This window comes from Eulemur rufifrons, chromosome 8 (genome assembly GCF_041146395.1).
Source record: "Eulemur rufifrons isolate Redbay chromosome 8, OSU_ERuf_1, whole genome shotgun sequence".
Taxonomy (NCBI): Eukaryota; Metazoa; Chordata; class Mammalia; order Primates; family Lemuridae; genus Eulemur; species Eulemur rufifrons.
The window spans coordinates 123,340,062-123,483,620 of record NC_090990.1 but is presented as its reverse complement, the minus strand read 5'-3'; the positions used below and the strand labels follow the sequence as shown (position 1 = coordinate 123,483,620).

The 143,559-nt window shown below is 50.0% G+C and overlaps 1 protein-coding gene across 1 annotated transcript; it reads right to left on the bottom strand.

Moving 5' to 3' along the window:
• Positions 1 to 40,762: 40,762 nt before the first annotated feature.
• On the bottom strand, positions 40,763 to 123,759 carry FAM78B (family with sequence similarity 78 member B). Its single transcript, XM_069479114.1, has 2 exons — positions 122,737 to 123,759; positions 40,763 to 42,266 (listed from the first exon to the last, which is right to left on the bottom strand). Exons 1-2 carry the CDS (start codon positions 122,997 to 122,999, stop codon positions 41,744 to 41,746), a joined length of 786 nt encoding a protein of 261 aa, XP_069335215.1. The 5' UTR covers positions 123,000 to 123,759; the 3' UTR covers positions 40,763 to 41,743.
• Between the last annotated feature and the right edge of the window lie 19,800 nt (positions 123,760 to 143,559).

The window sequence follows — 143,559 nt, the reverse complement described above, 5'->3', positions numbered from 1 at the left end:
GCTTCCAAAGAGAAAACAAACAAAAATAAACTGTCCACAAAGAAACCCAAAATGGCCTAGCACCGAACTCAGAAGCAGCAGCGTTGGTTATTAGTAATCCACGGTGATCTTTGAGATTCTGAGGGAAAAAGAATTTTACCCTAAAGTTCTATACGTAGACAAACAAATAATCAAATGTGAGGGTAGAATTATTTTTAGACGTGGGGCCTACAAATGTGTGGTTTGCAGTTGCTGGGTGGAGCGTTCTAAATACGTCAGTTAGGATAGGGTTGTTATGTGTGATACAATGTGTGTGTGATACAATGTGTGTGTGATACAATGTGTGTGATATGACACACCCGTAGTTTCCCTTTTCATTCCTCTTCATCTCTTGTACATCTTTGTCATTCCATCTGGGGTAATTTTTCTTCTACTTGAAACACTCACTTTAAGGTTTTCTTTAACGCAGTTCTGCTTGTGACAAACGCTCTCGGTTTTGTGGGTGTGAAAACGCCTTTATTCTGACTTCATTTTTGTCTTTGGCCTCCAGTGAGGATTTTCGTTTGCTTCTTGGAGGGACCCAGGGGTCTGGGCCGTCAGGGCTCGGGAGGTCTGGAAGCCGAGCCGGTGTCTGCAAGGGCTGGGACACCACCGGCCCTTCCTCACGGCGCTTCAGGTTTCTAAACAAAAATACGAGGAGTTTATGAGACCCTCCCCATCAAATTGTGCCCTCCTACTGCCCAGAGGATTTCAAAAACTCTGAAATTAGCAAATATCCCCCAAGGGAAGGATGTTGGTCTCACGTCTCCATGGTTCTGATCTTCTAGATACTGGCTTGGGGATTCTTCACTGTCCTGGTAGCTCCTCAGTATTTTCAGACGCCTCCTACCCTCCCTTGTCCCTCGTCTCCTTTGTTTCTCCCCTTCCTTTCTCCCTCCCTCCCTCCCTCCTTTCCTTCCTTCCTTCCCTCCCCCCCTTCCTTCCTTCCCTGCCTCCCTTCCTTCCTTCCCTTTCTCCTTCCCCCACTTTCTTCCTTTTTTCCTTCCGCAGTCTCAGCCAGTCATACTCTGTGCCAGGCCACATGATGAGGTTGACACAAAGACACAGGGGCTCACACTGTAGTGGGAGAGACATTTATACAGCCCCGTAGGTCAGCATGCAAGTTAAATCTGCATATGAGGCGTCTCCAGCGTAAACCAATCATTGTGATCCAGTATTATAATGAGGGTAAAAATAAAATAAGCAGGAGCAGAGAGGAAGGGAAGGCATCCCGTGTAAGGACATTAGGGAAAGTTTTGCGTGAAAAGTTTCAGTGCATAAAAGAGAATTTCCAAGTTACCTGGAAAATTTTCTCATCTGTAGAAAGCCTGATTTCCCCAGAGCATTCTATAATTGAAACACACCTAAGACACACAGATGTTTTTGTAGAGATCATTTCAGTTTAATGAACAGACGTTGAACTCCAAACTTTTGTCAGGCACTGTGCTAGGCCCAGTTGCAGCCCTGAGGAACTTAGGGTCTAGGAAGTGAAACAAACCCATAAAAATAGTTTCATATACGTAACAGCATGATTGCTGACAAGACATAGATTTTGTTGTATTGAATTATTCTTTATAGAGAAAGCTTGGTCCCTGGAACAGAGAAATCCAGGCACTGAAAACCATTCACAATGGAAAGCAGATATTAAGGGCTTTGTTATGCAGAACACAGCAGAGTCCTCATGCTCACAGGATGGGACTTCTTTCCTTTTGTTTCGGAACATTTTCATGCATCTTTCTATCCTTCCTATGAACATAAAGAAAAAAAAAAAGAAAAGATGAAATCTTTTATTTAAAGCTGATTTCATTTAAATCTGCGGTCCCCAACCCCTGAGCCAGGGGCCTCTCGTGACCGCCTGAGCCCCACACCACCTCCCCCGACCCACGACACCCCTGGCCCCCGGTTTGTGGAAAAATTGTCTCCCATGAAACGGGGCCCTGGTGTCAAAAGGGTTGGGGATTGTTGATTTAGGTAAGTTTATGATGGATCTTTTCAAAATATAGAATCTGAGTCAGGATGACAAATGTATACTTAGCCGTGGTCAACACACACTGTCTCTCCCCTCGTCAGAGGGACTGATTCTGTTGGCCAGACTTCAAGGCCACTGTCAGACCCAGATCAAGAGGTGGAAGAGCAAGTTTCCAGTTTCAGCCTTGACATTTATTTCCTGGATCTAGGACCTTGGGCAAGTCCCCTGCATGACACTCCACGCCCCAGCCTGACACATTGTCCAATAGGTAGCAGATGCTCAATAAATGCTGAGCTGAGCATCTCGTTTCTATGCGTGAAAAATGTGGATAAATGCAGCTGTGAGGATACATTAAATGAGGCAACGCAGGTGACAAGGCCCTGTGAATGGCAAAGGCCACACAGACTGGACAGGCTTGACCTAAGACTTGAATCCATTTCTGTCACGTCAACTCTGAGATGATTTCCTCATCCCTAAACTGGGTATGAGATTCGTGGTTAGAGTGAAGCTGGCTTTTTGGGTTTTTGTCTTTCTTTTTAGGGGGTTAATCTTGGTGAGGTCCGTGATATTTTTTGATGACAGGATATTGAAGGAAACAGGGTACTCTTTAGAGTCAAACGAGAGGAATGGAAAACAAATCATCTCCACCAACCGTGTTAGTGAGGACTAATGAAAAACAAAGGCTGCCTTTTATGCGATGATCCTATTTTCTCCCTGAGCCTAACCTAATTGCATTATCGAATGTTCTGGAGCCCTCCTCACCTATTTAACTATTATGATCCTTTACTTATGGGTTTCGAGATATCATTATGGTCTCCTCCCCCTAATGAAATGAGAGGCTTTAACTGAGTTAGCCCATCAGCTGTCCCTGATGGAGCCTGGCAGATCTCTCCGTGGATTACAGAGACTGGATAGCAGCAAATGCCAGGGCCACTTTCTTCCTCCACCTCCACTTTTCCTGAGCCGGATGAGTGATAAGAAACCACGTGTGACATCCTAAGAATCAGAATGAAATGAGTGCCACCTCTGGGTCTGCCACCTGGAGACCCATACGGGATCTAACGCTCTTGGAAAGTCCTCGTGTGAACTGAGCCACAGGGATGAGCCTTCTGAGAGGGGGTGTGCAGGGTCTGATCTGGAGAGAGGCAGGAGGGCGGAGGCCGGGCAGCCCCCTGTCGGAGTTCCCCTGGGAGACGTATGCGGGTGGCTGCTACGCGATGCAGTTGGTGGGATGAAGGCCCCTTCTGTGAAGGGAAGGTCCTGGTTTTGGTCACTGACTGGAGTCCCTGGCTGAAGTGGGCCCCAGTCAGCGTCAGCTTCCTAATCTGGTGCTAAAGCTGATAGATGTCTCAGGCTATCAGGAGGGGGCAAACTGGCCCGGGTGGGGGGTGATGGCGTCACAGATGGATTTGGGGGGTGGACGCAGCAAAAGTGGGGGTTGGGGCTGGAGCGTCCTGGCAGGCAGGTGCTGTCAAGGTGCTGGAGGGTGGCGGGAGGGATTGCTGAGTCTCCCGTCTGGCCTTCTTCCAAAATTCACTCCCTTTCCACAGATGCCAGAGCCTTTCAGGGCTTCAGAGAAACAATAAGAACCTGCACTCGGGCTGTCGATGATCCTGATGAAGTATCCTTCGTCTCTGTGGAATCAATAGGGTCATTCTTTAACAGAATAATGACTTATTTTTACTGAGAACATTCTATCTTCCAGACATTCTGCTAAAGGTTTTATGTGCCTGATTGTGTGTTTTCTTTTTTTTTTTTTTTGAAACCAGGTCTTGCTCTGTTGCCCTGGCTAGACAGCAGTGGTGTCATCATAGCTCACAGCAACCTCCAACTCCTGGCCTCAGCTTCTCGAGTAGCTGGGACTACAGGCATGCACCGTCATGCCCGGCTAATATTTTACTGTTTAAGAGATGGGGTCTCACTATGTTGATCAGGCTGGTCACAACCTCCTGGGCTCAAGCGATCCTCTTGCCTCTGCCTCCCCAAGTGCCAGGATTACAGGCATGAGCCATGGTGCCTGGCCTGTGTTTTATATTTATTCCAATCCTTTTGAGTTAATTACTATTTACAGATAAGGAAACAGGCTCAGAATGGTTGAGTGACCTACCCACTGTCACATGTCTCATTTCCACTTGATACAAGGAAAAGGCCGTTATTCATTTACTCTTTCCATGGATTCTCCTTGAGACACTTACTGTGTGGAAGATAGAAATTACTAGGAGCTCACCACCCTGTTTCTTTCAGACTTAGCTTCATTTATTTCTAATTTGTTCAGCTAGCCTAAAGCTCGAAGACATAGTTAGTAACATTATTTTGAAAGCCTCCAGAGCAGGAAGTTCCACAGGTTTTCTTGGTAACGTAAGTTTTCCAGAACTTTCAGAGATTTCTTAAGGCTATTGTAAGACCCTCTTGCTCCAATTGAAGCCAACTCCTGCTCAGTGGAGAACAGCCAGAGCCGGAGGGCAGTCACTGGGCACAGCCGTCCTAGAGGAAGGGCGGTGGTGGCGGTGGTGACATGGAGAGACAGGGTCAAAGAGTATTGGAGCTACCTGGAGGCTTCAAGGCCAAAGACTCTAACTCCCTCACTTTCCAGGACAGAAAATGAGCCAAAGGAGAATGAACCATTTCCCCAAATCACTGAGCTATTTCCAGACAGAGCTAGAACTCTGGTCTTGGGCTGCTTATTTTCAGGGAGGCAGAGCACTGTGGTAGAAATAGCTGGAGCTTTGAAGGCAGGCGGGTCAGGATTCAAACCCTGGTCTGCGTTTCCTAGCTGTGGGACTAGGCAAGCTTTGCAATCTTATATATATGGTGCCTTGGTTTTCTCATCTGTACAATGGGCCTGATAAATGAGATACTATATGTGAGTCCCCAGGGCAGAGTAGGGATGCAGTTAATATTATTCCTTTCCCTACCCAGCACCCAGTCTTTTTATTGATTCTGTTAGTTAATGTAACAAAACACAGTGGCTTAAAAGAACAATAATCATCTATTATCTCTAACAGCTGCGTTGGTCAGGAAGTGGGGGTGGCTCGGTTGGGTGGTTCTGGCTTGGAAGTCTCTTATGAGGTTGTGGTCAGATGTCGGCTGTGGCTTGACTGAGGCTGGAACATTCAACTTTAAGGTGTCTCACTCTAATGACCGGCCAACAGGTGCTGGCTGCTGGTGGGGGTCTCGATTCCTGGCCACAAGGGCCTCTCCACAGGGCTGCTTGAGTGACCTCACAACATGGCGTCTGCATTCCCCTAGAGTGAGTGATCCAAGAGACCCAGGTGGCATCTGCAATGCCATTTGTGATCTATCCTTGAAATCCACACACTTGTGCCATATTCTACTGGCCACCCAGGGCCAGCCGGGATTCACAGGAAGAGGAGACCACACAGGCACAAACACTAGGGATGAGGCTCACAGGTGCTGACTGACACACTTTTCTGGGGATGAGGGTCTATTTCTGGTTTCACAACTGTGCCAGCGTGTCCTGTCCCCTCTTAACTTCCTGTGTCTTAACCGTTGTGTTGGTACTTTTCCACAATCACCCTTAGATTCTTAAGGAAGACAGGGGCTGTACCCCTCGTTGCATCTTCTGGCATTCTGAGAACACTGTTTATAATTAGCCAAGCAATAATTCCCACCGCTGAGCTAACTCCAAGGCTCATCTGCTTGCTTCTCTGGAGGTTTTTAAATAGACAGAGATGTGTTAATGACACAGTACATTATCTGTCTGTTACCATTTTGGCAGGCAACGTGGAAACGTGACTTTTTTAAGGAGGACTTAATCAGTGTTAACGCAGCTCCCGTGGCACAGGCATGCAACAGCGCCAAAGACTGCCTTGGAAGGCGGGGGCTGCAGGACACCGGGGGCCTGACGTCACGCCTTTTGAGTGGCTACTGGGCATGACCTGGGAGCAGAGATGGATGGGACTGATCTGGGGCATTGCTGGAGCTACCAGTGCCCTGGCCCAGCTGGGCTCATTACTACCGACATCTTCCCACTTCCTCTTCGCTTGGAAAGCGCTAAGTCTGCTCCCAAACTCAGCAGCATTCCCAAGGAGGAAGCCTGCGAAGTGTGATTCTTGCGTATGTGCTGATGACTCTCGAATCTGTATGTCTACGCCACTCCCCACCAACTCTGTTTCCTGAGCTCCAGACTACTCACTGCTCATTTTCGTTTGGGCGTCCCACAAGCATGTTGAAAACTGAACTCATGATTTTCTTCTCACCCAAATTCCTAAATCTTCCTACGTTTTGTACTTCAGTAAATGGCCATCGCCCAAGCCGGAAACCTCAATGGTATGACGTCATGACGACGAAGGAAGGATGAGAGGGTTGGAGCTCCAGTGCCTGGCCGGAATCTCGGCTCTGCCCTTTACGGGCTGGTGGCCTTTGGGAATTTGCTGTGCTTACTATCTCAGTTTCTTCTTCTGTACAAATGGAGATAATAATAGAAACAATCCATGAAGGTGGTTAGGAGAATTAAATAGGAAAGAGCTCAGTAAATGCTCTAAGAATCGTTAGGCTCTTTAGATTCTATCCCCTATGTATTTCCTGAATTCGTCCACTCCTTTACGTTTGCCGCCCCAGCCCCGGTCACCATCCTCACTCAGCTGTCCGCGTGCTGCCTCACGGGTATTTCTGCAGCCAGAGACAGATTTGTTTTTGAGACAGAGTCTCGCTCTGTCACCTAGGCTAGAGTGCCCTGGCGTCAGCCTAGCTCATAGCAACCTCCAACTCCTGGGCTCAAGCGATCCTCTTGTCTCAGCCTCCCAAGTAGCTGGGACTACAGGTGCATGCTACCACGCCTGGCTATTTTTAGTAGAGACGGGGTCTCGCTCATGCTCAGGCTGGTCTCAAACTCCTGAGCTCAGGTAATTCTCCCGCCTCGGCCTCCCAGAGTGGTAGGATTGCAGGCTTGAGCCACCATGCCTGGCCAGCGAGATATTCCAAGAGACAAACATGGGTGATATCCCCACATCCTTCTGTTCTTAGGATTCGAAACAAATTCCTTCCATGGTCCAAAGGGCTCCACAGGCTTCGACCCTGCCTCCCTCCCGCCTCTTCTCCCGCCCTCTCCTCTCACTGAGCTGCTTTCGGTTCCTCTGACAGACCACCGGCTCTTCCCTTCAGGCCTCGCACCTGCTTGAGCCCCCTCTCAGCAGTCACTATAGATCTTATTGTTGAGAAAGAAAGGGAAAGGCAGGCAGAGGCGAAATCAGATAGAGATGGCCAGCTCTTCCTTTCAAACTACCGCCAGGCCTTCCGTGGACCTAGGGGTGGCAGTTGATGTTTGATTCCCAGGTTTCTTAGCTGTCTGCACAGCTGTGGATGGAGGATTTCTCAGGTCCCGTCTCTGGCTTTCCTGGATGTACCCTGTGACACCCCCAGCCCTGCCCCCTGGCCTGGCTCTCAGTCCTTCTCGTACTTCAATCTCAGTTCAATGTCATCCCTTCGGGAAGCTGGTTCAGACCTGCTGGACTTGGCCCCCTCACCTCCTTCCTCAGTCAATAAGGCTTTGTTAAAATGGCTCTTCATCCCGCAGAGCAGGCTCACCTCTGTATCCTTGGTGTCTACGCAGTGCCTGGCGCTTAACCACTATGTGTCGAATTAATATATGAATGAGTTGCCATAACTTCTAAAGTCTATACTATAAGCTAGGCCTATCCAGAGGGCCACCAAGGCTGCCTCTTGCTAATATTTTACTCTTATTTCAGAAGTTGGTACATAAATGAAATTCTCAGCTTGCATGTGAAAAAAAACAAAAAGACATCCAGAATTCCTATTGTCACCCAACAAATATTTATGGAGCATTTCGTATGTACCAGGAGATATTGGAGATATAAAGGCAAATATGACATAGTCCTAGGCTTCCTTTGTCACTGAGTTTTCAGTCAGGAATTAAAAATGTGGTATTGAGTAAACATTTGTTGAATGAATGAATCAATGATGAATAAGACTATTTAATCTTAAAAAAAAAAGCAAAGCTTTTTAATTTTATAATTGTTTAGAGACAACTGCTATTGTACAGTCGGAAACATATCTTCAAATTCATTCATTCATTTATTCATTCAAATTATAGTTATTGAGCATCTGTTATATTTTGAGTATATGAATATCTACTGGTTTTTGGATGGGAGCCATTAACCCGCCCGACTGTGGAAAAATATTATAGGCCCTTCAAGACCAAATGAAATGTCAACACAAAAGAGCTATTTGCAATGCAAATGTGAAGTCACCAGTCTGCAGTAAACAGGCTGAGAAACAAACCCTGGGAGCTCCCTGGGAGAAGATCAGGTTTAGTAGTTTTGATGCATTACAAAGGCAGTGGAAATCTGTGAACTCCTAATTTGTTTATTTTCCATATCTAACATCAACAGCATCAATCTCGACTTGGGCAGGTCTACCCGACCATGGGGCCTGTTTGTAAACCAAGCAGTTGCTGCCTGTATGTCAGTGATTCTTAAGCTTTGATGGAACACCTTCCCTTTGGAGAATCTGCAGAAAGCAATGAACCCTCTCCCCAGGAAAATGTAGGCTCTCAGCGCCTCAAGTGCTGGAAATCTCCATTTGCATCCCTGTTAATCACAGCCCTTCTCTCCCCAGGAACCTGGCACAGTTTCCTTAAGGGGCTGAGCTAGAAGCTAATTTGAGCGATTCTCCATTCGCCCTGACTCCATCTTACCATAGGTCCTTCCTCAGTGCTGCTCCTTTGGAGCTCTGGGGTGCATTTCCCCCAGTTCCTTGGTGGAGGAGGAGTATCTTGGAACGATGTGGTTACAGGTCAGCCCACCCTGCTTGGTCATGGTCTCAAATGAATCAACCAAATCCCGTCTGGCCCACCCTTCATCCTGGACAGATCCCATAGATGTGCCAGGAGGGGGTCAGAGGCACACAGGCATGCCACTGTTTATTAACAACTCTGGTTGCTCTGTGCCTCATTTGTGTCTCAGCCCTCCTGATGTTTTCTGTCCCTGAAATCCCTAGGAATTTTCCAGCCTCACTCTAAATGCATGATAGCTTTGGTGACATGCTGCTCCTGGCAGACACTCGGACACGTCACTGCAGGTGGGAGAACCTCAGGCCAGGGCTGGTGACGAGCTGCTACCAGCTGGAGCTGCCAGGGTCAAGGCCTGCGGACACGCCCCCCCTAGACTACGCCAGCCCCAGGTGTTGGCAATTCACCATTTTAGCTTCCCAGGGTTTGACAAAATCCCAGCTTTTACACTACAAGCGTGGCATGAAACTTGCTGTTTGAAATATATTAGCAGCTGCTGTCATATCCAGCTGGCAGGGAGCCAGGAGAGGAAATTAAACTTTGCATTTCCCCAGCCCTCCCCACCTCCTGTTAACCCATCGATCCCACGCAGTGTGCGCCCGGGAGAGCTAAGTCTTGCCATTTGCCAGGATCGTAGCACTTGAAGTTCTCAGTGAATTCAGAAGCCCATTGAGCCTCTGCCAACTCATTGATGGGCCCTGAGAATTCTAACACTGTTCCACAGAGCAGGATCCTAGCCTGCCCAGTGTCTGATCCCGAAGTGGACCTACGGAGAGATGGAGAAAGGGTGTGGTTGCCAACACCCCAATTTTACTTTTCAACAACACAGAGGAAGTAATTTATAAAAGCCAGAAAAGTGATATATGTCAACAGTTTAAGAAATCAGCATGTGAATAGTAACTTATGGCCCTATTTATTCAATGACAATAAAACTATAATCTTTCATGGAGAGAGAAAGTCACAGATGTACTAAGTGTCTTCTTATGGAGACACCTACAACTACCACACCCAAGGAATCCGTGTCCCTCTTTTCCCAACCGTTTTACTCAGACTGGCCGGCGTCTGCTGGAGCCCACAGAGGCATGGAAGGTCCCTCCTGGCCACTGGGGAATTTATGGTCCGCTAGGGGAGACAGCAGGCATGCTCGTTATGCCTGCAACACACGGCTGGGGGAAAGGCTTGCGTAAGAAAAGAAGTTATCCTCAATGAGCACGGGGGCAGAACTCAAACCCATTCATTTGTTCAGCACACATTTATTGAGCTCTTATCATGTTTCCAGAATGATTTTTTGCACTTGAGATTCAAGGATGAAAAAAACACAGTCTTTACCCTCAAGAAGTTTACAGTTAGTGAGGAGACAAGGGAAGAATACAGTTTTTGGAGAGAGACTTGGGTTCAAGTCCCAGTGCTGCCTCTTAGCAGCTGAATAACCTTGGGCAAGTCACTTTTCTACTCTGAGCCGCCATTTCCTCATCAGCGACACGGAGGAGAATGAGAACCATCTCAAAGAGGTGGTGAGGATGAAATGAGACAAGGCACCTGCGAGGTCTGCGGTACAGCACCGGATGAACGGGAGTTGTCCCGGGCCACGGGGTGGATGGGGAGCTGGGCGGGCTGCTTGAGGCTTCCTGGCTCAGCCATCTCTCTCTGTAAGACCTGAACTGCTGGGATCTGGGGGTCCTGCAGTCTCCGCACTGCAGGGCAGGTGCCTGGGACACGCCATGTCTGTTTCTCTGCCTGTTGGACCGGCCTTCTGGGGGTAAGTCAAACATATACACAAGTAGAGAAAATAGTATAATGAACCCCCATGTGCCCATCCTCTAATGCCACCCATTATCAATAGGTATCCAGTCTTGTTTCATCCTTAACCCCACACACGCCTCCTAACTCCTGGATTATTTTAAAGAAAAGCACTTAAAAAAAAAAAAACCCATAATTACAATAAAGTTATTACAGCTAAAAATTTTTAGAAATTCCTTCATATTATCAAATACTGAGTCAGAGTTCACTTTTCCATGATTGTTTCATAAATGTTTTTATGGAGTAGATTTCTTAAAGTCAGGATCCACATAAGGTCCACACAGTGTATTGCGTGGATTTTTTGGCCATGTGCGTGTGCTGCTGGGAGCGATCCAGTGGGCAGGAGAAAGTCGTTGATGCGGGAAGGTGAGAGGATCATTTCAGGACCAAAGTGCTCTGGTGAACGCAAGGTCCAGAGCACAAGTAGAGAAGCCGACTTTGGGGAGGGGTGGAGATACTTTTCTAGCTTAACAAAGGAGGGGGCAGGGTAAGTGGCTTTAGAGGCAGGCAGGTGGGAAGGTGAGATATTCTTATCTGATCGCTTCTATTTTCTCAGTGAAGCGTGACTAGAGGAAGAGACTTGTTCTGAGCTTGGGAGAGTCCGAGAATTATGAACCTTCTTCTTCACTTGATAGATAAGGGAGCAAGGGCTGGAGAAGAGCTTTGCCCAGGGTTCCAGAGCTGGACAGTGGCAGGATTAAGAGCAGAACCTACCTCTCCTGTTTCCACGGCTGTGTTCTTTTTACTAACCCTGACTGTTAATAAACAGGAGGGCACCTGCTTGTCTGGCATCCCTCCAGTGATGGGTTGACTGTCTCTGGTGTGCTGGCAGGGAGGGTGTGTCCCTGAGGGCTGCCATTTATATTTCCATGATTGGCGTGGGTGGGTCTGGATATTGGGCAGCATGATTTGGACTTGGAATCACAGAATCTCAGAGTTAAAGAGGAACCTGCAGGTGGCTCCTGAGATGCATGCTTGTTGCTAGAATGTTCCCTACAGCACTTTCCAACCCTCCAATAAGTGGTCATCCAGCTACTTTTTGATCACCTGCAGTGACTGGGCACTCACCGTCTCTCGGACAGTGCACTCTAGCGTGGGACATCTCTAATGGCAAGAGAACGTCAGGATAATGTTCTATTCAAATCTGCCTCCCTACAATTTCTGCCCATGCAGAATAATTCTGCCTCTGGAGCTACACAGTGAGACTCATCCCTGTCCCTCCTGACAGCCCTCCAGTGACTTGGAGCTGCCTGGCAGGACGCCCTGCTGAGAAGCGATGCTCAGACCGAGGCTACAGAGAGCAAATGTCCCCAGGACAGAGGCCTCTCCGTTTCTGCTACCTGCTCTGTGGATGCCAGGAAATACACTTTGCTGTCTGTTCCATTTTCTAGTTCTTACAAGTGCTTTCTCTTTTCATTCCAGTGCCCTGGGACCCCAACCAAAGCTCTCTCTGACACCCTGCTCCTCTTCCAGTATCTTGCCTGTAGCCTCATGCGCCCCAGGCACACCCCGGGGCCTGCTGGGAAGAGACGTGCTTCTCCTTTCTCTGTCACAGTCACACAGGGAGCTCTGGGACACCCCCAGGAGGCTCCTGCTTGCCCACTCGTTGCTAGATAACCAGCCAGGCTCGGGACGGTCCTCAGTGCGGCCGACGCAGGAGTGGGATCTCCACTGGAATCCCTCCACTCTTCCCTCGCTGCTCAAACCCTCCCCGCACGTCAAGGCTTAACCTCAGACCCTTCTCATCTGAGAATTCTTCCCAAACCAACTTATGCTAACTCCCCCTTTTTTGGAAAGCTTAATCTTCCCAGCAGTGGCATATGTGGGGAGGGGTGGACTGGCCTCTGTTCTTGGGGAAAGAATATTTTATCACAGGTATTGTTTAGAGTTACGACGATGGTAATATAAAAAGCAGGCCCACCTATAGTCAGCCTGTTGTTTCTAAATCTTGCATGCACACTGCACCCCCTTATTGCTTGCACTGGGATGCATGGGTGCTCCGGTGCACCCCACCCCTTCGGGGTGCCAGGGCCTAACAGTGACTCAAGCTTGCCATGTAGTTTCTGTAGCTGTTTCATGTGCCCTAGTTTTCTTTCCTAGTGGGGGGATAAACCAGTGATGGATGGATGAGTCTTACTGTTTTTGCCCACTCCTTCTGCGTCTGGCACTATCCTGGGCACACAATCGCTGCTGAACAGAAAACTGCCTGGTTTCAGGAGTGAGTAGTGGGAGTGGCCCTCCATTCCCAGCAATTGCACCGCACTGCATTGGAATTGTGGTTTTTTCCTCTGAAATCGTCCCTCCAGGTGCAGCTTCAAGGAGGAGAAGGATTGGAGTGTGTGTGTGTGTGTGTGTGTGTAACGAAGGCAGAGTGACACACGTGGGCAGCACCTGCACACCCACCACCCCCACTGTGGGAGGTGACAGAGGTGGGGTGGTCTCTGTCAGGCTGGGTCTGCACCCCCCCAAAAAGTCCCCCAATGTCCCCAGGAGCAGGAATCTGACTTTCGCTCCTCTCATCCTTCCTCCTCCTCACCCCAACCTTCCTTTCCTAAATATTTTGATGGGATTTCAGCGACCAGAGCATCCCTTTCCTGACCTCAGCAGTCCACATGATTTCATTTTGATTTTGCTTTGACTAAGCTTTTAACCTATTATAACTATTTTCCCAAAGTGCCTGCAATCCCAGCGCACACCAGCTAATTATCTGCAGGGCATGTGCAGAGCGCTGTCAGCTTCTGACGGATCTGGGGCCCTGCAGGCCCTTGTCAGTTGGCTGGGGACTAGGAGCTCTGGCTGGAGAGCTGGAATCACTCATTCAGGGTGTCGGCACGTGGGAGGTTCAGTGAGGGCCCCGTTCCTTTCGAAGGCTGGTTGTCGGTGAGTAACAGCCAACAATCCAGAGTAAGCTCTTCTTAGATATTCATTCCAACCACATGGCAGTTTAGTCTGCCTCCTGGGAACGAAGCCACATTGGGAAATAATTTCATTCAGTTATTTTTTCATTTCATTCCTTCATCTGTTCAACATCTTTTGACCCCCTAATATGGGCTAGGTATTATGCCAGAGGCTATGTGCCTGATGCAAAAACGAAGGAGACACAGCCTCTGCCCTTAGGAACTTTGCTCTAGTGGAGGAGCAAAGTTGTCAGCACATGAGGAAATTGAGCATGATATAAGGGAGGCACAGATCAAACGCTATAGGAGCTCATAGGCGAGGAGTGGAAATTTATTTTTAAACGGGGGAGTGAGTAAGTCTTCTTGAGACAAGACACATTTAAGCTGGGCCTGAGAACGAGTTTAATTTGGACGTAGGGAGGCAGATTGGAAGAGCCCCTGTGTAAGGGAGTCTTCAGGGCTCTCCAGAAGGCCAATCAGTGGAGCCTGGCTTCCTTAAGGCCAGCTGCAGGGTCTCTCCAGAAACCCTTGCCAACCTCCCTTCTGCCCCCTCAGTCCTCTCTTCCTCCCCACTGGGTCAGTGCTCTTTGGGAAGCTGATGCTCAAGGTCAAGTTCATCACGGCTCCACTTTCTTCTCTTTTTCTGGGCCAGCTCACAAAAGCTCCCATCTCTCTCACCTCTTTACTTTTCCCCACGCCCTCCCCAAGGGCTGGACGGGTCATTGTTACATCTCAGAGATGCTGCCACCACGGACTGAGGACCTGCAGAAACCCACCTCCCCTGCTCCTGGTGGCCACTCACCAGTGCTGTTTCTCACCTTTGTTCTTTGCTTGGGCCGATCCGTGCCTCCCCCTCGCTCGTGTCCACAGGCTGACTCCTGACAGCCTTCCAGACTCAGCTCCAGAGCTGCCTGTCCTGAGGGACCCTTCCCTTCCAACCAGGCTGGGTTACACACTCCTCTTGGGGTGCCCATAGACACCGTCATTGCCAGAACGGCAGCATGTTCAGATGATCTGCCTGTGCTTGTCCCTCCACGCAGTCAGGCCTCTGAGGGCAGGGACTCTACGTCCGCATTGCCGGTGGATGCATGGTGCGTGCTTCGTTGGTGCTTGTTGGGTGCAGGCAGGACACGCTGTAAAGCAGGCGCCTCTGCAATACATGTGGAAAATTCTGGGATGAGGGATTGAAGAGAGGGGCTTTGCAAATAGTTCTTCAGGTTGTCATGCTATTTATCTGATGTCACTGCTCTGGCCATATTCTGGCAGGCCAGAGGGCCCTGTGAACAGGCTCAAAAATGAGAGGAGCTTCTGGGAGGTGATGAGAGACAGTGGTCAACAGTGGCCATAGACCTGGGGGCTGGCAGGCCGGGACTCTCACGGGACTCTTCCCTTACCCAGACCGACGGCCTTCATCAAACCCGAGTCTCAAGAACCTTCAGGAGGGTGTCGAACTAGATCAGTGTCCTTAAAGTGTGGTCCTCAGACATGCGGCCTCAACATGGCCCGGGAACTTGTGGGAAATGCAACTTCTTTGGCCCCACCCTAGACCTACTGGATCACAGACTGGGGGTGGGGCCCAGCAATCTATGCGTTAACAAGTTGTCTAGGTAACGCTGCTACACACTACAGTCTGAAAACCATTGGACTGGCTCAGTGCTCCTTACACTGCACTCTAAGAATCATACGGAGGAACTTACTGAAAATGAAAATCCTTGGATCCCACCCCAGAAGTTCTGATTTAGAAAGTCAGAGAGAAGCCCAGGAATCTGCACCTCTGAGTCTCTGCCCTGAGCCTCAGAAGCAGGTCTACAGATTGTCCTTTCATCAGCGCGGCGGAGCTGACCTCCGCGGTCCTTGTCACAGCCACAACCCCTGGTTGGGATTGGCCGGGAGACGTTGGTACAACAAAGGCGGGGCAGGGGGCGGTGCTGGGCCAGGAGGCGGTGCTGGGCCTGGGGGCGGGGCTGGACCTGGGGACGGGGCGGGGCCTGGGGGCGGGTACTGGGCCTGGGGACGGGGCGGGGCCAGGGGGCGGGGCTGGGCCTGGGGACGGGGCGGGGCAAGAGGGCGGTGCTGGGCCTGGGGGCGGTGCTGGGCCTGGGGGCGGGGCTGGGCCAGGGGGCGGGGCTGGCCCTGAGGGCGGGTACTGGGCCTGGGGGCGGGGCTGGGCCAGGGGGCGGTGCCGGGCCTGGGGACGGGTGCCGGGCCTGGGGGCGGTGCTGGGCCTGGGGACCGGGCTGGGCCTGGGGGCGGGTACTGGGCCTGGGGACGGGGCTGGGCCAGGGGGCGGTGCTGGGCCTGGGGACGGGGCTGGGCCAGGGGGCGGGGCTGGGCCAGGGGGCGGGGCTGGGCCTGGGGATGCGGCGGGGCCTGGGGACGGGGCGGGGCCTGGGGGCGGGGCGGGGCCAGGGGGCGGGTACTGGGCCTGGGGATGGGGCGGGGCCTGGGGATGGGGCGGGGCCTGGGGGCGGGTACTGGCCCTGGGGACGGGGCGGGGCCAGGGGGAGGTGCTGGGCCTGGGGGCGGTGCTGGGCCTGGGGCGGTGCTGGGCCAGGGGGCAATGCTGGGCCTGGGGGCGGTGCTGGGCCGGGGGCGGTGCTGGGCCAGGGAGCAATGCTGGGCCTGGGGGCGGTGCTGGGCCGGGGGCGGTGCTGGGCCAGGGGGCGGGGCTGGGCCTGGGGGCGGGGCGGGGCCTGGGGGCGGTGCTGGGCCGGGGGCGGTGCTGGGCCAGGGGGCGGTGCTGGGCCTGGGGGCGGGGCTGGGCCTGGGGGCGGGGCTGGGCCTGGGGGCGGGGCGGGGCCTGGGGGCGGTGCTGGGCCTGGGGGCGGGGCGGGGCCTGGGGGCGGTGCTGGGCCAGGGGGCAATGCTGGGCCTGGGGGCGGTGCTGGGCCGGGGGCGGGGCTGGGCCTGGGGGCGGGGCGGGGCCTGGGGGCGGGGCGGGGCCTGGGGCGGTGCTGGGCCTGGGGACGGGGTTGGGCCAGGGGGCGGGGCCGGGCCTGCCTTCCAACCGGTTTCCCTGGGAGGAAACAATGGGCCACCACCTGAAGTGGGGCAGTCTTTCCCCAAAATAGCAGAGTGGTACCAGGCGGAGGGTGTAGGACTTCTGCCCCTTTAAACACCCTTGTAATTTACATTTAAAAATAGAAGAAGCTCATGAATAATTTGTGAGTCATGAGCCAGCCCCTTCAAAATACAGTCATGAATAAAATATCCTGCTTTGCCTCCTCTAATGGCACCGGCCTTTGATGTTTTATTGATGGGTTCCCGGCCCTGAGTGCTGGCCGGCTCCTGGATTCATCCAGGCCCCGCACTAGGGCCCTCGACCCAGGCAGGTGGGCTGGCCCTGGCCCTGGCCCTGGCTGTCTCGCTTACTCATAAACACACCACCCTGTTAGACCTTTGCGACAGGAAGCATAATTGCAGGGCCTGGGAACCCCTGCCGGCCCAGGGGGAGGGTGGGACTCAGTCACTAGAAGCCATTGTTTGCAGCCAGGTGAGTACTTAGAGCAGCTGCAAGGATGTCTCCCATTATTTTATTGTTTCTCAAGAAGCCAGGAATGGAAAGCAGACATTAAGGAACTGTAAATAATAATCTCCCCAAGCCTGAGGCAGAGTAATGCCCTGGGGGTACATGCCCCCTCCTCAACAGACCCTTCTGCCTGCCCCAGAGACTCTTGTGTGAAACAAAGGCAGAAATCCCCAAGAAAGCGCTATTAAAGAGGGTCCCTAATGAAGGAGAGCAGCAGAGGGGGGCTGGGCTTTGTGTCCATGGAGGGAGACTGTGGCCCTGGGCAGCTGCTACAGACCCTACTTGTAGGCAGAGCCCAGAGGGCCGCCCGGGGTCTGCTCCTGTCTGCACAGGTGTAGGGAAAAGTGTGGGCGAGGCTGCTGGGGTAACTTCATGCCTTTCTTTATTAAAAACAAATTTTAAAATAAACCTTATAAGAAGAAAAACTTCCATGGATGAAAAAGGACATGGAGAATGGAAGGCTCCAAGGCACTGGATGTATGCGTCTTGACAAGGAGGTGACCCAGGATCCCCAGAGGATGACCTTGGTGGGCTGGGAATTCACCTGAGACAACGGGGAGTTGAGGTGCCTCGGGTCTGTCCCGGGACTCTGAGTGATTGCTGGAGGGTGGGATAGTTCTGGGGTGGGACATGTGGGGACCCTACAAATGTCTTTGACTTAGGTTTTAGGTGATGTCCTGAGTTTGTTGAGAAAGGTAGCTGTAAGAATGAGAAAAGAGAGCAAGAGCGAGAGCAAGAACGCGAGAGCGAGAGCACGTGCGCAAAGCCAGCATTTTGGGAACCCTACAAGGGGGACTGTAGCAGGTGGAGACATGGCCTTTCAGGACCTCGCCATGTCAGGTTGATGACTCTGGTCATCGCTGTGGTTCCAAAGAGGACTACACTAAATCTCAGGGTGATGAGAAGAGCCGAGGGACACTAGGGGCAGGACAGAAGCAACTAGAAGCATCCCGGCTGGGGAGCAGGATTGCCGACACAGCCAGAGGACTGGGGCGGTGGCAGGAAGGAGACTGCGTGGGCTGCCCTGGCTCTGCGGGGGAGGGAGGAGGCTGGGAGGTCCTGCACCGCCGAGACTCACCTGGTGGGAGTTGGAGCCTGTGCTTTTCCTGCCACCATTGTGTGGCAGGGGAGGGTCAGCCACAGCCCTTGGCTGTTTCTGTTCAAGTCTAGCCTGGTGGCCTGAGGGTCAGGCAGGGTGTGCACTCCTTGCTGCCCAGGGAGCTGTGGCTGGGACTTGGGGGCTATCAAATCAGAAGTAACAATCGGGGCAACACAGACAAGATAAACAAAAGTCAGTTAATATCAGTGTCTCTGTTTCCAACGCAAGGTTTACATTTGATGCCTCAACCCCAAGGTGTAAGCAATGTGGGATTCTGGGTCTTGCAGTGAGGCAGGGATGAGAGGCTTTGGCGCCTCGAAGCTTTGCAGGCTGTGTCTACTCTGCCTCCATGCAGGGCAGGGAAATGCTTTCCGACAAGGTGGGTTTAGGGGCTGGGAGAACTTTTCAAAATGCACGGGCCTGGCTCTTCTCCTAAGGGTCGGTTAACTCAGGTGAGGAATCTCAGCTTGGAGTATTTTGGAAAACTCCTCTTCCTCTCATTCCCAGGATTCTGATCCTTCCCCATGCCCCTCCCCAAGCCCTTCTCCCCACTCTGATTGACTGAGAAGTCCTGGGCTACTGTCCCCAGGTGAGGTCTCCTAGAGAGAGTTCAACCCTGGTTCCCATGAAGATGCAGCAAGAGTGGGTTGCGGGGGGCCAGTGGAGGCAGAGTGAAGCCCTCAGGGAGCAGGCGCCCTGGAGGCAAGAAGAGAGCAGGCACTTCCGCAAGTGAAGGCAGCAAGGCCATCAGGACAAAGCGGATTCTGTCTTGTCGGGGGTGGGCAGCACCAGTGCTAGACTTTTGTTTGTCAACTGATGGAAACTTGTCCTAAAAACATACAAATCAAAGCTGGGTGTAGTGGTATGCACCAGTAGTCCTATAGCCACTCGGGAGGCTGAGGTGAGGGGATCATTTACAGCCAGGAGTTTGAGACCAGCCTGGGCAACATAGCGAGACCCCCATCTCTAAACAAACAAAATATAAATATATACAAATCACAAATGATCATGATGTAAACGCACCCTTAGAGTTGTGGAGTATACAGACTGCAGAACCGTGCACAGCAGCCTGAATGGAAGTGGGAGAGAGTCTCTCTTGCCACCGCACCAGGCTGCCCTTCCAGGGGCAAGTGCATTTTAACAGGATCAAAGCCTTTGGTCAAAGAAAATCATGGCATTGCCTCCTGGGGATGGGGAATAGGTATTTTTTTTGGTGGGGTGAGGTGTTGGAAGTGGGGTTTTCTGGGGCTCCTAAAGGGAACCCATGAGTGTGTCATGAGGTCCATGCACACAGGAATACAGCCCTGGGCACAGGGGCTTCACAGTTCATCCAGCTCCTCATTCACCCTTCTACCGATGCTTGGACCAAGGGTCCATTCCAGTCTCTCAGTCTCAGCATAGAGCCAATATTCTGGTGTAAGAGTGTTGGTTTGACAGATTTGAAAGTGGGTGCAGAAATTGTGTGTGGCAGGGAGGGAAGGATTATGGACGTAGGCTTGATTTATGAGATGTGTCAACATGGAAGTTCATAGGAGGCAAAAAGAGCTACTGGCAGTTTTGACCACACAGTCTGGGAGGCAACGCAGAATCAGGTATCACTGAGACTCGGTGGGAAGCAAACTCCGCAGCGGGGAAATGACAGGTGGGAAAATGGGAAGTGTTATTTCCAGGTCAGAGGAGGGAGGAGATGGTTTGATTTCATCTTCATGCCTCGCGGGGAGTATTAAACAGAGCATCCTCTCTCTGGAAGTTTCTCCCCAGTTTCATCCAGATCTCCTTTGCTCAGGATTTATACACAAGTTAAGAACACGGTCCACATGGGCTTTGCAGTCATACGGCCCCGGAGTTTAAATATTACTATAACACTGCCACTCTCTGACCACATGCTCTGGGGTGAGTTAATGTCTGCGAGTCTCAGTTTCCTCACCTGTAAAACTCATGGTCATTCCGTTACCTTCCAGGTTCTCATGAAGATGCATTGAGGAATGCTGCAGTGGCTGGCACTTAATAAACTTAGTAAGTGTAGTTTTTACTGCTTCTTGAAGAGGAAATACGTAGGAACAGTATGAATATCAATATGAAATGTGGGAAATTCTAGATATATTCATATGATGAGTCAAAAACTTTTTGCAAAGATATTACACATACACAGAAACAATGCAAATACGGAAAACAAATACGCTGGAAAAGGCAGGTCTCCTTCTTACCCCTCCTCCTAGTTCCAAGGCCCCTCTCTCAAACGATAAGCTTGTCCCCCCCGTTTGAAGGGCTGTGTTGCACAACCTCCTTTATTTCATTCTTGTGCTTTAATCGTCTCTACCTCCAAATGTTTTATGCAGCTTCTCTCGCCTCAGAACGTGTTTTACAAAAGATACAATTTCAAATGTTTAACAAATAAATAAGCATTTCCCACATTTGTTCTACAAAGGACTTGTTTTTCCCACACCCTGGTGCCCCAGACAAACACATCTGCCCCATACAAACATGTCGGGCGTGCCGCTGCGCCTCCCCGTGCAGCTGAGAGGCAGAGGCCGACTCTGCGGGTTCACAAGGTGTGGAAGGTGCCGCGCTGGAGTGGGCTGCCGTGGGCATCAGGCCAGGCCACCGCTGCCTCTTCTCACTCAAGTGTGACTCACCCTGGTAACTGCCTCCTGCAAAACAGCCTTCAGTAGTAGGGGCATTTGAGAACAAGCCCCTGGACACCTGAAGTAGCAGATGCCACAGCTGAAATCTCACTTAGGCAAAAGATAAATAGTCAAAGCCAATGAAAGTTTCCTCTGGGTCCCTAAAAATGGCACTGATGTAGATTCCTTCTTGAGTTTATCCTGGGGGCACTTAGTACTGGTGACGGGATCCCTCACCCGACCCCCGGAGAGGCCCAGCCATGTGCCTCCCGCAGGTCCTCATGAAGACAAGGAGCTGGGCTGTGTCTGGTTGATTCCAGCTCTGGGAAGTCCCTGCTCCACGGCAAGCATCTCCAGTCGCAGGCCTGACTGTTTCGGGAGCCTTATGCCAGGCTTGCTGTCCGCCCACAGCCCCAGTGGGAGAGGAAGGAACTCTGAAAGGAACTGTTCTGCACCAACGCAGACGCTGCCTGCTCGTGGCTGCAGTCACTGCCCTCGGAGCACGGTTCTAGCCTCAGTGATCCTGGAGTCTCATTTCCATTCACTCAGCAAACATCTAGTCTAAGGTCCTGGGGACATGGTATTGATCCTGATCTCAGGGGACTCACAAGAAACAAACTGCAGACCAGTCCTGTGAGTCCAGAGGTGTGTGTGAGCGGACAGAGTGACGGAGCCCTGCAGCATGAGTCGGGCAGGGGGAGGAGCGGGAATCGGGAAGACACAGCTTGCGCAGAGGCATGAGGAGAACAGCAGAACACGTTCATAGCACTTAGTTCTGGCTCCATGTCCGTGGTCTTTCCACGGCTCTGAGTGTCCTGTAATCGCTTCTACTCGTGTTTTCCCTTCCTTTCTCCAGTAAGAGTTCTGAACTCAAGTCCATTGAAGACCTAGGAACTAGTAGATTGGAGTATTTTCATGGGGAAATTGGCTACCCAGCCAGACCATTCTCACTTCTGATGAAAACCAGTGGACAGTGTCAATTCGAACTCAGAAAGGTGCTCAACTAGCCCCTGGAGAGCTGAGTCTTAAAGATAAGGCCACTCAAACCACACTGGGCCTCTGCAGCTCCTCAGTCTCATCCAGCTCTGTTCAGCCTCGGGGCCTTTGCACGGCTCATTTCATCTTCCTGGTAAGCTACTCCTCTAGGTGTCTGCATGACCCCCCCTTCTCTTAAGACTATGTTTCAAAGCTACCTTCTCTGACCACCCTATTTTAAACCCCTCACCAGTCTATATCCTCATTTCCTGCTTTATTTTCCTTCAGAACACCTATTACTAGCATAGCATGTATTTTACATAGTAATATCCTTTCTATCGCCCCAGCCCTCAGCTAGAATGCTGGCTCCTGAAGGCAGAGCTTGTTTGCTTTGCTCACTCTTGAGGGCTCTGCACCCAGAACAGTGCCTGGCCCGTAGTAAGTGTGCCCGACATATTTGCTGAATAACTAATGAAGAAATGGATGTTTTGGAGGGCTGAATAGCGGCAATAAAGAGAGGTAACTGGGCCCACCCCGCGCGTCCACTGAGAGGTGCGGAGGGTGGTCGTGGATGGCAAGAGAAATAGCTGGGAAGTCCCCCAGCCTGGTTTCCAGGCCTGGCTCCCTTCATTCTAGGACCCACTGTCCTCTTTGCTAGAGGCCTCGTGTCCCTCTACCAGACCTGGGTCACAGGCATCTTCGCAGGCCATTCAGGGGCCTTGGGGCTGGGAAGGCAGTGTCCCATCCGTCTTTGTGTCCCCTGAGCAGTAGGTACCGATGGCTGCTTGTTACACTGAATCTCCGAGGGGCTGCCTTCCCACGGGCCGTGTTTTCCTAGTGTGACTTGGCAACAAAGGTGCCAAACAGAGACAGAGTTTCCCTGCTCACAGCCTCTGGCTTCCGCCTCTGTGAACGCAGCAGCAGGAAGATCTTTCACTGAGGATGGAAGGAGCTGACAGCCAGCTGTGCTGTTTTCCTGCCTCCTTTGCAGCCGCCTCCAGGATCCCAGCTATGCAGTCGCTGGGCAACTCCGCACAGTCACTCTGGGGTGGTGCCGGCCCTCATTCCATCCACCAGGAGACCCCCACCCAGGACCCCTTCCGTCTTTAGGAGAGTGTTGTAGGAGGATGACACGGGAGCAAACCGCGAGGGGAAGATTGGGGAAGAAAACACCACAGCGACCAGCTGGGATCAGGTCTGGGATTGGGCTCCTTTTCCAAAATGCGTTCCCTTGTGAACCAGCCTAGAATTTCCTTAAAACCAGCCTTCCTAGAATTGGCCCACGTGACGGGATTTCCTCAGGGCTGGGGTTGGGAGGTGCCCCGCAGGCTTTTCGGGACCCTGGTGGGGCTTCCAGGGACCCTGACGAAGCCCCTCGGCACCCGCTCCCCACGGCAGAGGGGCAGAGGGGCTCAGCCGGGGGGAGTGCGGGTGTGGCGGGGCGGTCTCTGGCGAGCAGACAGGTGGGTGCGCTGGTGAATCCGTGGGCTCTGGCTCTGGCCAGTCCTCCTGGGGCATCTGCGGTGTCTGGAGAGGGGGAAACATCCCTAAAGGAAGTGGTTTTTGGGGGCACTCCCATTTCCGTGGTAACTGTAGGCATGGAGTTGAAGCCACACAGGAAACAGGTGACTTGCAGTCATTCCCAAGAAGCCCCTGGTCCTCCCATGCCCGGGGCTCAGAGCCAGGATTCTAGCTCTGGGGCATCTCTGCTGGAAGCAGAGAGGGGGGAGGCACAAAGCCCACAGGAAATGAGAGGGGAGGGGGAAGCCTGGCCCCAGTCAGCTCTCAGGGGCCTTTTCCCTGGGTGGGGGGGTGAGGGTGGGGGGCAGCCTCTGCATTCCTGAGCCAAGATCCCGGCCATCTGAGAGCTGGGAGAAGGGCGTCTCTCTCTGCTGAGCTCAGGGCAAGCCGTGTGGCTAAGCTAATGGAATCACTTTTTGGACCTCCCTGTTCTCATCTCTAAAATGGCACGACTACATCACACGTAGGCTTCTTTTCCAGCTCTAAACTTCCAAGCCAGAGCCCTGGATAAACTAAATACCGGAAAACTCCAACTCAAGTCCCAGCTCTGATATTAATAAGCCATCTTCCAACCTCTCTGAGCCTGTTGTCTTCATATAATTAATCAGGGCCAGTAACACACCAGAGGGGTGTTGATAGGACAAAATGAAGTAGTACACGTGTCAAAACTTTGCAAACCACCAGTCTTTACACAGTTGAAAGTGGTTAGGAATCTCTGAATCTGAGAAAGAGAGGAGCATGGAAATCAGGGGACTTATTGGAGCCTTAACTCTTGGGAGCGGGGCCAATTTGCTTTTCTCTCAAACTAAATTGTTTATCTCCCGACCAGTGGGTGGCAGCCTCGTGGTCACTATTCATTTGCCATTGAGGAGACATTTGTGCATCATGAAATGCTCAAGCGCATCAGACTCCTGGTCACTCCTTGACAACCTAGAAATGTAGTGAGCATCCTAGACTCTCCCACTTGCCACGGAGGGCCCTGCTCCTCTAGGAGCTGGCTCTGCAGAAGAAGTGTGATTTTGGGGTCATTTTAGCCATCAGTTTAATATCTTGGAATTCATAAGACGGAGCTGGAGTCAACCCAGAACTGCCCAGGGACATGCCGTGCAGCCTGCTGTCTGCCATGCCTTACGGATGCCTCGATTTGGGATGCGACGGGGACGCCAGGAACTGAAAAAACTCAAAATTCTCTGCCAGGTGCCACTTTATTCTCACTCTCAGGACCTTAACAAAGGATCACTGCAGCTTCAGTCGGAGCCCATTTCTCTCTGTCTTTCTTCAGTGAAAGGAAATAATCGGTTCCCATCACCTTCAATGCAGACAATCTCACGAGAGCGAACAATTGCTACACCACACACACACACTGGGCTCTCGGCTGAGACAGAGACTAGTTCCAGAATTTGGGGAATACATTTAAACTATTTTGTATCTTGATCGTGCTGGCAACACAACATGAATTTTTAGTTTAGAAACTATGATCACCATGATTTTAGCATCCCCCATCCTTTATATTGATTTCATCTTCTGTCCCGGTTCCTTCTCTATTCTTCTCCCTGAGAATGAGACTCGCCGACTTCCTTCATATTGAACCTGGGCTCACTAAGATACCTTTGTCTTTGGGGTGGTTTTATCTAACTTCCCTTGGAATCATGATGGTGAGGAACCTCAGAGGCAGGGACACTCTTGTACCTCCCCCAAGCTGGGGGGGATGGGTAGGGAGGTCACTTGTCTTTCCTTGTTGTTCTAAAGTCTCCCACCCTGACCGTGGGGAGAACAGAGCCAGCAACCTCTGGCAGCTCTCTGAAGGTGCGTTTTATTTTTATTTTTATAGAATTTTTTTTTAAGGGCAAAAAAGCACAGGGATTGGGCAGCTAGATTTCAGAACCTCCTCAGAACGTAGAATATGCCTCTCTTCTTACAGTCTGCACCTTCTAAGCTCTCCCAGAAGCAGAATTGAGTCTTATTTACCAGCTGAGACTGATGGACTCGGTACCAGCTGTCTCAGGCCGATGTGACACTTTCTTTCTGTTCGCTAGTGGGCGTTCTCCAGCGACCAGGATAACCAGGAGGAAGCGGAGGCCTGGAATGCCACAATGGATCCACCTGGTTGTTCACAGCCACACCTACACCCGTGGGATCTGCCACATGCGTGTCGTGCACAGATTGCTCGGAGGTTCATAGCAAGGGCCACGCGTCAGGGCTTCTTTAATACATTTGGTGTAATTACGCACATGCTTCTAGAGAACACCTTAGACGTGAGCTTGCTTTGAAGCCATTTGAATCAGATAATTGGCTTATGGACAGAAAATATATACTGTTTTAATTTTTCCAGCTTGAGTAAGGATTGCTTTGGGAGTTGTGTGCAGCATGTTATAGGAATAACTCCTTTTAATTATATTTATTTGCTTAATGAATCACACAGATAGTAGGTAAGTGGGGTTTTGAGACAGCCTGGAGAGTTACCCAAAAGCCTCACATTTGTACTGTGCCTGATGATTCCTAACGTGATTTTACACACAGTTTTAGCTCGTGTTTGGAGGCAACTTTTCAAGGTTTTGTGCACCTAACGACAGGCGACGATGGGTCTCAGTTTTAGATCTTCTGGCTTCATGTTTTGTGCTCTTTACACATGGATCGAGGAAATCATACAATGAAGTCAAAGGAGCCGTACTGGGATCCTCTGACACGTAGCAGTTGTGTGAACTTGGGAGAGTCACCTCACCTTTTGCAGTCACTGGAGTCCCCATGGATTGCTGTAAAGACAGGAGACAATAAACCTGATTCTGCCTTGAAAGGTATAAAGTGTAGATCTGGAGTTTTCGATGGAACAGAATGCCCATTAATGCAGAGACTAAAGGGGGTGCCTGGGGAGGCCACAATTATAATATCATTATTGTTATTTTTAGTGAACGTAATTGACGGCTGCTTCTTGTTATAGCCCAGACAGAAAATCACCTGGCAGCAACTTTCCCAGCCCTCTTCGTTCCCCGAATCTGTTCTTTTATTTTCCTCCCATAGTTCTTCTCACTGCCTAACACGTATAATTTCCTTATTTATTATGTCTGTTGTCTATCTATCCTTCCACTACAAAGAAAATTCCAGGAGGGATGATTTTTTGTTTGTTTTTGATGAATTTTTGTCCGTTTGGTTTGCTGAGGAATTCCTAGCATTTAGAGTAGTCTGGCACATGGCAGTCACTAAATAAGTGCTTGCTGAAACAATAGATCCTTTTGCTCTGCAGGTCACTCCACTGGTCTCCTTTACTTAAGCACATGAAGGTTGCAGGGAGAAGAAGGATGTGGAGGGCATGGAAGAAGTGGGTTAACTTGCAAAGGGAACCTGGGGTTTTCTGCAAGGCGAGGAACGATAGCTCAACTCCTCTTCCCAAACGTTTTACATCAGAATGTGCGTTGGGCTCTTCAAGGGGGCCCAGACCAGGGCTCAGATTCCAAGAAAAGTGACGAGGTCACTGATTTAGAGAGGATAGGGGTTTAGGTTATTGACTTGGGTGTAACGGAGAGGCCTAGAGATTTGTGAGGGAAGCAGTTTCAGCACAACACAGGCCTGATTCTAGACGGTCTCTAGTCCCAGCCCCTTGGCATCATGGTGCTTTGAGAACAGTGACTGGGCACAGAATTATGCCCAAAGCTGCACGAAGGTGACAACTTGTGTCCTGGGCTTCCTGGCTGCAGTGAACTGCCATCTTCCCTCAGGCAGTGTACAAGGCTGGCAGGAACACGTTAGTATGACACTTCTTTTTGCTTGGTGTTTTGACTCTCTTGGGACTGAGTTAAAGACCCAGTGTTTTTGAGAAATTGGAGGTGAGTGAGCCAGGCAAACCTCAAGAAGGGATTACTATGCTCTCTGCTAATAGGATATAAGAGGGTTCAAGTAATTAATTTGAAAAACAAAAGAAATGTGACCATATTTGTAGCCCATGTTGATTAGGCAGGCTATGCCATTTCTTCATGTAGGGAACAATAAAGATAAGGTTTTGTTTGACTATTTTGTCTTTGCTCCCTCAAGTGTCTTCTTTAAATATATGACACTTTGGTTTTTAAAAGTCAAACACATCCTTGTTCCCTTTTCCAAATCATTAACATGGAACTTTACAGTTTTTTTTTTTAAGTGAGAAAGAAATACCACTTATATTTTCAGTCTGTCTCAACTGTCAGCATGTTCTACCACCCCTCACTCATACACTGGAGCTGTGTACACACACACGTATGTACTGCAGTGTGCTCAGGAATTGCCAGTTCATTGTTGATTTCTTGAACTGAATGAACTAAGAAAAAAGTGCAAGTTGTTCTTTCCAGAGAGATCATGTTTTCTGATAGAGAACATGCAGGAATGCCCTTTCTAGAATGTGTCTAGGAAGCTGCTTTCTATAGAGCCGAGCATGTGCTGCTCAGCTCACTAGGTGGGGGCGGGGGCATCTTAGGCTATAAGTACGTACGTTTCAAATACAAGTTCCTCCTGTGGGAGGCGGTGACGGATGAAAAACTGCCTATGGGCTAAGACCTACGACCCAGACTCCACCACTACACAATATATACACATAATGGAATTCAACTTGTACCCCCTAAATTTATTAAAATTTTAAAAAAGGGGAAAAAAATGTACATCCTTACCCCATGACATGCATGTTAGAGGTTCTTTCCTTAAATTTTTTTTTTTGCAGGAGTGGAAACCACTATTTACCACTCTTTATTTCAGTATCTGGGTCTCCTTTTTGCTCTTCCTCTTTTGACTGAGGGGTGTGTGGGGGCGGGGGGAGAGAAAATGAATATGAATTAGGGACTCTCAGCCCTCTTAAAACTGCTGACCCCACAGAAGGGTCACATCTCTTGTGGAAAAGAGCCATGACAGATTTGAGTAAAAGGCCCAGTAGCAAGAACAGCTGTTAGCTAATGACCCCCAGCACTCCCCAGCTGGGTGCTGGCTTCTAAGCAGAACCGCAGGGTGAGGTGCGGGTGGGACGGCAGGAGGAGGCCTCTGATGGGCTGGGGCTGCCAGAGCTGTGGTCTTCGGTTCCCTCCCACCTCACAGAGTTCTCAGAATCCAGGTACACCTCAAGGCCTCCCTCCCAACCCTACACTTCCAACTCTTGCGTAGATGAGGTCTGACCATTTAGAAATGCAACTCTCAGGGGGAGAAGGGAACGTTCCAGAAACCAAATTGCCTTCAGGAACTCAGACTCTTCAAAATAACCTGGGTTGGTCGGGTCCTAGGTGGCAAATGTTAAGCTAAAAGAAAATCATTCAGCAAAAGCCAACGGAAACTGGTCAAGGGTGCTCTGGGAAGAAGTGGTAGTGGGGAAGGCATGGAGGGGAAAGTGTTTCTAGAATGTTCTCCTCCCAATTGCATAGCACCAAGCCACAGACTAGGATAGTGCTATGGTCTAATGCTGGTATACCCCCCAAATCCATATGTTGGAATCCTAACCCCCAAGGTGATGGTATTACGAGGTGGGCCTTTGGGGGTGATTAGATCACGAGGGTGGAGTCCTCAGGAACGGGATTAGTGCTGCCATAGAAGAGGCCTGAGGGAACTCACTGGCCCTTCCAGTTTGTGAGGACCCAGCAAGAAGACACCATCCGTGAACCAGCAAGCAGGCCCTCACCAGACACTGCATTTCCCGGTGCCTGGGTCTTGGACTTCCCAGCCTCCAGAACTGTGAGAAGTAAATTTCTGGTTGTTTATAAGCCAACCAGTCTAGGTATTTTGTTATAGCAGCCCTAACCAACTAAGACAGAAGTGTGTCACTAGGGAGAAGAGGGACGATGCCTTTCTTTTCCTTATGGCTGTCCGTGCTTCTTTCTCATCTCAAAACTGTCTTTTAGACCAAGTCTGACTGCAACATGCTGCCTTGTCCTGCCAGAGCTTTCCTGGCTGGGCAGGATCCCTGCATCTGCCCTCTGTGTACTCCGTAGCTCGCTCGTTCCTGGGGCCTTCCCCAGGTTTTGCTGAAAACGGGACACTGCATCTTTAAGGACCAAATTAAAGAGAAAACATATTTTGTTGTTGTTGTTCAATACATACTGTATTTAACTTTTTTTAATCCCAGAGAAGTGAAATGCAACATCTGTTTGAGTTTATGTAACATCCAAAGACTGACGACTCAGAATTTCCTAATTAAAGTCATTTTTAAGGCACTCTGCAGAGCCAGCTTTCGTCTCTTCCTTCGTTGGGTTTTTCTCCGAACTGTAGCAGAATACCTGGTTTCTCTTTCTTCAAAGTGATACACACATGCTCATGCTCTTAACCTGCTCTTCTGTTCTCGACGACACCAAAAGACAGCACAATTCCAAGGGGGAAACAGGAAAGGAAGGACACACATTGGGGGAGGGGGCTCAGGGGACAGCAGAGGGGACACGTACCAGTAAATTAACTGATACGGTCGTAGCAGAAGGAAATCGAACAGGGTGGGGTGGGCCAGATGGCTGGCAGCCGGCGAAAAAATAGGCTACATTTCCCAGTGAGGTTTGAATTAATTTAGCTGGTTCCTTTTTTTTTTTTTTTTTCATTTTGAAAGCTAGGGCCAATGTAAGGGAAGTGTGTGACAATAATGGAAGGTGTGCGTAGTACGTGTGCTTGTTTGTGCTCATGCACGTATGAAGGGCTGATCTTAGAGACAGGCATGACCGGGGGCTCTATTATGTCCTCCTGATAAAAAGTAATCTCCCTTCCTGGCCCACTTCTGTGCCTGAAATTCCCACCATTAGAGCCACTCCTTCAGATTAAGGCATTATCTCTAGCCCCTGTTAAAACGTAAACTGTCACCTGGGAAGGGTAACACTCGACTCTTTAGCACCCACTGACTGAACTGTCACCTATCAGAGAATAGGACCCTGAGAGACGGGACACAGGGCAGGGACATTCTGGGGAGAGAAGGCCTGTGGTATGGAATGCGGGGGGCAGTGGCGGGCAGCTGAGGGGAGCGTCTGTTACAACATTGTGTGTGTGTATTCCCAGTATGGAATTCACCTGGGCCCACGATGAACGCAGTACAGTGAAACTCCACTGAGTGAAAGACAATGAAAGTCTCCAATTGTTTTCGTGTAAAATGCAATTCCATGTCAAGTCAAGTCTGGCATCTCTACAGATCTAGATGGTTTGCATGTAGGTAGTGTGTGCACATGTACACACACGCACACACGCATCTGCTCACACTCAGCAGTGCAGATCTCGTAAGTGTCAACGGTGAGATGTCTCTTCTCAGCCATCTAGGATTTGGATGCAGAGTGGCTGCTGCCAGGTTTTTGGGGAAAGGACGGGCTTAGGGGGCATTGTGACCCCTTCCTCTGTTACCAGCAGACCCTCATTCAACTCAGGTGGCTCTGCAGAAATGGCCAAGGCTTGGGTTATTAAGATTGGCATGGGCATTACCAGCAGCATGGGGACTCGGAGACCAGAATGTTACCAACGTGCCCTTTAAACTTTTGGAGTCTGGGAGACTGGAGGAGGTGCAGGCGGACAGAGGATCTGGCCGGGCACAGGTTTCTGCACTGAGCAAAGCTGGAAATCATCTAGGAGCAGCCCCAAGCTCAGTGCAGGTGCCAGCCTCAGGGTACAACTCATGGGACCCGCCGCCCCTCCAGGGATCTGCTCAGGTGGGTTGAGCTGATGGGGAAGTTCGGTGAGGAGGAGGGGCTGGAGGAACAGGAAGAGGACTCCAGAAGCAGCCTGGGGACTGAAGGATGCAGGGGTCTGGGTAGTGGGGAGCGAGAGGAGAGAAGACACCAGAAGCACTTCTCAACCCTATTTTCAAGTTAGAATCACCTGGGTAACTTAAAAAACACCGACGCCCATGCTCTACCCTTGAAGATTCTGCTGTAATTGGTTTGGGTAGGGGACCAGGCACAGATATTTTTAAGCTCCTCAGATGATTCTGCTGTGCATCTTGTGTTAAGAATATCGTGCCAGAGCGGAATGAGAAGTCTTGCTCTGAACGGCCAGGCTGTGGCCCGCCGGAGTGAGGAGAAGGGCAGGGCTGGCGCGAGGGCCCAGGTGGGCAGGATTCTGACAGCTTCTGTCTGGACAGTTGAGCCGCTACTGATCGTGTGGCTTTACTGCCTCACCGGCTGGTGGTTTCTAATCTCATTTCTGGTTGAAAATCTAGCTGGGGTGGAGGTGGTTTAGGCACAGGGAGAGAATTGTCCCCCTTTCTTCTGTGGCTTCAACGGGGAATAAGTCACTGTGCTCTATGGGGCCAAGAAGACAAATTTTGGGGCCAATGCTTCAAAACTGGAAGTGGATTTTCTGTTGTATCATACATACTTATTTCATAAATAAATAAATCAGTCAGCAAGCCAATAAATAAACTAATAAATAAAACAACGCACACCGTTTTTGCCCTCTTAGGGTGGTTCTCCCCCTCACCCCGATGGTCTGGGGACACCCGCTCTGCCCTTGGTCACCTGAAGGCACCCAGCCGGAGTGAGGGAGGGGAACCGGACTGCTTTGGCCCTGGCCCTCCAAGGATCGGAGACCTTCGAGAAACCGTAAGGGAGCCGTAAGGGAGCATTAACACCGGCCACCCACGTGGAGAAGGGAGGAAGAGGGGAGACACATATTCCCTCTGTTTCCCACCCAAAAGTGCGGAGAGGGGAGGCGGAGTTTGGGAACCAAGGCTGGGCCATGTTGGGTATCTGAAGTCCAGGCTGACCAGCTCTTCATCCCTGGGAGGCATCGCTTCGTGGGTTGGGGATGGACTCGAGATCCGAATGAACCCCATCTTTCCACAGGCAAAAAGATACAGCAGGCACAGCTCCCACGTCAACACAGCTCGCCACGAGCCAAGCAGGCACCCTGGTCAGCCCACGGTGAGGACCGCATGGCGCATGGAGGAGGGCGGGAGGTACTGGTCGTGGCTGGGAGGATGGCGAGGAGACAGGCAGGATGGTGGCACTCGTTTTAATGGGAAATCAGCTGTCCAGGGCTTCAGCTTCTGGAGCCGCCAGCCACTGCTCACTTCATCCTTCTGAGTCTCTGCCATGTGGTTCTGCTTGCTGGGCTTGCTTCGTCCTGCTGGGAGACCTGCATGTGGATACGGAAACATGTAAATAGAGTCGGCATTAAGACAACGATCAAAGAAATGTCATTCCCCAAAAGCAGATGTTCATAATCTAGGCTTCACAGATAAACTTTAAGAGGGAATGACTCCGAAATTTTATGCAAAATTTTTGGTATTTATTTTGATATGCATTCCTCTATAAAGAGAGCCTAGAATTTTCCTATGGTTCTTTAAAAAGATTAGAAATGAAAAGATATTCAAGGATTCCAGGTCATTGATATGTGTAACCCATTAGCAAGGCACAAAAGGATTACTGGAATGGGTGGGAATTCCAGACTCCTGTGGCGTTGTTCTCAGCACCCAAAGCACAAATGAATTTCCAGGCATCGCTGACGGGAGCCCTGTGGCTTCCCGGGCGTTCCTGTGCGTGGCCCTCGCTCCAGCTGTGCTCAAACCTACTGCTCGAATGTGCATCTTTATTCTTCACCCTGAAGTTGCCAATCAATTTTTTCTCTAAAAAGAAAACTTGTTGCAACTATTTGTCGTGGGTTCTTGTATATATTGTTTTATGTAAGAGTCATGGCCCTAAAAGAAGTAGTGGGTGAGGTCAATTCTTAAAAATTAAAAAAAAGCATTTTTGAATATATGAAGGGAGTTGCTGTGAAGCAAGCCAGGCACTGGGCATCCTCCTCTTTCTTCTCTCATCCTTTTCCTGTTTGCATCTTTGGATTTTTGATGTACTGTGTTTGCTTATAGGGATCTACTGCTGCAATGGCATAAATCTATGATTACAAATTAATTAACATTGTTGCTTTCTTCAGGTTTTATGCATGGTGAAAGTTTAGGAAGAAAATGAATTGCAAATTGTTGTTATTTGTCTCCATTGTCTGAAGTTAGTAGACAACTCCATTACACACACGCACAGGAACTTGGCCTAGAAGCCATTCTAGAAAATGTTCCTCTGTATACTCTGTGTTCTGGAATGGCTGCTATGCTCTTTGGTGTCAATAATGCCCATTCCCCTTTCTGCAATAATGACATTGGTCAGAACTTGTCAGAGGCACTGAGCCCTTGAGACTTTGCATGTCACAGAACGACAGACATGGCAGGGACAGGGAAATGAGCGGGGCACGATGGGGGTGTGCAGAGGCCCGAGACAGCCTCAGAGTCTGCCTGCTGCTCACAGACCACACGGAGAGAGGCCTGCGTGCAAAAGTTACATCACCATCACGGCTGCTTTATATGATCACTATTTCATCACTGTATTTTCATATTATGTTAATTCTGTTATACTTATTCTACAATAAGGATACCTTTGGGTTAGCATATTTTTTTGCACAGAAAATATTTTAACGGCATGGTTGGATTTTGTCTATCAGTTTTCTCCAAGGCAAGGCATGAACGGGAGGCCAGGAGCTCTCAGTGTGCTCTCACAGCCTAAAGACTTTGAGGGGGTGAATGTGGCACACATTCAGCCTTTTTCCTATTCACAAATGGAAAAGTGCAGGTCCCAAAGGCGGCCTACATCAGACCTGCGTAAAGCCCAAGTCCGGCCCTCAGGTCTCAGGGCCCATGAGATCACCCTTTGCAAATGAACACTGCATTCGATACGGAGAACTGGCTTGGAAATGCCTTCTTCTTCACTAAAGAGGAGAAGACAAGATTGTTTTTGGCTGTAGAAGGTTTGGAATCCAACTGAGTTTAAAGCTGTTTATTCTTTCAAAACAAATGCTCTATTTCCCTCCTGATCAACAAGCCCAAAGGCGGCATTTTCCTTTGTTTGATTTTGTGGGCGGCTCTTGGGAGCAGGTACTTTCTTGCTGTTTCAGAAGAGCCATGAAATTCTTTAGGTGAGGCAGGAGAGGAGTCTTTAGTCCCCTGATGTGTGTGTGTGTGTGTGTGTGTGTGCACAAAGAGGTAGGCGGGGTGGCCTCCCGGCCCCTGTTCATCTGATATGCATGCGCAGAGTCTTCCTTTCTTCCCTAATTAATTAGAAGTAATAGCTTTCCATAGTGTCTGGTACGTGAGGGAGTGAAGTGGGAAATAATTTAATTGGCTGTCTTGCTTTCAAAGCCCAGTCTAATGAAATAGTTCTCAGCCTGAAGTGCATGTATTATCTTTCCTGTTATTTTTCCAATTAACATTTCATTGGATCACGCCTGTGCGGAATATTCTAGTTGGTTGCAAGGGTGGGGTGAAGGGACAGGGGCAGATGGAGAGATAAGCCGCTGTTTCCTTCATCCTAGTGCCCGCGCAGGCTCGGACGCGGCTGCAGGTCCCCCCAGCGCCCTTCCTCGGAAGAGCTCAAAGTGCTCTGCCCTGTCACCTTACCTGTCTCTCACGGAGCCCCCGGGCTGGGAAGGCAACACCCCCTCACAGGCAGACTGGCTGGTGCGCCGGATGGAAGAACTAAGGGGGCACTTTCCAAGGTTGGGGCGTCCCTGAGATGTGTGACCCTAGGGGACGTGAGTGGTTTCCAGAGCTCCCTGTGTGTATCGCCTCCGTGAGGGCAGCGACTGCTTAGCCTGGCACAAGGAGGTGCTCACTGAAGACTTTTGACAGAATAAATATTCAGAGGGACCCCACAGTGCTTCCCTCTCCTCTCTTCCTCCTGTGCAGAAAGCAGGGAGCTGGGGGCAGGCGTGAGGGGCCGGGGCAGGGCGGGTGCTGGGGCGGACACTGAAGGTCGCTCGCTCTCGCAGGGAGGGCAAGCGCAGAGTCGGTCCCTTCTTTGTGTTCTGAGACAGAGTCTCGCTCTGTCCCCCCAGCTCGTGTGCAGTGGCGTCATCCTAGCTCACTGCAACCTCAGAGTCCTGGGCTCAAGCGATCCTCCTGCCTCAGCCTCCCCACACCATGACATCTGGCTAATTTCTTCTATTTTTAGTAGAGACGGGGGTCTCACTCTTGCTCTCAAACTCCTGACCTCGACTGATCCTCCCGCCCCGGCCTCCCAGAGTGCCAGGATTATGGGCGTGAGCCCCGTGCCCGGCTGAGTGAGCGCCGTTTCACACCCTGCACCTTGGTCCCTCGCTTGGCTCACCCAGTCCCAGGCCTCCTGTCCGTCTCCTCCCCACCCCCACCCAGCCTGGGACCAGCCGAGAGCGGCGGTCTCAGCCTCCACACGCTTCCCGTCCAGTCCCCTCACGGCACCCAGTGAGGTCTGCGTGGCGCTGGTCGGGCTGTGTCTGCCCTCTCCCCTCATGGCCGTGACTCTAATGTCTGTTTCCCCCTCTCCCGGGCATTTCGGACACAGCACTCAGCTGTTCTAAGGATCAACCCATGTTTTCTGGGTTAGGCAGGGACAAATGTGGGCTGGAGGCAGAGGAGGGCTCCCATGCTGAGCCACACGGCCTGCTGCCCAGAGGCCTGGCTTCACATTTGTCCCAGTGGGAGGAGCTGTTCTCAGGGACCTCTCCCAGGCCCAGCTGGAGGGAAGCACAATTTGGGAGGTGGGGACAGGAGGGCCTTGGGAAGCAGCCCTGAGGCAAACTGTGTGGCTGGCCCAGGTGGGGCCGTGGGGAACCGGGCCACTGGGGCAGGTGCGGAGAGAGGGGCCATCACCAAATATGCCTCAAGTGTGGCGAGGCAGCCCATCGGGCTGCAGGGTGGGAAGAAATATTTTCTCATTTTATTTGCACCCACATGACCCAATCCATAATGTCACGTCGAAACTGTGGGGTCCTAGTCGAGATCTGGGTTGTCAAAAACTGTGTAAGGACAGATGGCCAGTCGAGACCCACATACAGGATTGAATATACATATCTTCTCCTCTGTTATCTCCTGCCTGAGCCCAGGACAGGAAAAACATAGCCGTACCTGGTTGGCTTTTCTGGTCAGCTTAAACTAGGCAAACTGTGCCGGGATTTCAAGTCCAGCCCAGAACTGACATTCAGCCTCCTTTCCTTTCCAAAAGGCCTCTGAGAGTTCCAGCTACAAATTCTTCCCAGAGCTGCTTCCTGCAGGGCTTTGCGACAGTCTCCTTTCCTTCCTTGGCCACCAGGGTTCAGGCCTCCCTGAACAAGCAACGTGGCTGGGGCAGCTCAGAGCCTGCCACCCTCCACAGAGACCAGGCCTCACGTGGCGGGAAGAGTAGGTTTCCCTGAGATGTTGGCTGGGCTGTATTAGTATCTCAGTTAACAGAGGAGGAAAGTGAGGCCCAGAAAAGTTAAATGACTTGCTCAAGTCCAGCTTACCAGCTGGGTCTGGAAGATCTCAAGTCATGCTCAGTTCCTGGGCTCTGGCCTCCTTCCTCAGAGCACCCAAGTGGGCCTCCCTTCTACGGGAGAGGAGAGAAATCACCTGCAGGCAGAGTCTGGGCCACCCGAACCCAGACTCCTCAGAATTCATTCTGTCTTGTTAACATGCACCCAGGGATCAGCTAGGCAGCCCCGTAAAGACTTCTTCTCCTCATCAGCCCTGCCTGAGCAGCAGCAGTGGCTGGACAAGCAGAGAAGGGTGTTTGCATTTACTGGGGGAGAGAATGTCCTGCGAGAATGGAGAGAAGCTCAAGCCCTCAGAGCACCACTAGAACGACAGTGATCTTGCACAAGGCACTTGAGCTTTCTGCTTCAAATTCCTCACCTATAAGATGGGGATACAACGACAATCTTACAGGATTGTTGAGGATAAAATGACAAAGTATTTGTGTCTGTGCCACGTACTAGACTCATCAAATGGGAGTTGTTGTTATTAACAGTAATCATGACAGAAGGATCAGGCCAACACTAAGATTTCCCATCTTGAACAGAGATGCATTTTACTCTACACAAAGGAAAGTAAAAACCCTTAGTGAACCGTAAAGCATTTACACATGGAAGGGATTTGGGGAAGACCAAGGTTGGAGATGGGATCTGTCAGGGGAGGGCGCATGGATGACCTGGGGTGGGGACAGTGGCACTCCGTCTCCCAGATGCACACCTATACAAGTGTTTGGCATGGCCAGATAACCTTGGCTGTCCTCTGGCCACTGAACTGGCAACTCTCTCGATGGCCTTCACGGCAGATGTCCTACCGGGGAAACTAGAACCAGATGTCCTCAAGATCTCAAAAGAAATTAATGGCAATACGACTCCGGGGTAAAAATATCTGTGAGCACAGAGCTTGCTCACTCAGCTCCCTTTCTATCCAAGGATGATTTAGGCTTTAATTATAGAGTTCAGGCGTTCATTGGGCTTTTGATTAATTTTCTTTTCAGCCTGAAGAGTGTGTGTGCTGGGTCTCCGTGTGTGTATGTGTGTTTACATCTTTCTTTGCAACTCAGTTGGGAGCTGGCTCCGGCAATGTTTAATTGTGCCCTCAGTTCTAACAGGAACGTTCAATGTGCCAACCAGAGCTTGGAGACCCATTGTTTCCCTGCCTCTGCCCCACAGGCTTCTCCTGCCGCGTTGAGGGACAGCGGGTGGCAGGGCCTCGCTCAGCTGGGACCTCAGCTGCAGAATGCATGCTTCCCTCCCCCTTTTCGTGCTTGCAGTGGTTAAGGGATTCTGAGACCAGAGAGCAGATTTCCCATTCCGCTAATTACCAGCACTCTGCTAAGCGCTGGTGACTCACAGCCAGCTCACCCACACTGCAGCCCCTGGCAGGCATTTTTCTGGGCCGACCTCCCTGAGGATTACAAGGCTCTCTGCGTAAGAAAACAGTGTTCATTCTCGTATTTTTGATATGTCCACTTAATAGAGTGGTAGAGACTACATGCCCGTGTAGGTGAAGGTGACTCGCTTTCTCCTTTCCCTTTGTGCCCTCTAGGCAGAAAGGCACCACGGCATAGTGGAGGGGCTGGGAATTTGGAGCCAAAAGGCCCCTTTTGGATCCTGGCTCCTGACATTTCCTGTTTGTGTGCCAGTGGACATGTCACTTAACCTCCTGGTCTCAACTTACCATCTGTGGATGGGGATAATAACAATAGTATTACACTCCCCGTATGACTGGGGGTGACAAATGCATGTGGAAGCCTCTCGTAAAATACTCTGTAAATCACAGTTATTTTATTTTATTGCTCACAGTTGCTGCTTAGAACATGATTTGGACCTATGAGGTATTATTCCCAGAGACAGGAGAGAGAGATTTGTAGAAAGGTCATGGAATGGGAGGCGGATAGGGGACTAGCCTCCAACCTTCCCACCTGCTGTGGGCCACAGCAATGACCCAGGAATGTAAAACGCATGCAGCAGAGAGCCCAGATTAAGGGTTCAACAGCAAAACAGCTGTTACAGATAAAAGGACATCTGGAACATTCATTTTTGGGAACATGATAGTAATAAGGATTTCCCCTTGTTCTTTAAAGGATGGATCCAATTGTCTCTAGTTTTTAGACTAACTGGTTTGTGAGTGAATGGTTCAGGGAGAGTGATGATATTTTGGCTGGAGACAAGAAGTGGCCGTGGGTCCCAGGTGACTGTGACTGTGCTGTGAGATACGACCTGGAGCCTTCCCTTAGCTGGTTAGGTATGTGACCCCGAATAGATGACCTAATTTGACTGGGCCTCAATCTCCTTTGAGATCATGGACTAAAAGATCTCAAAGGTGATTTGATTTAAAAATCTAAGACCTGATGAAATGCTTTGTCTTACACAGGAATTCAAAACTCTTGTGCCACCAAGAAACTCTGTGTGTGTGTGTGTGTAGAATTCAAATATAGTCCTGAGACCACCCAACTAAAACTTAATCAAGGCACTGATTGAACGGATAGCAGGCACTTTGAGGGGAAGGAAGGCTGGGTAAGAGGATGGAGGTGACCCCAACAGAGATTTCAAGGTGAATTCTCTCTTTTAAGAGAGCCTGTCATCTGACAATATCCTAAGCTGAAAGGTGATCCATAAATCACAGGAACAAAAGGGATCATTTCCTTGTAAAACCATGATAACTTTAAAATAATTGGCTACAGGGCAATAGAGCATCCTGACAGGCTGATTTCAGAATCGAGAAACTCAACTGTAGAGTTCGCAATAGTATCAATGACAATAATTATAATGTATATTTGCATAGTGCTTTAAACTTTTATAAGCACTTTCCCATCCCTTTTTTTCATTTTGTCATTACCTAATTTCTCAACAAACTGCCTTGGAGTAATTTCTTTTAAAACTCTGAAAAGTGTGATTTTTCAAGGGGAACAAATCTAGATAAGTATGCTGCACCTTGCTTTGCTTTATAAATACAGATATACCCTTGAAAAAATTATGTTACATGTAAATGTAATTGTGTAAGTCATATCTTATTTTAAAAGGCCAGGGAAATTTGAAAACAGAAATCTTGTATAGGATTTTGTAATGCAAATCCTTTCTCATTAATCTGCTGTTGTTTGTTACAATTTTGGATTTTTAAATGTCAGGTTTTCTTAAAGTGGGCCTACACGGATAAAATTCGAGTATAAGTATCTACTCTCTCCGAATCCCATGAGGGTGGCATGTAATTCAATTCAAGGGAGAGACTGCTGTTTCTGAGGTTGACCTGTTTCTGAGGTCAACGTGGCAAATAAGAAGCTTTATACTTCAGCCATGGGGCTTTTTGGGGCTACCTCTCCCATAAAAAACAAGGAAGAATGGGAAGGGACAGAGGAATCCAAATGTAACAATAGCATTATTTCTAAATGGAATGTTTCCAGGTCTTCTGTGAGTCACTGATGTGTCATTAATGTGCTGTCATAAATAACTTGCCATCAATAACTAATCTATAACAGAGCAGCTGATGGCTGGAGTGTGAGGTTAACGCTACATAATTTGGAGTGAATCTGTTAGTGCTCTTATGTAAATAAGTACCATCCCCTGGGAATAGAACCTGAAATAAATTAGACTAAATTGCATTTTTAATAGAAACCATAAACAAGTCCTCCTGCTTTTTATTCTCTATCCTCAAACTCTAGTAGAAGAGAGATCTTTGGAGCCAATCATGAGGTTGCATTAATTGCTCTGAACCACAACTCTCTCACCTCTGAAATTAGGCAAGCTGTGTCTACTCATCAAGTCTACAATGGCATTGTGAGAAATTTATAATTAGTTTGCATGGGGGGGGTTGAATAAGGAATCATATTCATATATATATACACAAATATATATATATATATAAAACCTCATAATTTGCATAATGGAGAATAAAGGAAAAAGCTCTTGTTTTTTGGGGAGGGGTGATTCAAGCTAGAAGAGCTAGAAAAATCCTCATTGTAAAGACTGAAAACTCTGTACAAAGTTTTGTATTGGTCTGACTAAAAGAAACCTAGCCTCTCATCTTTATTGGTTGGATCTTGGCAATACAAGCTTTCTTAATGTGAGTAGCTCAGATTTTCATTAAAGAACTCTGAAGTTAAGCCTTATGAAGCACTTTCTTACAAATGCTCAAAAAGTTCAAGTTGAGCTTCTGTGAAATATCAATAGAACTAAAATAAACATACGGATACACAGTGTACGTACTGTGTATGTACAAAGGCTACAGGTATATATGTAGGCACTGCTGGCAAATCGGCTAATAATTATGCTACATGTATCCTGGCGTGTGTGCGCACACATATTTTGTGTGCATTCTATGTTTAAATAATTCAGAAACTAAAAGAAAAAGAATAAAAATACTGTTCATATTTGTTGAAATGTTTGTGAAACCCTACATGGATTCATGGCTTATAAATTTTTTTTTTTTTTTTTTTTTTTTGTAAAGTTAGGGCTGGTGATGGGGTGAGAATAAGCAGCTGTAAACAAAACCACAGTTTGGATTTCACTAAAAACATGATAAGGGTCCCAAATATCATAGCTGCTGCAGAATACAGCAACTAAATATCCAAATACTGTGATTAAAAATACTTTGAATAAACAATCTTTTTGGAAAGAGGTGGGTAGATGGGAACAATGAGAATCTCCATTGGTTAGTTCACATCAGCACCACGGACAGTTCCGAGGAGGCTTTTCCCCCTTCAGAATGGAGCCAATACCATTTCTCCAGTTTTCTGAGCGTTCCATTCATTCCAGGGAGTTTGCTGAAGATCTGATGATCGATTAATAAATGCACAGGTATTAATTTGTAATAACAACTTATTCTTTCCTCTCCCCATCCCCCGTTGTTTCACCACCTGACTTTCACTCCGCCCATTTCCCCAGCAGCCTCCTGTCAGACGGCAGGACTGTCTGTCTCACAAACACCTGGCGTGGATGTTTTCACTCCCTCTTCCAATCGGTTGGGAAGCAGCGTTTGCCACAGGCACTGTTTAATTTTGTTTCCATCCCCTGCATCTCACAGGAAAGAAATGGTCAGTAGTTCAGATAAAAGAATCATCCTGGTCAGCTCCAAAATATGGCTACTTGCATGGTAATCACAGCAAGTCTGTCAAATCAGTGATTTCTTTATTCCTACGAGGAAGAAACTTTTCCTAAGGATCGTGGTTCTGCCACCCAAGGAGCAGCCCTTCTCTTCACGAGTGGCTGCAAAGGCTGGCAAACCAGGAGGTCTGCTTTGGCTCAGAAACTCAGTTTGGCTCCTGGCCCCCCTGGCACCCTCCCTGCGTGTCTCAGGGGCACGTGCTCCACACGGTCAGGCCAGTCTGCTTCTACTTAGGCGGGATCACAACCAGGGGTGGCCCTCGCTTGGGCCTCCACATGAGGACCTGGGCATCGTTGGCATTGGGCTTCACCAGGGCGTTCGGGGGGATGGGCTCCATCCGGCTCAGGATCCGGGGCTGCTCCTGCTGAGTCCTGCCCACCAGCCGGGCCCGTTGCCCCAGTAGCTGAAGAGGGTCCACCTCAATGTCCACCCTCATCCTCCACTTGATGGTCTGCAGAATAATCTTCTCCTTGGTGGTGGTATTCATGGCCACCAGCCAGGTCGTGAAACTTTGGTCCCTCTTGATTCTCGTGAGCAGCGGCATATTGTTGTCACTCACAGGCACCGCCCACGTCACACTGGGGTAGAAGTTGTCATTCATGCTGACGGAGAACCTGGAGATCTTGTTGGTGGGGCCAACCAGGGTCACAGTTTCTGTGGTGTTCCCGTACCAAGGGTAGCTCACCCCGTCTGAGTCACTGATGGCTTTTACTCTCCCTTCCCTCAAGTCAGGCAGTTCCCAGCTTGACCTGGCAAAGCAGAAGAGATGCACAAGAAAAGAAGAGGCTGAATGAATGTTTCAAAAGCTGGAGAGGTGCCCACCACTCACTAACATAGTCAACTTGGGAAAAATGGGGCATTCACAGGGGGAATGCAGGTCAAAAAGTTCTACGCCGTGCTGTTTCAGGATTCAACGTGAACAGATAAAAAATAACAAAGCAATACCAAGACAAGTTAAATAAAACCATGGCTGACCCAGTTGAGAGCAGGAAGCTCAAAGAGGCAACTGTGAGACCACAAAGAGACACCAATTAGTTGGGATGACAGTAATCAGACATTTAGAGGCATTCCATTGCAAGAACCACTTTCTTGGGAAGTATGAGTGTAAGATTTGTTTCTTAGGAAGAGATGGTGGTTGAAATTTGATGTACTTGGAAGGAAGAAAAGGTTATACTAACTTCTTCAGAAATCACAGTAGCAGAATTTCTACTAACAAAGAGGGTTGTTTAAATCCTAGCCATCAGTCAATCTTGTGCTTAGAAAACACAGACATAGAGCATGACAACACAAGGAGATAATGGTCGGCTGCTGGAAGCCATCTGGACGTGAAAGCTGTACTACAGGCTGGCACACACAGTCTCGAACACACTGCTCTCCCATGGCCTCCTTGTCCAGCCTGGGAGCCTCATCACTATGTTTGGCAAACTTGCCATTCTGGTACCTGCCTACTCTTCCTGGCTGCCTCTGAACTTGTACAGAAGGTCTTTGCCCCCTGCCATAGACTGCTGCCAATCATCACCATCATCATTGCTGATACTTAGTGAGTGCTTCCTCTATTCCAAACGCTGCCCTCAGTACTTTGCCTTATCTCAGTTAATGTTCAAAATATTCCACCAGATAAATGAATTATTACTTTCATTTTACACATGAGGAGATGGAGGATGAAAGATGTTGAGGTACACCTCAAGGGTCCTACAGATGACAAGGGGTGGAGCTGGGAGTTGTCTGACTCCAAAGTCCGTGCTTTTGACCATATATCATACTGCCTCCTGAAGTGCCCCTACATGGGGCCTGCGGAAGCCAGAGTGGAGGGGACTCAGGCTGTCCAGGGAGCTAGCAGCTCCCACGGCAGCCATGGGGCGCTGGACTGGATAAGGGCAGGAGTTCAGTCAGCAGAGCCTGGCTATGCATTCTCCATGTTTCTACTCCCGGGGCCAGGGATGATGCTTGGTAATAACGCATTGGAATTTAATAATTAAAGAAAGAAATGAGACTGCTTCATTCATCAGCTATGAGGTGGTGGCCTTGTTTGACATAAAGTTCTTCCTCCTATGAAGTGACAGAAGATCCTGCCGGGCTTTACACGAGTGGGCTAAAGGGCAGCTGCATTGTCAAGTTGATGCTCACTCCATCTCAGCATCCCTAATCGTCACACAGACCTGGAGACCTATTCGCTGCCTTCTGCTGCCCCCACCCCCATAGCAGTTCCGATGCCAGTGAGCTCCAGCCTGAAGGGAAGGCAGGGCCTGGCTGCCTGCGGAGGAGTGAGCCCACAGCAGCGGCCTTTTCTCCTGTCTCTGTGCCCTCGACAACTACTGGGAAAACTGTGGTATGTCATGGTTGGCAGACACTAATCAAGAATCGATCTAACACAGAAAGAGCTCATTTTGCTACATACGCTACTGTACCTGGGGTAGTGGCCCCCAGGTAATTCTATAGACATTTCTTACTGTACAAAAGGGAATAGGCATTGTTTGGGTGGGACGTAATCACATAAGGGTCAGAGGTTGGGTGGAGACCCAATGTGCTCACTGGGTTCCTGAAATGGCCATACTAGCGTCAGTTTTGTGGCCCCAGCCAAAGGGCTGAGACAATTATTCAGACACCATGTACAGTTTCTGTGTTGCCTGAATGCTGTTGTTCATTCTGGTTGTGACCAGTTCTTACTGGCCTTTGGGAGCCTCTGTGGGGTGGGAGAACCTAGCAGTGACAGATTATACTTGCTGTCCCATCCTAACTATAGCATATTGCCTGGGGAATCTGGTTTTGAGCCCATGTGCTGTGCATTCTGTTACGATACTGTCTATTTCAGGACTGGCTATCTTGCTGGTCAATTCCGTGACTTCGTCCATAGAGACCTTTACAGCTCGTATTTTTGCCCCCATCTTCCTGCCCAGAGCCACGTGAGCAGACTTGGGGCCCAAGGTCTACAGGTCAATCCTGTAAGACAAATCATAAAACTTAGTTTGGTTCCAGGTTTTCTGCAAAACAGAGATAATACAAAGAAGGTAAACTCTCGTGCCTGTCTCAGGAGAGAAGAAAGAGACCCTTTTCTTGGAGAATTCTTGGGAATAGAGAAATACAACAGGCTTCTTGATCATCACATCAGAACAAAGACATCTGGCCACAGGTAGTCACTGGGCATAGTGAGCTTGGGAGGCTACACGTTAGTTCTAGCCACACTGCTGTCACCTCCGGCTGTCACCTCCGTGACTGCTCCTGTGGAAGCCCCTCAGGTCTGGGGCATGTTCTCTTCCACAGCCTTGGGACCCCAGGACTCCATGATTAGGGGTGGCTTGATTTTGGAACTAGCCAAAATTCATAATGACTTAAGTCTCATCACAGAGATGACTAGAACAGAATACAGAGTGACTTTCTATTTGAAAAGTATAAACCTTTTATTTCTATTTCTTTTATGTAAAATAGATACTAATGCACATCCCAAGGCAGTGGCCTGCTCTCCCTCTGTCCCTCTCCTCTTTTTTTTTTTTTTTCCCAAAAAGAGAGTAATGCCTATAAAATGCAGGACTAGTTTATGTAACTGATAAAATGGCTTTGATAATGGTTTTCTGAGAAGTCCCTGAAAAGTTCCAAGAATGACAGCACCAATTGAGTAACATAATGACCATTTAAGGGGACGACTTTGAATGAGGTGCTGGAGGTAATTCAAGTTCCACATGGCCCAGACTGAACTCATCGTCTCCACCATAAGCCAGGCCTTCTTCCCCTGCCTCTGCTCCAGGGGGCGTCCTACCGCTCACCGATCTACCAGGCCAGAAGCGAGGGCCGTCTTTGGCTCTTCCTATCCCACCAGCCGATGCCGCAGCTACTGCACCACTGTGCATCTTGCCCCACAGTGACGCTTGAATCCATCTTCTTTTCTCCATCCAGCTCTCTCCACCCTAACTTAATCCAAGCCCTCAACATCTCTTACATTACTCTTGGTCTGCTGTAATGGTCTGCAGCTGGTCTCTCTGCAGCCACCTCTGGTCCCTCTCAAATCCATCTTTCAGGTTGCATAAGTGTTCAAACATACAAATCTGATCAAGCGCTTTCTATACATAAACCCTTCCAAGGCTTTTATATTAATACATGGACCTCACTGGCATCACCCACAGGGTAAAATTCAAGTTCCTTAACAGGACATACAAGGCTTTCCATGATCTGGCCTCCCCATCACACACACCATGCTGTTTCTCACCTCTGCCCCTTTGCTCATGCTGTGCCCTCTGCCCACACTGCTCTTCCTCCTACTCAAGTGTCACTGTACCTAACTACTCATCCTCTGAGACTCCGCATGCGTATCACCTCCTCCAGGAAGCCTTTTCTTCCACGCACCCATGGATGTATGCAGATCTACAGGGGCCAGATTATATTGTAACTACACATTTATGTGTCTGACTTTCTCATTAGATTATGATTTTCTTGAGGTTTAGGATGTGACTTATTTTTAAATCATTAGTGTCTAGCACATTGCTGACACAAAGAACTTAATAAATCTTTATTGAAGGAATGAATATTGTATTCGAGTCATTTTCATGCTATATACCCGGAGCTTGGTAGAACTTGTTTACAACCAAGTGTTTTATCACAGTTTTACAGTTTATATATTCACTCACTTTTAAAGAAAAGCTAACATCTACTATTCATTTAGAATCTATTATTAGAATAGCACCATGCCTTGCTCTGAAAGTTATTTATCCTTAAAAGGAGGGGGTGAGCCACACAAATAAAACTGAATGAATTAGTCAAATATGTATGTATTTTAGTGACGATTCATGCCATCATATACGTAAATACAAAAATGAATGACACAGACTTCACGTGATACAGAAATTCAGACACATGGACATCCATGCAGGCTATAGCAGGGGAAGGCTTTGTGGAGGAAATGGGATATGAACTGTTGGGAATAAAGATAGGCTTTTCCAGGCAGGAGGTTCCATCATGGGCCAAAGTGCGACTTCAAGCATGAACATGGAGTGTCCAGGAAACAGAGAAGAGAATACTTGGGAGGAAGGGCAGGTGTTGGAAGAGTGGAGACACAGCTGGGTGGGCAGGGCAGTGCCAATTTGTGGAGTCCCTTTAATAATGGGCTTAGGCGCTGGGGGCTTCATCCTAGAGGTGGTGGGACTTTCGCTCAGGAGAGTCAATTTCCAGGCGGAAGAGTGATGTAAAAAAACAGAATTGGAGGGCTAAAGGGAGGGAATGAGCATGTTTAGGAGCATTTGCGACACTCGAGGTGATCTTTATTGAGACCATCATCTAGGCTGGTGGCTGAGGGAATGAACAAGAAGCACCACATATAAGAGATACTATAATGGTAGATCCTCTGAGGTTTGGTAACGAATTGCCTATTAGATACAAAAGAAGAGATAAAGTGAAACAATCGCTGGGAAGAGCCAAGCATGGTTGACTTTGTGTGCATGTGTGTGTGCGTGTGTGTTCAGAATCATTCACAGAGGTAACAAGGTTGTGGTCTCACTGTCGCTGGCATTCTCCGCCCATCCCTGGACCAGCCCACAGTGGCATCTCAGGGTGGAAGCCCCTGATTCCTCCTCTAAAGAGTGAGGGTGGAGTCACGTTTGTCTTTGGATCTCTGGCCCAGAACATGGTGTCTGGCGCATGGTGCACGCTCACTACTCGCGTGTCTCCTTGTGTGTCACTATTTCTTTCTCAGTATCCTTTGCTGGGCCCGCCTCGTCTCTCAGCCTTTTAATACTGGAGGGCCCCAGGGCTCTCAGTTTTTGGTCCTTCTTCTCTTTTCTAACTATTTGCGTTTCCTTGGTGATCTCATCTGGTCTCATGATGCTCAGTACCATCTGCACTCTGACAACTTCCAAATTTATATCTCTAGCCTGGATTGCTCCCTTGAGCTCCAGATCCACATACACCTGCCCACTTGCCAAAAACTCCACAGTCACTCTTGACCAATCTCTCATATTCCACATACTGATTATCAGCAAATCCTGTTGACGCCACCAAAACATATCTAGAATTCAACTCTTTCCCACCACCTCCATCACCATGACCCTGGTCCAAGCTGGAGTTGTCACCCCTGGATTACTGCAAGAGCCTCCTAACTGGTCTCCTAGCTAATAATACTTCCACTCTGCTGCCCGGTCTATTTTCAACATGGCAGCCCCAGTGATCTTGTTAAACGTTTGTAAAATTGTGTCACCTGCTCAAAACATTTCCATGTCTCCTAACCCAGGCAGGAAAAGCTCAGCTTTTTAAAAAATGGCTTAGGTTGCCCTACATGATCTGGTTCCTCATTTCCTCTCTGATCCGATTTCCTTTCCTCTCTCTCTTCCCATTCTGGCCAATGTGCTGTTTATGGGCCATAATTCCAAGTAAACTGTCACCCCAGGACCTTTGCACTCACTATTCATTTTACCTGGAGCATTCTTCCCTTGAATATCTCAAAGGCTTGCTCCCTTGCCTCCTTCTTTCCTGCCTCAAATACCATGTTTTCAGTGCAACCTTTCCTGATAATAAAATTTAAAATTCCAATCTCCTGCCCCAGTACTCCCATCCCCCACTTCTGCTTTATTTTTTTCTCCACAGCACCTTCTAATATATTATATCACTTACTCGCTTTGCTAACGGTCTGTCTCCCTTCATTCTACTCAACTGCTAAGAAGGTAGAGATTTCATATATTTTATTCACTCCTAAATCTCCAGTACCTAGAACAGTGTCAAGCAAACAGAAGGAGCTTGAAACTATTTGTTGAATAAATAAGTATAATACCAAATTGATCTGAAGTGAAAGACGGGAGGAGACCACGAATTTCAGAATGTCAATTTGGAGGCTGCTGCTTTTGCAGAGTTGACTGGAGAGGTGAACCAGTGTCTGTGACCTGGCTGCAAAGCTGGGTCTAGCTTAGAGGGAAGGGCGAGAAATGTAAATTTGGCCACCATCTGCATGGAGAGGATCATTTAATATGATGGTGATGGGCGAGATCTTTGGGGATGACAGAGAGATCTTCGGAGACTTGTTTAGATGGCCAGAAGAGGAGTCTGAAAAGCAAAGGAATAGCCAGTGAAGGGGGAGAACTGTTTCCAAAGTCAGGAAGATTTCGGGGAGTCAGCATTGTCAAAAGCCACAGAAATCGAAGAGAGCAGGGTTAAGGAAAAGCCTTCTGTTAGTTATCAAGATGGCAGGAAAGATGTGCTAGTGGAGGCTGTTCTGTAAGGGGTTATGGAGGGACTGAACAAGCCCAAGAAAACATTGAGAGTTCAGGTCCTTTCTTTAAGAAGCTGGGCCATGACGGGCAGCATGAGATGGGGGAAAGAGCTGGTCGAGCAGTATTTCTGTGACCAGGCGCCTAAGCTTGCAAGCCTAGTGCCACCCCTCACTAGCTGGGTGAACTCAGACAGGTGATGGGTTCTTTCCCTACCAGTTTCCCCTTCTATAACATCGGCCCGAGAACAGTACTTACTTGATGTGCTTGGTGTGAGAATTAAATGAGAGAACGAATGGGAAGTACTTAGCCAAGTGTGTGGCACAAAGTGACATTTAAGTTTAGGTATTAGTAACAGCAGTGGGGGCAGGGTTAGGGGAAGAAGGACACTAACAGCCATTGAACCTTCCACATGTGAGCACTTGACAGTGGCCCCATGAGGCAGGAATCATCATACTCTGTGACACACAAGGAAAAGCATCTCGGAGTGAATCGTCCAAAGTCATAGATGGGAAGCGGCAGTGCTAGGACTCAAAGCCAGGGCTCTCCGATCTCAACCCTGCCTTTCCTGCTGCACCATGCTTCTGGGAAAAGCTCCTCTGAGCTCTTAATCGCATCCCTCTTGCCTTGAAGTCTTTGGTGTGGTGAGCAGAGAAGCACCGAAACTGCCTTGAGGAGACACGGGTGCCCGTCCCAAGTTAAGAGCTGCCTGACCTCGTGCAAGTCATCCTACCAGCTGCAGATTCCTTATTTGCAAAATGGGAAGAAAAATAACTCCAGGCCTCCCTACATCTCAGAGCTATTATAGGGATCAAATGAAGTGATGATGTATGAGCAAATGCTGTGTAAACTATAACACACTATGTCAATATTAGTTATTATCTCATTTCCTTCCTTCTCCTACAACCCTTCTCCTCACTGTGATAAACACAGTGTTTGCGTTTTAGACAATCAGCCATTGACCCAAAGCTCACAGCTAATGGACTCGCCAATGGGCCTAATAATGAACACATCGATTATTGCAATCTTCATGCTTTCTGCATCCCGTTTTTAGAAGAAAGGGGCAAATCCCAATCAAACAAGCTCACGTTAAGTATTTCATTCAAATAAGCAGTCCCTGGGTTAAGGTTGAGGCTCCACCCAGAGCCAGCCAGTTCTTCCAGTGCCCATGAGGGGCGCAGCAAGCTCTGTGAGAAGAGCCCCCTCCCCACCCCAACCCTGAAGCCCAGCAGTCAGTGGAGCAGGGCTGGCAGCAGCATTCTTGGAGGCAGGGAGTTGGCAGGTGTGCAGGGACTCTACTGATACTAATGTCCCCTGGTGCAGTGTGGGATGGGAGTCAGGGAAAAGTGCACATGGAGGACTGATGGTTCCAAGTCCAGAGAGCGTCCAGGGCAGGCTTTGAGATCTGGGATGGTCCTGCCCCTAGACCTAGGTGAGAGGAGCCCTGGCCTGGCCTTACACTTGAACGGGACTCAGTCTGGTTATCTTCTGGCCATGCCCTACCACGTTGGGCAAGGAGTCTGAGGGGTTGAGAGGATGTGCCCGTCCTTCCAGACCATCCTCTGGGTATGTGGGATCTCAGTATTCCCAGCCCCAATGGCCCTAAACATGTCTCCAGGGTCTATGCAGGTCTTTTTCCTGGTCTGTCTTCCCAAGGACAGCCCACTCCACCGTGTGTGCACTTTTGGGGCCATGGTATGCATGGAGTTTGGGCCAGCGTGTCAGCGTCCACATGCATTTGCACGACGGGACATATCTCTCAACCTGGTGCAGAGCCAAGGGTAGGAAGAGAATGGGTGGGGCGGGGGCCGAGGGTCTGCTGCTCCTGGCTGCTGCATTCTGGCACAGAACTTTGAGGCATCCAAGTTATTCTAAATTTGAACATCACCTTCAGGTTGCTATAAAGGAAAATAGAACTTAGTTGATTCCGTGCTCTGCTAGTTTGACCTATAACTTTTCAGTACTTAGAAATATGATAGCCAGTCCTTTGTACTCTTCTCCTGGAGCCTACCTATGTTAAGGGTGGGCAGAGCTGGGAGATTTGATGCACAGCTCTGGAACCCTGGACAGTTCCAACCCAGAATTTTTTTTCTTTTGTTGCGTGTGTTTTTTCCACACCTGTTTAGTCTTAATGTTTGCAAAGCACGCTCACAATCCTCCACTTTGTGCATCAGTTACATGAGGCGGGTATCATTCGACTTTCCATCACACGGTAAGGAACTTGCTCAAGGTCTTGTAGCTACTGAGCGGCAGAACTGAGCTGTGAACCCAAAATCTGATTCGAAATCACACACTTTCTCATGATGCCTCCCTGGCACTAAATTAAAAGTCCAAAAGTTCTGAAAAATAGTAATAGTCAATGAGGATATCAGCCGAGCCACACACACTGCTATGACTATATCAGTTGTTAAAACCTTGAAACATTTCTGGAACAACTGCTAAGCAGCCCGTCTCCTTCCCCCAACGCCCTCTCCCTGGCTACCCTGGCTACCCGGGTTACCCTCAGGCTCCCTACCCCGCCTCTCCCAAATCCATCACCTAAAGGGTTTATGCAGGCACAGTAGGGGACCTCCAGGACCCAGCTGCAGCTGGCAGTGTTAGTTCTGCTAATGTCAGCCCGGTCATAGCTCACTGGTGGCTTCCTGAATGCCAGGCTCTGTGATCTAACTGCCTCGCTGAGCCTGCTCTTTAAAGGAATGCTGACTGCTGAGTTAACTTCACTGCACTTAAAGGTGGGAAAAGAGGCTCCCACCTTCTCCCTTCATCTGCGTGGCTCAAACCTAAGGAGTCACTATTTAGTTACATGGAAAGTAACTAAAGAGAACCCCGCACTCTTGAGAATTCAGGCTTTTCCTATGTGCTGCCAAGGAGAGCCATGTGCCCCCGTTCACGTGAGTCTCATGCTCAGTGTCATTTCTGACTTCACGGCACCTTTCCCCCCTCCCAAGCCCTCCACGGAGGAGGTGGTAGTAACAGTGCAAGGTGGGAGGGGAGGAGAGAGGAGGCAGGGGGGTGGGGTGGGCTCAGGGATGGGCGAGGAGGTGGGGGCGGGAGAGGGGCTAAGCCAGGCCCCATGTCACCTGGGCAGCCACTCAGCCCCCAGACACCACTTCCCAGCCCTGGCTCTGGCAGGCATCCCGACTCTCAGATGGTCTGCACCATGATTACAGAGTAAGTTTTAAAATTAGGATTTTCCTTATTCTGCACTGCTTATGTCAGACTCGGAGAAGCTGTAAATACTCCCCTCCCACCTTCACCTCCGCCCCCTTCCTCTCTGACCACATCCGTTCCTTTCTGGCACCCAGGGAGGCAGTTTTTCCCACTGCAGAAAACATAATTTCCAGTGTTTTCCAAGGGTCATCGGTGCTGGGAGAGGCTGCATGGTTGCGTCACCCGCCCCCATGTTCTGTTTCGACTGAGTTTCTCCAGCCCCGGAGACGTCTTCTCACTGTGTGTTCATCCCTCATCACGTGGGGGTCACCCGGTGCCCGCAGAGCCGGCTGGGTTCTCAGAGGCCTCCACGGACTGTTTCTATCTGACGGTCCTGAGGACGCGGGTCAGTGGCCGCTTTTCTGGGTCACGTCTGAGGGTGGTTTACCTCCGACTCCAATTCTGAGCTTCTTGGAGCCAAGTGCCCGTCCCCACGGGGCCACAGAGGCCAGGCCGCCTCACACACGGAGAGTGCTCACGCGCGCCTGCAGGGCACGTGGGCAGACCCAGGCTGTGTCCCTTACGAGGGCCACGTCTGCCGGCCACCCAGTGAGCCCTTCTGGCTCCCTACCGGGCATGGGGCCTTGTGCTACGCCCGGGCAGGCTGCCCCCATCCGCAAGGAGGTCACAGCCCACCTGAGCTGACGGGGCCAGCGCCCTCCTGAAAGAGTAAAGCCCTGCTCTCGTCCAGGCTCTGCGGGTAGCAAGAGGAGGCAGAGGTGGCGGCCGGGAGTGGAGATCAGGGAGGCTTCCAGGGGAAGCGGGGCTCGCGTAGGACCCAAGGACGAGGGGCACCCCATGTGGGCCACATTCCAGGTGGAGACGGAAGCAGAATACGGACCCCACCTGTCCCTTGCCCACCCACCAACCCCCATCCTGCTCTCTTAACAACATCGCTCTCCGCTCTGCCTCCAAAATATGGCCAGAATTTGTCCCTTCTCTCTGACTCCAGGGCCACCACCCTGGTCCAAGCCAGTTTTCCTCCTTCCAGGGACATGCAACACCGTCCTCACTGGGCCTACACTTCCAAGCTTGCCCTGCCCCCACCGGCACAAATGTGGTTTTTATCAACCGTAAATTGGGTCACGCCTCATCTCTGGAAATCCCCACGATGGCTTTCTACGGTGTTTATAATGCCCACGTCATTACTTGGCCCCACCAGTTCCCCGGCCTCATCCCCACCACCTCCCTCCCGCCACTCTGCACTCGGCAACACTGACTCTTCTCGTCCTGGAGTAAGACAAGCTCCCTCCTGCCTCTGGGCCTGTGGATTGGCTGTTCCCTCTGCCCAGAACCTTTTCCTTTCTGCTCTTTCCATGCCTGGCTCCTTTTCATCCTCAACTTGCAGCTCAAAGTCACCTCCCGACTGCATGTGCGTTTCGGTGTGTGGCCCCCACCAGACCGTGAGCACCCTGAGGACAGGCCTCGCTGCTCCTCCGGCACCTCCAGGAGAGCCCGGAGCTCGCGCTTCCTTGAAGTGGCTGCGGTGAACGGGGTGAGTGTTTCTGGCAGAGCAGGCAGGGCTGGCTGGGAGGTGCGTTCGAGAGGGCAGCAGAGGGGATAAGACGGGGAAGTCTCTTGCGGAGTCCAGGGCAGAGTCCAGTGTGAAAGCTGAAGGGATCGGAATGGATCGGATGCAAGACGCATTGGGACAAGCGTCCCTGGGGCTCCTGGCTAGGTGCTGAGAGTCCTCCTCGGACTCTGGGCATCAAGCATGAGCCCTGCTGGGCTGGGAGAGGCTGGGGGCCAGGTGGTGGTGCTAGGACGAAGGGGGCTGCAACACACTTCAGTCTGGCCCACGGCATGGCCTGCGTCCTCCACTTCCGGCCCTTGAAGCCAGACAAATGGCAGGTGGGGGTGGTGGTGGTGGTGGGTGTGTGTGGGGTTTTTTTGTTTGTCTGTTTGTGGTGAGACAGGGTCTTGCTCTGTCATTCAGGCTGGAATGCAGTGGCGTGATCACAGCCCACTGCCACCTCCAACGCCCAGGCTCAAGCGATCTTCCTGGTTGAGCCTCTGAGTAGCTGGGACTACAGGTGTGCATCACCATGCCTAGCTATTTAAAAACAATTTTTTTTGAAATGATGGGGTCTCACTGTGCTTGTTGCCCAGGCTGGTCTCGAACCCCTGGCCTCAAGTGATTCTCCCACCTCGGCCTTCCAAACTGTTGGGATTACAGGCATGTGCCACCATGCCTGGCCTGTTTTTTCCTTCTTATTTTGGGATTCTGCTGTTACAGGTAGAACCTTAGCTAAAATTGGGAAAAGACATTATTGGATGGATACACCAAAATGTGGAAAGTGGTTACCCATGATTATGGGATTATAAGTATTTCCTATTAATTTTGTATTATGTTCGCATTAAACAACATTTTGTCTTTATTCTGTAATAAAAAGAGATGAGTCACCTAATACGACTGCATAGTGTGATGGTGAAGCATTTTGGGGAACGAGAAAGAAGATGAGGAGTGGAAACATAATCTAGTCCGGGCAGAGCTGGACAGGCTGAGGGGTGGCCTGAGCTGACCCAGAGCGGCAGTGTGGGGTGGGACACACTGGACCTGGTCACTGTCCACAAATCTGGACATTGCTGCCTGCTGACCACGTGGACTTCGGAAAATGACTAGGTCTCTTTGGGCTTCCGTTTCCCGTATGAATAGGGATAATAATAAACCTGCCTTGTAGAGGTTTTTTTTTTTTTTTTGAAACGAGAAAACCTATAAAAAGCATCTACACTGTGCCTGGCAGATGATAGGTACTTCATAAATTAGAACCATTATGATGAGTATTGCTCATTTGAAAAGAACATGGGCTGGCTGGACCCTGGGCTTCCTCAAAGGGTAACACCCATTTCTTCCCTTCACGTGAATGAGAACTACTTCCCTCCCATCCTGCAGGGTAACAGGAGGGCGGATGGAGACACTAAAGGAGAGAGAGAGAGAGGGAGAGAGGTGACCCACTCACAGCACACACCACGAAAGATGCACATCCACACTCAGTATTCCTTTCATAGTATTTTCTGAAAATCCTTTGTGAAATCACCTACTTTGTTCTCAGCACTGTGTTAGACTTTGTGGATAACACGCAGGACGTAGAAGACAGACACACACACACACACACATTTTGCATACAGTTTCAGCGGGGCAGGGTTTCCAATCTAAAAACACCTGCTCTGGAGGTTACACCTACTTGCCCTTCTTGCGTGATTGCTGGGCTATTTTTTCCAGTGTGAGCCCTTTCGCCCTCAATTTCCTCATCTATAAAACCAAGACAGTGGAGTAAACACCCTCACGGATAAGGCTACGTCTAGCTCCTATATTCTTGGACCAAAGACCTCAGTCCTTGTGCTGACGTTGAGTGGGATTTTCAGGGCTGCAAAGGGAGGAAGTTGCGGCTTCAGAAGAGAGAAATGCAGTGGTCACTCCCTAGGGACGAACTCCTTCCAGAATACAAGACCCCACACAACCGCTTCTCCCTGGGATCTAAGGCCACTGGGGACTCGGGTGGCCTCCCTGCTCCTGGGTCCCCACCCACTCTCCCCTCCACGGTTCCAGCTCCTCCTGGTGGAGTTTCCTGCACTACCTGCAGCTGGGGGGGGGGGGGTACTGCAGCCCCTGAGCCCCGACACCCGTCTCTGATCTGCCGGCTGTCAGGCCTCCAGCCTGCGCACCAGGAGGTCGGGGAAGGCGCCACTCGTGCCTGCACGCGGCTCAGAGCCCAGCCCCAAAGCCAGGCCTCCCCCGGAGTGTCCACGGGCGTCCAGAATCCCGCAGCTCCTGCGACTATGAAAGGCCTTGACACTGTGAATACACACCCTGGTTCTTCCTTGTCATTTTTCCCCTTTCTGCCTTGTCGCTGACCGGGAGCAGGTGTGGTTCATTTATTTCCTTTTGTGTTATTCAAGTGGCATTCCTAGTATGGAATGTTCGGGTGGATCCCTGGAGGAGGACATCGTGAGGTCCCCTCATTTACTCTGTCTTGGTTAACTGACACCATCTGGCACTGCATGCTCTGTGGTCTCATTGACTGTTTCAGCACAAAACACCTGCAGTTGTTATTTATAAAGACACGACTAGTTTTCTGTGGCCAAATCTAATGGCAGCGCACGCATCTGATGGGCCCAGTGAGCAGGGAGCACGCTTGGCTGGAGGCCCTGGGCAGCTCCGAGGGGAAGGACGGCCACTCTGCCAGTCCTTGATATCTGGACTCACGGCTGGTGCCGTAGCTCTGGAGGCCGGGGCAAGAACCCAAGAGCTCAGCTACTGCACTTTCTTCCCAACTAATGTGGGAATCGGGGAATGAATCTTTAAGGCCAAGGAGATATTGATAAGAACACGATTGTCAAATCTCCAAGATGAGAGTCACTAGATCAGCTGAATGGATGAACCAGAGCAGGGCTGCAGGGCACACACGTGTGAGCAGGAGCGCAGGGCACCGCCAGCTCGTCTCCTGCGCCTCACTGGTTACTGAAGCCTCAGTGACCCCGTGACAAGTGGCCATGACCAGGACATGACCATAGGGTCTGGGCACCCGGGGGTCAAGGTAGAGTCTGGACTAGGGGCTCTTTGGCCTCAGTGGTCTGTAAGAGTCCAAAGTCAAAGTCAAAGAGATGTGTTTACTGCAGCAAGAACAAGGCCAGGAGAGCACAGATCAGAACAGTTGTGGCGACAAGGCTGAGATGGTCGAGGCAGGCAGAGGGTGGGAGTCTCGAAAGTCGGTTACTGATACTGCTACTACCAATAAGACCAGCTAATATTTACTGGAGGTTTCCACGTGCCAAGCATTCTACCAAATGTCTGATACAGCATCCTCAAGGTAGGCACTGTGCCACTCCCTTTCCTTGGCATAAAGAGCTGAGGTTCAGGTCGAACTAGTCACCAACGTCACAAAGCAAGGAAGTGGTAGAGCTGGGATGAACTTGACTCAGACCCTCCAGCACCTGTGTCCACTCCGTCCTCAGAACTAAAGGCTGCTTCAGCCAGTACTGCCCCAGGTCCCCTAACCTGATTCCCCCTGCCCCACCGTCCCCAATGTGCGGGGTCTCTTCACAGGTGACACCAGAGCTGAGGTATGTCCCCAGAGGAGCACAGTGGCGGAGGGACAGGACTTTGCTGGCTGCCGAGAGCCAGCAAAGTCTCACTGGCACTGGGTGCGGGTCGGGGAGAGGAAGACGGAAGCAGCTCCCCAGTTCCCATGAAACAATGCCCACGGAGAGAGGGGAGAGCGCAGGGGAGGGTCAGGCCCACGAGCTGAGCAGAGGGAGGCATACGCAAGGAAGCAAGGGAGGAGGCGGTGCAGTCTAGCGGGATGGACTTTCAACATCAGAGTTTATTGTTTTCATTAACTTTCCACTTTGTGTTCTTCGCACGCCGCATCTCACTGCGTGCTGAGCAGGGCGGCAGACGTGGGGAGTCGCCGGCAGCAGCTGAGCCGGGCAGGAGAGATGAGGACGCTGGCAGCTGGGTGTGTGCCCGGTGACAGGACTGTGGCGATGCCTTACTGCACAGGTCCCAGCTCAGCACACAACCGCGGGCCTGTCTGCAGTAGGGAGAGGTGGGCCGCGCTGACACACATGTGCGGATGCAGGCATTCACACGGGTGTCACCAAACTGCAGGGGCAGAGAGACTGCGACATTTCTAGCCTGAATGGTCCCCAGTGCGGCCACACGAAGTGCCGTCCAGGTGGATGCCCCTGTCTGCTGTCACTGATGCAAGTGGCTCACACACCTGCTCTCATTCATTCTGCAACAACTAGGTGGCCACGGTGATCACCGCCCCATTGTGCAAAGGAGGAAACTGAGACACAGGACTCAAGTGACACTTAGGGTGACAGCTACAGCCAGCCATGGAAGCAGGATTCTCTCCCTGGCTGATGCCTCCACAGCCCAGATTTAAGCACTCATGGAAGGACACTACTATTTCTTGAGCACCCATTACCCTTTGGGTACCGGGCTACATACTTTATATGGGTTAACTCATCTGGGTGTCACAAGTCCTCAGGAAGAAAGCGTCGTTAGCCTGTCTTGCAAATGCAGCCACTCAGACGGAGAGAAACGAAGTGACTTGTCCACATTCACCCGGCTTGTACGTGGCAGAGCTGGGACTTGACCCCACGGGCCTCCCAGGTGACTGTGCTGTGTTTTCAATTTGTAAAAGTTACATTATTTCTCTCCTTCCCCCCACATCTGCTTTGCTTGTTGATTGATCGGCTAATTCCTTTAACAGGTAATTTCTGAAGTCCATCTGCACCCAGGGCACAACGTAGGGAGGGACACAAAGATGATCATGACCCGGCTCTGGGCAGGCATAAGGCACACGTAAAGGCCTGCAGTGCAAGGAGGAACGTGAGGCGTGTGGCTCGGGCCAGCGAAGATTTCCGGGGTGCCGGAGATGGCAGAGGGCATGGTGTCGGCTGCTGTTCCCGTCTGCACCCTGGGGACGGTGGCTCAGAAGTCAGCCTCCCCAGCCTGCAAATGCTTTGAGCCAATTCTGCTCAAGCTGCGGTCATCTCCTTCCACCACTCAGGGCACCGGCTTTTGTCCCTGGATGGACCCTCTCTGATGATTGCAGCGTCAGTGTGAGAGCCAGCAGGGAAGCCAGCACGCAGCAGAGAACTCTGGAACTTCATGCTCTTTAGATGTTAAATTGAAACCAGGAGCTCTAGGACCCTTCTTTACTCGGGAGCCCGTCAGCGCTGCGTGGGAGCTGATGCGGATTCCAAAGGAACACGGGGCGGGGGGAGGGGCACACCTGCATGGCCCTGTCCCCCACCGTGTTCCATTTTCTCCTCTCTCTCTTTCCAAGGGCGTTTTCTCTCTTCTGCAGACCCTGCTGGGCAGAGACAGCACCGGGCAAAGAATCAGAAGATGCAGGGCCACCTCCTGGTCTGTCACTCCGCTGCATGAATCTGTCCTAGGCCTCAGTCTCCTGAGCTGCAACATGGGATAATCATGTCCCCAGAGCCACTATGCGGGCTGCATGAGAAGAATGTGGAATGTTAGGTTGTATGCCTATTACAATTCCCAGGCTTCACTGAGCGGCAGTCGGCTACGGGCAAGCCATTCGCACACCTCCATCCTCGGGGGCTTCCTGACTGCTCCAGCCCACCCGGCTTCTGCAGCGCTGTGCGACTTTAACCCAGGTACTCGGCTTCCCGAGGGTAGGAGAGGGAGAGGAGGCAGAGGCTGCGTTAACCTGGAGTTTGGGTTGCGCTGGGCTGGTGGCCTCCCCCCCCCCAGTGGACAGCTCCTCAGAAGCTTCCCATCGCCGGTAGAAAGCCGCTCGAACCCTGAACGTGCCCCCCACGGCCCTGCAGGATCCGGCCTCTGACTCTCCCCAGCTGCGTCTCACGCCACAGTCCCCCGTGCTCTCAGCACTCCGTCCCCCACAGCCTCCCTCACGGTCCTCCAACATGCCAGGAGCTTCCCTGCCTCAGGGCCTTGGCACATGCCGTCTGGAGGGTACTTTTTCCCACTGTTCACTTGGGTAACTGAATAATCCTTATGTCTGAGTGCAAGTGTCACTTCCTCTGGGACACTGTCCCTGATCCACGCTCCTCCTCACCCATGCTGAACTAAGCTAGGTCTCTGTCACAGCACCCCATCTTTTATTCACAGAACTTGTCACCGTTTGCAATTCCATATGTGTGAGTATGAGTTAATGTCTGTCTCTTCATGTGGGCTGAAGCCTGTTAACCCTGATCACTGCTACCAACCGAGGACTCACCGCAGTCTGGCGCGTGGTGCATTTCATCAGCCTGTGGGGACAGTGAATGTCTGCACAAAGCAGGTAAAACAAGGGACGAGAGGACGGGGGAGAGCGGGAAGTGAGGGTGCCGTGATCTGCCCGAGAGGTGCCAGGTGGGACAGCAGGGAGGAGGCAGAGGGCTCCAGCACAGGAAAGACGGGGCCGGGAGAAAGGCTGTTGGAATTTGAGATTTCCGAGGAGCAGCCGGGACGGATGGTCTGTTTTGAGGCCCCTAAAAAAGGGTGGGTGCAGCCTTCGGACGGGGTCTCGTGGGTCTGGGCATCCAGAGATGAGCAATGGGCTGGGACATGGGATAGGGCTCTGTGGGGGAGCCGATGTGGCCTGTGTCCCTGTGTCACGGGGCAGCCCTGCCATCCGGGTATCCGAGGGAGCTGGAATTTCACCAGTAGCCCTTGAACCCAGCGGGAGGGAGAGGGGACTGTGTTGACATAACCGCAGTGGGGGTCCAACAGCCATGTCCCCTGGGCGGTGGGGGCCTTGCAGCTGGCCCTGCTGCACGGAGGCCCCAGACGTGGCACCCACTGTCCCTGGGCCACACTGGGGCTCTCCGTCCTCCTGGCCGCAAGTACAAAGTGAACAGCAGAGGCCGGGGAGAACCAAAAGCCAGACAGGAAGCTGATAACTGCCGCTTTCAGAAGCAGCTCTTTACAAGCGAGGTCCCGAGGTTCGTGCCCAGGTCAGTTAGACAACGCTGCTGCTGCCCCTCCCGGAGCCCGGAATCCTTCCCAGCGTCCCGCCGGCCTTCTGACCCTGCGCTCTGACGTAGGGCGAAAGACGTCGAAGAGAGAACTGGGAAGCGAAGGCCCTACCCTGCACGCACCACTTTCTAGGGCTCCCGAGAACACAACCACAGGTGATCACTCTACGTTTCCCAGGCCAGGACCGTCACGGCCACCTGTCCACTCACTGACACATGGCCCTGCCCATCCACTGGGCGGGCAGAACAGGCCTCACCTACTGAAACTGACCCCTCGTTCTGCAGGAAGATGGGCTGAAAAAGCTGAAAATCAACCAGCGGGGGAGGTAGGTTCCATGAGCCAGAGGAGGCCACTCCGAGGACAACAGAGCAAGAGCCATCTAAGGCCACAGGTTATTAACTCTGCTGTTCTATGACCACAACTAACCCCACTGAGAAAGACGCAGTCCCGGTCAAAAATCAGTAACAAAGAAAAGCAGCTCAGAGACACGGCTCCTCTGACACAAGTTCAATGACTTCTTGACTATTAACCGTGGCTTGGCACTGTCCTAGATGCAAGGGACAGCAAGACTCATAAGGCGGGTCGCTGCTCTGAGGGAGGGTCCACATTATCTGGGCAGGACAGACTTAGGGGAAAATCACTTCGATATAATGTGGAATATGTGAGGACAGAGACGTGATCATAGGGTCGGCAGCAAAAGCGCCTAGGTCACCTGGCAAGAGGGGGGTGGTGGTGACAATAACGATGGCTCATGTCTACCGAGGGCTTACTCTGTGCAGGCATTGTTCACGGCACTTGACGTGCATTAACTGAGTAATCCTCACAACCACCCAATGAGGTCGGTACTAACATTATCCTCATTATTATAATTACTTTTCTTTTGAAACAGGGTCTCACCCTGCCGCCCAGGCTGGAGTGCAGTGGCGTGATCGTAGCTCACTGCACCCTCCAACTCCTGGCCTCAAGTGATCCTCCTGTCTCAGCCTCCCAAAGTGCTGGGACTGCAGGCGTGAGCCACCATGCCTGGCCTATTACCCCATTTTAAAGGGGAGGACTAAGGTTTGGGAGGTGAAGAAACTGGGCTGGGGCAACACAGGATTTCAACGTAGGCCGACTGGCTCCTGAGCAGAATCCTGGGGGAAGAATGAGCAGCAAACGAGGAAGCCATGTGAGCAACGATCTCAGGGTGTGGCGAGGGCAGAAAGCGCAGAAGCAGCAGTTTCTGTATTTCTAGAACATAAAGTTGGGCCAGGAATGAGAGAGGACCAGGCTGAAGGGGAGGTGGTGGCCTTGGCCACTTCCCCAGGGCCCTCTGGTTGGTGGTGCAAGGAGGTGGTGTCTCAAGCATAATTCTTTGAGGGTCCCAACACTTCCTACTGCTACAGAGACAGATGCCCTACAGGATTTGGTGACTGAATGAATAGGAAAGTAACTAGAATCAGATATTGACTTAATGCTTTCCATTTCACAAAATACTCCCCGTAGAAATGATCTCACTTAATCTGCAAACAGTCCTATGAGGTAGATCTAACGTCTTCCATCTCACAGACACGGAGACCAAAGCCCAGAAGGGTGAAATGACTTTCCCAAGGCCCCGAGGTCATAAGTGCCGGAGACGAGTCTGGAACCCACATGCTCATTCTGTGACGTTTTCCCCCACACTCTCCCTGCCTCTCAGTGCGGCCAGACCGCAGGAGAACCCAGAAACTCTGCGGTTAACACGGCTGAGCCATCATTTTTCTGTAAAATAAAAAGAGGGTGAAGCTTATGTATCAAAAGTCTATTTTTCTGAAGATTTTTCCCAAACTTGGCTCTCGGAAAGATGATCTGCCCAAACCGCCTGTGATACACTTGGTAAACGTGAGCCAGAAATAATTAGTTAATGAGCCACCATTAATGCTAATTATCTGTGCCAGTGGAGGCGAGCACTGATGTGGAGAATGGAAAGTGTACAAGTGTCCTTCGGATGGGGGGGCCGTGGCTCTCCCACCCCAGTGCGGATCCCGCTGGTCTGCCCTGCGTGTGGCCTGTACCCCAGCCCTGCCTGGTGTTGCCAACTGCCCCTGCCCACCAGGGCTTGCTCAAGGGGGCCCCTCCGGTGGCCAGTGCCTTCAACACCCCCTCATCTCCTCCTCCTCCTCGTTAGTCCCACCCTGCCTCTTCTCCCCGTAGAACCTTCACCTGGGACTCAGTTCTGGTTCCCTGGTTCTTCAAGTCTCCAGCTTGCTTTAGCCTGTTCTCGCCATCCAGCACGCGGACTCCGATTCCCCTTCCCTCTACGCTCCTCGGCTGCAAGCCCGCCTCGCCCAGCCAGGACCTCAGGGCTGGGCTCCCCGGAATGAATTTTGTATACACAACACAGGTTTTATTTCAGGTCCAACCATCCCAAACGTGCTCTTTACATTTGGTGAGATCTGTCTGGTTATGTTTTCGTGACATAGTCAGAGTAAAAGAGGCTCCCACGAATGCTATTCTAATACACAGTTTTGATGAATGAAGGAAGAAGGGACTTGTTAAATCCTCCCGGCAACGATGGGTGGATATGATCGTCGTCTCCACCCTGCAGACAGGCACACTGGATCTCCGAGACAGCTTAACCTGCCGCTAAGTGGCCAGGCTGGAGTTAGACCCGGGCCTGTCGGAGCCCCAAACCTATATTCTCTCAAATCCACTTGCAACATCGATAGTAATTAATAAATAAAAAGAAATAATAAAATATACTTGGGCAGATACTTCTTACAGGAGTCTCATGGAGAAACATTTTTGGAACAGAAAAAATTTTATGTAATATATAAATAAGCACCTGTTAATTGTTCCTGTTTTATGAGTCATCTATTTGTTCTGAAACTATATATAGTTTCTTAAAGTGAGCGTGGCATGTTGTGAGACATGGCCCAGACAGATATTGGTCAGAAAGGTGGAAGGAAGACACGGCCAAGTCACGTGTTCATTCTATTAACAGGCGTGAACGGTGGTTGTGAATAGCAGGAAGAACACGCAGATGATCTCAAATTCTAATTTTCAGCTGCTGTTCCAAGTCCCCGCCCTTCTCAGCACTCTCACCAAGAAACAAGGGGCGGACGGGGCAATTGTCTCCTTTTATTTCCTTTTCTCCAGGGCCAGACGCAGAAGGAAAGAGACAGAAACATTACTGCCCTAACGTGTCTGGCCCTGTGTGCCCTAGAGTTCGTGGGTCCCCATTTTAAGGCCGGGAGCTTGCCTTCTTTTGCATAAAATGTCCTTTTATTCCTTCTCACATGCAAAGGCTCTGGGAGGCTGAACCCGCGCCAAAGCAAGGGAGGACAAACTCAGGAGGGAACAGTGCATCAGAGCAATTCTTCGCACAGTAAAAGAATCCTGATCAGCAGAGGCTCCTCCAGGGCCTGGAAACGGCAGACAAGCAGGTTACTGGGAAGTGCTCTCTATTATTTGCTTAAAGAAAGCGACATAATTATCAGAGGTAGACTGGGCTCTGGAGGTACGGCGGGCGTTGATTTTTTCGGGAAGATCTGAATTGTCCCTCAGCGTGTCCCGAGTGGCTGGGATGATACAGAACAGGCTGCCGTGGCGGGGGCTGCACAGGCCCAGCAGGATCAATGACTGGGCACGGGGGAGGCAGGGACACGGGGACAGGGAAGGGGGCAGGTGGGGCGTGTGGATGTGCATGGATGCGCGTGTTGTGCGCGGTGTTCGTGAGTCCCTGCTTTGTGAAAAGGTGGGCTGTGGAGGGCAGCGGGAGGTTGGGATGCAGGCAGGACCCCACACAGAGGCGCTGAACGCACCCCGGAGCAGGCGCCATCTGGGGGACCCCACTGAGCAACACGCCTGTGCCCACAGCCAAGGGGAACATGGTGGCAAATGAGCAGCAGGAACAGGGGTGGCGGGATGGTGGGTGTCAAGCAGGCCCCGATGCAGAAGGCCGAGGCCAGGAGGAGGGGACAGAAGCAGAAGGCCACCGCCCTGCTGTGGGGACAGGTGCACAGGGACGCTGCGTCCTGTGCTCCCCGTGGGACTTGGTCTCCACGCCGTGGCAGGCCTCTCCACCGGGACACGCGTGTGACGCTGACGCCTGCACTCTGGCAGAGTCGCAGCGGGCGTTTCCCAGTCCCAGGGGACCCAGCGCTGCCCGTGGCCACCCTGCACCGCACTGCCACGCGTCTGTGAATTCACGCCGTCATGTTCCGTCAAGGTCCGTGTGCCTCGGCTTCCGGAGGTCTGCACTGTTCTTGGAAGACAGACAGCGCAGGACTGCCCCAAAGATGTGGGGACAGAATGTGCCTTCCTGTTTCTGCGGTGAATATTGTGACCCCGTGTGGATGCTCCCATGAGTCCAAAGGGTCACAGATTCTGGAGGGAGCCCGGAAGGAGCAGGAGGATGGTCGTGGGCCACGGGAGGCCGAGGCATGCAGGGACGCGGCCTTGGGAGCAACAGCAGCAGCTGCAGAGGTTTATACGCCTATTTCACGCCCGAGGGTGTAGGGCATTTTACATACGCTCTTCTGCACGGTGGGTATCATTAGACCCATCTTATATATATGAGAAAACAAGTTCAAGGAGTTAAAAGTGACTTGTCCAAGGTGGCCACGCCAGCAGGTGGCCGAGATGGCAGGTCTCTCTGACACTCAGGACACCTCTCCCCTCATCATTAGACTCGGGAACTCTGTCGGCCCTGCAGGGGCAAGTCCACTGACAACCCTGCCCTCGGGGGCTCGGAGTCCAGTCCTCAGGGGGGCTTCCCTTCCCTGGAGCATGGCAGACGCAGTGCAGAAGCCCCACAGCAGGGACAGGCCCGAGCAGCGGGGTGGGGGTGCTTGTCCCGGCAGGGTGCGTGCACACAGCATCACAGGTGGGACCAGGCTCGTGCTGAGCAGCCTGGACAGGGGGAAAGCCGGCGGAGGGCCGGTCCGAGCAGTCAGTGCAGCCACTGGGCCAGGAGCCAGGACAGACGGGCAGAAGAGCTGATGGAACCTGAACAGGCCTGGTGCTGGCCTGAGGTTCGGGCACATCTGGGGACATGCCTACACTTCATAGCTTCCCAGTGCTGGGGCAGGGGCGGTCCGAAGCCTCCAGGGGGAGGAGATCAGGGACCGCATGGGGAGGAGGGGCACCGTTACTGTTTTCAATAGGAGCACTGTAACTGGCACCCCGTGTCTGTCCCCGTTCTCGAGAGCCAACAGGGTCCCCTCTGCTCAGCCCTGCCCAGAAGGGGGCAGGAGGAAACGGGCAGGAAACAGCCCAAGTGACATAGGGCGAGTGATGCACAGAATCTCCCAGGGAAAAGGCGGCTGGGACCTGAGTAAACGAGCGAATCGGCAGCTGTCCCGGGGGCAGGGTGGTGACACTCCACTGGCGGAGAGGAGTAAGGTGCGGCTCCTGAAGACCAGCCGCAGATGCAACACAGACACAATCAGATACTAAACGCAGGAAGCTGCAGACTGAAATGTAGCTCCCCAGCTGGAAACCGCAACACCTAAAAATACCGAGCTGTGGTTCTCACAGGAACGCTCAGTGGCCCACATTCAATCTAGAATGGCTTCTGGATGATGGGTTAGAGTAAATAAAGAAGATCATCTCAGCAACATAACCATAGGTTTTTAGCTTAAAATGACATCTGGTACCAACATATTGTCTGTCTCTAAGAAACTCAAATTGCCAGTCGTCCCACGGGCCTCTGCTGCTCTCAGCAAATTTTCATCCAGAGTTGCTCCGACTGGTGCTAAGAACATGAGTTTGGATTTCAGCTCTCCTTTGGGTCCTGGAGCTCCCACTGTTACCCAGAAGCCACTGCTGAGAACAGGCTGGTCACTAGGCAGCGCCTGGCCACACGGATATGGGGCAGTGAGCTCAGTCTGCTCACATCTGTGCACGGGTAGCTCACTGTGGCTGGCCAGCCCCGACAGCCCCAAGAACAATTATTGTACATACGCCTCTTCTCCAAGAAAAACAACTTTTGTTTTGAGACAGAGTCTCGCTCTGTTGCCCAGCCTAGAGTGCCGTGGCGTCGGCCTAGCTCACAGCAACCTCAAACTCCTGGGCTCAAGTGATCCTCCTGCCTCAGCCTCCTGAGTGGCTGGGACTACAGGTGCATGTCACTATGGGGTCTCGCTCTTGCTCAGGCTGGTCTCTAACTCCTGAGCTCAAGCAATCCTCCCGCCGCAGCCTCCCTAAGTGCTAGGATGACAGGCGTGAGCCACTGCGTCTGGCCAAAGAAAAACAACTTTAAGTACACAATCTCTCGATGGTCGGTCAGTGGTGGAATTTTCTTTGTGAAGAAGGAAAATTCACTCCATGATAGATCTAATTCCTGGTTCTACAACATCCTAGCTCTGTGACCTGGGCTGGTCACTTAGCTGTTTTATGCCTCAGTTTCCTCATTTGTAGAGTAGGATAAGTGTGTCTCCGACTGTCCTGACGTGGTCAGAGAGGTCTGCTTCAATACTCTCATCCTCCTCCCCTCACCCAGCCTTCCTCCCACACACCAAGTCAGGGATGCCTGCACCTCACCCTGACCTTCCACTCGAGAAGTCAGCTAGTTGCCAGGGAAACCAGCCCGGCGTCCCAGGATCCCGAGAAGATGAAGGGCTGTCTTCAGAAGAAAAAGAGCAGGGATTTCTCACTGACCTCGACCCTGCCGTTCCTGGGTATCGTGAAATCCCAGGCTCAGATCCTCCCGCCGCACAGCGGGGCATCTCTGAAGAGTCAGGCAGCCAGACACTGCAGCTGCTCTCTTCCTCCCGCCGTGTGGACGCCACGCACCAGCTTTCTCCCTGGGGCTGAGGCCGGTGCACGCGGTGAGCAATCACTGGCCTCTCCTCCCACGTGGTGCTGCCCGAAGCCTGGCGAACCGTTACCTTCCCCGCTCCCTTCTTGCTCGCTGTCACTAAGGCGGTGACTGTGCCACGTGTGACTTCAGTGGGCAACAGTGACTTCAGACGCCACGAAGCTTTTAGAGAGCAGAGCCTGTGGCTCGTAACTATCAGAGACTCGGCTTCCCAGTCCTCATCTGGCAGAGCTGTGGGGGGCTGAGCACGTCTGGGCAAGGCATGAGGTATGATGGGGTAAAGCGGGCTTAGGACGGGCCGTGGACCAAGACGTGACACGTGTGAGCACACACGGGCACCATATAATCAAGCCTTGGAAAGGCTGTGCCCCAGACACGTGTACACGAATGTCAGAAACCCTAAAGGTTCCTGCTGGGCAAATAGGAAGGACACAGGAGTTGTGATGAATAAAACGACCAATAAGAATTCCCATCTTTGGTGACCCAGCTGGGAGGGTAGGAGGCGTAAGGCCTGTGTGTGAAGACAAGCTGACAGGGCTACTGTAGAAGGGGCTCTCCTGGCTGTCCCGGGAACGCTGGCCCAGCCCTTGCCCTGCTCTTCTATATATGCTCTGGGATGAGCCGCCGTGAGGTCCAGGTGGCTGGGATCCACCCAAGGCTCAGCACTGCTTTCTGCATCACGGAGATCCCTAATGCATGGAGCGTGTTAGAAGCAGGAACTCTCTCCAGGACTGATGGGCAGGGACGGGAGGGATAGGGTTAGACTGGGTTTCGCATTTTCTCTCTGCACCCCAACCAATGGGCCTCTGCTTTCAGAGCTGGCTTATTGAGTCAAGAGGCTTGATACACATGATCTCACCAAGTGTAGAGGACAAGCTAGAATTCTCAGATGTGGCCAGGGCTACCTGTTGCAGAGGCTGGAACAGCTGTCTGCAGCAAGAACACATGGACTGTGGCTCATGCACAGTGTCCCTGCTGTGCCTACAGTCAGGCTGTTTTGGAAATGTAGTAAGTCTCTTGCTCTAGTTACAAGTCACTGAGAATATCACTTCCTTTTGGCCACCTGGAGTGGGGGAAAAGTCATACTCCCAAGGTGAAAGAATATGTCTTTTTTATTTTTATTTTTTCTTGAGACAGAGAGTCTCACTTTGTCACCCCAGCTAGAGTACAGTGGTGTCCTCATAGCTCACTGCAACCTCCAACTCCTGGGTTCAAGTGATCCTCCTGCCTCAGCCTCCAGAGTAGCTGGGACTACAGGTGTACACCACCACACCTGGCTAATTTTTCTGTTTTTTTGTAGGGATGGGCTCTTGCTCTTGCTCAGGCTGGTCTCGAACTCCTGAGCTTGAGCGATCCTCCCACCTCAGCCTCCCAGAGTGCTGGGATTACAGGCGTGAGCCACTGCGCCTGGCCAAAGAATATGTCTTAATAACAGAAAACTGTCAGGTGTTGACGACTGGACTGCGATGCCTTCTGCGTGGGGCTTTTGAGGAGATCTGATGGATGCAGGTCATCAAAGTCTGCAGCACACTTCTTGGCACATAATAAACACTCGGGAAATGTTCACAATTATCTAATTTCCTGTAATATTTGAAGTATAACCAGCCCTAGAGAAGAGCTCCTGGCTTCCTAGGGGCTCCTTTGTCACCTGTGGCTTTCTGTTCTTTATTGCTCTCTGGCTAAATTTCCATCCAGGTCATAGTGATTTTGCCTAAGAGAATATAAATCACATTCGGTAAGTTGCATGAGCCAGGCTCTCAAAGACTTCATTAACATCAGGAGACATTACTCAGCGCCGTGGCCTTCCCAGGGTATAATTCTGCAATTTCAGCCCCAGAAGCAGCCGGGCCTTCCTGGCCTCGCTGCTTCTGTCTAAATTCTTGGGGTGTATCTCTCCACTGCTCTGCAATTCTCTTTCAGCTTAGTCATTCCCATCTTCAGAACGGATTTCCTAGGGATTAGCTTTCTTACTTATTTATCACCTTGCTATTATAATTGTGCTCACAACCCTGTCCCTGCATAGACAGACACAAAACAGATTAAGGGCGAGGGAAACAAAGGTGTGAGCCCAAAGCAGGGTTCTATGAAGCCCAGCCGATTTTCTTTCTCTTCTGATCTTCACCTCACTTCCCCGCGTTTATTAAAAAAAAATACTAATCAGGTTTTTTAGGTCAACAGTCTGAATCAGTCTAGGAGAGAAACCTCTGGAGCCCGAAAGGGCACTTTCTCTCGGAATCTGCCTCCCAACGTGGCGGGACCACGCACAGGCTCTCGTGGTGTCGTCTCGGGTGAGGCAGATCTCTGAGCACAGGCCTTGAAGAAGATATTAATTCTTGGACTTCACTGATGACACCTGACCTCCCATTGCAGCCACCCGTTTGGGAGATGCCCCACTACTCAAGGAGCGGCCAGAGCACACTGGTGCCCTGTCACTAAGGCAGGTGTTGTCCCTGCTCCTGCCCTCAAACCAAGCATGGGCAGCGATTTGGCAGCAAGGCCTGGGCCACCTGGGATCCTGAGAGCACTTCCTCGATGCCAGGCTTTGTGTCAGTGCAGTCTAGTCACCTCACTTCATCTCCGCAACACTCCCACACGGTATGAATACATACTGGGGTTACTCTCGTTTTACAGACGTGGAAACTGAGGCCCAGAGAGGTTATATAAATACCCAAAGTCATAGCGCTTGTTAGTGCCAGAGCTGAGATATAAACCGAAGTCGTTAGACGCTAACATCTATATTCCTGAGAAATGCATTTAATGTGCATTGTTAAATGGGCTACGTTAGAGGGATGAGAGAGTTTTTAAAAGTCTGTTTTCTAATTTATAAATAAAAATACAGAAATGTATTGCAGGGAATGAGGCTCGGCTGTGGCCTGTCTGATGGTCCCTCGGCCTAAAGATGGGCCATGGCCCCAGACCCCGCACAGCCTGTCCTGCTCAAGGTCAGAGGCGAGCGGCAGATGAGCAAGGTGACTTGCACCGTGGCCTCTGGACCAGGTTTGCTGGCCTTGGCCAGGACTCCCCTTTGGTGGGCCCTGGATTCCCAGCCCTCCCCCTGTCAGGGTCCTGCCTCCTCTAGACTTCCTGGGAGACAATGTGGTTTCGTGACAAGGGACCGGCACTGCAGGGTCATCGTGCTGGGTTAGACGTCCCACCTCTCTTCCTCGCACCTGTGTGTTCGGATTACCTCACTGCTGCACTCCGGCTTCTCCGTCTGTTAAACAGAGCTAATAGCTGTGTCACAGAGCTACGAAGATTAAATTAAACGTGTGATGAGAGAACACGCATGAAAGCTTTACAAACATCAGCAACTAAGTATACAACTAATTTATTTCTATCAGGGTGTGAATGACCATTAGGATTTACCCTCCAAGGATACCTGCATTTTGAAAGAGGAATTTGATAAAACAAACGAGGCTGAGATTCGTGGGATGTGTACGTGGCATGTGAAGCTCAGGAGTCCTGCGACCCCCTCCAGCTGGCTGGAGGGACGAGCCGCGCTTGCCACCCTCTGCGAGGCGCACCCTGCCCTGGTGTGCTAGCGGCCTTTCCTGCGCTCTCACTCAAGTTCTCTGTCTCGAGCGGCCGTGGGCAGCCAATGAACGTGTGTTTCCTGGGACGGAAGGGCTGCCGCGTGGGCGTAGGAGGTGGGTCTCCATGCGGATGGGGGCAGCTGTGAGACCACCAGCCTTTACTCAGCTCTGTCCCCAGTGGGTGGGGACAGTGGGGGAAGACACCACCTCAGCAGGGGCAGTGTCAGGATCCGAACTGGTGCAAACCAGTGAGGTCCAAACACAGGTCACAAGGAGGTGGCCCATGAAGACCCTCAGTACTGCCTACCACATGAGGGTCCACCTACCTGAAGGCACTTGGTAGGCATGGAAATTCTTTTATGTAACTAGACACTGGACAACAAATACATAAGACAGCGTTTACCCTTTCACTGTTCAGCCAAAGGCCTCCTCCGTGCACGCACTATGCTGAGTATGACGAAGTATGATGATACAGATACATTTCTATTGCAGATGAGAATTTTTGAAGTGCTCACACATGCGTGATCTCACTGAATTCTTGAGACAAGCCCATACGGAACATAGTCTAGTGGCTACTTAGAGGTTGGTAAACTGAGGCTCACAGAGAGAGTGTACCTAGATCACAGTTACTAGATGGCACAGCTGGGGCTGAAGCCTGTTGGGGTTTGCTCATTCATTTATTCATCCATTCGTGTATAAAATGGTTTGAATTTTTCAGAATTGATTTTTGATGTAGTTTAGTACAGGTGTGTCATCTTTTGGGAAAGACTGACATCTAGAAAGTTCTGTGTGAATACCGGACACTCTACACTTACCACCAGGATGGTGCTCATAACGGACAAATTTTCCAGTACTAATTTTCAAGGAGAAAAGAAGAAACACACTTTAAGCAAGAAAATTGGGTGCCTGGGAAAGCTTCCAGCCACGAGATTTCCAGCAGGACTTGAAAAAACTTGGTCCATCCTGCTTTACAATAGATAGTGGGAGTAGAATGAGGGCCTTTCCTCATCATTTCCTGTGCTAGTTACCTTAAAGGATGCAGAGAGAAAGACAGGGATCCTTCCCAGGAGAGTATAACAACGTGGATTCCTTATTTTAAAAGAGACAACAGTATGGCTTAGTTCTTTTTTGTTATTTTTTTCCTCCCCAAACTCAGGAAGCATGGCTATCCTGGCCAACATCTGAACAGAGTTAGACTGAGTCCGACTCATGTGTATCTCCCGCCTGCCAGGGAGACGGTCTGGTCTTACAGAACAGATTCCCTTCAGCCTTCTCCGCCGACGGCACAGAGGTGGTGATTCTCCACATTTGGAGAACAAAGGATGAGAAACGAGAGATTCAGGAGGGGCACCTGGTACTACTGTTCCCTCAAGATGCGACAGAAAACAGCTTTTGGTGCCTTCCCGTGACACAGCATGGTTTGTTCATTCATTTCACACATGTTTACTGAGTGCAGACACTGTTCTAAGCTCTGGGGTCACAGCAGCGAACAAAGCAAAGCTCCTGCTCTCAGGGAGCTTGTACACCGGTGGGGGAAACAGACAACAAACTGACAAAAAAAGATAAAGGTGATGAGAGATGGGAGCTGCTTTTTAAGACAGAAGTGCGGGCATGGCCCCTTTGAGAATGTTGTCACATTGTCATTTTAGGCAAACGCCCGAATGAAGTGAGGGAGACAATGGCATGGGTGTCTGGAGGCAGAGTGCTCCAGGCAGAGGGGACAAGCAAGGGCAAAGGCCCTGTGGCGCATCTGAGCTCAGCTGGGGAAGGAGGGTAGAGGTGAGGTCACGGGGGTGGTGGCACAGCAGTGGTGCAGATCCTGTGGGCCCTGAAGGTGCGTTTAAAGGACTGTGGCTACTTACCACACAGCGTCTGTGTGCTGGGCATGTCCTGGGATCTGGGGACCCAAGCCAAGGTCCCTGCCTTCACCCAGTTTAGGATCTAGCAAGGGATGACAAAGAAGGAGATGAGTCCAGTGCTGGGAGCTGTTGAGAGGGGCCCCAGGCTCGGGAAAGGGCTTCCAGAGAAGAAGACTCCAAAGGTGGCAGGAACCGTTGTGAATAACCCAGAAGTCAGCTGTGTTCTAGACCCAGTTTTGCCCATTTTCCATCTCAGTCAAATCCTTTGCTCTTTCTGAGCTTCAACTTCCTTGTGCATAAAATGGGAAAAACAATACTTGTTCTCTAAAGAGAAAACAAGGTCAAAGGTGTGAATGTGCTTTGAAGACTGGTGCTCTAGACAGACGTAAAATACTGCTGCTATCTCACCCTACCGCTTACTCTTGCTACACACGTATGACAGTGCGTGAGTGCACACAAGTAGGTGCACAGGCTCCTGGCATCTCTCCATCCACCCAGCAAAGCTGGTCACTTGGTGTGTAAAGATCTAGAGCCAAGCTTCTCAGCCCAAGGCCTGGCCGTACCCCTGCTCATGCATACTGTGGCTCTCGGTGCGGCTGCTGGTTAATTGGAATTGCTCAAGTGCGTGTGCAGATTCCTGTTTGCTCCCAGGCTCCTCATCCTCTCCACCCAGAACCAGAGCCAGGACTCTGCCCCTGCTCCCCAGGCCCCAGACAAGAAGTGGCCACCGGGCTGCAGGTGCTTGGTCACCCTGCACTGCCTCGGTCCGTGTTTGGGAGGGGGATGCTGTTCCCACGTAAGCCAGGCCTGGCTCTGCCCAGAGCGGCATTTCTCTGTAGCCAGAGGCGCTCAGACAGGGGAAGAGTCTGCCATCTCTACAAAGAAGGTATATTCGGGGAGTAAATTTCCATCAGCAGACTGGCAAGGTCACAGTGTAAAACCAAACAATTCTCAACAATAAAGTTAGAATGTATGTCCTCTTGCAGAGTTAAAAAGCCCATTTCCTCTAGGCTCCTTCAGAAGGAAGAGTCCCTCTTCACCTACCCCAAGGCTTTATGGTTTTCATCTTCTGGGGTATTTTCTCCAGCCAGAGTTGTCTTACAATAAGCTAACCCGCCCTTTCTCAACTTATGGAAAAACACTGGCTGGGCTCAAGTGCTTGTTCTGCTCTGTGATCTTGAACTCTCCTTGGGTCTCAACGACTATCTGTAAAATGGGAGGATTAGAACAGATGGCCCCAAGGTCCCTTCCAGCTCCAGTCTTTTAGGATCCCATGACCCTCTGTTTCCACTGGCAGCACTCTGTCTTGGCTGAGGGGTCACCGCGTCCCTGAACTTTGCCCTTGTCTTTTGCCTTTCCACGGTCTCCTTCCGTTTTTCTCCCCGGTTTAAGGAAACACACAAGTCCCCGGGTAGGATTCTTGTCTAAGTCTGTATCTTGTAGGGCAGCGGCAGTCCTCAACCTTTTTGGCACCAGGGACCGGTTTCACGGAAGACAATTTTTCCACGGACTGGAGGTGAGGTGGGGGTTTGGGGGGTGGGAACTCAGGCAGTGACGTGTGGCCTGTCTCCCAACAGGCCACGAACCCGCACCGGGCCGGGGCCCAGGGGTTGGGGGCCACAGTTGCAGAGCATGCAGTTTGCTGCTGGTGCTCAATGAGTACAACAGCAGATTAATAGACTCCAAATAGCACATTTCCTTTCTCCATTCAATCAGCTGTTACAGTCCTGGCACCCCCGTGCCACGGTTCCCCGTCAGCACAAGCTGCTGCTTCTCCGATGTGCTAACAACAGCAAGTCTCCACTTAGTCCCATCTGAGACGTCAGCTCCTGGGGCCTCTGTTTCATTCCAGTCTTAATGGCACTCATTTTTCTATAAAGGTATGCTTTCATTAGCACAGATTTCTGTTGAGAAGGCAGTTAGTTGTTTTATTCGTGGCAGGAATGGCAGAGCTGTGGGTACCCAGGTAGGCGGAAGGCACTGGATGTCTGAGAGGTCTGGAAAAGAGGGACTTTAAATACCTGAAGGGTTATCACGAATTCTAAACCTTCCTCCTAGAAGGATGGGGCCCAGGAGCTAGTTAAAGGCAGGTTTCTGGATGTCTGGGAAGAGCACAGAAGTTGAGTCAAGTGGGGTCTAAAAGACGGAGTCAGGGGTGCAGCTGGGATGGAAAGTCAAGCAGATGGTTCCACAGAATTGCTTGGCCCAGAGAGCTGGGCAGGGATGAGCACAAACCTGGCATGACGTGACTCGGGGGCGGGGACGTTGGACCCCCAGATACCAGGTCCGGTTCTGATGAAAGGGAAGAAGGCAGAGCTGAGGTGGTCCTCTGAGGCAAACCTCACGGACTCTGTAAGGGAACTGCAGCTTGGATGGTGGGTTGTTATCTCCTTAGATGACAAGCTCTTTATGGAATACAGATGACCAGAATTAGGAACTTGTAGAGAGGCTTCCAGCATGGAGGGGGCAGTGGGATTCTATGACCTCTAAGATCCCTTTGAGCTCTAAGAGTATGAAATTCTATGAGATTTAAAAAAAAATCTACACCGAGATACCTATCTAATGTATAATTTCAGTTGATCACACTGCAAATAAAAGAATAATAATTTCACATTCTAATAGGTTCTATGCTTTCACAAGATAAAACTTATAATTTTATTGTTAGAAAAGAATCTCATCTAATCCAGAGGTGGGCACGCAGTGTCCTGCTGCCTCTTTTAATAAATACAGTTTTATTGGAACATAGCCAAGCCCATTCCTTCACGCGCTGTCTTTGGCTGTTTTGGTGCTACGGTGGTAGAGTTGAATAGTTGCAACAAAGATCATATGGCCCGTGAAGCCTAAAATATTTATTATCTGGCCCTTTAGAGAAAATGTTTGCTGCCCTTCAGTCTAGTCCCTCATTTTACAGGCAAGAAAACTGAGGCCAAGAGAGTGAAATGGCTTACTCTGGCTGAGCTGGGTGGTGACTGAGTTGGGATGAGAACCCTGACATCTGACTCCCAGGCCTGTGTTTCTCTGCTTTGGCTCATGGTGTCCCACCCCGGTGGCTCTGTCGATAAGCACCTCTTCTCATCATGCCACATGTCATTTTATAGTCACACGGCCCAAGGGGCAGAGGTGAACTGACCAGCTCAGGGCCACTCCACCAGCATGGCGGCCACAGGACGAGCCTCAGACTTTCAATATCGGACCCTGCAGAGTGCTAGTCCAAGCTGAGGCCTGGGAAGGCAGAGAGATTCTAAGAGCTTTGGAGACAAGAACTCATCCGGCTCCCCAAGTCCCTCTCAGCATTAGCATTCACCTTCTGTTATCCAACAAAAGGACACATTTACAACTGTCTCCAGTTCAACGTGAAAACCCTTTTCACAGGTTTCCAGGGAAATTACTCCAAGCTGCCCTGATGGGTTAAAATGATTTTAACACACCAGTTGCCTCCAATTCCTTCAGCGGCATCTGCTACAAACAGCAAAACATGTGAGAACCTGATATTTACCTTCCTTTGAAATAAGAGATTCCAGAGGAGACGATGCAAAGGGAAAAAGACGCAAGCAGCCCTACCCACCCACAGTCATATTTAAAGAACAAACAGCCCATCCGAGGCCCGGGTCGGGGCTCTGCTTTCTGTGTGGGAGATTTCCCAGAGTGGCAAGAATCAATCAGCCCATGAGAACGATCTACATCTGTCCAGGAGAGTATAAATGGAAAGCCCACCCCCACCCTGACCCCTCTTCCAGCTGCTAAGAGAGCTGTTTCCCTCCTCCCTTGCCATTTACAAGACTACATTTTCTGCATTTCCACTTCTATTACACATCTCTCTTGGACAGACAGGAATGAATATTCATGCAAGAGATGAAAGCGCATCAGCAGTTCTAACATAAGTGGTCAAGAGAATAAAGGATGCGCGTCCTAAGTGGCCACGGGAGACTCCCCAAAGCCTTGCCAAGGCGACATGCTGAACACACGCGCGCTTCCTCAGGCCCACAGAGCTGCTCGGCTCAGGCACAAGCTTGGATTTCAAGGGTGACATTTCCAGCCAAGGGAGGAAAGCTAAGGGTGAGGGAGAGGACGGGTCAACGAAGGCAGCTCTGCTCGGGACTCAGCCAGAGGACCTACTGTTACTAGTTACCCGCGACTCTGAACGCAGCCCACCCCTTCCCACCAAGTCAGCCCCTTGCAGCGTAAAGAAGATGAAAACCAACATGGATTGTGTTAGGCACTGGGTGGGGTGCTGGGGATCAAAGATAAATAGGGGCCTTGTCTTTACATTTATCGAGAATCTATCTGTGCCAGGTGCTGTGCCAGGGGCTTTGCATAAGCCATTTCTTTAAATCCTCACACAGCCATAAGGTCAGTCTTATTATCCTCATTTTATACATGTAGCACCCACAACTCAGAGAAGTTAAGTAACTGATCCAAAGACACACAGCAAGTTAGTGGTGGAGCTGAGCATTGAACTCGCGTGTGTGCCTGTGTGCTTCCAAACACACTGCACCAGCTCCAAAGCCCAGAGACTCTCTTTCATCGTGGTTGCTGGCTGACTGTGCCTCACCCACTTAGCGGCGTGCCCAGCAGCTGCAGGAACGTGGGTGAAGGCCCAGATGCATTCAGTGTGCTGCACATCACGTTGAGGCAAGAGCGTGTTGAAGGTGAAGGTCAGCCGGGGAGGAGAGGCAGAAGAGTGAAATGTGGGGAAATACAATTGCTTACAGTGGTGTGAATCATTTGAATTGATTGTGGCTAGCGAGAATGCCAGGTATGCAGACAGTTGTACTCACTTGGACCCTAGCGGGTCCTGAAGAGGGGTCCCTGAGGGCCATTGCAAGGGAGGGCGAAGACAGCAAAAAGCACAAGATTCCTGCAGAATCTGGGAGTGAGGTTGGTGGACGAAAGCAGGAGGAGCTGAGAGTTGTTCCTAAGAGCAGGTGTGGGGGTGAGCAGAGGGCCCCCCTGTGCACTCTCAGCTGACCAGGGCGAGCGATGAACACCCCAGGCAGGAGGGGTCCGTCTGACCCCAGAACCCTGCCACGCCATCTATGCAAACACCCTTTGTCCTGTTCACACCCAAGTTCCCCACACTCCCCTCTTCCCCCTACTTGCCAACGTGAGCAGAGGGAGGAAGTGAGAACACGAGTCCATACAGGGACACAGCCACCTCCAGGCACTGGTCCCCAGAGCTGCAGCTCAGAGTGACCTTTCTGGATCTCTCTCTTCACCACCAAGATTACTATCACCACTATCACTCCTAAAATTGGCAGAGTCTGGGGAAAGAGTGAAAAAAAAAAGCTTACCTACCATGCGCCTAAATATTTAAAAGTTATATAAAACAAGCCTACAAGTTGCTAAATCGAGTACATGATATTCTCCTACCTTGACAACTACACCTTCACCTCTGGAAGACCAGACTCAAATTCAGAATTCCCAGACTCCACGGAGCTCTGTGTTGGACGACAGCGTCGAGGGCGGCACACGCATGGTTGTGGGCACGATCACGGTCCATGAGGGACCACACGCAGATGGGCGTAAAGACCACCACGGCACACAAGGGGCACATACACATGGGTGCAGGCACATGGGTCACGGCGGCTGCACACCCACGGGGTGGACCCCATAGTCCAAGGGGCTGCATACTCTGGGGGGCACCCCGGTCCCCACGACCAGGCTCTGTCCCTACCTTCACCTCAGTCACCCTTGGGCACCTGAGGGTTCACAAGGTAGTGGAGCCCACCCTCAGGCGACAGACCCAGGGAAAAAGGTCCACGTAGGTTCTGGAAGCTCTAGGCTAAGCGAGTAATTCCAAGGTCCCGGCTACCATGGAAGAATGGTCTAGAAGGAGGGTTATAGGCATGGTTTGTTGGCCCTTCAGAACCCCGTGCCCTGTGGAGAAGGACACGGGAGAGGGTCCTCTAAAGCACGGGGCCCAGGGCAAGGGTCTCAGAGTGGTAACGACCTTTGCTAACTGCCCTTGCGTACCACACGCTAATGATGCTTATAATAGTTAGCACCACGCACTAATGCTTAGCTGTCCATGTGCCGACTTACTCATTCTCACAACAACTCTGTGAAGTAGGTACTATTATTATCGTCCTTTTACAGGTGAGCAACCTGACTCAGAGCAGGCAGGTAACTTGCCCAAGATCATAAACGACGGGGCCAGGTAGTGTGGTCACCTGGTCGTCTCAACTGCACACACACACAGCAGAGCCCGCCTTCGGGGCACACAGTGGCTTCTATGGCAGCCCCCCAGAGCTCAGCCCTGAAGATAACTCCCAGTCAGGCACTGTGGAACGCCTACTGTATACTCGCGGCCTACATTCATGAACATTTGCAACAACTCTTTGTCACATCCCCCTGCCTCTGACTGCTTTGCTGAATCATGGATTCATCCCCAGATCTGGGCAGTGCATTTGCTGAAGCATCATTTTGCAAAGTTGGAAGAGTCAGGAGATGGATTTTTCCCCTTTGGCTCAGCCAGGATAAGGGACGGAATCATCCCCAGGGGAGGGGACGGGCACGTTCTGAGGGCACTGGGGGTGGATGCCGTAGCTGATAATGAAGAGCAGGCTGCCGCGCCAAGGGCACAGATCTGCCTCAAGCGGGAGGTTTCTAGCAGCCGGTGATGGGAGCTGCCCTTGAATGGGGGCAAGTACAAACCGCAGGACAGAGAGCTACTGCGCTTCATCTCCGTTCTTCAGAAAGCCCAACCCATGTCTACCTGGGTCAGGTAACAAATGTCAAGGAACACCCAATCAGCTTGACATTTACACATTTATAAAGTTTATTATCCAACACTGTATCAGCCAACTCAGCTAGCAACAGACCTCAAAGCAGAGATTAGCTGCAACCCACTCACAAATGGTTAAAAAAAATCGGTCCAAAGGTGGGAAGGGCAGCATTGTGTGAATCACCATGGATGTGGGTTCAAATCCTCATCTCTCCCTTAGGAGCTATGTGGCATCAGGTACGTCATTTGATCTCTCCGAACCTTGGCTTTCTTACCTGTAAAATAGGGACGGAAAGTATCTAGCAGGATGATTGCGAGCATTAAATGAAATACTGTGTATAAAGTCCGTGGTATACAAAATGTGCTTTTACAATGTTATTTTCCCCCTTCTTAGGCCATTTCTGGCTCCCACTCCTGCCTCCCGGGCACCTCTGTCCTCAGGCTAACCTTTGGGATCCCGTGGGGGGTGCTGTTCCCAGCTCCGGGTGGCCCTCTTTTGCATGAGGGAAACATGGTCAGGCTGAGAGCTCCAGGAAGAAGGTATGAAACAGCAGAGCGCAGGGCCTGCTTTCGATCAGGGACCACTCTAAGAAAGGTGGGAAACTAGACAAAGATGTTTCAAAGAAATCCCTCAGCAGCAGGGACAGCAGAGCGGTGGGGGCTAGACCCTGACACAGCAAGGTGACAGTGTGGCCTGGCAGGAAGGCTTCAGCTGCAAGGGGAGAACAGATGTCTCCGGCTGCCTCTGCCGGCTGCCCACTTCTGGGCCTTGACCTTCAGAGCAGGCCAGACCTCCCAGACCCGGACCACTGTCAGCCGGCCCAGGGGCCTCAGGCCACCGGCCTCGTGAGTGGAGACACAGGTGACAGTCTCTGGCTCCACCTGCTCTTGGCCGTCTCCGCCTCCAGGTTCCTCAGATGAGTCTCTCTTCTCCTTCCTACTTCAGTGACCCCAGGTCAGGACCCTCACCAGTTCTCTCCTGGACAGTGACGACAGCCCCTCACTGGTGTCCCCTCTTCAGCCTCTCTCTAATTCACCCTCTGTGGTGCTGTCGGGTGATGTCTCTGAAATGCTCAACTGACCCTAATTTAACGCCCTTCGATAGCTTCTCACTGGTCAGAGGATGAAATCTAAGCTCCTCAGTCTCTTAGGGCTTTTTCATTTGCAAATGTCAGAAAGCAACTTGACGAAGCTCAGATTTTTCATAAAAGGGTTTGTTAGCAAGATACTGGGAAAATTGACGGCAGAGAGGGAAGAACCACGGAACCGGGCAGTTCCTGGGATTTCAGGGGCCAGGACTGGGGACTCTTCCCCGGAGTGAGGACACACTCTGCCAGCAACATGCCACCTAAGCTGGATTCTTCCGCCCCGGCTCCAGCAGAAGTCCCAGGGGAGTACGGTGATTGGCCAGCTTAGGTCACATGCAACCAATTATGGTCAATAATTACTGTGGCCAGTAGAATAAATGTGATTGGTACCCGCATCCCATGCCTGGGCCTAGTCCCAAGTGGGAAGAGGAGTGGGATCTGGGCTAAAGAAGTGGGGAGAAGGGTGCTGAGCTGAGGAAGCCCCCCACGGTCCTACCTGCTGTAGCCTCATCACCCAAGGTGCCCTGCCCGGAAGCCCGCACGACAGCAACACCAGGCTCCTGCAGTTTTCTAGCACACGCCAGGCTGTCTTCTGCCTCCATGTCTGGCTCGCCCTTTTCCTGGAACGTCTTCTGCCCTTTTCTTTTCTGCCTAGTCATCCTTCAAGACTCGGTTCGTTGTCACCTCTTCTGAGATTCCTTCCCAGAGCTCTTAGACTAGACCGAGTGTCTCTTTTTGGGCTCCTAGCACATCTGTGTGTCTTTGTCGTAGTTATACCGAATAACACTAAACGATGGTAATGATGATAAAAACAAACGTATGTAGCACCCACTATATGCCAGGCACTGCTTTAGGCACTGGGCATGTTTAAATCCATTTGCTCCTCACGACGACCCTATGAGGCAGGTACTATTATTGGCCCCCAGTTTACGAAGCAAGGAAATGGAGGCACTGATCGTTTATGTCACTTGCCTGAGATCACAGAGCTGAGGAGCAGCAGAGCCAAGTTCAAACCCAGGGGCGTGACTCTAAGCCTAGGCTCTCTAGAAATAATTTTTAAGAAAATTTTCTCAACTGCCCCTTCACAGAATCTAGAAATCACAGGCCTCAGTCTACCCTGCTGGGCTGTGAGCCCTCAAGGGCACACACTGTGACAGCCACCGTCACACTCTTGGTGCTGACTGAGTCACTCACGAAATAGCGTCTGACAAAACTGACCGGAACTTCCTCTGTTGGACAGCAGGAGGAGGAGGAGGGAAGGAGGAAGGGCTGCCTGGGCCCTGGGAGTTGGCTTTTGGAGGGCTGTGGAAGAAATGGAGTCAGAGCCGTCCAGCCCCAGGTTGGCTGTGTCCTGGCAGACGTGGTGTGGGGGAGGGGACACAGACACAAGCCGGCAGAGCCTTGCACCCACCTGGTCACCTCTGTGAAACGTGTCTTCCTAACTCGGCCACGCTGTCTCTCCCCAACTTGCCTGCACATTCTTTTTTTTTTTTTTTTTTTTTGAGACAGAGTCTCACTCTGTTGCCCAGGCTAGAGTGAGTGCCATGGCGTTAGCCTAGCTCACAGCAACCTCAAACTCCTGAGCTCAAGCGATCCTCCTGTCTCAGCCTCTCGAGTAGCTGGGACTACAGGCATGCGCCACCATGCCCGACTAATTTTTTCTATATATATTTTTAGCTGTCCATATAATTTCTTTCTATTTTTAGTAGAGATGGGGTCTCGCTCTTGCTCAGGCTGGTCTCGAACTCCTGAGTTCAAACGATCCGCCCACCTCGGCCTCCCAGAGTGCTAGGATTACAGGCGTGAGCCACCGCGCCCGGCCGCCTGCACATTCTTTAAGCGAATTTGGCTTCTCCTACGGTCAGCTGAGACTTGCCCGGTGGCACAAGAAGGAGGCTTCCGCATCACGCTCGCCCACCTGCAGTTCTTTTCCACGTACGACTTGATAAGGCCTGGGTTGGGGTACACAAGAGCTGGGGTGATCATCACCCAGGGCTATGACATCCTTCAGTTGTGGGACCGACACACAGGCAGGCGGGTCTCTGACTCACTGCCTTTCCTCAAATAAGCTCGCAAGTGCCTCCGACTCAGTTTCTCCAGTTGCATATTGAGGCTGACTCCGATAATATCTGCCCCAGTGGGTCCCGGAGCTCATGAGGACCTGTCTCCACCAGGAGGGCCAGTGCGGAGAGGGAGGGACTGTAACCATCACGAGCCGGTCAGTAAATACGCCCATGTTTCCCCGCTAGTGGGACCTGAAACTGACTGTAGCCCGACAGCCAGTTAACCAACACCACAGTCAGATACGGTAAGAGAAGCTTTTTCTTTAGTCTGTCCTATGGGTCAGGCATTGAGCTAAGCTATTAGCAAATAAAATCGTCCCTCTCTATCTGTGGGGTTTTGGTTCCAGGCTGGGGTGGGGAACCTGAGGCCTTAAGACCATATGTGGCCTTCTAGGTCCTTAAGTGTGGCCTTTTGACTGAATCCAAATTTTATAGAACAAGTTCTTTTATTAAAAGGGGTGCAGCAGAGAAAGATGAAGCTTTTCCTGCCTCCTTTGGTGCTTAAAAAATATTAATAACAATCTTGAAACCCGAAGGCCGCAGGTTCCCCAGCCCCGAATGGCGTAGTATTTTGCATATAACCTCTGCACACCCTCCCGCATACGGTAAATCATCTCTAGACTACTTATAATACCTAATATAAATGCTACATAAATAGTTGTACTATATTGCTTTTTTATTTGCATTATTTTTTACTCTTGTATTTTCTTTTCTGAGTATTTTTAGTCCGTGGTTGGCTGAATCCTGGGGTGTGGAACCGATGGATACGGAGGGCTGACCATACTATCTAACTTAGTCCTCACAACTCTGTGCTAATCCTTTCGACAGCTGTGACTGAGCCCCTGTAGATGCCAGATTCTGTACTGGACACTTGGGAGACGGCACTAAATAAAACAAAGATCTTTAACTTGTATACAGACAAGCGACAAACACAAGAAGCAAGTCATAAACTGCAAGGTAAACCAGGTAGCGGGTCAGGGAGACACAGTGTGAGTGAAACTGTAGAGCAGGCAAGAGAGACTGGGAGTGCCAGGGGATGGTCTAGGCTAATTGAGAAGACGGCAACTGAGCACAAATGTGATGGAGGCCAGGGAGCTGGCCATGTGGACACCGGGGGGAGGGGCACTCTTGGCAAAGGCCCGAAGGTGGGAGCGTGCCTGGGGTGCTCAGACAGTGGGGACGGGGACGGTGAGGCTGGGAAGGAGTGAGGGTGGGGCAGCGAGGATGAGAGGCAATGAGGGGCCGTATCTGGTAGGCCCATAAGATGTACTATTACACATTATGTTGGCCATAACATTATCAGCCCCATTTTATAGATGAGGAAAGTGAGGCAAAGAAAGGTTCCATGTCTTGTCCGAGGTAAGTCTTGGAGCTGGGCATGAACTCCTGTGGTCTAAGCCCAGAGCTCATGTGTGCATCCTAATGATGTATAGATAGCTCCTCCCAACACAAGGCAAACCAAGAAGTTTCGTGCTGTCTTCCCACATCAATCAAATTAGGCAGGGCAGGACCTAACACTCAGACACTTTTGAGCTGGACAGAACCCAGAGATCGCCTCACCTAATTCTGGTGTAACGGACGGAACAAAAGACTGTGAGGCTGAAGCCCGGGTCCTCCCCTCTCTCATTAGGTAACATATGACATCTTTCTGGATGTCAGTATCCTCACATGAACAACGGAGACAATCACCCCTGTTTTACGGCGTTGTGCAGATTAAATGGAATGATATATATACCAGGGCTTTGACAAGTGCTGACAGTTGCTCCTTCTTGCCTGTCTCCTTCCCCAGCCTCTCGCAGCTGCAGTCACTGACAATCCATCTCCAGGTTCAGTCCTGCCCCAGACACAGACGGTGAGTATTGATCACCTCTGCCCCGATCACTGCCGGTGCAGTGGGAGCTTGGGATTCAGGCTTCCTCCATGTCCCGGGGACAGGGTTTTCCTGGGGCTGTGGAGGACCACCTCCCTTTCTGTCCGCACACATGGAGAGCCCGGCTTCCTCCCAGGGGACTCAGGATCTGGTGCCAGAGGGGTCCCTAACCTTGGGACTCCACAGTCCCTCTTCCACCCACTGGGGCCTACTGTGTGTGCTCACAACTTTGTTTAAAGTGTTAGACACATGCTAGGTGCTCAAGAAATGGTTGCTATTGTTATTACTAATAGTACTAGTAGAAATGGAATTTGTTGCTACTAAAAAATGCACTGCCAGTCTGAACAAATATTGGGAAGGGAAACCTTGGTGACGAAAAGAGAAGGATAAATTTAGTTCATAAACTTGTCTGACGGCTGCTGCTCTGTGTGTGAGTGTGTGTGGGAGGGAGGCCAGGGAAACAATCGTGCCACGGTCGGAGAGCACACCGCCTGCGCTCTGCGAACCAGCCTGACCAGGTTAACCCAAAGGCTGAGGATGGTGCCAAGATCGGACTTCACTTGCCACCGCCCTGGTCCGTCAGGTGGCAAACGGATCCACACAGACTTGTGGAGCAGAGGCAGCCTGTGTGCACCTATGATTATTTTAGAAATAACCAGTATAAAATATAGAGCCACCGTATCAGACAAGACATTTTTGCTACTTGATAAAAAAAAAAAAATGTGATATTGGCCTCAGTAGTATAAGCTTTATCGTAGGAGCAATGGAAAACTTACAATAAATAAAAGCCTAGGACACAGGAACTGAAGGAACCGCTGATACTGAGACACAGGAGAGCTAAGCCAACAAAAACAATTCTGACACCCGAATTAGACCTATTTATAGGAGCTGAACTTTTCTTCTTTGCATTTCATCTACTTTTATTTCTCCTTCAGTTACGACTGATTGTGTTTATTTATTCATTCCTTTATTTTATTTCTTCCTCATTCCACGGAGCCCCTAACGAGCAGTGACATGGACCGGAGGAAGCCGCAGCCAGGGCAGGAAGGGAAGCGAAGGGCTTCACAGAGGGTGGCAGAGCCTGCCCTGGCGGGCAGACGACCGGGGTCTGTCCTCGCCCTGGCACTGGGGCACACCACGCTCCGCACCACCGTTCCCTGTGAAGTAGTGGGTTAACACCTTTCCACTGTGACGACCGAATGAGCTGACGTTAGTAAAAATGTCTAAGCAATTGTGAAAAGCTGTCCTCATGTAAGCCACTGTCCTTTGGCTATCGGTCGGAGAGTAGCGGGGAGCAGGTTTCACAGCGGGACCCCCACCTCCCACATCCACAAGCGGGTGCTTGGGTATCTCCTCCCACTTCCCCACTGGGAGGGAACACTGGGCCCGTGGGCGAGGGTGGGTGAGGCAGGACGACCTGGGGCCCTGTGGCAGGCCCACCGGTGTGCGGAGCCTCCCTTTGGCTGGTTAGCTCATAAATATTCATGACTAAACATGGACGTAGGGTGGAAGACGGATGGGTACCCTGGGAGCCATCACTTCGATTATCCCTTCCTGGATGCATTTAAGGATATCAACATCATAATTGCACACCGTGCAGGAATGAAATCATAAAAAGGGTGGGAGAGAGGAAGCGAGGTTCACGGGAGGAAAAATAGAACAAAGTCAGGTCCCCTGCTGGGGGGACAAGATGCGAATGTGACCGAGGCGTCCGTGGGAACACGAACATGGGCTCCCGCTCAGCACTCGGGAGTCCGGGCTCCGTCTCCCCGTCCGGGTGTGTGGGCAGCGGCAGGAGGCCCAGCTGTGCCCATTCCGTGCCCGAAGCCCCTGCTGCGGGCCCACTGCGGTGTGTGTGGATTTAGAGCATCCCAGTGCATTGCTAGAATATTAGTAAAAAACGGCATATGGCATAAGCTCTGCATGGGACTCTGCTCCCGCTGCTAACTCAGTTAAACCCAAACTCTTGATTCTTTTCTGCTTATAAGAAAGTGCTTTGCACAGGGACGAAGGCCCCGGGCTGAGTTCCTTTTGTTTTCTTTTTAATGTTATTTTTTGAGATTCATATATATAGTCCTTAAAAAATCATAAATGGATTTGAGAAGCCTACCTCTGTGGGAAACACAAAGCACTGGGGAAACATTTGTGACCTCCACCCCCCACACCCCTGGGAGGTGTGTGAGACCTTTTCAGCCACGGATGTGGATGAACTTGGGAAACACTCAGTTTTAATGCTTCTCCCTGGCCCTTCTCTGATGCTCAGAGTTCCCGCTTCCTGCTCCCTCCTCTTGTCTTCTCTCGTTCCACTACTGGAAACGCTTTTCTGGGGGCTCCAGAGTCAAAGCTGCAGCCCCCACGCCGCCTCCCCTTCCTTCGCCCCCACAGACCGGGTTGTGTCTCCTGCCCTCTCTCCCCGCTGACCTGTCCTCCCTGCCCCCACCGCTGTCACTGTTGCCCTGCCCAGGTCCCCCAGACACCCTGTGCTGGCGTCTCCTCATTGCTCCCATCTGCTCCAGACACGACTGCCACCCGACCGCCTCCAACACAGCTCTGACCGGGCCACGCCACTGCTGACTGGGTTAGGGACAATGTGCAACCTGGGCACCCGGAGCCTTCGCAGACCGTAAACCACAGGTCTCACCTCCCGCTACCTTCTCACCTAACCCCATGTGCTCTCTCCCCTGGACCGCACTGTTCCCTCTGCTTCAACCCCCAGCCGGCCCATCTCTGCCCACTGATTCTATTCACCACCCAGGGCCTATCCCAACACCTCCTTTCTGAAGCGTTTTCTCTCTGCCTCCTGAGCGCCCCCTTCTGTCTCAGGTGTGTGAACTCTGCACCCTGGTCACCTCCGTGCTTCTGTCTCCCGCCATGAGAATTTACCATCTGTGGAAACAGGCCTGTCCTCATCTTTGTGGCCTTTCGCTTCCCACACAGCATGAAATACATTAAAAAAAGAGAAAGTTACTTGCATGGTATGACGGAAAGCACGGGCGTACCAAGTTACTTGCTGGACCACCTGTGGGTGTGGCATAGAATATGCTATTTCTTCTTTCTGTTGCTACCTAAGTATAGACAAATCAGAGAGGACCGAAATGCCAGAGGAAGAAGATGAAGACAACCATGATGCCCTTTATTTTCACACGTAGTTATTTAGTGTATCCTGATACTCCTATGAGTTAACGCACCGCGTCCTACATCGGGGCGATTCTGCCCCCCACCCCCTGTCAACAGACATTTGGCTGCATCTGGAGATACTTTTGGTCGTCACGACTGGGAGGTGCTACTGGCATTTAGTTGGTAGAGGCCACGGATGCTGCTAAACATCCTATGATTCACAAGACAGCGTCCTGCAACAAAGAACTATGCAGACCAAAATGTCAATAGTGCTGCGGCCGAGAAACCCCGAATTAATGTAAAATAGGTGTTAGTAACCCCAGGATCGAGTTGAAGAAACTAAGGCACAAACAAGTTATAGCTATTTAAGTGGCAGAAACGGGTCTAAACCCCAGGTCCCCAATTCCCAGACCCGGGTTCTCCCTCTCAGATTACGTGTCCGTCTGCACAACCAGACGCCATGCTAGGATCGAGAAGCGTCCGTCTCGACAAAGAATGCTGTCATTAAGCTTGGTGCATGTCAAGGTGGCATAAGGCTTGGAGCCCAGGTGGGACAGCTTGGTCTATCTGTGCCTCCCTAGGTGCCTTTTCACAGTGCCTCAAATTAAACAAGACCAGAAGCCCACAGGGTGGCTAAGCCCTCTCGCAGGGGGCCAGGCCAGACTGCTCCAGGGCGGAAGCAACTCCACTGCTGGGGACGGGTCGGGGAGAGGAAACTACCTCCCCACAGTGGGTAATCGGACCCTCCAGCAGACGGAGACTTCGCTGAGACCAAACAACACCAAGATCAGTTTTCCTTGCTCGAAGAGCTGTGACGGATCTGGAAAGAGGCCCAAGGAGAGTAGACATCCTCGTGACGGGAATGCCATGCTGGGAAATCCTACACCAAGCCTTGGTTACTGGACTCCCTGACGCAAGAGAACAGAGGGGCAGCATGCTGGCACGGAGGAGGAGGGGCTCGACAGATCCCAAGTGCCACTGTTCCTGAGCACGTGGGCCCATGTCCTGACACCTACCCCTGCACGAGAGCCGTGGGGTGGAGGAGGGCCGGGGAGGACTGCCCTGGGGAGGAGGAGACTTAGGGGGCACACGCGTGCCCTCATTCTCTGCAAGGCAGCCATGTATATCTGTGAGAAGATTTATCTTGGGGGGCTCTGGTGGGCAGAACTGGGATTCATAGAATAAAATTTGACTGATTGGGGCTCAACGTGAGGAAGAACAGGGAATTGTCCAAAATGGCATGAAGTTCCATGCCACCGGGGCTCGGAGCAAACGGGATGGCCTCTAAGGGGCACTGCAGAAGTTCCTAACTGGGAACGCCCAAGGTCCTGTCATGTTTTATAGAAGAAAAATCCAGGTTACACGGCTACGCACTAACCGCATATCCACAGCAAGAGCTGGAGGCCCCAGCAGCAGGGCTGTCCAGGTGGGAGATGTGACTTGAAAACACCCTGCCCCCCTTGACAGCAGGTGGTCGGTGGAGCGCAGGACTCAGGTCTTGTGGTGACAGTGGCAAGTGTGCATCGTCCTCCGATGAAAGCCGTTGACTTCAGCTGAGAGAGATTTCCACTTCCATCTGAGGCTGAAAGTCCGCAAGGCCATAAAAGCTCACCTAAGCACAGCCTCCTCCAATTTAAAAAGTCTGTTAGCAGATGTCTCTACAGTTAAGAGCAACAGGCTATGAAGACTGAGCACGTATTAGCCGTCATAAAATAAGACATAATAAAATGAATACGACGTGCTCAGTGATACCCCATCATCACTAGTGTGTACCACGGGGATTAGCAGTTCACATCAATAACGGAAAGGCGTTTTGTTTTTTCTGTTCTCTCTTCGTCAGTTAGAGGAGTGGCTCCAAACGACCCTCTCCCCTAACGCTCACGGAGTGAAGAGCATGGCACACTGGATTTGACTGACACGGCCGGAGTTCAAATTCCGGCAGGCAATTTAACAGCGTGACCCTGGGCAGGCCAGGTAATTTTTATGTTGTAGTTTCCTCCTTTGTAAAATGGGGACAATAACACGACTTACCTTTATAGGATGATCGTTGAGGAGTCAATATTTGTGAAGTGCATAAAACAGGGTGTGTGCACAGTGAGTGGCTGGTGAACGTCCGCCGTCACCAACGGCTTTCCCATGTCACCTGCTTGTCCTGCACAGCCGCGGGAGCAGTCCCTTCCTCCCTCCCTCCAGCGGATGAATCTCCACCTGACTGTCGCTCGCTCTCACCACATCATGCCGGCTAATTCGACAAAGATTCTCATGTTAGGATGAGGTCACCACGTCCAAAAGCCACTCGCTTCTAGTTGTGCTCTGTGAAGAATCCACTACAAAAAATACACTACGTCGGCTAAGTGAACCATAAGGTCAGCTTTATTACTTGCTGCCCCGAATCATTGCTAGATAAACAGCAACGTGAGCTGCGATACCCGTTTATCAGGGTGATGAAGCTGCTTCGTAATATCTGCTGCCTTCCCAAGATGATGGAAGTGATAAGGGCAGTTTGCAGGGGTGTGACCGCTGTATTCATGCCTTCTGAAGGGACAGAACCTCTGGGTCCAGTCTATGGTCATCAGCAACACTGAGAATTTGTTGGGGAACTGGGGGAAGGTAGGGGTTGTTTATCAAATTGGCAATATCTTGGCAGGCCAAGGGGACTGCTGACTCTGGGGGTGGCAGCGTGGCCCTCCTTTTCTCTTTGAGAGTAAGATTTCCGCCAGAGGCTGCACCCCAGTGTTGTTCTCTCGGCTTCCCGGAGCAGGAATAAGGGCTGAGCTTTGCACAGCTGCATGCCCTGATCCAGCAGCTACACGGGAGTACCCGAAACCCCAAATAAGGTGCCTTTGCTCTTTCTTCCTCAAGCACTGCTTGTGAGAACTCTCAGGAGAAGAGAGCTTGTTGTTACTGTATAACTTTAGGTTTAGAGTTACACTTTCCTAGAGATGTACGCATGTTGGAGTTACAATTTCTTTAACAAAAGAACCTGCAATCTTCATACTCTGCCAGCATGTGACAGCAGTACGAACCAGATCACAAGATGTTTGTGCTTCATGTGGGGAATCTCTCCTCAAACTCCACAAATGTATAACTGTTCTTTCCATGCGTTTCAAAAATATATGCAACTTTTAAATATTAATCTGTAAGGCTGAGCAATCTTGAAAGAAAAAGAGAACTGTAAATATAATGTGGAACAGCGAATCTGATTTTGAGTGATTAGGAATGTGTTCCAAGGCTAATCTAACTCCTGTTTAATTAGAACAGGTTTTTGCACAGCTGTGGGCTGCAGGCTGCAACCTTTCCCAGGCCTTTTGCGTCACTGGCCCGGCTTCTGCTGCTCTGATGGCCACTCACGGGGCGCTTACCATTATCATCGTCCTGTTTTGGAACTCCCGTCTCCTTTCTCGGAACATTATTATTTACTGAACACTTTATGCCAGGAACTAGGCAAGACACTTTATCCCACTAGTCTCATTTTATCCTCACCACAACCCCACAAGTTCCATGTTCTTATCTCTGCTCTCCCAACGGGAGACTGAGATTCAGCAGGGACTGAGCCCAGATCTGCCTGACTCCCCACACCCACGTACGCTCTCCCCTCGCTCCTTCCCAGGCCCAGAGAGAAGCAAGCGTGGGGAGTGTCCCCATGCTGACAGGGTTTCCTTACACTGTCCCTACAATGTTCACATTTTCCGGTCCAAAGGGAGAAATGCTGTACTTTATCCTTTTTGGAAAATAAGACAAAGCAGTCCACCCCCACCCCCTACTATTCTTTTAGGGACTCTGAATGAGTGTGCGTATAATGTTTATTTATTGATTCATAGAATTTTATCACCAAGAGGACCTTGGAGGGCATTTAATCCAACGCCCTCTCTCTGCAGTAACAAAAACCAGGCAGGAGAGGTGCACTGCATCTTGTTAGCAGCAGAGGCAGGACTGAGCTCGGGTTGCCCGTCCTAGGGTTGGGCTCAGCACCCTCCAGCTTTTCCAAATCACTGCAGAAAATTCTGAAGAAGTGGCTATTTGAAAGAGACCAAAACTTAAAAAAGAAAAAAAAGAAAAAAAAAAAAAAAAAGAAAAGAAAAGAAAGGAAAAGAAAAGAAAAGAAAAGGGGCTAAACTGGCTAAATTGGCTAAAAAGAGTAGAGTATATGAATCTAAAAACACTTCAGGAGGGCAGACCAGCCTTCAGCTACCTGAAGTTCTGTTCCCGATGGTGGCATTCTGAGGGTCATGGATGGGAGAATATGGGGGACTCATCCATCACGTTAATTTTAAACATTTAGGAACTGTCCCCTTACTTCCCTTTAATAACCCAATTTATATCTGTCATCCATGATGTTCTCTAAAAGTTAGTTCCTGGAATCTACTTATCATTTCAGCCCATACTGTTTCGGGGAATAATGAGTTTCACACATTTACTACCTACGGTGCAAAGCGCTACTTCCTTTTATTTGGCCTAAAACTATCAAGCTCTTTGGCTCTTCTCAGCAGGGCAAGAGGAGAAGCCATTAACATTTTTCACCTGAAGAATTATTTTTAAAGAAGCTAATTAAATCTACAAGGAAAACAGGCATATTACTATGCAAACACATTAATTAGGCCAATTCTGAGGTCCCTACAAGTTCCCTGAAACTTCAGTCCACCTACAGAGGCTTACTTTCCCCAGATGACTTCCAGTAGGAAGATTCAGTAGGAATTTTCTTTAGATACCTATATGGGCATGATTTATATCTGCCCCAGAAAAATAAAAATGAAAAAAAGCAAGACCAAGGGGCAGGAATGTACAATCTATAACTAAAGTATAATAGCAATGACATCTTGAAAACACATTCTTTTATTTTTAAAGCCTACAACTCTGAAAACCATTCTTCTTTAGACAAAGGGCACACGGGGACTGGGTGACCAACTCCAGCGTCTATGGCTGGGAGATGGGATGACAGGAACCATCATCCCAACGATGATTCACATTGCATGACCTGAATCCTTCCAGATGAGGATTTACAGTGAAAGCATGTTTCGCCCCTTGTCTGTTTCACCAGCAACAAGTAAGAAGCTTCTGCTGATTTTCTACTCAGCCCAATAGCATGAGGCATGCTGGGTGAAGACACTCCCCTTGAAGATTCAAAGGAAGGACAGACAGCACCCTCTCAGCCTGCTTTTGCACCAGGAGAGGAAAGGGATGGAGAGGGAACCAAGCCAGAGAGAATTCCAAATAGAACAGTTTCACCATGGTTTCAGGGTTCTGGATCACACAGGGACCATGACTCTGTCAAGTGGGGAGCAGGCGCTAAGGCCCAAATGAGCTTCTCTTCTCTGAATAGTACACTCTGTATGTGTTCTGCAGAGATAGTGCAAAGGTGAATAATCCGAGGTATTTTAGAATCAGTACAGACCAAACCTATTTTCCAAAAGTTGGTTTCTGACACATTAAGAAGAGATCTAGTCTCCCGAGACTTCGGAAATCCCCAGGGGTTCCTGCATTCTCCAGATGGAGCAGAGGGAACGTGGCAAGCCTCCACGCTACATCTTCTCAGACGGCTCTTTCAGAGGGCACTTGCCACTCACCAGCGTTCTAGGTGGACTAAGTGCAGTGTCTTAAACAAACCCCGCCAGTCACTTGCTGGTCTACGGGACCAGCTGGGAACTAGCAAAGGACACCGAGGATGTCACAGAACAAGGCTGTAGGAATTCTGATGCCCGGAGGGTGTCAGAGACTTCACCCGGAGGGTGTCAGAGACTTCATAAGAGTTCAATCTTTTAGCAATGCCTGGATTCACAGCATGGCTTTTTCCAAGAAGCGCCAAGTGCTTTAAAGATGACACGCTAATCTTCACAGAGCCTGGGTAATGGAAGGCTGAGCCCGCAGGGACGGGGTGCGAGGGTGGGGGAAGCTGACTTCTAGCTGTGTGCTGGCCCCATGCACGGGTCAGTGACGTAGGTAACAGGACAGCTGTCTCCAGACGCCTCACCCCTCTGCCCTCATGGCTACTGCTGTCCCTGCCAACTCTCACTCCTGATGTTATTGTGAACCGGGCCACTTCCTCTCTCTCTCTTTATAGTGGCATAACTTCGTTGATAAAGAATAGCAAAAAATAAAGGAGCCAAAAACCAAATAAGCCTGTAAAGCAGTGGTCCCCAACCTTTTTGGCACCAGGGTTTCATGGACCACGGGTTAGGTGGGGGGGGGAGACAGCGATGGAAGTGGCTGTAAATACAGATGAAGCTTCACTCCCTCGCCTGCAGCTCACCTCCTGCTGTGCTGCCCGGTTCCTCACAGGCCACAGGGGACTGGGTCCACGGCCCAGGGGTTGGGGACTGCAGCCAAATGGCAGCAGGAAGATGTATCAAAGGAAAAAATGCAGTGAGCTCCTGGCACGTAACGTTACAAGACCAAAAAGTCCACCGTATCTATCTGAGGCCCCAGGCTTCCCTGCCTCTGATCAGGGAGGTGTGTCTGATGACTCGGATGGTCGACAGTCAAGGCTCTGGCTCAGCCCCCGAGAGGGAGGAGGATCTGGATGCCTGGTGGGAAGCTCCAGTGCCGGGGTGTTAGCACAGGGCCCGGCACAGAGCGGGCACGCACTGACCGAATGTACTTGTACTGCACTTTACAGTTTAGGAAAGTGCTTGCTCGTCTCATCTGCTTGACGTCTCATAACCACCGTGTGACGCAGGCGTTCATACTCTCTGCGAGGAAACCAAGCCCATAATGGAGAGAGAAGGGGTCTGAACACAGATCTTCTCATTCTCAATTCTCAGTCCCTTACTTTTCCTACTGATCCATAGAAAACGGATGTTCCGGGACGACCTGGTGGAAGGAACACGATGCTGGAAGGGCGTAGACCAGTTTTCTACGCCCAGAACGTTAGACTGGAAAAGAACTCGGAGAGCTGGGAGAGGGCTGGCAAGCGGTCTCATCTCACGTGCCAACTCTGGTTTCCAGCAGTGGCCGCGGGCTCCCAGGAGCCCTGTTCCGAGGACTCTGGGGCTGCGTCTGGCTCCGTGGGACAGGGTGCTGAGATTGATTAGCCATGTCTGGCACAGGCATGGAAAGGACTAACGGGACCAAAGATGTCACCTATTGGCCAAATTTTCTTTTTCTAGTCCAATCTATTTATTTGATAGATAATAAAATTAACCATCAGAAAACAGATGAATTCTAAGTCATAGCTGGACATAGTGGAACTGAAATATGAACCCAGGATTCTTGACTGCAAGGACTTTCTTCACTGCCATGCTATCCCGTCCTAATACTAGTTATAGCTCCATGCGGGTGGATAAATGAGCTCCCCATGATTCAGTTTCCTCACCTCCAGATTAGAAAGAATGATTCCCGTTTTATCTATCTCACAGAATTACTAACAATCAAATAAAATGTGAGAATCCCAGAACTCTGAGCTCCCAGGCCCATGTTCTTGCTGCTGCACCACGATGCTATTAATAGATGTGAAAACACTGAAAAGCGTAAGCAGCCCTACAAAATGCAGCATAGCACTGCGAGAAATAAGGATTCTGCTTCAGCTGCATCTGCCCCACACCTGCGGGCTCCCTCTCCACGTCCCACATGCAGGAGCCCAGAAGGAAATCACAGCTAATAGCAGAAGCTGACCCTGGTCTCCCTGCAGGCACGTGGTCCCAGGTCTGACTGAGGACAGAGCATGTGGCTGCAGGCAAAACTCCTGACAGGGTGTCCTCTTATTTCCCTCTCATCCCTGTTCCCTGTCCTCAGAGCGATGTCCCACTAGTCAATGAGTAGCAACTTGGGATTGGTACCTGGGACATTGCACCTAGACTCCCACCTCCTCAGAAAAGAGGACGATGGCAGGAGGACCTAGAGGGCAGGGAGGCTGGTTCCTTGGTCTTGAGTTGGTGGTTTCCTCTTGTCTGTCTCCAACTTCTGCCCCTCCTCACTGTCCTCATCAAAGGCTCCATCCCCACCACCCCTGCTCTCTGTCTCCTCCTTCTCTCCCTCCTGACTCTCTCTCTTTGGTCCTTCAAACAAGTGGTCCATCCCCTGTGGTTCTCCTTCTTCAGCCTCAGTATCACAGTAATCTCAAGAAGAGGCAGCCCCTCCATCCCTGCCCCCACCACAATGTACATCTTCAAAGCACTGTTGTTGGTGCCTTTTCATAAGAACAGCCTGCCACATCCACCCTGCCCTCTTCCTAGAGTGACAGCCGCCACCGGGTGGAGGTCATGATTCGGCCTAATAGTGTTAGAACATTAGAGGCCACTCATGTTAACAACTTTAGATTCATGGGACTGTGGGGTTAAAAGGAACTAACAAGGTCATTTAGTCTCAGCAGCTATTGGAAGCAGATTTCTAAATAATAAATGTATTCTTGAACGGAAATAACGCATTAGCTCACAGGCAGCTCATTTTGAGGGTCCAAGAAGCTCCTATCCAAGGGATTTATTTTGTTTTCGGACTGTCTCTGTTCAACAGAATGTAAACTCCATAAGGGCAAGAATTTTTGTCTGTTTCATTCATTACTGCATCATCATTATCTAGAATAGTGCCTGGCACAGGGCAGGCACACAGTATTTGTTGAATGAATTAATAACTGGTCTTGTTTATAGCCCTTGGGGCCTTTCAAAAGAATCTAATCCTTTTTGTCTTCTACATGACAGCCCCTCAAATAATTCAAGGCAGCTGTCACATTCCCTGAGTGGTCTCCCCGCGTGACTAAGCATTTGCAGTTCTTGAACATTATATGAAGACTATCCACGCCGTGCTTTGCCATCTTGGGGCATTCCCTGAATGTGCTCCAGAATCACAAAGCAGCAAGGGGAAAATCGGAAATATTTCTAGCTAGCCCACACTCTCATGTTACAGATAAGAGAACGGAGGTACAGAAGGGATAGCAGCTCCGTTAGAAGGGGAAGCCTGGGCTCAGGGTTTTATTCAGTAGGAGATGAGCCAGTATCAGAAACAGCTGAGATAAGCTCCATGATGCAGAAACTTTGTAGGCAAAACAAATCCTAGACCAATATATTTCCCATCTTCTTCTTCTTTTTTTTTTTTTTTTTTTTGAGACAGAGTCTCGCTCTGTTGCCTGGGCTAGAGTGCCGTGGCGTCTGCCTAGCTCACAGCAACCTCAAACTCCTGGGCTTAAGCAATCCTCCTGCCTCAGCCTCCCGAGTAGCTGGGACTGCAGGCATGCGCCACCATGCCTGGCTAATTTTTTCTATATATATATTTTAGTTGGTCAGATAATTTCTTTCTATTTTTAGTAGAGATGGGGTCTTGCTCTTGCTCAGGCTGGTCTCGAACTCCTGACCTCGAGTGATCCACCCGCCTCAGCCTCCCAGAGTGCTAGGATTACAGGCGTGAGCCACTACGCCCGGCCGCCATCTTCTTGATACTGTCTGTATGAGTAGCAGAATTCCAAAACAAGTGTCTCCAAAACCAAACCACTACAGCTTTGTATGCAGTCAGAGTCTTTATTCATTCAACAGGCATTGTGAGTACAGTATGTGCTATGAACTGTACAGGGTTTTGGGGATACAGAGTTGAAACAAAAAGTCTCTGCACACTTGACGCTTACAGTCTAGTGGAGACATCCAAGCAAATAATTAAAATTCTACCAAATGACCACAGTGATACAGGGGCAGAGTTCAGAGGGAACAGAGAGAAAAAGGAGCCCCTAAGGCAGCCTCAGGGAGGTGGGGAAGTCTTCCCGGAGGAGGAGGTAGCATTTGAATACCAACAAGACCACACTTGTTTGGGCTGGGTTTGCTTCTGGCCTCAGCTCAAACCCTGGCACATACGTGGTGTACAGCTGGCAGAGGGGGCTGCAGGGCCCACAAGCCTTAACGAAGACTAGCGCCTCCCAAAGGCTGCTCTTCCTGTGGATACCGTCAGTGTCTAGAAATAGCATAGTGTGGTCTTTCAACCAGAGAGATGAACAGCTTTATGAGGGTCCCGCTGTGGCTGTCGCTTCCTCATGAAAATCCAAGTTAGGCTGCCCTGCTTTGGGGGCGGAGGTGAAGCCAGGGGGCAACTTCTCTACCGCCAAGGGCTCCCAGGATGTAGCATGTGGCGAAGGCCATGCAGGATGAGGGGGAGGGTGGAGGCAGGTTTCTGCAGACCTTTTCAGAAGACTGCTTTAAATGAGCAGGACAGAAAGCGTAGAGCACATGTGCTTCTGAGACCCTTCAGCAGGGCTGGACTCTGAGGAGTAAGATGGCATTTCCAACAGTGGCGTGGATGTTCCAGGAGCAGCAGCATTGCTCTCTCTACCCACCAGCCTTCCAACGTGCAGGTGGCACGCTCACTCGTTCCCGCAGCACAATCCACCGCCAACATTTTTGCTGCTGTCCTGGGGAAGGGAGGCTGACTGGCAGGGAGCAGCGAGACCGCGATCCGCTGGGAGAGCCAGTCCCAGCTCGGCTGCCGCCTGGGAGGATCTGGATTGGACAGCGAATGTGAATATGCAAATCGGACTCCAGACATCGTTGGGGGCTACACACCGTGATCATAAATCTGGGGAGCCAGACAGCAGCATTACAGGGCTTCAGGCCTCCAGGAAATGATAGTTAGGGTGACTAATAAATCTGAGACTTGTCTTCTTAACTGAGCCAGAGGAGGGAGAGAGGCGCCATCATCTCTGTTTAAGGCAAGGATGAGAAAACTAATCGGCAGGAGGCCTCTGTCTTTTGCTAGGTTGCTGATGCTGAATAAGTCATCATGGTGTGCCTCAGTTTCCCTTACTGCAAATGATGGGATGGTGGCTCACTACTAGGAAACAGAGTGTGGTTTGTGGAGGTTCTCTAAGAAAATGATGCTAAAACACAATGAAGAAGATTCTCTCTTTCTCTCTTTTTTTTTGGCATGACTTGTATCCTCCCTGATCACTGTTCCACCACGGGTCTGTACTATGCAGAGGAAATGCCTTAAAGTTTACAAAGTGGTTTCCTGTAATTCTGTTCACTCTCAAAACCACCCTATGGGTCAGGTATTATTACTAATGCATCTACTTTTCCGACAGAGAGACTCTGGCTCAGAGAAACCAGGTGGCTTGCTCAAAGTTCACAGACAACCAACAGCAGGGCTCTGACTGCAGTCTGGTCTTTGGACACCAAAGCCCAGGCTGCCTGACTGCCTATGTCAGTCAAAGTAGCAGAATTAGAGGGACGCTAAGTGTTTATAAAGTGTGTGCCCTCTTAACATGGCAGCGATGTTCCCCTGACATTAAAGGCCAGGCCGGTGAGCAGGTGGGACACTCACAAATGGCTCCCCTGCTGTGGCCCAAAAAACCTGTATGAAGTGCCTACTGGGGCAGGTACCAACTGGGGCATGAGCCAACTGGGGCAGGGCGCTGTGCTAGTACTGGGGACAACAATGTGCGAGGCACAGAGATCTGATCTCTGCCCTCACGCTCTCCGGTGGGAGAAACAGACAAGTCAATGTGCGATTACATCACAGTGAGACAAATGATTGGCAGGGCGGGTGCAGATGCTGAGCACACCAGAGGTCTGGGGATGCGGAAGATCTTACTCAGTTACTGAGCAAGATCTTCCTCTCCATGAACATCCCGGCCACAGAGATCATCAAAGGACTGAAAGAAGATAGCAGACTATTTCTCCCTGTGTATTTTCCACACAGTTTTGAAACTCCTTTGTCTAAGACAGATTTTCTTAAAGCTATTGTAATTATTTACTTAGTGCTGGGAGCTGGACCCATAATAGGTACTTAACAAATTATTTGTTAAACTAGTAAAATGGAGGATCTTCACAACATCTGCAAGGTAGACATGTTTATCCCCATTTCACAGAAGAGGAAAGTGTGCTCCAGCTTGGAGGTGATGGGAGGTGCACATCCATGTGGGGCCTGGCAAAGGGTAACTGGCGGGCATGTGGCAGCCACCTCTGGTTGTCCTGGTGGCTCCCTGACACACGGTCCATGACAGGTTGCACTGGTTTTTTTTTTTTTTTTTTTTTGAGACAGGGTCTTGCTTTGTTGCCTGGGCTAGAGCACAGTGGCATCATCATAGCTCACTGCAACCTCAAACTCCTGGGCTCAAGCGATCCTCCTGCCTCAGCCTGCCAAGTAGCTGGGACTACAGGTGTGTGCCACCATGCCCGGCTAATTTTTCTATTTTTTGTAGAGACAGGGGTCTCACTCTTGCTCAGGCTGGTTTCGAACTCCTGGCCTCAAGCTGTCCTCCCGCCTCAGCCTCCTGGAGTGCTAGGATTACAGGCGTGAGCCACCATGCCCAACCTGCATTGTCTTTTGCATGCACACTGACAGGTGCAAAGCTGTACATGCCAGGCACAGACTGTAAGTGTCCTGGACTCTGGAGGAGGGACATTACTCGAGGCTAGATCATTTGGAGAAAGGGAGGAGGCAGGTTGGCAGGTCTTGTCTGGTTTCTGGTCCTGCAAAGTTGTGGTATTCTCTGCCTGTCCTGCCTGGGCATGTCACCTGTCAGGAGTCCTGGGTTTCCTCACCCTGGACACAACTCCTCAATCGTCACTGGCTGTGATGGTGAGGCGCATGGTGGCCTGCTCTGACCTGGAGCAGTCTGCATGGAAGGGGAGAGCTACCTTGTGGAGAGCTATACCTAGGTAGGTCACTAGGGGACATTACACAATGGAAAATAATTGTTGCGGGTGGGGGGCTAGACTGCACTTAAAGGAGATTCTAGTGTCCCGAACAATTCGGGTCTATTGCAGCTTGGGACTCTGCTCCCAGAAATCGACTTCCAACCTGGCTCTTTTGGGTGAGCTCTGCAACCCCAGCCTGGGAAGACTGCATAACCGAGGCTAGGGCATGGGGCAGCAGCGGAGCCTGAGCTCCACGGAGAGGCTGAATGGTGCATTAGCGTCAGCACTTCCTGCGCGTCAGGCATTGACCCGTGTGGCACATGGCCCTGCCTATCCAGGGGCCTAGGGTCTAGCTGCGAAATGAAGAAGACTACTTTTATACAAGGATTGGCCATAAAACAACAAAGCTGGTTTTGTTTTCTATTTGAGCAATTGCTATCATTACTTTAGGTTTGTGTATCATTTTTTAATCTCCTCAATCAAATGATAAGTTCCTCAAGGGAAGAGCCTTGTCTTCTAAGTCTCTGACGCCCAGAGTTGTAGCACATACAAGGCACCCTATGGAGTGACGTGTGGGCAACTGGTTGCAAAAGTGGGTTAGTCTTAAAATCTGCTGAGTACCACAGGATGGTCCTGAAGGGTTAACTGAAAAGGAATTGCACTCCTGCCCTGTGCCAGGCACCGAGACAGGCTCAGGACTCAAACGTGAATAGCACATGGTTTCTCGGTTCAAGGAGCTCAGTCCAGAAGGGGCCATGGTTTGGTCAATGGGACAAGAGTAAGAGGCCACAGAGCCCAGTGGTTACGAGGAGACACTCTGGAGCCAGATCATTTGGGTTTGAATCGCAGCTCTTAAGAGCTGTGAGATCTTAGGAAAATCTCTTAATTTCTCTATGTCTCAATTTCCTTATCTGTAAGGGGCCATGATAATAACAGTGGCTAACACAGCCTTGTGATGACTAAATGTGTCAAGACATGAACTGTCTGGGAACACCTAAGTGTTAGCTATTAACACATGACAGAGGCTGGGACAGTGGAAGGAAGGGACACCTAATCCAGACTGGGGGAAGGGTGCCAGGGAAGGCTGTCAGGGCAGAAGCACAGATGTCTTCTAGGAGAAGGAAGGGTGCCCCTGGCTGGGAGCTGCATGCCATGTTGTAGAGCTCTGGCCCAGGTACCAAGGAGGCACTGGCGGGTGAGACAGCTTGGAGATGCCCCTGGATCTCTACCCAGGAAAGGTCAGACCGCCAGAGGCTTGGCATTCCTTGCTAGGGAGTTTGAATTTTATCTTGAAGGGAATGGGGAACTTTAGGAGGGTTTTAAGTAGGAGCAAGTGACATGATCAGATTTGTCTTGAGATGGCCACTGTGGCTGTGCTGCGGAGGACAGCGGTGGAGGGGAAGAGTGTGGAGCCCGAGGGCAGAGAGGCCAGGCAGGAGGCCGTGGCAGAGCGGTAAAGCTGGTAGGAGATGGTGAGGCTTGCAGTAAGGGAGTGGGAGGGAGAGAAGAGGACAGACCTGAGAAAGATTAGGAGGTTCAAAGATAGGACTTGCACATGCTAAAACAGGTACTGAGCCCTTAACCACACGCCAGGTCCCGTGCTGAGCACTTAGCATGAAGTGTCTCCTTTGGTCCTTACTCGAGGAGGGAGGGCAGGACGGGGAGGGGCTGGATGCCCTGAGGAGCTGAAGGACAGAGGAGACACAATGCGCTAACTCATGTTTGAGGAAAGTTAAAAAGGAGGGTGATTTTATTAAAGAGTAAGTAATGATGAGGCAGCCAAAACAACCGACAAAAGGCACAAAAGAAATCCTGGATCCAAATTCATGGGTCCAGTAACGAGGGTTCCCCAGGGATGAGGGGACTGGTGGGTGCCCACTTCTAACTATTTAGGGAGCAAACACCACAGCTCGAAACTGCCTGACAGTCTGTCGTGCGTGTGTGTGTGTGTGTGTGTGTGTGCGCGTGTGTGTCGTGCGTGTGTGCGCGCACCAGTGCGATGTCTTCACGGATCCGCGCGCCGGCATTTGGATGGGAGAGAGCTGCGAGGAGGGGAGGGGTCCAGGCACGGGCCCCAGCCTCCTTATGAATGGTCTTGATGTGGGTGTCGCGGGAATGAAATCAACAGATGGCAATACATTTGTAGGAAGTGGAAGAGACGGATTTAAATCCAGAATCACAGGAACCCTTAAACTGCTTCTAGGCAAGGAAGGCATTGGAACATTAAATATTTTTTCAAAGATTAGCTCCATTCTGATCTGCTTCCCTCCAGAGGTGGGAGGCAGGGCTGGGGAGGGGGAGGCTGGCTGTCCTCATGATGGAGCCGGCAGAGTCAGAGTAGCGGCGTGGGCGGAAAGGGGAGCGGAGAGGTCCCCATTCATCTTAACTGCACTGGCTCTTGACAGACGGGGAGTGGGTGGCTGTTTACCTCTCAAACCTCAGCTATTTTCTTCAGTAACAAGGTGTAAACTAACTTTCCTCAAGGCAAATCTTCAGCTGCAAGGTGGGGGGGAAGCACATCACAGGTATGGCGTCCCCACGGGAAGCAGAGACCTGCCATGTCTTAACGGGAGAGACCTCCCTGAGGCTTCTCTGTGAACTCATTCATCCTTCCATGGAAAAGGCAACCCCTCCTCTCACTTCCTGTCCAGGGAAAGGAGGAGTTTTGGGTTTCTTTGGAAAAGCCAGAGGTGGGGTGGGGTTGGGGGAACTCAACAGCACCTACCACACTTGGCTATCGCTTCAAAGGCACAGCTCAGCCCCCCCCCACCCTGTCCCCGTCCTTGAATGACAAACTACACCAAAGAGAGCAGGTGGGAGGACGGGGCAAATGCCCTCGAGGTGGGCTGAGTCCATTACAGTCACGGTAAAGGATGTGCCACCTGGAAGACCCTGGGACAGAAAAGCTTAACTCCTCTCTGACATCCACAGACTCAGGAGGCCACAAACCGCAGGAGTCACTGTCCCTGCCTCAGACTCCCGTCTCGTCCATCAAAACTGCTTTCGTCAAGTTCACGTTTGCAAGTAAGAGGTGCCGCCTAAACATGGTACCAAGGCAAGGTTTTAGATGTGGGTGTGCTTCCCTCCGTCCCACTCCCCTGCCTGAACCCAGCCTTCCAGGGTGCACCTGCATCCTGCCTTCCAGGGTACCCTGCGGGTGGGTACTAGGTGCCATCACAGCACCCGCACTTTGCCCAGGCTTTCAAGGGAGAGAAGGCTTCTCAATGGGCAAAGGGGAGTATGGAAGGGCCCACACAGGACAGGACATTCACCTGGCTCTGGTGCACGGAGGAGGGGGAGAGATGGATCAGATGTTTCTCCAAATTCCCTTCCAGCCACTCTATGACACTAAGACAGGCCACAGTGTATTGCCTTAGCAAAAGTCAGCAAAATGCCCAGTCTTGGATCTGTACATCAGCACTGACAAGCTCAAGTAAGACATATTTTTGGCACCAAATGGAGCCCATCCATGCAAGCTTTCCAAATGAAAGGTGACTAACGCTTTTTCTTTTTTTCCCTTCTTCCTTTTCTTTATTTTTTTTAGAGACAGGATCTCGCTCCGTTGCCCAGGCTGGAGTGCAGTGGCACGATCATAGCTCACTGCAACCTCGAACTCCTGGTCCCAAGCAGTCCTCTTGCTTCAGCCTCCTGAGTAGCTAGGACTACAGGCATGTGCTGCCATGCCTGGCTAATTTTTAAATTTTTTGTAGAGATGGGGTCTCAGTCTGCTGCCCATACTGGTCTCAAACTCCTGGCCTCCAGTGATCCTCCCACCTCAGCTTCCGAAAGCGTTGGGATTACAGGCGTGAGCCACCACACCCAGCGCTTTTTTTCTTGGTTGGCTGCACATTAAGCTGATGCTCAAATTCAGGACCCGAAGGCGAGTAGGATGGTAAAGTGGATGAATGGTGGACGATGAGTCAGAAGATACTGTTTTAGTCTTCTGTCTGCTCCCCTGGCTGTGGACAAGTCACATCACTTCTCCAGAGTCTTAGCGTCTTCCTTTGCAAAAGGGAGATGATAGCTTCTCTGCCTTCCGCTCAGAGCTACTGCCAGGAGCCAAAGAGATGTTGTGAATGAGAGTGCTTTGTAAGCTTCCACTACCTGCATGAAGGATGGTTACTATTAACATCGCTTGGAAGGTCCAGAGTCTTCCCCGAGGACAACTCAAGGAGATGCTCTAGGACTTTAGTTTAATGGACTGATGTCTTACAGTGACTGCCACCACCATTTTGTTGAAAAGACTTTTGACCCTAAAGGACAATTTCTATCTTCTTCACTCAGGGTTTTATAGCATCTGGGACCACAAAGCATTATGTTTATTTAGGATACTTCCTGAGTCATTTTTTCTACCTTGAATTAAACTTACTGATCTTCACAGCCCCCTGGTGTCTAGCACAGCGCTTGATAGAAAGCTGGTGCTTGATAAAATAACGAATAAAGAGCTGCTGACATTTGCATCCATTAAAGTGCAGAAAAAAAAAGAGCTGCTGACAAGCCAGTCAGGATGATGCAGTCCTATGGGCATGAGGATGGACAGAAAGTTGTTCTTGTTCACCAGTTTTAGGAGATTTCTATAACCTGTAACTGAGATGCAAGCACTCCAAGGTCAGACCGCCATTAAGCCAAGGGCAATCAGGGTCCAGGGCTTCCTATAAAGGTACCCACGTGATTCAGAAAAGGGAGGTTGAGAGTACACGGTGGGTCGGGAAGCTGATGCTCAATGCCACAACTCAGGGGGCCAGAAGGTAAAGTGGACAAATCATGGATAATGAGTCTTAGGGGACATCTCGGCCAACCTCTCAACGAAGGTAGAAAGTACCTCCTGAGCACTGGCATTCATTTCATTTGGGCTGGTAGGATTGTCCTGAGCCTCCTCTTTTGGAAGCTTTGGGTCCTTCACCTCCCTTGTACTCAGTGCTCGGCTCCGTTTACCACTGTGTGACGATGACCTACAATCTCTCTCTGCATGCCTGAGCCCCACACCGCCAAGCACACACACAAAGCAATTAGCGTTCCTGGAAGTTCTGAGTTCATAACCTCATCCCAGGGCTCTGAGTTCTGGGTCTGGTTCTCGCCTGGCTGGAGTTCAGGAGGGACCAGCTCTAGGGGGAAACGATCAGAAAGAACCTCACCCTGGGAGAGGTGGCAGGAAAGAACAGAGTTCAGCTCAGTAAAAGGCACAATGGACACGGGAAGGAAACTTCGCTGACACCAAGACAGGAAAGGCTGGTTGCCTGTGTGTGGAGCGTACAGCCAGAAAAGTCCGAGGGGTTGTCGAGGGTGACAGCCAACCTCATACTGGCAGGCTGTGGTTTCAGAGATGAAAAGCAGGCGCGATGCCGGGATGACAGCGTCTCGATGGGAATCAGTGAGCAGGAGGCACGATGAAGTCCTCACACGGCTGCAGCCAGCTCAGGCCAGACCTTCTCTGGGGACGGACTCCACAGGGTAAGTGAGAACCCACAAGGACACTGCAGGGAACAGGCACGACACTGCCTGGAAAAGGCTGGACGAAAAGGCAACTTTGGTGCAGTCAAGTGTTTGCTACGGGTCCAGCAGGTCCCCCTGCTCCGGCGGGCCTCTCTGACTGGCAGGATCACAGTGGGCCTGGCACGATGTCAAGCATAGGTGCTGATAAACACCAGCGGGCAGGTTCAGCTGTATGAAGGGCTTTTACAAAACCACAACAAGTTTTTCTTCATAGTATGAAAAATTTCCTAGCCTAGTTCCTAGCACATAGTTCCTGGCAGATATTCAATCGATGGTTTGTTCACCCATTTAAAAAAGTAACAAAAACATAGTGCCAATCATACATCAGGCACTGTTCTAAGCACTTTCTAAATGTTAACTCAACTCATTTGTCCTTCCTACCAACTTTACGAAGTAGGTATGACTATTATAGGTAGGGCAGCAGAGGTACCGGGAGGTTGGCTAATCTGCCCACAGTCACACAGCTGGCAAGTGGGGAGGCAGGATTGGAACCTACAGACTAAGTTTCTTCCTAATGGTGCCCCCAGCCAACGAGGAGTTAAGGGCAATGAGTTCTTGGTGACTAGTGGCTTCTGAACCTCACGCTCTTTCCCACGGTGGCGCACTCTTCCTGGAATCTAACACTTCGACTCTAACAACGATGAATCTCTCACTCTGTGGGGAGACCCACGTGGAAACCTCAGATGAACACCAGGTAAGGTACGAGGGGTCTAGAGAGCTGGTAACTCAAAGAACTCAACCCTGACACTGTTTTTGGCTTACTGACAAATCCTGAAATACCTTCCATACAGCATAAATCTGGCCGTTTGGTAAAAGTGTTTGCAATAATTTTGTCACCAGATGTTCCAATTATTTGCTGTCCCCAGCTTTCTCAAGCCCTGCTTAGAAGCTAAGGTTCATTTTTCTTCTTTAGGTAAAGCATCTGTATGCAGAACGCTGGTCAGAAGCATAGGTCTGGAATTCTTTGAACCTGGTGTTACGGGCTGGTTCTAGCACTGCGAGTTTGGGCGAGTTACATGGTCTTTCAAGAGCTTCAGTTTCCTTACGTGCGAAATAGAGGTAATATGAATTTGAATGAGCACTAAAGGAGACATTATTTGTGTAAACGCCTAGCATTTCCTGTTCATCTTTGTGCCCGTTAGTGATGCACCAATGATGAAAATCTGCATCAGCAAAGGATTTACCCAACAGTCGGGCAGGCGGCCAGGATGCTGCTCAGTCTTCTGATGGGAACTAGGTGGAAATGAGAGAGAAGACAACTCATTCTGCCTCTGGTGGCAGGAAGGCCAGGTGACAACAGGGGCTCAGGTCCCCTCCTCCCAATGCAGTTGTCCAACAGGTGAAATTATTCCTGTACATTGTCATCCTGTTAGAGAGTACGTTTCTCAGAGAAATGGTGAAGGTTCGTAAAAATAAATTCATTGAATTTAAATGTTACAAAAACAAACATTTTAAAATAAACTCCATCCTTTGAGAATCTCAGCTTCTTGTATGACCTTGGGCAGTTCCCTTTACCTCTTCTTACCTCTGTTTTCTCACCTGTAAAATAAAGAAGCCAGACTGGGACCTCCCAGGTCTTTTCAGCTCCTAAAGTTCTATCACTTTCTTTTTCCACTATCAGCTACCAAGCGGTGCATCGATTTGGAATGGGATGGACGGCGTGGCCACTTCCTAACGGTGTAAACTTACCAAAAACAGTTCAGCTTCCTGAGCCCTGGTTTTCCCTCTAGTCACGTGGAGAACAATCATACCATCTCGAGGAAGAGTGAGCGTGAGGCTCTACAGAAGTAACGTGCAAGAACGCATTTTTGTGAGTGCTGGAGTTCTAGCCCGGGCTTTTTCATTACCCTCGAGGTGTATATGGCCCTCACCACACTGAGACCTCCACGTCTCAGAGCAGGTCATCGCAGGGAATCCCCACGTGTCACCCGCATGCCTGGGGCGCGTCGGCCTGCTGAGTGCGGGGTGACACTAGGCATGTGTGCCTTCTCAGGGGTCCCTGGCCACACCTTCCAAATGGCAGATGCCTTGCCTCCTGGCCCCCTTCCCCCCTCTGCTGGTCCTTCTCAGAGCCATCTGGAAGAGAAGGAAGCAGACAAGCTTACTGCCTGCCAGAAGCCAAATGCCAGCGCACAACAAGCCCCGGGGGTAAGGCCAGGGAACAGGTGCAGGGAAACCCGGAGGAAGCAACTTCGGACTCTCTGCTGCTGCAGGGGATACTGGGGGTGGCCGTGCTTCCGGGGGGCTCAAGGCAACTTAGGAATGCAGCTGCACCTCCGGCAGAACATTCTGGCTTGCCAAGGCAGACTCGGGGCCCTGGAGTGTGTACAGGTGGTGACAAATGCCGTCGTCATTCAGCAGAGTCCCCTACGACAGCTCAGAGAGACTGTGTCTGCTGTGGCAGCGTATACCCCAGTTGGCTGTGCCCAGTGCCCAGTGGGGACTCTCTTGTCCTTGGCCTTAGGTCCAAACCCTCACAGTGCCATGGCACCCCTCTTCACCCCCAACAGCAGAGTGCTGAGAAACCTCAGTTCTTCTTATCAAAGAACCTTGCCCGGACAGGCAGCTTGCTTTGAAAGACATTCATTCAAATCAGAAAAAAATAGCCATTAAAAGCTTACTTTTTCTATAACTGAGGAACAGAAGAATCTAGTAAATAACTCATAATAGACTAAATATCTTAGAAAACCTCTCCATTGCCAATTTCTTCTTGAGTGCATGATTCAGTTGGCAAAATAAATTCCTAGGGGTCAAAAATGAAGAGGAAAACAAAAACTTAAGAGATAAGCAGGCTTAGCCTAAACATGAGTAAAACAAAAATTGAAAGAACTGCAAAAGGAGTCATGAACACACTAGCATAGAGAGATTTCAGCACTTTCTCAATAATTGATAACACAGATAAAATTTATCAAGAATATAGAACAGCTGTACAATGCAATTAGCAAGCTTTATCTTATGGACATTCTTGGCTGGGTGCAGTGGCTCACACCTGTAATCCCAGCACTTTGGGAGGCTAAGGTGGGAAGATCACTTGAGGCCAGGAGTTTGAGACCAGCCTGGGAAGTGTAGCAAGACCCTGTCTCTACAAAAAATAAAAAAAATTAGCTGGGTATGGGGGCATGCCTGTTGTCCCAGCTGCTCAGGAGGCTGAGGCAGGAGGATCCGTCGAGCTCTGCAGTTCAAGGCTCGAGTGAGCTATGATTGTACCACTGCACTCCAGCCTGGGTAATGGACCAAGACTCTGTCTCTTAAAAAAAGAAAGAAAGAAAGAAAAAGGAAATATACAGAAAATTAGAAATGTTTAGAAGTTAGATGGATGTATAACCCAGAACTGGGATTTTGATCTGGTATGGAAGTTGATTTTTGCCAAGGAGTTGAAGGCCAGGGAGATGCACCTCAGTTCTGTGCTGGGTCATCTAGGATGGCATCAGAGTAGAAGCTGAACACTGAGACCGGAAACCACTGCATCTAAAGTTGTCACAGCTCAGGTGTTCGATGCTACCCTGTAAATTGGCCTGTGCTCTGGAAATGTCCCCATGAAGACAACCTGTCTCACCCGCTTCTTCGTCTCTGGTTACTTTGCTTCAGTTTAACCACGGGTATTTATGATCAATGTTTTTTCAATGTCTTTGCATTCTGGGGATGGCATGAAAACATTCCAAGATGATTTTCCTTTTTTTGGAAAGCCATGACGTATCAGGGTGTAACTCTAGATTCTAATTCTGATGGCCAGACATTTTAGGAAGCACCACATGCTGAAGGTAAATCTTGAAAAAAAACCTCTTGGCATCCAACTTCCCTCTCAGAAGGGAGATCTAAACATTCCTGCCTTCTGATCAGAAGCATCCTGCTCTTCCTGGCTAGGCAGTGACAGCTTGTCCAGTTGAGGGGGGTAGCTGGGCTAGGACTCCTCAATCTGGAGTCTGAAGTTGTCGATAAAAACTGCAGAAACCGTGGCCCTTTGTAAGCGGAAAAGGAAACGTCCTAGGCTCCAGGTGTCCACAAACAATCCCCAGCAGGGACTGTTTCTGCTTCAAGTGCCAGACCCACTCAACTACTCAACCATTTGGCTAAAGAGAATTAGCTGCTTTATGATAAAGTAACTATGCACAGATCCCAAGGTTAAAGGTCAATAGATACAGTTTCCACAAAAACTTTGTCATGTGGACAAACGCCATTCTCCCCTTCCATTCAACGTTGAGGGCCCTGTGGCCCCAGAGGAGGCCAAATCCTTCCTCAATCCACACCATGACCCCTGGCACCCAACCTTCTTCTAGGTCCAACTCTTGGTCTGATTATGCAACAGTTCCCTCTTTGAAACTCTTTTCAGCTGTGATGAAGCAACCCCACAGGGAGCAAGATGGTCCAGATTCTCTGTGGGATTCAGGTTCTGGAAAGACAACCTCTCTCAGAGACACCCCAGAAGCCCAGGCCCTGGCCAGTGCAGGAGGAGGCCTACCTTGGCTGTGGGAGGACCACTCTGGTCTTCCCAGCTCCTCCCCTCTCTTTCCTCTCCGGAACCTCTTAGCTAAGGCCACTCAGTTCAGCCGCCCAGCAGGACACATCGTCTCAGGGAGCTCTGCAGCAGAGAAGTTTAGGGTGGTGGCTGTTCTTGGTACCAGGGATAGGGATGACAGCAGCTACCAGTCTCACCTGGGCTTCCCAGCTCCGCACTGGCAGGACAGGGCAGGACAGAAGGTCAAGAGTTTGTCTGCCCTTGTGATGGAGGAACTAGGCCTGTCATGGCGGCCCTTGTCCCAGTCTGCACCCCATTCGTTGTCTTCTTTTCCACACCTTAGGGTCTACTCTTGACATCCAGGTCTTTCTACCCTTTCTGATGGTTACCAAGACAACAAGGGCAGTAACCCATGCTCTTAAACTTCTTTCCTGCTCCCTCTCTTTGCCACGCCCTTGCTGCGAATGAGCTGGCCCTGGGTGCTTGCTGAATCAATTTCCCTTTTCCCTGCACCCTCTCTGGATTCCAAACCCAACCTGCTCCGGGGAAGTCCTCAAAACTTCGGTCTCAACCGTGTTTCAGCCCACAGCTTTTGGAAACTCACTCATGAGAGGAAAGCAGAAGCCCAGCTGGGAGTGGAGGGAATGTCGGGGACGGAGTGGCTCACAGGCTCCAGGAACAGGGTGGGCGATTCTGCTCCTAGGGGGAAGAACAGCGTTGCTCCTCTAGCTGTGGCTCCCTCTGTATTAGTTTCTTCAGTGTCAGAGGGGGAGGGTGAGCCCAACACAGGGAGCCAGTCAGAAGTCGGAGGATCCAGGAGAAGAGTGGTCTGGGCACAGGCATCTGGCTAAAGCCCCGCAGCTTGAAAGAGTGACTGGCTTAAGAAAAGCAGGGGGTCAGAACCTAGACAGGCAGAGCTTGGGATGGACACAGAGACAGTACAAGGAGTCAATCTCGACAGAGGCAGGCAGGAGCCCAGCAACAAATACTGAAGATCAGGCAGCAGGGCCGATCAGACAGGCAGGAGCCCTGAGAGTTACAAGACTTGACCAGGCCACACCAGGCAGGTGGGACAACAGTGGGGGGTACAAGCAATCCAGGAGACCTGGGGATGCCTCCTCTTCCAGAGGGGCCTCCAGGGAAGGCAGGAGCCAGGACCCAGTGCAAGTTTTGAGAGGGAGGGCCAGGCTGGAACAGGACTATGCAAGGAGGAGATGGACCACCTGACATAGCCCTGGATCTCCAGAGTCCTCATGAGAGGCAGCCTGGAGTGGTACAAAGACCACAGCTTTGGAGTCAGCCAGGCAGGCAGAGGTGACAGGCTGGTCTGAGGTGCACACGCATCCCCCTCTGCAGCCCTTCCTCTGTACCCCCTGAGATCCCAACAAGGGCAAAGCAAAAGGTGGGGCGGGCTGCACAGCTCTCCTCTGCTCCTCCCACCCCACTCTCCTTCCTCTCTAGGGTAAGCAGAGCACATGTACATCACGCCCCTGTGCTAAGATGCCTCAACAAAACAAAGCAACAACAAAACAAGAACTGAGTGAAACCCAGCTGAAAGCCACAACACAGACAGCGTCTCCAGGCTGCTAGGATACCCCTCTCAGGCTTCCCCCATCTGTTCTGCTCCGCAGGGGCCTCCCAGCTGAGCCCTGCTGTCAGGGGAGGGCCCCTGGCCCCCTCACAATCTGTCATCTTTGACACCACTTGGATCTTCTTTCTTCTGGAGCTGCCAGAAGCCACGAAGATACCTTGCCTGTCTGTGGGCAGGGGGCCAGGAGGCCCGTGCCTGCCATTGGCACCTGGTCCGGGGTTGGGGGGGGGTATTGCAGGGTGGAGGAAAGGGACCCTCGGTTGTTGGGAATCCGGGCTGAATCTCAATTTCTCCATACCTCCCTCCTCCCTTGGGCGGCCAAGCCCTCCTATCTCTTGCCATCTGCGATGGGTATCTCCGGGGAGCCCCTCTCCTTTCCTGCCTGCTAATCACTGTGCTGTGGACGCTGAAAACAGCCTTGTCTCTCTGCGCCTGGCAACTGTGTCGACATCTCTTCGGTTGACTTCAGTTCCTCTGCGTGCTGCCGAGGGACGGGTTCCTCCTGCACCCGGGCTACTTCCTCTCTCGGGCAGGCGGCCATCTCCGCCTGGAGACTGGGACCCTCAGGAAACAAGGTGGGGGGAGCAGTGACGGGAAGATAGGAGGTGGTGACCCCTGATGACCGCTTTACAGACTACGGGTGCCAGGGGTGCCTCCAGCCTTGACTCACCAGCGAAGGCCCAGGGGTCTGAACCCTGGTTCTGCTCTCACTGGCCCGTGGCCTGGCCCCTCTCTGGGCTTCCGCGGCCCCGTCTGTGAAAGGAGCAGTCGGGCGAGATGATTCCTGCACCGTCCTAACGCCCCATGAGTCAAGGACGCTTCTGCCGGCCTACCACTCGCGTTGTTCTGGCTAGTTCTCTGCTCCGTAATCTTGACCCTGCTGGGACTGGTGGCCAGTAGCAGTCACCTGCAAGGTAGCTGGAAGGGCGAAGAGTACTGACTCAGGTGCACGGACAGTCCCTTTAGTCTGATTCCAAACCCTGGTCTCATCAGCCGAGTGAACCAAGCAGCAGTTCAATTCGTGCTTGTTAACCAACTGGCAGTGAACTGGTTTCCAAATCTGGCCCTGTCACTAATTAGCGGGGTAATGCTGGGCATGTGACCCAACCTCTTTAGGCCCCAGTTTCAGCACCTCTAATATGAGGAAAATAATGGTGGCACCTACGTCATAGACAGTGCATATGAGGCATCCGGCACTAGTTAAGTGTTCAACAAAGAGCTGTCATTATTGTTACTGAGTACCTTGCCTACGATTTCATGGGGAGACAGATGACAAGCAGATACCTGCCCCCCACTCAAAGTGTACAGGTGCCTTGGCAAAAGACAGGCTCCTTGGTCCCAAAGGCCAACAAAATATCTTTGACAGGAGTTTGGGGTTTAGTTTGGTGGCATGAATCTCTCATGCTCCCTAAAGAATGTGAAGATGGTGCATGGAAGTTTGAAACAGATTCTCAAATAGTGAAGTCATTAAAAAAAAAAAACCTGTTCTTGAATTGGTTTGCCCAGCCCAGGCGTGGAGGCTGCCGTTTGGAATGGAGGGTCAGCGGTGGGCTGTCAGGAGGAGGAAGACAGAGAAAGTAAGGCCTTGCTCTAACAGAATGAGCGCACCCGATCCCCTTCAAGCCTCTCCCTCTCCACACGTCCCAGGCAAAGCAACATCTAACGTGCCTGTTTCTGGCAGTTCCTGGGCTTGCCAAAGCCTGTCCCTGCCACCACGCATGCCCCAGAGGCCCTGGCCTGCCTGGCCTGCCTGCCCCTCCAGGACGCTGCAGAAACTGGGGACGCAGGATGCTGATTCACTGCTTCCCATTAGCCAGGCCTCTGGCAGCCTCCCAGCACCTCGGCTTGACACCGGCCACGAGCCAGCTCTGAAAGGTCAGGGCCCAGGAGCGGGAGCCAGTGGCTTTCCCAGGCAGGTCCGTCACAGTGACTCCACTGATGTGCCATCAGATGGCACATGGCCTTATTTATTTTGTTCAAATCTGACAGTCTGAAAATTTCTCTTTGCGTTTGTTGAACCCATTTAGATGGTCCAGTCTTCTCTCTCTTGTCTTCAGAGGCCATAAATGATGCCACTAGAAGTGCCCACATGGTGGCTGACCCAGAGATGCCCAATGCACATGGCTCTGAGGAGGACGTCTCTCCCGTCCCCAACTCCCATCCCTTGTTGGCTGACCATGGACTTGGCACAGGAGGGCACTGGGGCAGGAAGTGGCTAGCCTGGGCAGCAGCCTGATTCTACCAGGCTTGCCAGCATGACCTTGAGCACATGACTTAATCTCTTTGGACCTCTTTGCTTATTTAAAACGGGAAAAACTGTCACCCTAGACATGTTTCATGATTATTGTGAGGTTAATTATGTGAGGTCCCCTTACAAAGAGACAAAACCAAGAACAGGACTTGGAAAGAATAAAGCATATTAAAAATAGCTGTAGACATAAATATTTCAGATGGTCTCATCTGTCCACCCAAGCGGGAAACTCCGCCACCTTCCTGAGCACGGACAGCATGGCTCACGTGCTCTCGCCGTGCCCCACCCTCCAGGCCTTGGCGTGGGCCAGCTGTGGCCCCTTCCCTGAGCCCAGCTGATACTGTCATCGAAGGAGGGCTCAGGAGTGGGCGGGCAGTCCCCACGGGGATGTGGCTAAGCCGCAGGCATCGTGCCCAGGGATCGGGAACAGCTGGGGCCCTGAATGCTGCCCAGAGTCCACAGCTTGGAGCAGGGCTGGGAGGGTGACTTCTGGGTGAAATGGGGGGTCTCTATCGCCCTCCTCTGAGGATGAGCAGAAAACAGCCCTGGCTCCAGAGGTACAAAGCAAGCCTTTCTCCTGTCCTCCAGCTCTAAGTGGTGGCTGACATGTCAAGAATCCCTCTCCAGAGTCAGAAGGCTTCTCTGCCCAGGGAAGCTGCAGGGCCACTACCACAACCTCCACGTTCCTTAAGGCTGGTCTAGAGTCACCCTCTGGTAATAATGACAGACATGCTCTGCAATAATAAAAATCCCATGCACACAGCACGTTACGGTTTGGAGAGCCCTTTCCCATTTTTCATTTCACTTGATTCCCAACCTCTGTGAAGGAGACAGGATAGATCCTATTATTGCCCATTTTTGTACAGGCAAAGTAAACACTGAATTGTTAAGGGACCTGCCAAAGGCCACACAGCTGGCACCAGAACCCAGGTCTTCTGACTCAAACCGCTGTGCTGGGGAGCCAGCAGCTAGATCTTCAACCGGCACGGTGAACGGTTCCAGCTGGCCTGTATCCCAGAACCCAAGGAGGGAGCAGGGTCTGCACGGCTAACACGATGGCCTGAGGGGGCCTGGATAAAAGGAACAGTATGGAAATTCCCGGGAGCCAGAGGTACGTCCGATGAGCTGACGGTAGAGCCAGGGGTCCCTTCCACCACCAGAAGGGAATCCTCTTTCTCCTTCTCTTCCTAATCACCCACCCAAACAGTAACTCTCTGGAGAGTGTGAGGGATGGACAGAGCTCCACTAGCAGTACCTGGGTGGTCTGGGTGGCTGTGTGACCGGGCCTAGGGCTGCCCGTTAGGGCCCAGGTGTGGCCCACAGGAAAGCTTCTGGAGGTGCAGGCACGGGGCTAAACCCTGCAGCCCAGCCCAGCCAGCTTGTGGCCCCTGACTGCTGAGAACGGTGCCCCCTGCTCCCAGGGAATGAGCCCCTCAGCACGAATGGAGCTTGTTCCGCCATCTTTGCTCCTGGCCTCTTACAAAGACGTGGCTCTTACGGCTAATCACTCACGCCATTCCCAGGGGGAGTTCAAAGAGGTGCACACACATCATCTCAGAGCAACTTAGTTTCCAAAGAAGAGAGAAAATGGACAAATCAGAAAAAAACAATAAAGCTAGGTCCAATGTTATCATTATCAATATTTTGCAGAGCAAGTTCGGAGAGTCTCCTTCCTGGGAGGGAAGGCAGTCTACCAGAAACAGAGCAGTCAGAGCACACGGGCTTGACTCCTGCCTGGCGACTTGCTGGCCAGGCCGCCCTGGGCTAGTTCTGAGCCTCCCTGACCCTTGCAGGAGAAAGTCCCTCAACAAGGTCAGGTATGGAAAGCAGCCAGCATGGTGCCAGGCACACAGACGCTGAGTGTGTGTTATTTTATTTTTCTTTCCCTTTCCTCCCAGACACCAGGCCCCCCTCCATGTGGACAACTCTCCCAGCACAGGCACACTCACGCCTGCCTTCCCGACGCCCGTAACAGCAGCGACTCTAGAACCGTCCTTAAATACCGCGTGGGTTTGGACTGGTGAGAAGGAGAGGCCCCTTGTCCCGTGACTCTCCCCATTCGGAGGGAGATCCCACACCGCGAGCCCCTCTGCTGTGGTGTGCAGGCCCCGACCCTCCCGGCAAGGGCTCCGCCTCTCTGCGAGGGTTCCCCAGAATGCTCTGCTACTAATTTCCTGTTATTTCTCTTCTCACAGGAGTCCATAATAACTAACTTATCAATTATAGCCACTTCCTGTGGCCTGTTTAGTGTTAATACGACATCAGAAATTGTGGCCCCTCTGTTACCTGTGACAATTTTTCTTATCAGTGGGGTACAGTGACCAAGGGAAGAAGGAGGCTGCTAAGAAGGAAGCTACGAAATCACCTACTTGGGGCCTTTGGGCAATGCTAGACTTCCCCACAAGAAGCTCTGAGGAAGAGAGCTCCGTGCGCCATGACAGCAGCCATAACTATTAATACTGGCTTTCCCAGTGCTGATATGGAGGGCTGACTGGTCCCCACCACAGGTCAAGCTGTGGCAGTACACAGGAAGCCAGGACACAGGTCAGACGACGTGGCTTACAGTCCCAGTTTGGCCACTTACTACATGGATGGCCTCGGGCAAGTCACTGAAGCCCTGAGCCAGTCTCCCCATCAGTGAGGTCAGCATGATGTCAGGACCTAGTTCCCACGATGGCTGGGAGGCTCAGATGAGCTCAGAGGGCAGCACAAACGAGAAGGAAAGGGGATATCTGGGATCTTATATCCTACACCAGTTTGTGCATTTCCTTATCAACTGCTAGGCTTCATCCTTAACCTGGTGCTTGATGCTTCTGCAGACCTGGCCCCAAAGACAGCACTTGCTCCTGCTGCCCGGGGAAGGTCACCGACACCTGGCAGTCCAGGGCCCTCGGGGCTCATCTCCTGTCCCTGCTGTCCCCCATCATCCAGCAGATTAGCATTCCAGGCTACACGAGCCACATTTGTTAACTTCCTGTTTGTTTCTCCCCTTCTACTTCTTTCCCTAATCATGTGGTTCCTCTCTCTCTCCCCTCTCTCTCTCCCCCCTCCACCTCCAGAGTTGTGCTTTATCTCCAGTGAGCTTACAGCTTCCCTGGTAAGACTGGTTAATCCTCTGCTGCTCCTCTTTTGCAGAGATGGAGGAGATTAGAGGCAAAGGGTCAGGCCATCTCCCCTTCAAGGGCATTCAGGACTTCAGTAAAGGAATTGGATCCTGTTTTCCCATCTGATACTCTAGATTGGGGTCTCTTGTGTTTCTGGTGAGGAGCTGCTTTGGCTACTTCCAGATCGTGACCTTCCTGATGGATGCAATGGGAATGGGGGGATGGGTACGGATTGGGCAAATGGCCTGGAGACTCATCAGGCTTTCTGGACAGATGAGGCCATCTGGTCCTCAAGAGCAAAATACCTAACGGACACATCTCTATGACCAGTGAGGCCACACTTAAAGCCACACTGGACATGCAGCTGCATGTAGCTGGTAACAAAAAGGGGAGCTCTAGCTTGGGGGAGATGACTCTGCCAGGCAAGGCCTTTAGGCCATCTCTTCCGCAAGTCCTGAGGGAGTCACAGTTAGTGGTGCAGGTGCAACAATGCGACAGCGAGGCTCCTGCATTATGTCTCCTGGGGACACACCCACTTTACAGCAGGCAGGTGTGTAGGTGACGTGGCAGTGAGGCTTCGGTGTCTGATGAACGCTACTCCTGGTGCACAGAACACCGCAAGGAGACAGAGGAAATGACAGAGACAAGCCCTGTGCTGACGATCAGGACAAAACGACACACAAGCACAATGCAGCTAAGCTGTGCAAGTTAGTGCAAGCAATTCCGCTGGACTGTCTAGAGTTCAAGAGCTTTGTGAAGTTAATCTTAGGTTTAATGTGAAAAGCTAATTTTGAAGAGACATGATTTATAAAGAGGACACAGACTATTTGAGGTCAGAAAAATGGCTCATTTATTTATTTTGTAAGAAAAGTTTATTGAATGTTTGCTGTGGGCCATGCACTGTTCGTAGAGAACAGAATGAATACATCTGCTTTCCTGGAATTTATATTCTAGCCAACAAGTCAGAAGTTAAATGAACAATCGTATTCTTACTAACTGAATAAACACAAGAACAGGGCATTGCGAAAGAGATGAACAGGAGGATCCTAACACAAACTGTGACATCAGGGGTGGCCTCTCAGAGGAGGTAACGGCTGTGACCTGAATGAGGAGTAGGGATTAGCTAGAACAGGGTAGGCAGGAAAAGCGTTTCAAACGGAGAGCAGCATATGGAAAAGTTCTGGGTTGGGATAAAGTTGGTTCCTTTGAAAAGCTGGAAGAAGGCTGGCATGGCTTAAGAATAGAAATTCAGAGAGTGGGAAGAGATTTTTGAATTGTATCCTAATTGTGATAGAAAGTCAAGCAGGGAAGTGATAGCATCTATGCTTTTAATATATCACTCTGGCTGCTGTGGGGGAAACAGACCGGAGGGAGGGCAAGAATGGAGGTGGCAAGTTTAGCGAGAAAGCTTTCGCAGGGGCAGGTGACAACTGACCGTGACATGCCCTAACACAGATGGTAGCAGCGGACATAGAGTGTGGTGGCTGGATCACAGATATAGCTTAGAGATGGGATTAGTAGGATTTGATGATGGACTGGATGTGTGGGGAAATACCTAGGGTGACACACAGATGTTTTACCTTGAGCAACTCAGAGACCGGGGGTGTTATTTACTAAGTTGGGGAGGAATGGTGGAAGTGCAGATTTTGGGTGGGGGTTGTAACAGAGATCAAGAGCTCAGGTTTGGATACCTCAAGCTTGAGATGTCTTTCCGATGGCTACATGGCAACTGTGCAGAGACGCACACACACCGAGACTGGAGTTGGCCGTGTATCACAGAGAGCATCTCCTGCCACTGGGATGGATGACATTACCCACGGGAAGTACAGCATGAGAAGAAAAATGTCCCGATGAACTGTATTTTGAGGTGAGAGAGAGAGACACAAAGAAATAGCTGGAAAAATAGCACGGAAGCTAAAAGATGGGAGTGATTCAAGACAGAGCGATATGTGGAATATCGATGAAAAGGTGAGAGTCTCTCAAAAGTGTCTGCCGGATTTGACGACATGGATATCCCAGAAAACTTAGCAAGAGCAGTTTCATAATGAATAGGAACCAGCTGGGATTTCACTGAACAGGCAACAGGTGGGTGGGTGCAGTCAAATCCTCAATAGCCTTGGCCGTGAAGGAGGAATGGAGAGACAAGCAGGAGCTGTCTCCCGAAGGAAAGGCGTAAGCTATGACCTCCTAACGTCTCACCCAGGCCAAAGTTTTCCAAATTGGCATTTGCGATGGCTCCCACACTGTCGCCCTAGGCTGTCCATGGAGCGTTCCCTTATAGCTCTGCAAGAGAACACACATGGACTTAGAGAATGGGAAGGGCCTTTAGCTGGTAACAGCTCTCCCTCGACCTGGGCTTCACCTCATTCAACCCTGGCACAAGGGCCCCATTCCTTATTCAAATCTTACTCAGGAAACCTCCCCAGTGCGGTGTTCCAGCATTCAAAACTGTTGAACCATGAAAGTCTTCTGCCTCTACGGGGAGCTCCTGCATACACAAAAGGTATAGGAAGGTACGGAGAGCCTCCTGACAGCCTCTGCCGGGTCAAGAAGACCTGACTTTAACCTTCTCTTTTCTAGACTGTGTTGTCCTAGGCCCACCAACGGACCCCAAACTACCTTTCAGACCTCATCTCCTACTGTTCTCCTTCTTGAACACTCCATTCCAGCCTGCTTAGGTGCCCTTAAAACACCTTGTATTTTCCTACGTCCATATATCTTCTGGTTTCCCTTTGGAATTAGTCCCTCCTCCTTGCCTAGCTGAATGCTCTCCATCCTTCAGAGTCCGGCTTGAGTCCACTCATCTCTAGAAAACCCTGCCTGGTCACCCAGTTTCTCCCACACTGCTGAGGGGCACTGGCTTTCTCTGCATGTGTCCATACTGGTCCTACAGGGAGGAGCAGCAAGACCTTTGTTTTCTTTGTTTTTCTTTGTTTTCTTTGGTAGTGCCTGGACATCAGAAGCACTTTGGTAAATATTTGTTTATTGACAGGTTGGCTGAGAAAAGTCAGGGGCCCTTCCTCCCTGAAGGATGAAGACTTGCAGCAGTCTGTTCAAGGCTGCATGAGCAGGATTTACCAGGGCCAAATGGGAAATAAACAGGTGCCACAAGTATCCACCAGCCTGGATTCTACAAAATCATCTGAGAAGTGCCAAGTTACTGAGTTCGAGTTCAGATTAAGCTCTGGCCACCTTGACCATCAACTATTTCAAATGCTCTTTCAGAAGCCTATCCCTTCTTGGAAATGTTTAAAATTTAAACCACAAAAGAGCATGTTTTCTTTGAATCCTGCAGATAGAGGTTTATTGCCATTTTAAGCTGTGGATTTGCTCCGACACAGCACTTTTAAAGACATTGAAAAGGCAGCTTTCAAACTCAAACCCTTTCACCATATCACGGTTCATGTGACAGAATATTGCACAGGCGTGAAAATTCAGCCTGTGGTATTTTTTTCCACTTGAGGTACTGGCTAAACTAGACATAATAACCAATGGATTGCAGTGACTTTCATCATATATGAGTTCCCATTAAAAAGTTTACACCGGCAAAGTTTTCAGGGAGTAAACAGTTGTGGCAATTGATTCAATCAAATCTGGGCTCCAAAGTGGCCTCAAACACATAGCAATACTGCAACCATGAAGAGACAAGTAGACTCTGGACACAGATCTATAATAATATGCTTCATGATTTCTCAGAGACTATTTTTGTTCCCCTGCATCAACAACACGAAGACCAGCGGCAGTTTTAAAAACAAAACCTCCTTCCAAATGCCGGATGCAAGGATTCAGCAGGGAAGGGTCAGAAATCCTGTTGCTGGTTCATGCTCCTTAAAGTTGGTTCCAAGTGGGCTCACCCTCCTATAGGTTCATGGAAGTTCAACTACCATGTCTATGTCTTAATTCCACTTCTCCTGAGGTCAAGTACATTTTACATTTTATGGAAAGAATTATATATATATATATATATATATATACACACACACACACACACACACACACATACACTTTTGATTTACTGATTTGCAAGAGATCCGAGGCAACAGAGAGCCCCACTGCGCAGTTTCGGGAAAAGCGAGGCTGCTCAGGGACACTGGCTGCAATTGCTCTTCCAGGGGCCCCAGGCTGCAGGAGAGCAGTCACTGTCCCCCAGCAAGATTAGCCACCGTCATCAGGGTGAGGGCAGGGAACGAGAGGGAGGGCCCTTGCCCTGTCTGTGGCTTTCCCTGACTTGGCTGGAAATGATAGGTTTAATTAAAAAAAGCAGTTTTAAGAGACACATGTTCAGATATAATCATTCTTTGGAGGGTGTGTCTGTTTTTAAATGGCATGATTCACCCAAAATAATATATCCCCTATTTTTTTTCACATCTAGCTATCTTCCAGAGAGAGAACACAGTGTGCAGACCCATATTGGAAATCGGTCCTCACATTTCTTCCCTAGGAACGAGGTTTCTCCAGCATTGAGCTTTTATGCTTAAAGAGAAAAGTGCAAAGTCTTTGGGAGGAAAAAAGAAACAACACGACCTGTCAAAATTTCTTTTAGCGCCTATGACTAGTGTTAACTTACATGCTCTCTGAGTGCAATAAAAACCCTGCAAACTGCTGCTAAGAAGATGGTTTGACCTTTTAAAATGGGAACTCCCCCACCCCATATCCATATTAAATAGGTGAACCTTGGGAGCTCTAGAGTTTTAGATTAATAAATGAAACGAGGTTGAATTCCAGAAAAAGGGTTTCCCTATAGGCTGCGGGATAATTAGGGTGTTCTAGACCTACATTGTAACAGCAGGTGGAACGCAGGCCCCAGACCTTTTAGCCATTTTAGTTGCCGACTACTCAGAGTCTTGTTCTGAAAGGAGGCGGGCACGGAGTTATGAAAATTTAGCAAATAAAAAAGTCCTGGACGCGACCGGCCGCCCGCAGCGTGCGGGGGACAGGCTGTTGGCCCCTGGCGGCCACGGAACCGCGGCGATCCCGGGTCTCCGCCGCGGCCGCCAAACCAGGCGCGCACCAACCCGCGCTGCTGAAAGAAGTTGGAGAGCTCCCAGCTCGCCAACGGGATTCGGCGGTGGGCGCCGGGGAATCCCTTCCAGCGCCACAATTAGGAAACTTTTGAAAAGTAAAGACCCTAGACAGACAAAAGAGCCACCCTTTCCGTGAGCATAAGAAACACCCCGCGCCACGCCAGCTGGAGACTGCTCGCACAGGCCACCCGCCCTGCTTGGCCGGGACGCGCCCGGTGCCTCCCAGCTCCTACCAGAACTGGTTCAAGGGGGAGCGGAGCCAGAGAGGCAGCTCTGCCGGGGTGGCGGCTCCAGACAGAAATGCCTCCGGCCTCCCTGGCCTGGGGGACAAGGTCTTGAATTCAACAGTCGAGGGGGCAAGGGCTGAACCACCAACTCCTGCTCAGACGCCCGGGACCTTCTCTTCCAAGCCTGCTCCGGTTTCTCCAAAAGACGCGCGGCACAGCCCATGCGCCCCCGGCACTCCACTCCACTCCACTCCTCTACGGTTCCCCCCAAACTCTTCCCGGAGAGCCCCACAAAGCACAGACAGCGCCCTGAAACTCCCAGGGCACTCGCCAGCCACCCCCACCTCCGCCTCTTGAACCCTCCTTGTCGCGTTCTTCCCGCCCCGCACCGTTCTCCTCGCGTTTCTGGGGAGTCAGAGCAAACCACGGGAAAATGCCTTCGCGAGGAGCCTCCCTACACCCGCCCAGTGACTGAAACAAAAGCGTAGGGAGGAGGGAGGTGGGAGAGGAGGCGGGAGGAAGGTTTAGAAAGAGGATGGGGACAGCGGCAAGAAAGAGCTGGGGTGTGGGGGTCAGGGTGGAGAGCAGAGACGGGGGCCGGAACCCTGCTCTGCGCCGCGCGGTGGGTCGCTTACATGCCCAGGTCGCTGTAGGTGTTGAAGAACTCCATCTGGTTGCACGCCTGGATCCAGCCCACCACCCAGGTCTCGTGGCGGGGGATGGGGGGCATGACCACGCGGGCCGAGGCTTTGAAGTAGGGGGTCTTGTAGCGCAGGACGATGGGCGAGGTCTCCTCGATGCGCGTGGGGCACTGGTCGATGGTGGCGCACACATCGTACACCACGATGTTCTCGCGCCGGATCCGCGCCTTGCAGGTGATGCTTTGGATACAGCCCATCCTGCCGCCCGGCGCCGGCGCGGCGCGGCGTGGGGCAGCGCGGGGGCCCGCGCGGGCGGCCGGGGGCGCCCGTCACGCCGGCATGGCTACGCGCCGCTCGCTCCCGGTCCGGCTCAGCTCGTGCCTAGGAGCGGGGAGCGGCTGCCGGGCATCCTCGGGGAAGCCCCCTCCTCTTGCCGCCGCGCCGGGTCCCCGCTGCCCCGACGCCCGCCCACGCCCGCCCCCTCGCTCCGGCAGGGCGCACGGAGTGTGCGCTCCTAGGAGGTGGCGGGTGCCCTCGCCGGCTCCAGCGCCCGGGCGGAGGGCAGGGAGGGGAGCGGCGCTACGAGGAGTGGTGCCCACCCCGGGCCGGAGCCCCCCGCCCCTCGCCGGAGAGGAGGAGGCGGTAGCGGCGGCGGCATGGAGCCGGGGGAGGGCGGCGGCGGCAGCGCCCGGTCTATCTGCCTCTGCGGCGGCAGCAGCAGCAGCCGCCGCCGCCGCCGCCGCCGCATGAACCTCTGCACCGCGGCTGCCCCCCGCGTGCAGCGCACCCAGCGGCGGGCGAGCGGGCCGCCCGAGCTGCAGGCGGAGGCAGAGGCGGCGGCAGCGGCGGAGACCGGCGCTCCCACCGGCCCCGCCCCGCAGCCAGACCGCGGCGACACTCCTCGGCCAGGCAGCTCGGGCCTTGGGGGGCGCCAGGGGGCTGTGGCCGGGGCTGGAGGGCCCCGCCGGCTGGGGCTGCCCGGAACGTGCTCCGCGGAGGAAACTGGCTGTACGCCATGAGTTTTGTCCCTCTCCGGCTGCCGTCCGCGTGGGGGGGCCATGTGTGAGGGTGGGGGTGTTTAAAGGGCCGCTAGCGCCAGGGTGGGGCCCCGCACGTGGGGCCAGGGCAGGGCGGGGCGCGGGTAGGTGGCGCCCGTGGGTGGGGGTGGGGTGCTGGGACGGGCCGCGCCGGGGGGTGGGTGGGGCCCAGCAGGGCGCGGCGCTGTCCAGAGTCCGGTGGGAGCCCGGCAACCCAGGGGGGCTCGGGGAGTTGGTCTTTGGGGCAGCCGGAGGATTAGGGGAGCAGCTTTATTTGAGATCGGTCGTCATTTATAATTTAGCTTGTTAGATTAAATTTAGGCTTGAGCTCCCCCAGTATCCTGTCTGCAGAAAGGCTGAAGTGTGGGCTCCAGCGCTGTTACTAAATGCAGTGGATAAACCTCTTTCCGTGCCTAGGTTTGTTCTGGAAGCTCTTCTTTCCACCACTGTGTATATGTATATATAGTAAGGGTACCTGGAGAATCTCACCGTACTCTAACACCGGTCGCCAAAATGCCAGGGTTGGCACGATGTTAGACATTGTGTACAGCGTAACCACTGTCGTGTGTCTGGTTTTGCAGTCTAATGTGCCAAACAGGAAAAACATTTAGCAGATGCTTTTCCTGGGCATCTTCTTACATTTGTATTTTCAAAGACAAACGCTTCTTTTTAAGTATTTCTTCCATAATCTTTGAACATTTGCTGCATCTGGTGCCCAAGTGTGAAATGCTCTTGACTAACAGGCCACAGGAGGCTGCTAGAGTTAGTCTTTAGCTGGGACAGATGTGATGAGGAATTTAAAAATTTAAAAGCGCTCTTCATCTTTGTTTTAACTTTTTTAACACCTTGGTTCACTTTATAGTTAACAAAAAGACAGTTTTTTTTCCCTTTTATGACATGCCTCTCTCATTTTATCCTGCAGCCACAGACTTCGGTCACTGATCCTTTCATTCAGCAAACACTGACTGCCTGGCAGGAACCTGGTGCTGGGTACTAGGCATTCAAAGTTGAACAAGAGCAAGCACGTGGATCACTGGAGAAGATAAACCTGTTAATAGGTTGTTCCAATAAACTGCGCATGCACAACAGGACGCGTGCTTTGATGGGGGTGTGTGTCCAGTGCCGTGGAAGGCCAGACAGGAGCGCCACCGAGAGATTGACACATGGGCCTGCCGAGGCAGTGACACCTGAATTGGATCCTGAGGGACCGACAGGGGCTTGCTGAGTCGGGTGAAAGGGACCAGAGTCTGACAAATGCAAAATGCATAGAGGTATGAGAGAACTCAGCATTTTCCGAGGGCGAGACAGCTCACAGTCGAGGCATTTCTCAAAGGGTTATGTGCCGTGGGCATCAGAGTCACAGTCCAAAGATCACTTGTTGATAGGACCATATCTTAATCTTCAGAGGAAGCCAATGAAGGCAGGACGTGACTTTGAGAAAAACTACTGTATATCAATCTAGAGGACAGAGCAGGCTGGGTTTCAGGATATTGTGATGACAGATGATTTGGCCTTGAGCTGGGGCAGTGCAGTGAGGCTGGAGAGGCTTGGCTGCATTTGAGAGTCATTTAGGAGGTCAAATTGATTTACTTGGTAACTGATTAGATGTTGGGGAGAAGGGCTAGGAGGCCAACTCTGAGTTTTCCTGCTTCAGTGATCGAATACATGTGTTCAGAACAAGCAGACAGAAGTGGAAACATACTAGGGTTGTGGGTGAAGTCATGTTGAGTTTAAGGTGCTTGGAGGGTATTTTAGGGAGAGGGGTCAGAGTTTGGGTTTCAAGGGTTATTAGGTTCCAGGAAATAGACCAAAAGGAAAGCATTCAGTTGGAGAATTAGTTTACTTGTCGGGCTGCAGTTTTGTGGATAAATATCTTCTTTGTCTTCTGGTGACACCTGTTAAACCTTCAGAGACAGTGAGGAGAATGGTAGCCTTCCCCCAATTATAGGAAAATCATGTAAGGGAGAATATGTCTTATTTTTCAAACTTAAAATAAGACCTTGTTATATCCAGTAGAGTGCCAATAAAATATAATGTTATTCACAGACTTGGACCCTTGACATTCTCAAAAGGTTCATCCATGACCTTGGTGATTCTCCAAAATCATGAATGTCATCATGGCATATAATTTCCACCATAAAGTGCAGTAAAGTGTCACTGAAAAATGTAAGAAATCCTTTCAGACTCTTAATGGTTCTATAAATATGGGGCCAAGGTAATTTCTAAAGCTATTTTAATAAATTTTGCCATTAGAATAAACTCTTTACTTCATTACCTTATATCTTTACCTTATTAACTCCATATTTGCCATATTTTTTCCTGTAAAGAAAAAAATTAATCACAGTATGAGGATTACTGTGCAGATGTCAATGAGAAGGAAAGAGCTAAGCTGTGTCGGGACACAGATGGCAGGTGTTGAGTGTGGTCCACCCACTGGCCAAGTGGCTGCAGGTGCAGTCTGGCCTCCGAGCAGCTCATCCAAATTTGTGTCTCGGCAAATTACCTCATGACAGAGACCTTTCAGGTCACTCACTGGAGACAGTCATTCATGAATATTCAGTCTGCAAATGCCAGTGCATGTAGCTCAAATGAAGTCCCCCAGAAGGGGAACAATTTCTCTGTGCTGCTCTTTTAGGTTTTTCCTCTTTCCCCCTAGGGAGTCTCCCTGCCTCTGTTCACACCTTGCATGCTGTTTCACAGTTGTTTGCTCACACTTGTCTCCTCCAATAGGCTGTTCACTCCTCGAGGGAATTTGCCATCCTGCCCCAGGAGCTGCTTCATACATGTTTGAATGACTAAAAGTGTTCTTAAAAATCCGATAAAACATCATGTCCCATACCTCCCCTAGAAGCTCTGTCTCATTACCTACAAAAAGCATACGTTTTCATGCTAACTCTTTCTGCACTGTACCTCTTTTTCCTCCCACTCTTTTTTCCCAATGTGCCTCTTTGACATTAAGTGATGCCCTTTGTCTTTGAGGACTATACACAATCTCAAGGGTTATCAGTTCTAGGCACCAAGAAATGGAAAAACTCCAATGGCAAGACCTTGACGACAATCATTCCTTGTGACTAACTTCACTGGAGTTTGTTCTCAGGGCACAGTACAAGTGATCCTTTGTACTTCCAGCTTTTGATGTTCTTGGACATGACAGAGTTCCTCAGTTCCCCGAGTTAGAGCCCTGCAGCACACTCTCCAGGATGCCGGCCTCTGCGCCCTCTTTACAATCCCCTCCCTCAGCTGCACATGACCCTGCACTTGGTCCTTCCAGAAGCAGGGCGATCTCTGACTTTATTTTTCCTCTTGATTGACTCATTGCTCAATTCCTCAAGTGAGCTTTTTAGAAATTCTGGGTCACAAGGGCCTATTTTCTGACCTTGGCAAGAAACAAAAACAGATTACCAAAAGTTGTTGGGGAATTGCCTCTGGAGCTGTTAAAAACAGAGATGGATTTCTAGCTAACTTAGAAGGCCCAAAGATAGGCAAGAAGTTAAGTGAATCCTTAGGTCCAAGAGTACAGGATTAAAGAAACAACTCCTTTTTGGTTGTGAACTCCCCCACTACCACTTCATAGCCAGAGTTACTAATTTCTCCTCCAGGACAGGCTGAGAAACTCAACGAGGAGTGGACCATGGCAATAGACTCAGGCGCTTTGTGGAAGTCACTCAGCCCAAGATGTGGCAGCCACTATGCTTCAAGTAGCTAATATTTACCAAGCTTTTCCCACTAGCCTTGCATTATATTAGGCTATGGAAATCAGGAAGAAGGACGCCCTGGTCCCTCAGCTGTTCTGTCGAAGGTCCTCTGGGCCTGTCTCTGCCACATTCAAAGTCTGTTTCTTAATCCTTCTCTGCAGGATTTGATGCTCTTTTCTTCTTTTAATCCCATGATTCTACAAATTCTGATTCTCCTCTTTGCTTCTCTGACAACTCTTACTTTCTCATCTCCCAGGGTAGTATTTCCTAAGGGTCTCTCCTCTCCTACCTGACCTCCCTCAGGGTATTTACCCGTGTTTTAACTCTTATTTTTCATGGAGATCTTCTAAGTCTGCCCTGCCAGCCCAGCAAACCGAGCTCAAAGCCAGCACAGCCATTTACCTGCTAGGTGTTTTCCTTTGGATGTACCACCATCTCTTCCATCTCGGTGAGTTGACACCTCTCTTCCTGCAAGCCAGTGTCTTCTCCCAACTGCGGGGTTTCTGGCTGAAGGCCAGTTTTAAAGGTCGGAACCATATTGGGTTCCCTCCTCTGCATCTTTGCCACTTTATCTAACATAGCAACTCAGAGCATATTCTGATCGTGTTTTCTTGTTATTATCAAATTCATCACAGATCTTTCAGGATGATGTTGAAGTGCTCCAGGATGGGATCCTAACCCACTGGCCTTTTGAGCCTTTTTTCCCCTCTACTCCCTGCCCACCTGGGCCTCAGCCCAAGCTGATGACTCACCAGTCCCTCCACTGGCCTCCGTCCTTCCCCGCTCTGTGATGGCTACGCGTTGTCTGCTGGTTGCATGTTCAACCCCCACCCTGCTCCATGGCATTTATAATAATAATCGTGTATGTCTTATTTATTTCTTACACAAGTCTGTGAGGAAAAGCCATTATCTCTTCTTTACAGATAAGGGTACAGTGGCAAAGAGTAAGGAATGTTCCCAAGGTCAGCTCCAGTAGGTGGCTGGGCCAGGATTCAAACCTCTGTCTGACCACACACAAATACTGCCTGGCTCCCGTGAGAAATTCTGTGAGCACTTTCACTGTACTTGATCTTTCCCACCCCTAAAGTCCTGGCCGGAATCTATGGTGGGCACTGAGGAAGGGACACATGAATGCACAGGATAACAGGATTTCATAATAGATCTTGATATAAAAAGATCAAAGTGGAAGGATGAGTGAAGTATAAATCCAAGATTTCTAGGCTAATAGCTTAAGGAATGACAATACTGTTGTCAGAGTGAATGACATGAGGAGAGTTTGGTGGGTTGGGGGCTGCAGTGACCTTGATCTTAGGGTCTCTAAGTTTTCAAGTGACGATCACCTGTGGCAAAGTCACCGTTGAACACATCTCGTTTGAGTTGTCATTTTAGGAATTGTAGCTTAGTGCAATTCTTCCTTCTCCCCTTTCCTCCTCCTCTACTTTCTATCCCTTTCTTTCCCCCACTTACTTTCTTCCAGAAATATCATTGAGCCTTTTCTTGATGCCTGGTATTATGGTGGTGATTTGAGATCCTGAAGCCGATAAGATACTCCATGCAGTTCTTACCTTGTTCATAGCTCTCACACTTTTTAAAAAATATAATTTGTTTACATGACTCTCTAGCTAATACATCATCATAGTCTTGGAGTTTGTGTGTATTATCTGATTTTGTGTCCTCAGGTCTAAGCACAGTGCCTGGCACTTTGAATGTGCTCAGATGATAATGAGTAACAGGTGGCCTGGTGAGGAAGAAGAGAAATGGTGTTGCAGATTAAGACCAGTGCTTCTCAAATTACAATGCACAGACAAATCACTTGGGAATCTTGTTAAAATGCAGATTCTGATACAGTAGGTGGGGGGGGGGGGAGCTGAGATTCTGGATTTTGAATGAACTTCTAGATCCTTGTTACTCAAAGTGTAGCCTGAGGACCAGCAGTGTTGCCATTCAAGTTTGAGAAGCATGATGGAGGGGGTGGGGTATAGGGAGGAAGTTTAGTATGGCGGGTATAGCACGTGGGGGTGCAGGGATGGGAAAGGTAAGGCCAAAAGGGAGGCTGAGAGCAGAGCCTGCAGATCCCAGTGTCTGCACAAGGCGGAGGGTGGTACCGTGAAAAGCTAATGCAGCTGGACTCAGGCATACCTGAGTTCTCATCTCAGTCTGGACAAGTACTGGCTGTATATCTCCATATCCCTAGGCCTCATTTTCCTTGTCTATAAAATGAGAATAAGGAGAACACATTGTCTGCTTGATGAGGTTGCTGTGAGCATTAACTAAATGTAAATCTTTCAGCGTAACGCCTGGCACACGGCAGGTGCGTGGCAGTGAGCGTCATCACCGTCACATGTGGCAGCCCATGTGAAGAAAACGTAATCGCTGCCTGGAGGAATTTCCAGAGCGGTCAGATCGTCAGTGTGGATGAGCCTCCTGGCTGCAGCCCCTGCAGTTGTTCTGTTTCAGTTTCGTGGCGGAAAGGGACAAGCTGAGCATTGGTCGCACGGCCATGGGATGTCCACGTGCAGGAAGCCCCAGGTCTGTGAACACCCTCAGCAGAAGGCAGTTGCCTTCCCTGGATTTGTTTTGGCCTCATTCATGTTTCTTCTGGACACCTTTCCTCCTTTTTCTCTTCGTGCGTCACCTCTGGGTTTCCTACCAAACACCGACTAATCTTGGACAAGGCGTGTTTCCCCACGATTCGTCCTCGTGGGTCAGGTGGTGGAATTTGGCTCTAGGCTGTGTCCAGCTCAGTGTTGGAGCAGCGGTTGGGCGCCGGTGCGTGTCTGGGAGCTCCTCGTCAGCAGGCCTGGCTGCTGTGCAGCTCTTGTGCCACGTGGAAGGCAGAGCCACCCCTCGTCCTCCCCATCTCCTCTGCCGCTGCCACCGCTCGATCCTCATCAGCTAGAGCACTGGCCTCCAAAACGGCCTCCCCTGGAGGAGAGGAAGAGGTTAATAGAATTTCCATTTTCTGTTATTTTTAACTTTGCCTGTTAAAATTTCTATTTTATGTATGTTTTATTTATGAATATACTAGCGATGTGGTACTGACGTATATCATATATAAATAAATGAACAAGCAAACCTAAGTGGCAACCACTGATCTAGACAACTGCAGATTTTTCTAGCTGGTCTCCTTGTCTCGGTCCTTTCTCTTGTATTACGCTCAGAGTTACTTTTCTAAAACACACTTCTCATTGATTGATTGATTCTTTCATTCACTTGCTGAGCTGCTGCCATCTGCGAGGCACTGAGTGAGGTTCTGGAGATGCGGAGGTGAGTAAGATACTGCGCTTGTCCTTACAGAATCCAGGGAAATGGGCTCCTTGTGAGCTCATGCGTCTCTGCGTGATGAGAAAGACTTTGTAATCTGGCCCCTTCCTACCCTGCAGCTGAAACTCTACCCCTCCACTCACATTTAGCCACACTGAGGTTCTTAGTGCTGCCCAAACAGTTTTCACCCTGTGGGCTTTTCATTTTCACATCCCACAAGCATGTAAACTCCATGAGGGCGGGCTCTCTGCCTTTTTTTTACTAATGTATTCCAAGTGCTTAGTTCAGCACCCAGCACACGCTGGCACTTAAAATATTTATTACATGCACTAATGCCCTGAACATGCTGACTCCTCTTCTTAGAGGTCTTTTCTCTCTGGTGAATGTCTGTCCACCTTTGAAAGTCATCTCCTCTGTGAAACCTTAAGCCCCCCCTTCTCCCTGGCCCCCACATTCGTGCTCTCCCATGCACACTGAGCTCTGACTATTCCTCCATATTAGCAATTGTCAGGGTGTCTTGTAACTGCTTGTTTTTGTGTCAATGTCTCCCACTAGTGTGCGTGCCCCTTTTGGGGTAGTCACTATGTTTTTCATTTTTATATCCTGGTGTCTGTCTCAGGTTAAATGTTTAATAATTGTTTCAGAAAGAAAAGAGAAAAGCAGCAGAAGCTAAGATCTCATCAAGGCCATGTCCTTGTAGGTCTTGTTGGCCAGAGAGATGGTGATGTATGAAGGGATGGGTCAGGCTCTTGCAGCCCCACCTTCAAAAACTCTCCTATTATGTATTGAATTGTGTCCTCCAGAAAATACGTTGAAGTCCAAACCTCCAGTACTTCAGAATGTGACCTTATTTGGACATAGGGTCCTTGTAGATGTAATCAGTTAAGCGGAAGTCACACTGGAGTTGGATGTGCCCTTAATCCAACATGACTGGTGTCCTTATAAGAAAGGATGCAAGGACATAGACACACTGAGAGAATGCCATGTGATGACAGAGGCAGAGATTCGAGCGATGCAATCAAGAAATGCCAAGGACTGACAGCCACACCAGAAGCTAGGAAGAGGCAAGGAAAGATGGTACCCAGGGTCTCTGAGGGAGCGTGCCCTGCCAACACCTTGATTTTGGACTTCTACCCTCTAGCATGATGACAGAATAAACCTCTGCTGTTTAAGCCACCCAGTTTGTGGTGCCTTGTGACAGCAGCCCAGGACACTGAAACACATCCTCTCCCTCAGCTGAGGCACTGGCCGCTCCCTGCAGGCTCAGCGTCTCCCCTGCCTGTACGAGCAAGGTTCACCTCACTAAGGTCTGCTGAGGAGGCCCAGCTACACCTCTCAGCCTCTGCAGTGCCAGGGCATCCTGGTTGTGACCTGGGTCTGATCTAGAGCCTCGTTCCCAAGACCCAGTGCCCGTGTTAACCTCTGGTCCTGGTCGCAGCATCTCCATCTCTTCCCTAGGATCTGCTCCTTACCCCAGGCCCCATTTCTAAGAACTGGCTTCTCTGGTTTTCCTGAGCCTCACAACCGGTTTCTCCACATTTTCCCTTCTCCCCTGCCCACAACCTTTTTTTTTTTTACACAAAGTCAACACGATCTTTTCAAAATTCAAATAAGATCATGACACTTATTCTCAAAAAACATGTCAATGGCTTCCTACATCTCTTGGGACCCTATTCTTAGTCTCACCATGCCACGACCATGATAGGATGTTCATGATCTGGCTCTTGGATGCCTCACCTGCCTCATCTTGTACCATGTTCTTTCTCATCTATTCTATCTGCACAGTTTCCTTCTTTCGTGTCATTGAATAAATTAAGCTACTTTCCACCTCAAGCCTTCATGCAAGCTTTTTCTTCTGATGGAATTACTCTTCTTCCTGTACCCCTGCCCTGACCTCCAACCTCTGACCTCCAGCCTCTGCACTCTCACATAGCCATCTCATTCTTTAGAGCTCAACCTGCATGTCACTCCCTCAGCAGTGCTTTCAACCTCCCAGACCCAGCTAGGGCTCACTATTGTGCACTCTTAAAGCCCCTGTACCTCGTTCTCACAGCACTTATGACTAATTTATGAATCACTCTGTGGGTATTTAATTTTATCTGTCCTCCTTGCTAGATTATAAGCTCCGTAAGTGTAGGAATCATGTTTATCTTCTTCATTGCTGTTTCTCCAGCCCTCAAAACCAGGCCTGATACATAGTGATTATTCACAAAATATTTGTTGAATAAATGAATGAGTTTGGGAGCTTGTCTTGGTAACCTGGATAACCTTTGTATCCCCCCAGTCCTAGAGATGTCACCCTGTGTCACCCTTGGTACTCGTTCACCCTCTTGGGTGGGAGAAACATCCTCGAACTTCACCTTGGTGCCAGAACACTGCTGCTTACTCTCAGACTCCCCTCATACTGCCTACCTTCTTGCTGTTCCTGGATTTATCCCTGTTCTTCCCCCTGTCAGGGGGGGAGGTGACATTCATCACTCCACCTTGGAGGCTCTGGTGCTGAGGCCAGGACTTCTTGGCGCCATGTTGTACCTGTGGGACTAGACACATTTCTCTCAGCATCTGCTTGGAGATCTCCATGTTGCTTCCAGGTCCTGCCCCTCCTGGACTGCCCCATCCAAATTGTGTCAGGGACAGAAGTCTGGAGATACAACGGGAGGACTTAAGGAGCTGGTGAGGGGATCCTCAGGGACTGACTGGGGAGCACTACCGCATGCTGTGTTTACTTAGAAAATCCAACATGGGCCTTAGTCCAGGCTAAAGAAACAGCAGACAAGGGCAGGAATCTTTGTGAGCATTTACCATTGGAGTAATTATTTTTATTAATGCTAGAAACAATGGATTCATGAATAGGAAGCAAGTCCAAATCGTATTTCAATCCAGGGGATAAGCAGTATATGAAGAAAAACATACAAAAAGGAAGGAGAAAACCTGAGAATTCGTTTAAGTTGGGTATTGTGTTTACTGGAATAGAAACTAATTTTATCTGTATCGCTCAATAAGTATCACACACAGTGGAGGCAAAATATCATGAGTGTTTACACTTCCTGAGACAATTGGAAACAACAGCCACAATCATGTACCAACATGAGTCAAGCATGGAGTAGGTCACACAACACAATTTCATTTCACAAACCCCCACAGAGCTGGATGGACAAGGCCATGCTGTTTCCCTAAAATGTTTGAAGCACAATTGATTGTATCTTAAAATAGGCCCACAGCTTGGCACTGGGAGCTTTATTGGAAATTCATGTCTCTGAGCCTTTGTGTCTTCCGGTTAACAAAGGATTGGTAGTGGTGTTAACTCCTCCGGTCTTGGGAAGCTCATATAAATGCTTTGAACCTCAGTTTCCTTGTTCGTATTTGTAATTCAAAAAGATTGTCTTCATGTCGGTCTCCAGATCTCCTCCTCTTTTTGTGTTGGGAAACACCTTGATAACTGCTTGGGACAGAAGATGAGCATCTGATGACGAGGAACTTGAGACCTGGCAAAAAGATGCTAATCGGTTCTCCCAGAGAAATGAATATGAATTTGGGGGATGGAAAGAGAATAAAGCAAAGAGAAGACAAGGGAGAGAGGAAAGAGTGGATACCAAATGGGTGGGGACATCTACCCATTAGAATAGAGAGAACTGATGTTCAGTTTTAAGTGGTTTCTATTATTCTTTCATGTAAAAGACTCATTTCTCTGTGTCTCCCAACCTTCAACACTGTCTTCTTTATATGCAAAGTCCCTGCGTGTGTGTGTGTGTGTGTGTCTGTGTGTGTGTAGATTAACACATTAACTGCCATAAGAGGTGTATTTAGCTCACTCTAGTTTTGACCTCGGGGCCACGTGAAGCATATATAAAATCTTGTTGATGTTCTTATTGTTACAAGTGATATCAACAATTTAATTCTAAAAACATGGATTAAATGAATAGAAGTCAATATATGGTGTTTTTCCATTTATGTTTACCTTTAAATTACACTCAAAGTTTTTATTCTATTTTCATAAGGAAACATTGTGGCCCCAAGGAAAAGTTTCTGGGTTTTCTTTTTGTGTGGCAGTCAGTGTGTTAAAGGATAGGGATGAGTTTCACGTCTGAGTCAAGTCTAGGGCAAAGGTATAGGAAAAACTGTAAGTCCAGGTAAAGATCAAGAGTTGAGAAGTGACATGAAGTCAGAGTCGGTGGAAACCATGAGGACATATGCACTCTGGAATTGACAGAATCTCCGAAGGAGGAATGGAGTTTCTGAGAACATGGGATGAGATTTTGAGCCAATCAAATTCTTTCTCAAGGAGAAGGAAGACCTGAGCACACCTGAGTCACATGAAAAATAAGGAAAATAAACACAACACGGGCAGAAATCTTTGCAAGCACTTACCATTGGAATAAGTAATTATTTTCTTTACCACTGGAAACTGCCCTGCCCTGATTACCTTATACATTTGTCATGAGTTGAGAAGGGCCATCAGAAGGCTCATGCATGTGAAAAGCTTTACCAATGTCAGCTATTGTTAATAATATTACTATTTTAGAGGCTTAAACCTTCTCTGCTTGTGTCCCTGGACTTTATCACTCAATTTCCAATCTGGAAACATTACACAGTTTGTTGTTTGTTCTTCTTGGTAGTTGGAGATCAAGGGCTACACACAGGACATCTTTCTGACCATGCCATGGTAATAGCTAAAATAAATGCAAAGCTGAGAAATTTGGCAGAGGTCTAAAGAGACTGAACAATTTCCTGGTCAAAAAGGAAGAAATTAAAATACATTAAGCAAATGAAGAAACAAATGGTCAATGGGAGAGAATTCAGCTCCTGTTCTAGATGACAGAGAACAATGGGACTTCAAAAGGAGAAATCTAAACAAGGTCTCAAGGTAAGGTGAGGAGGGAAAAGCAAAAGAGCTCTTCTCCATTTTGCCCACATTTTGTGGGGATGTGGAAACAATTGAGCAGAATGTGTAAAGGTGAAGATATCTGAGCAGAAATGGTAAAAACCAAAGAACAGCCTGGGAAAACTAGTGTGATAAGATGTGTGTCAAACAACAAAGGGACCACTCTCAGGCATATGAGACTGGGGCAATGACCCCCAACATCCCCAAGGTGGAAGACACCATCACCATGGAACTGGTGGGCTATGTCTGGGAGATTGAATGAATTCCTAAGATGTGCAATGAGAAAGACTCACTGGGCCATTGGCCTGTCTGGCTGTACCTATTAAATTTTAATTCTAATATACTTACTTTTCCATTTTTATTAGCATTTTGGGAGAGAAGTAAAGGAGACAGTGCTTGGCTGGAGCTGAAAGCAATGCCTAGAAGATTTAGGGATCACAGGGGCAACCAGGGTTTCTACAGGACTGGGGAGACTTCCAGTACTTAATCCACTGTGGAAATCAGCCAGAAGGTAGAAAACTCAAAAGCAAAGATGGGACACATAGAGTCCAGCACCAAGTCCCTATTCATTTTTAATTTCTTTAGGTAGGGGTGGGCAACTGTGGCATATGCTCAAAGGAGCAGACAGTAGGATGCTGGAGAATGAGCCAGGCTGGGAGTAGATCTGCTACCCTGCCACTATCTCATAGCACAAACCTGGGCAAATAATTTACCTTTCTTGAGCTTCAGTTTCTCATCAGAAAAATAGGATTATCCACATTTTCCTTACTGCCTGAAATAGACTGTCATATGTATAAATGCTTTGACATGGTGAGGCTCTGAACACATATAAATTGTATGATGTAATTTTGAGTGGAAGAGATGATGTATTGATGTATTTGTTTTTGGAAACCTTCCAATCCCCTCTAAGGATGATTTCTCCCTTTTGGAGTAGTTACCTCTGTCCCCTAACACTAGAATGTATGTCAAGAGACTGTCAACTACTCTTTACTAAGGTGTCTATTGATCAATAAATAATCAAGGGTCTGCCACATACCAGGCATTGTGCTAGGCATTGGAGAATCAAAGATTAATTGGGCACTGTTCTTGCCCTGTTGGAACCCATGGTCTAGGAGGAAAGCAATGATTAGAATGGAGGGTGAACATCTATAATAAATAGAAGTCCTAGTAAAGTGCTGTGGGAGAAACAGGAGAGATGGGGAAGAGGAGCCTGCAGCAGAAGGGGAACATTTTGATTCTATGGAATCTGTTGTGGTATCCACTCTTATTTCTGATATTGGTCATTTGTGTCTTCTCTCTTTTTTAATTTGTGATCAATCTGTGTAAAAGTGTATGAAGTTTATTGATATTCTCAAAGAACCAGTTTTTGCTCTTATTAACTTTCTCTATTGATATTTCTCTTTTGTTTCATTGATATTGACTGTTATTATTTCCTTTCTTCTTCTTACACTAGATTTAATTAACTCTTTTTCTAGTTTCTTAAGATGGAAGCTTAGATCATTGATTTGAGACTTTCTTCTCTCCTAATGTAAGTGTTTAATGCTATACATTTTCCTCTGAGTACTGTTTTCACTGTATTTATTAAACTTTGATATATTACGTTTTCATTTTATTTCAGTTCTAAACACTTTATATTGTCTCTTGTGATTTCTTCTTTGACTCACGGTTTATATATGGGTGTATTGTCTAATTTCTAAATATTTAGGGAATTCTAAGTTGATTTTTTTTTTCTTTTGGTACTTTAAATATTTTACTCCACTTTCTCCTAGCTTGCATTGTTTCCGAAGAAAAGTCTCCCATCATTCTTATCTTTGTTCATCTGTATGTGTTGTATCTTTTTTTTAAATTTGGCTTTTTAAAAGATTTTTGCTTTATCGTGGGTTTTAAACAATTTAATTATGATGTGCCTGGGTATACTTTTTGTAATGTTTCTACTTTTGAACTTCTGTGTTTATAGTTTTTTATCAAATTTGAAAGTAATTTTCTTCATTATATCTTGAAATTTTTTTTTATATCCTCATTCCTTTTCCTTTCTCTCTCTTTTAGGGCCACAAATTATAATTATATTAGGCTTCTTGAAGTTGCTCCATAGCTCATTCATGCTGTGTTTATTTTTTAAAATATTTTTTCTGTGTTTCATTTTGAGTATTTCTATTGCTATCTGTATTGTTATTCACTAATCTTTTCTTATACAGTGTCTAATCTGCTCTTAATATCATCCACTGTATTTTTCAATTTAGATGTATTTTCATCCATAAAAGTTCAATTTGGATTTTTTTAATATCTTTCTTGTCTCTATTATGCTCATGATTTCTGCTGTCTTCTTCAGCATATGAAGTGTAAATATAATAGTTGCTTTAATGTTCTTGATTAATAATTCTATTATATTATCTGTGCCATTTCTAGATATTTTTGTATTGATTTATTTTTCTCTTCATGGATCATATTTTCCTGTTTGTATGCCTGATAACTTTCACTGGATGCCAAACATCTTACATTTTATGTTTTTGAGTGCTAAAATTTTTAGACTCCTTTAAATATTTTTGTGCATCATTCTAGGATGCAGTTAAAAATCCAACAGTGTAATCCTTTTGAGGCTTGCTTTTAAATTTTGTTGAGAACAGATATCTTTTTATATGAAGATAATTTGGCAATACTCTCTTGAATATTCGTCCTGTTGCCCCACATATTACAGGTTTCTCCACTCTAATGATTGAGAACTTAAACTATTCTCAGCCCTTTGTGAGCTTTAAAAGTTGATTTTCCTGCTCTTTTCTGGTTGTCTTTGTTCTATCTCAAGTGGTTTTCTTATATACAAGCACTAATCAATACTCAGCCAAAGATTTAAGAGCTCTTAGCAGATCTCTGAAATTCTCTGTATGTGCAGGTCAGTTTTCTCTGATACTTGGTACTTGGTTTTCTCCATCTTGGTTGAAGTGGAAGTCAATGTAAAATACCTTAAGGTGAGATTGCTTAAAGATCTGACTGTTTAAGCAGGCTCAGATCCAAAGAATAATGCATGGTCATGAAAACCAAGAGTAATGTAGGGAGTAAGAGAATAATGTCAATATGCCTAAAATCTGTACAATCAGTTTCATCCATCCTCAGATTAGAAGCACATACTGGGCCCTGCTGAATACTTTGCTGGAGCGAAACAGAGGAACTCCCAGTCATCACTGGAGGCTGAGCCACTGAGCTTACCCTTAGTTCTAGTGAACCCACCTGCTCCTAGACCCCTGGTCATAGCAGGTTTGCCTGGTTTCCCTGAAGACTATTTCTACCCATGTTTCCAGGGAATCAAGCTTGAGCCCCACGGGGCCTCCTAATACCTCAACACTAGTATTCAAGACTGAAAGACATGAACCCATCCTCCCAGGGCCTCACTTCTACCCTTGGGATCATGATTAACTCTGCAGTAGCAGAGCTATGATAACCGGCTTTCTTGCCTTACAGTAATTCAGATTTCCTGGGATGAAGGGACTCCACTGAGATAAGGAACAAGAGTTGCGCAGCTCCCCATGTTGTAGGGGAACTAGAGGCCTGGATGGTTGAGCATCTCTGATGACCGCCCTATGGACAAAGAGGTTGAAATAGAGTTCTCAGGAGGCTAAGCCTCTACCCCAGACCTAGAATATTCATTTTAAAGAGTCTAGCCAAATGGCCTACAAGATCCTTTCCTTATATCTCCTTGGAACTCAATGTCGTTTCCCTTCTGATTTCTTCTTATTCAGTCAGAGTTCGTAGAAACTGGTGCCAAGGAGGTGTGGCCAGAGTGGCCTTGCTAAGGGAAGCTCTCACTTCCCTGAGTGACCATGAAGCCCTCTTTGTTAGGACAAACTGTACGAATCCTGTAATGATGTTATATTATTGTAGTGGTGACAGACATCAGGTGTCATCTCTGTGCACATTATATAGCAGGCCCTGTTGACGGCAGAGTATGAGCACAGGTGTGTCCAATATTCCTGACTCAGCTGCAATGCCCAACATAGAACAGGACACACCATAGGTGTACAGCAAATGCTCACTTTTTGAATGAATAAGCTGAGAGAATTCCAGAGTTGTCATGGACTTGGAGAGGGCCAAATTTACTGAGCTTTTTCTGTGTGAATGGCACCGACAATGCATCATACAAAACTCAAAACACCACAGAATTTTCCAATCTAGGGGTAAGAACTACAGTACAAAGTAAAAAGTTGTAGTGCCTACAAAAGCAGTGACTCACAAGTCCCAGGAAAAAGAGATCACTTCGTTCTAACCTCTTCCCTAGACAGTGGTCCCCTGAAGCAATATGTCTGTTTTCTAATTGGCATGTTCTGAAACCCTTCCTGTGTTTGGGGCATTTTCTGCATTGTGAATTTCACCTCTCCAAGCAGAAAACTAGATACTTGTTTTCCCACCTTCTTTGCGGCCAGGGCAGATCCAAGTTCTGCCAATCAGATACACTTATGGGAGACTTCAGTTAGGAAAAGAGCAGAGTGAGGATGCAAGGGCTGTAACTCATCTTCTAATGAAAATGACTATGGGGCATTTGGCTATTGGGGGCAACAGAGGCAGAGTTTTGAGTTTCTAGGGCCCAATGTCAGGGATGTCTCTGCTGGAGGCATCCACGGGGTGGTCCAAGTGTTGTCCCTGGTCATGGCACCTCCAGGGCTGGCCTTCTGGCCCTCCTAGAGATTTTCTGAGCTATCCAGTATCTTTTAATAAATTCTTTTTCTGCTTAAGGTAGACAAAGGGGAATTCTGCTATGTGTAAATGAGAACCTGACAGATACACCTCTGGGTTGTTGGTTGTTAAGGGCCAGCACTTCCTGTTTATGTGAATGCAAATTGAACTCATTTGTTCTGTGAGTCCAGGTACAGATTCCTAAGAGTTGCTAGGTCAGAATGAGCAAGGAGGTCCCAAACCACCCTTGAAGGAAGGAGAGGAAATCTTACTCCTGAAAAGTTCCTTACAGTTTTTGCACTCTAAATATACACATTAATTTGCTCCTCTGCCTGTACCATCGTTTTTTGGTAAGTACACCTGGATACCTAAGCCAGAGATATGCAGTCATCCCAGACCCTTCCTCTCTCTCACCTCCTCGTTGCAAGCTTTTACTGTTGATTAAATCGTCGATCTTCTCTACACTCCCACAGCGGCTGCCCTGGCTGAGACCTCCATCATGCATTTGTCTCCCTGTTCAGCTCCCTGCCTCCGGCCCCGTCACATTTCAGGCCGTCTCCCATGCCACCAAAGGTAGTCAGTCACTCTCTTTCCTCGGAGGAAATCCTTCAGTGGCAGCCTAGTGTCCGAGCTGCTTTGTGGTCTTGCCCCAGATGACCATTTTAAACTCACGTCTTGCTACTTCCTCACTGTCTCCTGTGTCCAGCCACCCACCAGTCTCCAAAACCAGGTTCTCATTGCTGCACCTCAGAGTGCACTGCTCTCTCTCTTGGAAACGTCCTTTATCGAAAGCATGCATTTGGCGTACTCCTACTTATCCTTCAAGATTTCATGCGAATGCCACCAACTCTGGGAAACAGTTTCTGCCATTTTCAACAAAGTGGAGCGCTTTCTTTTCTGTGTTACCATTCCTCATTGTTCTACAATAGAACTTACTACTTCAGTGTGGTTATTGACTGACACATCAATCTTCCCATTAGGCGATGAGGATGTGAGGGGTAGAGCGGGAGTCCTCTTCATCTCTGTGACTCCGTGGCCGAGGACAGTGCCTGGCACTTAGTGGGTGCTCGGCTGGTGCCTGTGAAATTAATTAATTAATCAATTAATCAATAATAAAAGCAATTACAGGAAAGAATCTAGAAACTGATGTAAAACATTGGGAACCTGCATTCCCAAATAGAGGCTGTTTTAAAAGTAGTAAGATTCTAGTCTCTGCAGTCACAGTGTCACCTCTCCAGTGGGTCACATGACCCCCCTCCCCAGGAGCATCTCTGTCTGCACAGGCAGCCCAAAGGCAGCCCCAGAAAAGGCAATGGAGTACCTGCTAATTTACAAACACCTAGGCATCTGGAATAATAATTAACGCAGAACTCACTAATAGTTAGGGAGTAATTAATAGTTAAATGTTAGCATTTAACAAAATGATGTTTTTCCCCTTTTCTACCCAAGCAATGATTTTCGGTTGAGGATGCTCAGAATGGCTTGAAATGGGAGGAAATCATTCCAGACACCACGTGTATTTAAAAGGCAGTGCTCCTTGTGGGCGTCCCTCATTGCTATCATTAACCACAATGGAACAGCAAGCGTTTACTGAGTCCTCGCCAGCCAAGGCAGAGCTGCAGAATTGAAGGCAGGCCCCCACTTCCGCAAAATCTCTCCTGCAAAAAAAAAAAAAAAAATGAATTTAGAGGGAGGCAGGTGATCATTCACGATCCAAAAAGACCCTCTCTGCTATATGAAAGGATCTCCCACAGGGCTCTTTTAAATAGGAAACTCCTCGAGAGCACTTAAAATGTCATCGAGTTGATAAGGAATTGATTAAGAACTGATTCTTTCAGAAACCAATTTATTGCACAATGGGGGTGTGGAATTGCAGCTCCCATCTTTGCCTTGCTTCAGCCCCTGTCAGCAACCTCTACACGGCAACCCTGTGCAAAGGGAAGTGCCCGGACAGGGCCTGGAGACCTGGGTTTGCATGTGGCTTTCGGTCATGCTGACTAAGCATGGGCAAGCTTAGCCTCGGTGTTCTCATCTGGAACTGCGGCCAACAAACGTGGGGCAAGAAGTGAAAAGAGAGAAGGAGTGTGCAATGGTCTATGACACAGGTGGTTGTGCCCTGTGTGTAGGGCTGCCATAACAAAGTGCCACAAACCGAGGGCTTACATAACAGGCGTTTATTGTCTCACAGTACGAGAGTTAGAGATCTGCCATCAGGGTGTCGGGGGGAGTGGTTCCTTTGGAGGGCTGTTCCACGTCTCTTTCCTTCTTCTGGTGGTTTGCTGGCAGTCTCCGATATTCCCTGGCTTTTGTTCTGTGGCCCCAATCCCAGCCTTCATCATCACAGGGCATTCTTCCTGTGTGCACATCTGGGATGACCCCATCTTGACACACGTGCAAAGACCGGATTTCCAGGTGAGGTCACATTCTGAGGCCCTGAGGGTTGGAACTTTAACATGTGAATTTTGGGGGTGGGGGACACAAATCAAACTGTAACAGCTCATCATTGTTCCGGCCTTAAGTCACTGAAATAGCAGGCAAGCTGTGTTTTTTCTTGTTAGATATTTTGCTTTTCTTGGGTGAGATGTTGCCAAGCAAAAGGTATTTTTATAGAAACAATAGCAAGCCACAAAAGGGAAGCTCTTGGACACAGAAATCAAAGCAAAAGGGAAACTTTAGCAGAGGACAGATTGGATTACAACTTGGAGAGCAGCTCCCAGTAGCAGTTTTATTTTTCCTCCCTTTCTCTTTCATCCTTCCCCTTTGCAGGAAAGGGAGTGTATTCATCAGGGGTTTGGTCCCATCATCCTAGCCTCACTGAGGAGTATGAGGAAGGCCTGGCACTCTTCACACCATGACTCACTTTTTGCAGGAAGTTATCTTACACCTTGTGGAACCATCCTTCTGTTAGATGGGGACAGCTGTCTGCCTCCAGGGTTCTGCCAGACTGGCCTCAGGAGTAATGAATTGGTCATTTCTTTCTAATACTGGTTTCCAATATACTCCAAAAAAAAAAAAAAAAAAAAGCCAACTGGTGTCTTATGCATTCTATTACCATTGGATTGCTGGAGATTTGGGGGTCAGAGGCTAGAAGAAATGACGTTGGGAGTTCTAAAGTCTGTGACATACTTGTTTTGTGCTCTGGCGCCCACACAGTGATCCTGGGATTTGGGGGTAGATTAACTGTAGAAATGGCCCCATTTCTTTCCACCTCCCTGTATCCATGCATTTGATAGTGATCTCCCACACCGACTTTTGGTATAGCCATGTATCTTGATTT

Coding starts and splice junctions, on each gene's coding strand:
- FAM78B (XM_069479114.1), bottom strand. CDS start 122,999: ATGGGCTGTATCCAAAGCATCACCTGCAAGGCGCGGATCCGGCGCGAG. Junction 42,267..122,736: donor ACCTACAGCGACCTGGGCAT/GTAAGCGACCCA, acceptor CTGCTTTGCCAG/GTCAAGCTGGGAACTGCCTG.